The sequence below is a fragment of the Mobula hypostoma genome, chromosome 22, assembly GCF_963921235.1.
Source record: "Mobula hypostoma chromosome 22, sMobHyp1.1, whole genome shotgun sequence".
Lineage (NCBI taxonomy): Eukaryota > Metazoa > Chordata > Chondrichthyes > Myliobatiformes > Myliobatidae > Mobula > Mobula hypostoma.
Window position 1 is genome coordinate 38,901,999 of NC_086118.1, and position 144,179 is coordinate 39,046,177.

The window sequence follows — 144,179 nt, forward strand, 5'->3', positions numbered from 1 at the left end:
GCATTCACCTGCCAAATCACCCTATTCTTACCCTCACTAGCACGTGGCACAGGCAGCAATCCAGAGGTTACTATCCTGGAGGTCCTGCTTTTCAGCTTTCTACCCAACTCCCTATATCCTCTTTTCAGGACCTCCTCCCTTTTCCTACCTCGGTCATTGGTACCAATATGTACTATGACTTCTATCTGTTCACCCTCCCCCTTTAGAATGCTGTTGACCCAATCAGAGACATTTCGACCCTGGCATCTGGGAGGCAACATACTATCCGAGGGTCTCTTTCACATCCACAGAATCTACTGCCTGCTCCTCTAATTATGAAATCCCCTATTACTACTGCACTCATCTTCTCCCCCTTCCCTTCCGAGCCACAGAGACAGACTCAGTGCCAGAGATCAGGTCACTACAGCTTTCCCCTAGTTGGTCGTTTCCCCCACCGCCCACCCTCCCCGCCCCCCCCCGACAGTCTCCCAGTTACCTGTCTCCTGCAAATTAGGGGTGACTGCCTCCCCGCGCTCATTTTCCCGCATTATCCAAAGGTCATCCAGCTGCAGCTCTATTTCCTTAACGTGGTCTCTGAGGAGATACAGCTCAGTACACTTTGTGCAGACGTAGTTTTCAGAGAGACTGAAGGTCTCCCAAGGACAATACCGCTAACTCTCATCCATTCTCAGTGCATTGGCTGTGTAGCAACATGAAAAAGACTTATCTGTTGAGCCAAAGGCTGACCACTCTAACACTGTCCAGTCATAATGGCTACTCTGCTTACAACTTGCTTCTTTATATTGGTCCCAGCCGAGTGATAGATCATTATGATTGCAGCCAAACAAAAAGACCCAAAAGCACCAGAGCTCTTTTTCAACTGCGCACTGTGTCACCAATGAACAACTTCTCCCATTAATTGCAACCCACCAAGAAAATCCAAACACTAACTCCCCTCCCCACTTCTCCTTAATTCCCTGCTTCACCATTCTCCCCAAACAGGTCACCCCATTTTCAGCCCTTTGTCACTTCCACCTACTGTCTCACCTATCAACTTCTGACATCATGCCCTTACCTGAATCCACCAGCTCTTTAACCATCGCTTTCCTCCTTTTTATATTGGCTGTCTCTCCTCTTCCTTTCCAGTCCAGATAAGGGGTCTTGACCTGGAATGTTGACTGTCCATTTTTGCTGTCTGACCCGCTGAGTTTCTCCAGTGCTTTGTATGCTGCTCCAGAATTCCAGCATCCACTGTTTACCTCTTCAGCTCCCCCTGCTGGTTTATAAACTAACACTGTGACAACCAAGGTAGGCTGAAAAGGAGAGAAGGGAGAGGAGAGAAATCAACAGAAGACTTCTAACTTCATTTAATTATCCCCCTTCCCTTCTCTTCTTTTCCATTCCACATTCTGGCTCCCCTCTTACCCCTTCTCTTCTCTTCTCCTGCCCATCACCTCCCTCTGGTGTCCCATGCTTTTCCCCTTTCTCCCATGGTCCACACTCCTATCAAACTCCTTCTTCTTCAGTCCTTTGCCTTTTCCACCTATCTCTTCCCAGATTCTCACTTTATCCCTGTTCCCCTACTCTAACCACCTACCTTCCCCCTCAGCTGGCCAGCTTTCACCCCTTCCCTTCCCCCACCTTCTCGGCCAAAATAGCGACTCTTTGTTCCTCTATATCTATAACTCAGCCTGATCTGCTGAGTTCCTCCAGCGAATTTTACTTGTTACTCTGAATTTCCAACATCTGCGGAAACTCTTGTGCTTATGACAAAAACAACAAGCTTTGCAACAATAACAGTGAATAACTGGATCTCATCTAATCTGTGAGTCCAACCAGTTCTCTGTCCTTGCCAATTGTGCTGTTGCATGCCCAAAAACCAAACTCACATTGCATGTTCCTTTATGATTCATTTGGTGCTCTTTGATCCCTGAGCAAAATTATTGAAGCAGTGGAGGGTTACTTACTCTCTCAAAATGTGTTCTATTTGCCTTTGATGAGGGTTGGAATTTAAAAATTTAAATTAGTATTTAGAACTGACTAAGTAAACAGTCTTTGTAATCTCACCATTGTAATTATAGTCATAGTCATAGTCATACTTTATTGATCCCAGGGGAAATTGGTTTTCATTACAGTTGCACCACAAATAATTAATTAGTAATAAAACCATAAATAATTAAATAGTAATATGTAAATTATGCCAGCAAATAAGTCCAGGACCAGCCTATTGGCTCAGGGTGTCTGACCCTCCCAGGGAGGAGTTGTAAAGTTTGATGGTCACAGGCAGGAATAACTTCCGATGATGCTCTGTGTTGCATCTCGGTGGAATGAGTCTCTGGCTGAATGTACTCCTGTGCCCAACCAGTACATTATGTAATGGATGGGAGACATTGTCCAAGATGGCATGCAACTTGGACAGCATCCTCTTTTCAGACACCACGGTCAGAGAGTCCAGTTCCATCCCCACAACATCACTGGCCTTACGAATGAGTTTGTTGATTCTGTTGGTGTCTGTTACCCTCAGCCTGCTGCCCCAGCACACAACAGCAAACATGATAGCACTGGCCACCACAGACTCGTAGAACATCCTCAGCATCGTCTGGCAGATGTTAAAGGACCTCAGTCTCCTCAGAAGATAGAGACGGCTCTGACCCTTCTCGTAGACAGCCTCAGTGTTCTTTGACCAGTCCAGTTTATTGTCAATTCGTATCCCCAGATATCTGTAATCCTCCACCACGTCCACACTGACCCCTGGATGGAAACAGGGGTCGCCGGTACCTTAGCTGTCCTCAGGTCTACCACCAGCTCCTTAGTCTTTTTCACATTAAGCTGCAGATAATTCTGCTCACAGCATGTGACAAAGTTTCCTACCGTAGCCCTGTACTCAGTCTCATCTCTCTTACTGATGCTGATTGGATACCTCTAGCCTCTCAGTATATCTCACCATCAGGATATTCACTCCAAATGCGTTGCAAGTTCCAATTAAGAAAATGAGAGGTAATTTGTCATGTTTTCTTTCATCCAGCTGATGAACGTTTAGCGCAGCAGTGGTAGTTCGATATCCATTGTGACAATTATATTGGAACATACTCCAGAGTGTTTGATGCTCTGACTTATTGTACGTTCTGTTATGGGTTAGGGTTAATGAGTTGTGGGCATGTTAGTGCTAGGAGTGTAGTGCACTTGTCGGCTGCCCAGCACAATCTTCACTGATTGGATTTGAAGCGCACGACGTATTTCACTGATTGTTTCCATGTACGTGAGAGAAATAAAGCTAATCTTTCACCTTTAATCCTAGGTTTGTTCTGGGAGACAATTGGAGAGTCTCTAGTTTTTCACCTGTGCATCAAGCATTCACATTTCATGCAGAGAGTCACGGGGACATAGCTAGCAGAACTGCTGGCAAACAGCTCCGGCAATCACCCGACATAGATTGGGAGACTGCTTCACTGAGCACGTACGCTCCGTCCACAAGAAAAAGCCAGATTTCCCAGTGGCAACCCATTTTAATTCTACTTCCCATTCCCATTCCGACGTGTCAGTCCATGGCCTCCTCTACTGCTGCGATGAGGCCACACTCAGTTTGGAGTAGCAACACCTTATATTCTGTCTGGGTAGCCTCCAACCTGATGGCATGAACATTGACTTCTCAAACTTCTGGTAATGCCCACTCCCTTCACCATTCGCCATTCCCATTTCCTTCTCTCACCCTATCTCCTTACCAGCCCATCACCTCCCTCTAGTGCTCCTCCTCCTTCCCTTTCTTCCATGGCCTTCCGTCCTCTCTGATCAGATTCCCCCTTCTCCAGCCCTTTATCTCTTTCACCAATCAACTTCCCAGCTCTTTACTTCACCTGCTCCGCCTCTCCTGGTTTCACCTACCACCTACCACCTTGTTCTTCTTCATCCCTTCCCACCCCACCAACCTTCTTAACCTGACTTCTCATCTTCTTCCTCCAGGATTGACATCTGGGCCTGACATGTCCACTGTTTACTCTTTTCCATAGATGCTGCCTGGCCTGCTGAATTCCTTCAGCATTTTGTGTGTGTACCTTGGGTTTTCTCTTGTTTGTGAACAGGCCAAGAAGTTTTTGTTTTAATAACCCGATCGTACTTACTAGGAGGGATTTTTTGGAAAAGACAGTTTGCAGGGTGGGTAATGTCAGCAAGGGTTTTCACTGACCGTTTCTTTGTCCTGGACAAACACAGATACTGCAAAGATGGTAGATTGTAGACAATGACCTGTTCTGCCGACCTGACGGTCTGTCGTGGTTTACGTACATCGTGACAGGATGCTGCTCTAAACCAGACGGTAATGGCTGATGTGAAGATGCTCTCTATGATGGCGGTGTAGAATTGTACCAGTATGTTTCAGGGAAGATTGAATTTAGTGTTGCTTATCACAGATAACCAAAGCCCTCTGGTTTGGTCCCACCACAGAATGTTTCTTAAGGACTTCTCCTGATCTCCCAGTGAATGGGTGCAACCCGTACCACAGCAAAAAGAGCCTTCTTCTGTCTACCATGTAGTTCTCTTTGAGTTGTGAAAAACACACGTCTGAAGAAATTATCTGTTAGAAGGATTTGAGTGCTCAAACAACAGGACTGAGTTTAATGGGGGCAAGTGTTTCCGATGCCCCAGGCCAGTCACCCAGCCTGGAAACCCCAGCAGCAGTTCTGGCAGGCTTTCAACACACACAGCAAGAACAGCCACGGAGAGCGTAATTAATGTGTACACTTCAGGCACTGACGGCACTATGGGGATTTCTTTGCAATGTTTACTCTTGGCTTCAGCAAAAAATGGAAACAGGTTTACTTCCTACACTGAGAATTAGGTCAAGGCACAGAAACCCTCAGAAAAGTGATCCCTTGGTTTACTTTTAATTTATTTTGTGTGGAAAGAAGAAGCCAGCCCACTATTCCAGGCCCCACGTGCAAACATTAGGCCTTCCCTAACCCAAGCTCACTATCCCTTCCACACTGGGCAGGTGACCTACAAGCATTTGTACCATCTATCACCTTGAATCACCTGAAAAGTCCGCCAACTACACTTAAGCAAAGACTTGTGATGTTATATTTAATTAAATTTTTAAATAAAAAAATATTTTTAAAAATTAAATTTAAATTTTTGAAATTAAAAAGATCTAATATGTGACCCTCACCTTCCTTTCAGTGGGAGAGGTTGTAACTGACATCAAACCTCACCTGCTGTCAGTTGTGAGCAGGGCCCAATATTTCCTGCGAACAATTTGGATGCCAGGGATTACCAGCCAGCCCAGTGAAGTGATTTACATGCTTTCAGAAGTGGAAGTCTGATGTTGGAAAACTGCGGCTACACTTCCATGGAAAATGCAGCATTCCACCTACTCTGTTCAAATGGGCCATGTCCGCAGTCACGGTAGAGAAGCTGGGAAATGAGGAGTGGGTGAAACCACAGCTGATGTCCATTAAACAGTATTGACAGCAGATTTATTGACTGTATACAAAACAATGAAAAAATGCTGGTAGGATTGACATTGGCAGAAAAACACAATATTTCTTGGAGTTTAGCAGGCATATTCTGTTTAAGTGAACACAGCTGAAGCTTTTCATATTTGGGATAAATATAAGCAAAGCCTTCCTTAAATAATATTGATTTATGAAGATATATATGTATTAATTAAATGGTAGATGAGTAGGTGCCTCATTTGGAGAAACGTTTCCCTTAACCTTTAAAATACATTGACCATGTTGAAACATTCTAGAACTCACTAAGGAAGTTCAAAAATCCCATGAGACATCTACAATGGAAACAGCAGCCTCTGGTTTCCCCTTTCGGCCGAGTTTAGGTGCTTGGTTGAATGGCCTGCTTCTTCACTTTGCGCACCAGAACCCGTGTTCTGCGGGGAGCTTCAGTCCCCAGCTTCTCATGAGTGGACTGAACCCGTCTCTCTCCAGGTCGAGTGCCGTGACGGGTAGTTCTTAGCTCATCCACAAACGACTCCACTCCCTCAAACCTGTTGGTCAGCTCAATCATTCTCTCTTTCAAAGTGTTGAACTCTTTGTAGAGGTCGTCAAGAGCTTCGGAGAGTGTATGAATCCTGCATGAGGAACAAAGGAGAGTATTGCTGGTATTCAGGGAAGCACCAAACACAAGATTAGTTTCAAATAATTTAGTAAGCTTTATTCAATCAAACTAAGGACTCTTTTTGCTTTATCAGTATTTATCCTATCCGTTAGCAAAATAGCCACATAAAGTAGAATGGACAGGGTACAAACTGGTGCATTGACTACCATCATCGCCAATTAACTGGACTGTGAAAACTCATGACTTGTTCCTCAATCCACCTTAATTTCTTGAGCACAAGAAGAACACCATCATCCCTCTTACCAAACTGTTCCGTATTCTGAACAGAGAAATGCCATTTTAATACAGAATTGACTCGCAGTTACAGAGAGATATTATCCAATTGTAACCTTGTTAATGTTCAAATTCCTTACTTGCAAGATCAACCACCATTCACAACACAGGTGTTCAAAGTCAACAGGTAGCAACCAATGATAGTTCAAAGTTAGTAAAGTAATTGTTCCTTGGTTAGTGTGTGTGGCTGACATTGTTAGATTACATCCTTATCTTCTCTCCATATAACTGTACCAAATGGCTCCAGTCCCTGACTGTGCAAAGAGGCACTATGCTCTTCAAAGACCTTTCTTGCCTGGACATTATCTTAACCTTTGCCTTGCTGCAAATTCCACATTACTGCTTGAGTGATCTCCAAATTTGGACTGAGATGTCTTTCACTGTGTTCATCAGAAGACTGGGTAACTTTAGTAGCACCAAGCTAAACAGCCCTCATAAATCCCACTTTCAATGCAGTGCAAGATGTACAACCACACACACACAAAAGCTGCACTGGTAAGATGCATGGGAACCGTGGAAACAGTGCCATTAGGGGAGGAGAGGCAAAGGAGAAACGTGACTCAAATTTGAAATTGAAATTTATTCTTGACTATTTAAGGAGATTATTTGAATTATTTTCAAAAGATTTTTACATGTAAATTGACCAAATTAATTTCCCACTGCTACTTAGATCCACAGACATGGGAGCAGAATTAGGCCATTCAGTCCATCGAATCTGATCCACCATTCCATCATGGCTGATTTATGTTCCCTCACAACCTCATTCTTCTGCCTTCTCTCCATAATCTTTGATGCCCTTACTAATCAAAACCTATCAACCTCTGCTTTGAATATTCTTAATGACTTGGCCACCACAGCCCTTCTGTGGCAAAGAATTCCACAGATTCACCACCCTCAGGCTAAAGAAATTCCTCCTCATCTTTGTTGTGTAATTCGGAGATGTTTAGTTCAGCTTTTCCTGTATTATTCAGGACAGTCCAGTGGTCAGTTCTAGAAGGTCTGCCTGGTAAAGACTAGCAAAGTTAAATTATATCAGCCCACCATCATGTGCTATCACTGTGTGCAAAAATGTTGGGTCAAAACTTTAGGCTGTAGAGTAACAATCAGCGGAGTTAAGTGGTGCAGTGGTATAAAATCATAGGAAATTTATGACACAGATTGGGGCTGTATGACCAATAATTCATCTTAATTGAAAAAAAAGTAATTGTACTTTCCAGCACCTGAACTGTAACCCCACATTATTTTTCAGGAACTTTCTAAACATGGTCAGAGTTTTTGCCTTCACTAACTTGCAGGCAGAGTACCACACCCTTACCATCATCTAGGAAAAAAGAATTTCTTCACCCTCTCTCTAGTCCTCCTACCAATGACAGATCAGCCATTTTCCCCCTGATTGACAGAGTGGGGTCAAGAGGCTCCACAGTCTGTTTCCTTCTCTAGATTCAGGGCAAACCAGCAACGCCACACATCTACAACATACAGTCAGAAACAGCTCCTGCAAATGAGAACCTTGGGCACAGGTGGATCCAAAGTCTGAGTCGGTTATTATAGGTGATACCAAATCTAGATGTTACTGCCTGTACTGCCTTTCTGGCATCCATATTACATAGCACCTTGGACGTCATGGACTGATGGCCTGTACTGTGCTGTACTGTGTTATGTTCTATGACTACAAGGGACACAGGCTGAACCTATTAGCGATCCTGGATAAACCTTGGTCCTATAGAATGGTGGAGCAGGAACAAAGGGACTACTTCTTCTTCAATTCTCTTATGTTTCTGTGCAGAGAGTGTGCCCCCGGCTTCCGGTCACACTGACGTCTGCATTCCAAACATCGCGGCTACTGTGCCCGCTTGGATTGAAACAGTAACGAGATTTCAGTAAATGTGAAAAATTCTGGTGGAAGATGCCACCAAAACTGCAATCTAGAGCAATTGACTCACAGAGAATTATAGCGTACATACAGGCCGCTCGGCCCAACGAGCCCATACTAACCACAGCGCCCACCCAACTAGTCCCAATTTCCTGCTTTTGGCCCATATCCCTCTAAGACCCGCCCTCTATGTACATATTGCTTCGTAAATGTTACCATCTTGATCACTTCTTCTGGCATCTCGTTCCATATACTCATCACCCTCTGTATGAAAAAAGTTGCCCCTGTTTAATTCTTTCCCCTCTGCCCCAAATCTACGCCCTCTAGTTTTGGTCTAGCATACCCTGGGAAAAGATTGTTACCATCCACCTTACCTACACCTCTCATGAATTTAAACATTTCCTAAGGTCCCCTCATCCAAAGAGTAAAGATCTAGCCTGGCCAACCCCTCCTTACAGCCCCGTCCTCCGGTCTGCTAACGTCCTTGTAAGTGTTTTCTGCACTCCTTCTTTTGCCGTACACATACCGCCCATAGTCTGGAAGGACTGTGTGGTGGTTTTTGAGGAGCAGCTCCTTAATCTGAGTCACAATGGCAAATTTCCAGTTGTCCAGAACGTGGGTCAGGTTTGCACATCCTCGCATATTCACCCTCTTGGCTAAAAGAGCAAAGACATGACACCATTACAACCTGAAGTAAGACAGTCATGATCTAATCTCAGTGAAGGCTCTGTCTGCCTGCTGGAAGGTCAAGGGCAGATGTGGTTCCACTTGACCTGCTGAGAATTTCCAGCACCATTTTATTTCAGTATAAATATAACAGGCTTACAAATAGGTACACTGATTCTGTTGGAACAATTTTTTCCGTACATTTCAAACCATGCAATGCCTTTTTGGTCTTACATTCATAGTCAATACTTTCAATACTGTCCTGTTACATTCCTTAATACCAATGTTGCCACCTCTGTGGCCCTCTCAGGTGGTGGGAATCCCTGACCACCCTTAAAAGCGGTAATGAGCCACCTTCTCGAACCACTATACTCTTTCCACTGGCGGGCCGTCCACAATTTTGACTGCAGTAAATGCAATGTACTCCCAAGACGGGGTGGTACCTGATTCGGAGGGAAACTGTAGCTGGGGAGATTCCTGTGTACCTGTTGTCTTTGTTGCTTTTGGTGGCAGAGGTCACAGGTTTGCGAGCAGGCTTGTCAAAATCAACTTGGAGTGAAGAATAGTTGGACAGCGCCATACAGTGGTCATACAGGAGCGGTACAACACTGTGGCTACAGTCTACAACTGGTGGAAGGAGTGCCAATCAAGTGGGGTGCTTTGTGTGGGATGGTGTCAAGTTTAAATGCTCTTCGTGCAAATGAATTGGGTCCTCAAAGTTCGAAGTAAGTTTGTTATCAGAGTACATATATGTCACGATATTCAACCCCTGAGATCCGTTTTCTTGCGGGCATACTCAGTAAATCCAAGAACCACAATAGAATCAATTGCATCCTTGACTTGTTACAGGAGATCAGGAGGAGAATCACTCACCAAGGACATCATTATGCAGTTGAGCCACAACATTTACATGGATAATCAGGCAATGATTGACCTAGTGTCAACATTTTAGTACTATCAATAATCTTAAAATGTTGACACAAAGGATTTAAATAAAACCTATGTTTTCCCCAAGTACTTTGAAGGCCCTAGTGTTTTCTAAACTGCCTCTGATACCTGATTTTATAAAGAATCACAGGCTTTGACCTTCCTCCAGCTACAATATGGTCACACTTCAAGGCAAGATACCCAGAATATTTATTTTCATGACTGCCTAAAGTCATAGTAGTCATCCTTAGCCTATAACTGGAAATCGGCATGAAGTAAGAATGCAGCACGCTGTTTGCTGAGGCAGTTTTGTGGAACAGAAATGCCGACAGAAAGTAGAGAACACGGCCCGGGACATCACAGGTGAAGCCCTCCCCACCATTGAGTACACTTACATGGAGCACCAGCACAAGAAAGCAGCGTTAGTCATCAAAGGCCCGCACCATCCAGGCCGTGCCCACTTTCAATTACTACCATTGGGTAGGAGGTACAGAAACTTTAGGTCCCATACCACCAGGTTCAGTTATTGCCTTAACCCGCCAGGCTCCAAAATTCATGTGGCTAACATCATCGCCACTATTCTGAACTGATTCTATGATCTACAGACTCACTTTCAAGGACGCACATTCTCAGTATTATTTTTTAGTACAGGGCTGTGTACTAAGTCTCCTCCTTTACTCCCTGTACACCCATTACTGTGTCGCCATTCGCAGCTCTAATCTGCTAATTAAATTTGCCGACGACACTACATTGATTGGCCTTATGTCAAACAATAAGAAGATGGCCTACAGGGAAGAAGTCATCTCTCTGACACAGTGGTGTCAAGAAAACAACCTCTCCCTCAATGTCGCAAAAACAGAGGAGCTGGTTGTGGATTACAGGAGGAATGTAGACAGGCTAACCCCTATTGACATCAATGGATCTGGGGTTGAGAGGGTAAACAGCCTTAAGTTCCTCAGCACCCACATCACTGAGGACCTCACGTGGTCTGTACACACCAGCTGGGTGGTGAAAAAGGCACAACAGCACCTCCTTCACCTCAGACGGTTGAAGAAATTTGGTATGGGCCCTCAAATCCAAAGAACTTTCTACAGGGGCACAATTGAGAGCACCCTAACTGGGTGCATCACTGCCTGGTATGGGAACTGTACCTCTCTCAATCGCAGGACTCTGCAGAGAGTGGTGCAGACAGCCCAGCGCATCTGTAGTTGTGAACTTCCCATGATTCAGGGTATTTACAAAGACAGGTGTGCAAAAAGGGCCCGAAGGATCACTGGGGACCCGAGTCACCCCAACCACAAACTGTTCCAGCTGCTATCATCCAGGAAACGGTACCGCAGCATAAAAGCCAGGACCAACAGGCTCCGGGACAGCTTCTTCCACCAGGCCATTAGACTGATTAACTCACGCTGATTTGAGTGTATTTCTATGTTACATTGACTGTTCTATTTATTATAAATTACTAGGATTGCACATTGCACATTTAGATGGAGACGTAACGTAAAGATTTTTATTCCTCATGTATGCGAAGGATGTAAGAAATAAAGTGAATTCAATTCAATTCAATTTTGCACCGTTCATCTTCTTCTGCACATTCGTGTTTGTTCATACGTCTGTATAATTTTTTCCTGTAAATACCTGCAACTCAATATAATATATAGTAACATATATGCACTTAGATAATAAATTTGCTTTGAACATCCAAGGTGCTCATAGACTGTACCTGGAGTCAGTAGTTATGTAGACAAAGAGCTTGTGATAAGGTGATCGAGGCAAACAGATCCCAGGAAGGCGGCAAGTTTTACTGAACACATGGACTTTCAAACAACAACTTTCACATTGTAGGGGGGCCGAGGTAACTTTTCTCTATTTGTCAAGTTATTAGCAGAGCGTACAATTAAGTGGTGACATGAGAGTCTGTAAATACTGCCGCAGGTCAATGCTTTCACAAGTCTTTGGAAGTATGTTAAGGTTTGCTCAGGATCACAGATGGAAAAGATTGAAAACCACAGCATCAGGGAGCATGTGATAAATGCATGGCCACTTTAAAGCAGACGAGATGGGATTTTGTCTGGTTCCTCCCTCCTGCATTAAACCTTTCACCACCCACCCACTTCCATTAAGTTGCACACAAATAAAATATCTCATCTGCTGTCCACCTGGTCAAACATGAATGAGGCCAAACAGGCTTTTAAGATGAAAAAGAACTCGTTTTTTTTAACCGGGAAAGAACTAAAATCAAACAAGATATTTAGCCTGCTGGATTTCCATACGGTGCTGGGATGACAGTTGGAGACAATTAGGAAGTGCTATTTGTCCGCAGGTGCAGAGAACGGGATAAACCAGCTTCAAGGATTAAACTTTTTCTTCTACAGATGCTGAGGATGGTTTATCCCAGCGGCTGACCACAATCTCCCAGCTGTGGAACATTAAAAACAGAGGGTGTATGATCCTGCTTGGCTCTGAATGCATCATCCTGTCTCAGTAGAAGCAGAAGTAGATTAGTAAATGCAACTTCAAACATTAGAATGCCGAAGAACAGTTTTTCAGGAACCTACATTTAACTTACTGCTGTGACATTGTGTTTAGACAATTGTCCATCTTCATACTTTAAAAATTAATTGGGTACAGGTAGAACTAAAAGCATTCCTAGTGTGTACTTTAACCTTTTGATTTGCTTGTGCCATCTGGAACTTGCACTATCTGTCACTAACAGAACGAAACAGCAGACATAATCTCCCAGTCTATTCAAATACGGTTTATTTCTGGTATTTGACGGATATGTTCAAGCTTACAAAATACCCACCTTTTATCATTCATTGGAGGCACGAACCTTCCTGTTAGGGACTAGAAAAAATCCAGCTTAGAGCAACACATAGAAGAGATTTCAGCACTCTAGGCAAAATGCCTTTCAGATGTTACCAGCATCTTCAGCTAGACAAGATCACGATTTCAGTCCTTTGATTCACAAGCATTTATCTACAATCATGGCCAACAAAAAGAAGTCAGGTTTTAGCAGAGTGGTCATAGTGTAAGTGGACAGAGTTAGGAGTGGGAAACTAAGGCTTTGGCTCAAGAGATTTCAGCAAGGAGAGGTAGAGTGTAGGATGAGCTTTCTGTCAGTTTCTGCTTTTTTCTTTATTAGTGTGTAGTTAGAGCAGCAATCATGGATCCCATGGAAGGCTTGTGCTCCTCTTGCAAGATGTGGGAGATCTGAGAGATCTCCAGTCTTCTTGATTGCTACATCCCTTACAGACTGTGTTAGGGATGTGGTGCTGGAACTGGATGACCTTTGGATCACTGGGGAGAATGAGGAGTTCATAAATTCCGTGCACGACAGTTCCTGAGGAGACATTGTATTGCATAGCAGGAGAGTTCAAAAGAAGCGAGCAGGTGCAGTCGGGACATTCTGTTGCACCACAGTTCCCCAGGAGACGTTGGACTGAGTAGCGGGAGAGTTCAGAAGAAATGAGTTGGGTTAATCAGGAAATCGTGTGTGCCACATTTCCTGAGGAAATGTTGGATTGTGCATAATTAGGCACCTGACAAGGGTCAATAAAAAGAAATTAGGTTTAAGTGGAGTGGCAATTGAGAGAGCGGCCATTGTGTGAGTGGGCCAGTGTTGGAGTGGGGAACTCAGGCTTTGGCTCAAAGAGGTGAAGGCTGTAGGTAGATATGTTTAAATTTGTTTTTCCTCCTTTCTTTCATATTGCACAGTTAGAGCAGTGGGGATACCAAACAGGATAGCGTAATGCTCCTCTTGTGGGATGTGGGAAATCAGGGAGACCTCCAGTGTCCCTGATGACTACACCAGCGAGAAGTACATCCAGCTGCAGCTTCGAACAGACTGTGTTAAGGAACTGGAGTGGAAACTTGATGAACTCCAGATCATTGGGAGGCCAAGGGGTTGATTGACAGGTCATACAGGGAGGTAGTTATGCCTAGGGTGCAGGACAGAAGGTAAATGGTGCCCATCAGGAGGGGCAAAGAGCAGCCAACGTAGAGTACCCTGTGGCCGCTGGATACTGTTGCAGGGGGAAAGACCTAGCAGAGCCAAGGCACAGTAGTCAGGTCTCTGGCATTGTTCCTGGATCTGTGCCTCAGAAGAGGAAGTGGTAGAAGATGAGTGCAGTGGCGATAGGAGATTTTGGAGTTAGACGAGTAGATAGGAGATTCTGTGGGTGTGTAATAGAGACACCCAGATGGTAAGTTGCCTTCCAGGTGCCAGGGTTGGGGATGTTTCAGAACGGTTCCACAGCCTTCTAAAGAAGGAGAGTGTGCAGCCAAAAGTCATGGTATGTATTGGTACCAAAGACATACAGTAGGTAGAAAAAAGGAGTGAGGTAGAAAGCTGAAAATCAGGACATCCACAGCGGTAATCACTGGATCATCGTCCGTGCCATGTGCCATTGATGATAAGAATAAGACGATTTGTTAGATGAATGCATGGCTGAGGAATTGGCGCAAGGAGCAGGGTTTTGGATTTGAAGATTACAGCGATCTCTTTTGGGAAAGGTATGACCTGTATAAAAGGGGCAGTTTACATCTGAATGTGAAGGGGACCAATATGAATGTGAAAGGTTTTCTGGAGCTGTTGGGGAGGGTTTTGCAGGGGGATAGGAACCAGAATAATAGAGCTAAGGATGGTGCAGTTGGTATACAAGTAGTGAGACTGTGAGGAAGGACAGGCAGATGATAGGGCAGAATTGCAGTCAGTGGGATGAGTTGCAGTGTGACATAGGAGCAAAATTGAAAAGGGTGATGAATACAGGACTGAAGGTTTATATTTGAATCAATGTAGTATATGCAATAAGGTAGATGATCTGGTAGCACAGCTAAAAACTGACAGGCGCTGGCATCACTGAGTTATAGTTGAAAGAACATCATAGTTGGGAGCTCAGATTCCAAGAATAGACATTGTATTGAAAGTACAGGCAGGTGTGCAGAGAGGATGGGTGCCTCTGTTGGTAAAAAATGAAATTAAATCTTTAGAAAGAGATGACATAGAATTGGAAGATATAGAATCCTTGTGGGTAGAGGTAAGAAACTGTCAGGGTTCAAAGACCCTGATGGGAGTTATATTTTGGCCTCTGCACAGTAGCCTGGATGGGTAAAATTACAATGGGACATAGAAAAGGCAATGCTGGGATCATAAAGGGCATGTGATAGTCATGGGGGATTACAATATGCAGGTAGACTGGGAATTTCAGCTTGGTGCTGTATCCCAAGAAATAGAATATATAGAAAGCCTACAAGGTGGCTTTTCAAGCAGCTTATGGTTGAGCCTATTAGGGGAAAGGCAATTCTAGATTGGTTATTGTGTAATGAACTAGATTTGATTAGGGAGCTTAATGTAAAGGAACCCTTAGGAGACAGTGATCATAATACAATATCGTTTAATCTGCAGTTTGAAAGGCAGAAGCTAAAGTCATATGTATCAGTATTACAGTGCAGTAAAGGGAATTACAGATGCATGAAAGAGGAGCTGTCCAAAGTTGATTGGAAGGGGACACTAGCAAGTATGATTGCAGAACAGCAATGGCTGGAGATTCTGGAGGCAATTCCGAAGGTGCAGGATAGATACATCCCAAAGATGAAGAAGTATTCTAAAGGGAGGATGATGCAATGGTGTCTGTCAAGCAAAGTCAAAAACAGCATAAAGACAAAATAAAGGATATAAAATATAGCCAAGTTAGAGGAATTGGAAGCTTTTAAAAACCAACAGAAGGCTACTAAACTGCAATAAGGAGAGAAAAGGTGAAATATGAAGGTAAGCTAACCAATAATATAAAAGAGGCTACCAGAAATTTTTCAGATATATAGAGTTAAAAGGAGATGCGAGTGGCTATCAGGCCACTGGAAAATGACAGTAGAGGGGACAAAGAAATGGCAGATGATATGTGTTTCGCTTCAGTATTTACGTACTGTGGAAGACACTTGCAGTATGCCAGAAATTTGAGAGTGTCAGAAGTAAGTGTAAATGGTGTTTGGGAAGCTAAAAAGTCTGAAGGTAGAAGTCACATGGTCCAGATAGACTACACCCCAGAGTTCTGAAAGAGGTAGCTGAAGGGATTGTAGAGGTATTAGTACTGATCTTTCAAGAATCATGGTGATGGTACTGGGTTTGCTGACCGCAAACTCAAACAAAGACGTTAAGCCCTATCGGATATAAATCGTCACAAGTACTCTCATTAAAGGGAGATTATACTGTAACTACCCAATCTTCAAAGATTAGTTCACTTCACTGTTATTCTCCACAGCAAATTTAACTGCCAATACCCAATATTCGAGTGGTTGATTCCTCCTCCCTACCAAGGAGAAGATTCTTCCAGCTAACAAAATAGTTCAAAACACAGTTAATTTATTTTTAGTGATACACATTTAAATCCAAACAACATTCTTAAAACACATCTAAAACACACAGAGGATTTCTATCCTAAGCACTTCAAAATGACAGACCATTTCCAAATCACAATGCATTTCTAAAACACAAAGCATTTCCAAGCCACAATACATTTCTAAAAGACAAAGGACAAAGGACAGAGGATTTCCAAAACACAGGAATAATTCCTATCAACTAAAAAGACATACCAACAAGCTTCAGATGAACGAATCATTCATCACAGAAATCAAAGCCAAAGGAATGGATTTTAGTTCGCCCTGTGTTTCTTCCAGGTTTCTCGATGTTCCTTACCCCTGAACTGCTCTTTACATTTTTCTACCACTTGGGTGACATCACAGGCACATGATATTTCCTCAGATACTCTTTTAACAGAAATGGTCTGAAAGCACCTTGGAGATACAGTTCTCAGCTTAACGTTGGCGGTGGCTTCGGTAAGATGGTGACATGTTTGGATGCAGCGGCCTCTCAGGGTGATTTTTTTCCTTTGTTAAATGCATTTTTTATGATCACAAGACCAAGCTGGAGTCCAAGAACTTCGGGTACTGCAGGACTACCCATTAGTGAGCTGCCTGCTCATCAGAGCCGGCCGGGATGTCGGAGGATCCAGACTGGGTGCAGACCATGTTCTGCCTGCAACATGAAGGCATCGGATTTAGTGTGAGAAGGCAGCATGCAGTGTAACCGCGGGTGATTGTCTTCGACGTTTCTCTTGCAACCTCAAGATCCTTTTGTACATTGATAATGTAAGATGCAGCAGGCCTGTCTCCCTTGTTTGGTGGTGTGACAGGCGCCGGGAGAGCTGCGTAACCATGGTGGTAACAAGGACTCGGCCTCAAGCTGTGGGCTTGCCTGCTGCTGCAGTCCAGGAGAGGAGATGCCGGAGGTGGTGTAGCATGGCATCTGTGCTCATCCAGGAGCTGGCCACTCCCATCACTGCTGCCCTCTAGTGTTCAATCAGGGGAGTGACAGGCTGGATTGCAGTAACTGCACACTGCTGGGAACTGTATCGTCAATTTGCAGGACATGTCGCTGAGGGTCTTGGGTCATATACATGTGTTTTTTTTTGCATGACTATGTTTTTTTTGCTTACTATTTTGAATATGCTGTGTATGTTTCGCACCTTGGTCCCAGAGGAATGCTGTTTCATTCAGCTGTATTCATGTTTGGTTGACTGACAGTGCAGACTAGCTACGTGGCTGTTCCCTTTAATAACAGGTTTACCACTTCAGGTGCTGTATAGTTGTATGAGCTACCAGGGGGAAACCACAGTGACCAGGTCTCTGGCACTGAGTCTGTCTCTGTGGCTCAGAAGGGAATCGGGGAGGAGAAGTTGAGAGCGGTGATGACAGGTGATTCAATAGTTAGGGAAGCAGGTAGGAGGTTCTGTAGATGTGAAAGAAACTCCCAAATGGTATGTTGCCTCCCAGTAACAAGAGTCAGGGTGTCTCAGATCAGATCCATAGCATTCCCAAGGGTGAAGGTGAGCAGCCAGACACTGTAATATACATTGGTAACAATGACAGAGGTAGGAAAAGGGATGAGGTCCTGAAGAGATAGTATAGAGCTCTAGTAAGGAAGATGAAGGGAAGCAATTTCTGGATTGCTGTCTCAGTCAAGCGCCAGTGATGGTAATGATAAGATGATATGGCAGTTGAACGACTGGCTGAATATTGGTGCAGGGATCAGGGTTTTACATTTGTAAAACATTGGGATCTCTTCTGGGAATGGTATGACCTGTACAAAAGGGACAGGTTAGACCTGAACATGAGGGGTACCAACATTCTAATGGGCAGGTTTGCTGGAGCTGTTGGCTACAAAAGTTCCTTCTCATCTCTGTGCTTAACTAGTTTGGCAGGGAGATAGGAACTAGAGTGATAGGTCAAAGGATGGGCAGTTGGTTTAATGATAGATGCAACATGTAGAGAGAATGTGCGGGTTTAGGAAATGGATAGGGCATATAGAAACTAGTTGGATGGATTGAGCTGTGTCTATGTTAATGCATGTATCAGGTACAAGGTTGATGAACTGACAGCATGTACAGGAGGGTGACCAGTTTGAGGGAGGGTCTGATCCGAGATAAAAGAGGAAATATACTTGGAACGGAGCGGAGAAGCCAGGTGATTTCCTTAATAAATACTGTGCTTTTATACTTACTAGTGAGAGGGACCTTGATGAATGAGAGAACAGCGTAGAACAGACTGATATGCTGGAACATGTTGACATTAAGAAAGAAAATATACTGGAACTTCTGAAAAAAAACATTGAAGACACTGTAAGTTCCTGGGTCCGTACGGGATTTTCCCCAGGTTACAATGGGACGAGAAGGAAGAGATTGGTGCAGTTTTGGTGACAATCTTTGTGTCCTTACTGGCTACAGGAGTAGCAAGTGTTACTTCTTTGTTTAATAGGGATAATCCTGGGAATTATAGACCAGTTACATCAGTGCTGAGCAATCTGTTGGAGAGGATCCTTGGAGAGAGATTTTTTTGAGCATATGGAGAAGACACTCACAGAAGTGACAGATGCAGTTCAATCAAGAGAAGTGTGAAGTGATACACATTGGAAGGTTGAACTTGAAGGCAGGATTCTTAGAAGTATGGAGGAACAGAGAGACATTGGGGTCCACATCCATAGATCCCTCAAAGTTGTATCACAAGTTGATAGCATAGTTAAGAAGGTATATGGTGTGTTGGCCTTTAGTTACTACACTGGATATTTAAGATATGGAATATTGATACAAATGACATTTAATCTTAATGCAACTAAGCAGTATTGGCCAGCACTTGATTGCATGCTGGGCAACTCTCACACCTGGCATTGGATAGGAAAGGGAATAAATCACTCACTAACATAATCACAGGAAGTGGCCTACAAAAACTCTGAGGCATTTTTGACTTCATTGCAAGGTGATCTGTAACTATCTTCTTGTGCTGTATTATTTTTAATCATCTTGGAAAGGATTGACTGAGTCAGAATCCCAAAGCATTCATTTCATGGATAGACCAAATATTTTCTTGTTTGTATAACCAATATCAATTCACCAATCACAAAATCAAAGAAGCAGTCATTCCAATTTTATGTTATCAAATGTTAAATATCACTCTGATTACAATTTGTTTGTGTATTTTCTGTATAGTTTTCTTGTATACCAGAATAAGAGATGTTAGTAAAAAAAAAAACCCAGATCTGTATGGCTTTCTGTACAGTCTCAAGCTTACAAATACTCAGTCATTGGCACCTTAGTGTCCAGTGAGTGTACTATGAAGTGTCACTGGTCAGGTCAGATGTTAAACTGAATTTCTCTCTCAAGCAGATGTAAAGCATTCAATTGAAAAATACTATGAGAATTCATCACAGTTTCATGTCCAACATTCATAGAAACATAGAAAATAGATGCAGGAGTAGGCCATTCGGCCCTTCGAGCCTGCACTGCCATTCAGTATGATCATGGCTGATCATCCAACTCAGAACCCTGTACCAGCCTTCCCCCCATTCATTCCTCAAAGAACATCTAAAGTAAAATACCTGACCATGTTTTTGGAGATCCTATGAACTAACTACTTGTCACATTTCCTGTATTCCAACACTTCAATAGTTCTTTAATTGTGAAGCACTGTGGTGCAAAGATGTTACGCTAATGCAAGTTCTTTCTTCCATTACAAAGAGATGAAAAATATGCGTCCAAAGTCCAGTTAATGTTCCTTCTTTCCCTGTTTTTACATAGAAACATAGAAAATAGGTGCAGGAGTAGGCCATTCGGCCCTTCGAGCCTGCACCGCCATTTATTATGATCATGGCTGATCATCCAACTCAGAACCCAGCCTTCCCTCCATACCCCCTGACCCCTGTAGCCACAAGGGCCATATCTAACTTCCTTTTAAACATAGCTAATGAACTGGCCTCAACAGTTTGCTGTGGCAGAGAATTCCACAGATTCACCACTCTCTGTGTGAAGAAGTTTTTCCTAACCTCGGTCCTAAAAGGCTTCCCCTCTATCCTCAAACTGTGACCCCTCGTTCTAGACCTCCCCAACATCGGGAACAATCTTCCTGCATCTAGCCTGTCCAATCCCTTTAGGATCTTATACGTTTCAATTTAGGATCTTATACGTTTCTTCTTGTTTCTATTGTACCTGTTTTTCTCAGTACCTGGCCTTCCTTGCTATGCTTCCTACTTCCAATTGTAATTTGAAGGGTCTCAGCACAAAACATCAGCTGTTTATACTTTATACTTTATTGTCGCCAAACAACTGGTACTAGAACGTACAACCATCACAGTGATACTTGATTCTGCACTTCCCGCTCCCTGGATTACAAATATTAAATATTAAAAATAGTAAAAATTAGTACATATTAAAAATTTAAATTATAAATCATAAATAGAAAATAGAAAAATGGAAAGTAAGGTAGTGCAAAACAACCGAGAGGCAGGTCCGGATATTTGGAGGGTACGGCCCAGATCTAGGTCAGGATCCGTTCAGCAGTCTTATCACAGTTGGAAAGAAGCTATTCCCAAATCTGGCCGTACGAGTCTTCCAGCTCCTGAGCCTCCTCCCAGAGGGAAGAGGAACGAAAAGTGTGTTGGCTGGGTGGGTCATGTCCTTGATTATCCTGGCAGCACTGCTCCGACAGTGGGCGGTGTAAAGTGAGTTTATTCCCCTTCATAGATATTGTTTACCTGCTGAGTTCTTTCAGCATTTTGTTTGTGTTGCTGTGGATTTCCAGCATCTGTATAATCTCTTATGTTTATGCTATTGTAATTTACTATTGCAATTTGCTCATATTCCTCTCTGTTTTCTACATCACTGTCTCATTGCTTGCTAACATAATATTCATTTTCTATTTGCCTCTTTAAATCCAAATCTCCTTTCCACCTTTGCCATTTCAGATTTCACACTGAGTATACCGATTGTAATTTACACTTTACCCTCCGACTTCCTGCTGTTTATTTCCTAATCTTTCAATCTGATTGGATATAGGAAAGCCCTGTTGTTTGGCATAGGCTCTGCTATATCTGCCCCCCACCCCAGGAAGCAATTCATGCTTTCAACGGTTTGCATGCAATAAAAATCTTCCAGTGCAATGTGGTAAGTTCAAGCAATCAGCTGTCCCATCGCAAGAAAACGTGATGCACTATGTTCATTATAAGTATTTTTCTTGGCAGTCAATAATACTTCAGTGTCAGCTCAGCTCAGTTGGTAAACCTTACCTCTAAGCCAAAAGAGCTCAAGTTCCACTTCTGAGACTTGAAAACACTATTGAACCAACTGCTTTGGTGGACTAGTGACAGAGTGCTGAACACATTGGAGACATCTCTTGCTTGAACCAAGGCCCTGTCGGCAATTACAAGTGGAGGAAGAATAACTTATTTGCCACTATTCTGAAGAAAGGCCAAAGAGTTATCCACCATGATCGACCAATACCAATCCCTTTCTCAGCTTTACTGAAAACCAATTATTTGGTCATTATAATTCTGTTGCTTATGGGTGCAGTTAGACTTTTAATAGCTCTAAAATTAATTTCTATAATATACAATAAAGTAACAATAGCTCTGCTATCATTAAGATGGTGAGATTCATTCTTATACTAAAATAGTGCAATTGATTGCAATGGAGATGGAGCAAGTCATTATGATTTGAGTTTGAGGGAGAGATCAATACTGTCTGTAGACCTAAAGTGCAAGAAACACCTTGAACGACATATTTTAAATAGGAATTGCTAAACTGACTCCACTACACAGACAAGTCTAACACTGCAATCTATCATGCACACCTTTTCCTTATTAAACAAGCGATTATTCCCATTTCCTAGGTAGTAAAAATAAACCCCGACTACTTTGGCAGTTGTCCTGAATTTGTAGTAATCGTGGTTTGATAGGAATTGTGTCGCTGGCCCACAATTTATGTTGCATGCATTACAAACAGAAAAAAGTTGGACGTCTTCCAGAATACCACAGGGAGATTTTTTTTCATGCTTATTGGTGTAGCACATTACTAATTTATTGGGAGATTACCAAGGCAGTTTTTGTATTGTCCTGTTTTCTCTTTTTGCTCAAGTTATCTATAAATAATTTCATAGATCATTGCTGATCTTTTTTTAGTGTGTCGCACCAGACAGTCAGCCATTCTTGTCTGGCGTGTGGTGTCAGGATTGGTCTCCTTTCGGATTAACCGGGTCACGATATGAACGTTCCTGACTTGACCTTTTTTTTTCTTACGAGGCCGAGTGGCTAGCTCGACGCTCAACCCGGCACGGATGGAAAGCGTGCTCGGGGGGTGGCCCGACTTGGATTCGAACTCAGGAGCCTTCGCTCCGGAGTCCGGTGCTGATGCCACTGCGCCACCAGCCGCCTTATCATTGCTCACGCCTTCCTGTAATCTTGTGGCTCTGGATATGATAATATTCCTGCAATAATTAGTAAAATTTATTTTTGGGGGGTGGAGGGAATATTGCCTACCAAAAAGACGATGGTACAACAGATTTGCATTTTTGTTTTTCTACTCTGAGTGAACTTTGTAGGTGTTGCAAATTGCAGCTGTCTTTCTTCTTTTTTAAAACGTTGTACTGAGGGATTGAAACTTGTCCAGGAGTGGGCAGGAGCTAGCCCTGTGCCACCAAATGGGACTCATTCCTGACCCCAGCTGCAGTTTATATAGAGTTTCAGCAATCTTCCTGAGGCTGGGCTTCGCCTGAATGCTCCAGTATCTTCTTATGTCCCATAACTTATTGGCCCACTGTAAATTACTCCTAATGTAGTAGGTAATAAAGGAACCAGGAGTAGTGCTGCATTTTATAACCATATAACAATTACAGCACGGAAACAGGCCATCTCGCCCCTTCTAGTCCGTGCCGAAAGTAGCTCCATCATGGGAACTAGCCTCCCTAGCATTCAGCACGTCTTCAAGGAGTAATGCTTCACAAAGGCAGCATCCATCACTAAGGACCCCCCCCCCCCCGCCATCACCCTGGCCATTGCTACCATCAGGAAGGAGGTACGGGAGCCTGAAGGCACACACTCCGTGATTCAGGAACAGCTTCTTCCCCTCTGCCATCATATTTCTGAATGGACACTGAACCCATGACCACTACTTTCTTTTTCCCCCTCTTTTTGCACTACTTAAGTTAACGTCTTTAAATATATAAATAAATATATGCATGCACACTTCTTACTCTAATTTACAGGTTTTATGTATTAACATGTATTGCTGTTGCACAACGAATTTCATGACATAGCCCGGTGACATTAAACTTGATTCTGATTGGGCTTGTGAGGTCGAGACAGTGGAACTGCCCCACTTCAAAAGCTTCTATTGTCATCCTCAAAATCAATGGTAATCCAACGGATTGTTGAAAACCCACACTATTATGAATAACAAGGCTGTCCTTGTATTCTCTTCTGGCCTCTCGACAAAGCACTAAACCAGCACAAGGCTCATCTTCACGCTGTAACACCACTTCTCTGTTTTTTGCAATGAAGTGCACCAGTCCATGAAGCAAAAGCAAGCTAAAGAATATATAAACAATTAAATTGTGCACAAAATATTCTTAAAACTGATCATTTATGTATGAAAAGAATGCAATTTATTTTACTGGATGCTTAGCAAGCTTTCCGCAAAGGCCAAGTCACATTATCTGAGAAGTGTGTGAAATGCTCCTTGACAGCTGGTACATCGTTTTGTACTGTTGAGTTGACTCACGGGAAGTTCAGTCTCACAGTTATAACACGCAGTTATATCATAATGGGAACCTGAGGGGAAAAAATCGTAAGAGAACGTCATAGAAGTGTTCGATTTGGAATTCAGTTCAGGCGCCGTCTGTAAGGAGTTTGTACGTTCTCCCCGTGGCAGCAGCGTGCAGAACAACAACTCTAAACGCGCAGCACGTCCAACCTTGACGTGAATGGGCGACAGCAGCAGAAGACCACGAACAGTGGCCACTGTATTAGTTACTGGAGGTATCTAATAAAGTGGCCACTGGGCGCATTTAAAAACTGAAAATATTTTGCAATGTGTGTAATCTCCGGCGAGTTGCTCTTAGCCTTTACTTTCTTTGACCAAACACTTCAGAATATATTTCAGAAAAAAAGAGTTACGCCATTGTTCACTCACTAGATGGAGACAGCATGGAGATAATGCTCCCTGCGAGGCTGCAGCAAAGACAATGCTTTGAATACTTACGGAATTTAAAATCAACTTGAAAAGTTTACCTTTAACAGAATTAGAGAATGAGTGGAGCAGGAACAGTTGGCAAAGGATTAGCATTAACCCGCCGAGAAACAGACTAGCGATTATTCAAGCTTGTATTTCCAAAATGTGAATTCCATTCTATTGTAAAATTGAAGGCTCGGGAATGCTGAGCTGGATGCCAAGATGGAAAATGTTATGGAACTTATTTTTCATAATCGCTTATATAATAGAACCGTCAAATCTGCACAGCGTGACAGAGAAGTGTCGACCAACAGACAGCTGAGATAACCTGCATCTTACTGCTAAATATATCAGTATTACCGGGTCCAGCATTCCTTCCCTCTTCTCTGCTGGATATGCAGCCGGACGCGAAAAAAAAACACATAACACAAGAGATTCTGCAAATGTTGGAAATCCAGAGTAACTAACACACACACACACACACACAAAATGCTGGAGGAAATCAACAGGTCTGGCAGCATCTCGGATCGAGACCTTTCATCTGTCCTTTCCATAGATGCTGCTTGACTCCTCCAGCACTTTCAGTGTATTACGTGAAAAAAAATATCATTTGGGGATTTTTTTTTCGTGCCTGAAGAAATTCGCAAATGAATTTTCCATGAACGCCTTCTCCTTTTCTTAAATCCTATTCTGGCGCACAGACCCGGATTGAACTGAGAACTGGAGAGATCAGTTTTCAATGACAAATACATTCCAAGGAGTCAGTCTACGGAGGGGCAGTGCGGTTCAAATAATCACATTTGCTCTGGGATTAAGGCGGGGGACCACTTTTTCAATGCACCTCGCCAAAAGCAAAACTTTGCACACCAACAGTCGACTGATTCGTGAAAGTTGATCGTCAGCTTTAGACATCCTTACCGTCTGATCTGTGGTCCCAAGCCCGGTTCCTCTGAGCCGAAACGACGGCAGCCAAGAGCAGCAGAAAGACCAGCTTCTCCATCTGGAGCTGCAAGGGGAATGTTTCGCCGTTAGATCTGAGCTCACGGCATACACCGCTCACTGGTCAGAGCACCGTCTCCCTCCCATTGAGCAGGAGCTGAAATGATCCGCACCCACCTTCACTTTAAGCCATTTCTCCCCTGAAACTCTACCTTCTAATTATATCAGCCTTCTTTGAAGAAGAGTTCAAACACAGCTAGCTGGCACCGCCGCTCTGTAATTTTCACTTTGCTTCTTCAAAGCTATTTTAAAAAAATCTCTAAATAACAACAGCCCAGGTCCCAACTAGTGTTTTTTTTTCTGGTGATCTTATTGCCCTCCCTTACTTATCCCTGGTCCAGTGGCCCCGAGCCTCCCGTCTCCTTCTTCAGGACAGAGGATTGACAATCTGACTACAACCCTGGAAATGTGCTGGGCTCTTTTAAGTTGAAACACGTGTCTACAGAGGACCATGCAGTCAATTCCCGGGCAACGTTGCGTTCAGATCCTTGGAGATGAAATGCAACATTAATAAACACTCCTCATAAAACAGGTTGGGGGCAGAGGCATTATTAGAGGTTTCCCTGCTGTTTAAAGACCTGACCTTAATGTGGCCCCAGTTAAAAACCTCTTGGAACTTTAGCCTGCATATAGGGACTACAGTGATCTATAGCGCAAGGAGTACGTTTCGAAGTGTTTTCGATTGTTTAAGATGTTGAGAGATACGTACTGTACTGCAAAAAGCCGTACACCTTAGAAACATTGCTTGTTCACACAGGGATAAATACATTGCATAAGTTTATTTTAAATTGTTTGCTTTGCCCTGACTTTGCTTCATGATCAGATCCAGCTCCGTGGCCTCAGCTTCGGATTCTTATCCACGCGGCACATGGGACAACCTGGCGATGCCCCTTATTTTATTCGTATTGAGTTTAGGTTTACATTTAGTCCTCTCTCCGCTCCTGTCTTCCCTGCAAGGGGAATCAAACCGGAGTCCAGGAAACACAAACACAGAAAGAAAAAAAAACGACTAATACTTGCGAGTATATATTTTAGAAAAACACAATTAAAGCCAAAAAAAAGTTTATTGGTTTTTCAGTCATTCGACGAATGCAATGTTAACGGGTGAATGAATCTCGCCATTTTTCTACAGCGAGACAACGCGGAAAATAATTCGCATCCGAGCTATTCCTGAAAGTTCTATTCAAAGCAAACCCGCTCAGTGAAAAGATTATCCCCATGTTTGATTTTAATTAGCATCAATGTATTAATAGATTTTATTATTCAGCAGATTTCAAAACATCTTTCAGCGGCTAATCTGAACATCAAATAATTCTGTTCCATCAACAACTCTGGGACGTCTAACGGACCTCTGTGGTTTCTTTACGCCGTTAAAAATTCTGGCGCAATTAACGTACGAACACACGTGAAGAGATCCCCTCACGAAACATCGGTCTTGAAACTGATAACCATCTGTACTCAAATTTAGGCAATGACTTGCATTCGTACAAACGACACGCAGCAAACAAGTTGATGTTACTTTTAATACATATTGAATATTTCATATTAAAACACAGATAAAGCGTCATTTTTTTTAACTTGTCTCAGACATACTAAAGTGTTTGGCCACTAATGGAGTACTTTCATAGCAGCCAATATATCGGCACAGCAAGTTCGTGCACACTACGTGATAATCACTAGATTTTATATTCTGATGATACAGGCTCATGTTAGGTTAGGCTGGAAATTCACAAGCAAAGGACTTGTCTGGCAGTGCCGAGTTCCACATAATGGCAACTTTTACACTGGGCTAGATTTCTGAAGCTATATTTATAAATAACTGCTTATGTTATTCGCATTGTATTCGGGTAATTAAATTAACACCCATCCCACTGTATGCATAATTTTTTAACACACAAACTCTCCCTCCTTTCACTTATTCTATACCATCCGCGATTAAAATGCAATAATCTATTCATTACGGACCCTATGCTTGAAACACGTTCTGTCAACATTGGAAGAGAGTAATTACGGAGTAATACATTTCATTCGTTTACCAAAATATCAAACATCTTTTTCACTGAGTTGATAACCTAACGTTTGTCTATAATAAAATAGCAATGGAATAATGTCAGTGCATTAATCTCTTCTAATTATCCTGTTTCTGAAACTGGCTTCACCTAAAGTCAAGACTATACTTGATCATAACTCCCCGGGGACAAATGTAGTTGCCTGAAAGTCTCATTGCAGTACAATGGCACAAGTAGAGCAGTCAGGATACTCACAGACACAGGTTCAATCCCAACCGTAGCAAATGTCCATGTGGGGTTTGCATGTTCTCCAAGTGACCACCTGGGTTTCCTCTGGGGTGCTCCAGTTTCCTCCCTCAGCCCAGAGTCATGCAGTTTGGTGCGTTAATTGGCCACTGTGAATTGTCCCCAATGTACAGGCGAGTAATAGAATCTGGGGGAATTTGCTGGGAATGCGGAATTAACATATGATTTGACTGATTGATAGCCAGAGTAGATTTGGAGGGCCAAGAGGCCCATTGCAATAAATTGGTATGATTCATTTAGACTAATTAGTGCTCCACTCAAAACCCTGCAGCATAAGTAAGCTCACATCAAGATACTAGCACATCCTGAGGATTCAAAGACATTTTGTCACAATGGGGTGCTGGGAACGGACCCAAATGCAAGACACAGACATTGAAGTACAAGGAACAGGACTTGACTAGAGTAGGGATGTGACAGGATACAGACAAGAATGCGGACTAGGGCTTGGACCCCGAGCCAGAGACTGGACAAGGACCCGGAACCTTGGTCTTGCCTTGGGCTCGGGCCCCAGAACCAGGCATGGACATGACACGACTACAGGACTGGAGGCTGGGGTCTTGAGGCTTGAGGCTTGGAGACAGGCTGGGGTCTTGGTCTTGAGGCTTGAGCTTAGAGACAGGCTGGGGTCTGGGGTCTTGGGTCTTGGGTACTTCGAGGTTTGGAGGTTTGGGTATGGACTCCAAGCCAGAGACTGGTCAAGGACCCAGAGCCTGGGACTTGACTCAGTCTCCAGAACTAGGCGAGGACTAGACGAGGCTACAGGACTGGACATGGCTTGGGTGTAGAACTCCTGGGTAGGGCGAGACACAAGGACAGGTAAAGGCACGTGGACAGGACTCGGATATGACTGGACTAGGTACGGACTGGACGAGGGCCTTCAGGAGCATGGAGCCTTGGACTAGAAGAGACAGGAGCATGGAACACAGAGCTCAGACCCCTCCTTGGGAACAGGATGTAGGGCCGGGACTCACACACAGAACACTGAACATGAAGAGACAGATCCCAATGCAAGGTGGCAGCAAACTGCCGGACCCACCTAGTGAAGGCGTAGACACAGAGACGGATCCCAACACTAGGAAGTGGCAAACAGCCGGACCTACCTAGCGAAGGTGTGGACACAGAGAGGCAATTCCACACAACGAAAGATAGTTTCTTATCTTGACCTAACAAGGCTCCAGTCTCGCTCCAGCAGTAGGACTTCAGCAATGCAGGCGGGGTATCCAGGCTAGGTGAGCAGGCAGAGAGTTAGGTGAGGTATCCAGGCAGAGAGTCAGACGGGGGGGGGTGGGGGAGACAGGGAGGGGAACAGGACAGTCCAGCAGGGAATCCCTGGTTTGCAGAGGTATTTATCTCTCAGCCCCAAAACGAGAGACATGTGCCCACAACAGAAACTGGGGAAAACCAGAAACCCCAGAACAAGGAACCACGGACCGGACCGTGAACCGGAACATGGACTTCACGGACCAGACTATGACACATTTTTGCATCAACAAGATTTATCTACTCAATACACTCATAAATCATGGACAGCACAAATCTACAGCCCATTTATCAACAGAGCAATTCACCAACCAAGTAATGGCCCAAAAGGACAAATGGTGAATGGACTCAGTGCGAAACTAATTGTCATCTTATTCTTTATTCGCTTATGTGCATAATTAGCATCCACTTAAATGGATCTAAGCCATTCATCTCAATGGCTCTCTTTGAATACAAATTCAATATTTGATCCACTCTTCAGGTCAAAGCATTTCTGGCAGAAACTTCAGTGTTCACCCTTATTTGTGGCCTTTCTTCTGGGTTCTCTGGAAGCAGTTCTCTGTCTATCCAATGAAAACCCTGCATTACCTTAACGAGCTTCAGGTCATTTCCCAGCCTTTCCTTTTGATATAACATCTGAAAAGAAAAACTCTGCCTTCAGCACATTTGCTTTTATTTTAATTCTCTTAGCAGTTATTTTTAGACCATAAGACAAAGTAGCAGAATTAGGTCATTTGGCTCATCGAATCTGCTCCACCATTCCATGATGACTAAGCTATTATCCCTCTCAACCCATTCTCCTGCCTTCTCCCCGTAACTATTATCAACCTTAATAATCAAAAACCTATCAACCACCACTTTAAATATGCCAAAATGACTTGGTCTCCACAGCCATCTGGACAATGATTCCCCAGATTCACCACTGCTTGGCTAAAGAAACTCCTCATCCTTGTTCTCTCTCAAACACTGTATCCTAAGCAGCTGAAGAAACTCTTCAATTTACTTTTATCTGTGCGCAATGTTTAAAGACTGTCTTAAAAATATACTTTACTTCCCAACCTAGACCAATAAAACAAAGGTATAAACAGCTGAGAAGGCTTTATGAGCGGCAGGTGAACAACAGATTTTAATAGATGCATCATTGCTTCGTTATGTACCCCGTCATAAGACGTAGACAATCATGGGCTTTCCATTTCCATGATTTTTCTTGGCAATTTTTTTCTACAGAAATGGTTTGCCATTGCTTTCTTCTGGGCAGTGTCTTTACAAGACGGGTGACCCCAGCCATTATCAACACCCTTCAGAGATTGCCTGGTGTCAGTGATCACATAGCCAGGACTTGCGATATGCACCAGCTGCTCCCAAGGCTTCATGTCACCTTGATTGGGGGGTGCTGGTCCTACACCTTATCCAAGGGTGACCTGCAGGCCAACAGAGGGAAGGAGTGCCTTTCACCTCTTTTGGTAGATTCTGCACCCCGTCACCCTATCAGATGCATACGGGCCTCAACAGCAAAGATATTTCAAAGTTCACAGATTCAGAGTTGCTTTAGAAGTCAATCCAAGAGGCGGAGTGGATCTCTGCCAAATCACTGAGTGGGCACTGTCAGCCAAATGTGGTTATTCAGTATTCCAGAAGGATGGAAATATGTATTGGCATTTCAATCTGGAATATTAGATTCACATCAGAACTTGTTTCTGTTCATCAAATTGATGGAGCGGTCATGTTGTTCGGATGAAAAACTCCCAGCTTAAAGAAGGCAAACGTAAAAGAGGCGGACAACAGAAGAGATTCAAAGACATCTTAAAATCCAACATGAAGAAATGTAACATCGACATCAACAATTGGGAAACCAATGCCAAGGACAGGAAACTCTGGCAAGCCATCATCCGAGAAGGAACAGCAACTTTCGAAGCCAACAGATGTGCAGAATTAGAAGAAAAGAGAAGAAAATGGAAAGAGAGGCAGCACAACCAAAGCCCGATCTGCCATCTGGAACTACCTATCCTGAATGTGGAAGAATTTTCAAAGCCAAGATTGGACTCATAAGCCACTTGAGAGCCCATAAGTAGATCAACAGAATGAAGACCATCATCCTCGACCTCAAGGGATAGCCACGACGACGATAATTACAGCAGATGTCAGTTTGAAAGACTGGGAAACTTAATCACACAATAAAATGAAAATAGTAACCCTATCAGAAGTGATTTTTTTAAAAAAAGTTAAGTTTCATAAAAATGATGTATTTTGCAAATATTTTTTGGAGCAAGCTTCCTTCAACAGCCATCCACATGCTGCTGCTAATTAGGAAAAAAATTGTCTCTCTTGGGGCCAAGGTGCATTTCCAAAGGAACAGACGGCTTTTTGGCACTTCATTTAGTCAACCTTCACAACAGCTTAGATGTCAAGTACTGCTCTCAGGAAGATATCACAGCTAACCTCACCTTGTGGATCTGGCAATATGCTCAGTGGTCAGTGGTCAGTGATCAGGGAGGGATGATACCCTAAATATGGTGAGGACCACTTTCAGCCAACTCATATTTCTTCATCTGAGGTAGCTGACTGATACCAGGCACTGAGCCCAGGCCATTTATGTTCCAGACTACTGCGATGAAAGTCTGTTAATTTTCATCTTTTACTACTGTACATACAGATTTAGCTTGTATGCCTCATGCAAAAGAGATTTATTTTTTTCCTGATTGAACCCAATAAATTACAGACATTGTAGGAAATAGGAGGAACGACAAATCAATAAAATGGGATATAATTTAAAGATGCTGTCCGTAAAAGAGGAATAAAGGTGATACAAAAACCCGATGTGAAGCTCGGGGAAGCATTTCAAATTTTAAATCACCAGGCAGAAGGGAAAAGGAATGAGGTTAATCTACTGAACAGAAACAACGTGCAAGAGGACAGGAGCCAAACAAGATGCAAATCTACTCTCACAGTAGCCCACAAGACGCTCCGATGAAATGAGCTATAGGAAATAGTCTAATGCTGAGCCCACATTCAGTATCCAGATCAGAAAAAAAATCATGGCTGGTTGGTGAAAATTTTGAAAAAAAATCGGCATGTAGTGTGTTAGTCCTCAACTGCTGCATGCAGGACCATTTAAAACTGTAGAGGACCTTGGAAGTATTTGATGCTGCCAAGAAGTGACAAATATTTGATATCATTGGCAGAATTATCAGCCTCAATGCTTAACCCACCCCTTGTCTGCAAGTTCTGAGCCCTGGTGTAAGGTTCTATGTTTGCCTCCACGTGCTTTCCAGCAACTGGAAAGGATAACCAAAGTTTCTAAAGCACCAACAGGGGTAGAGGTTGCTAATTTGCAAGAGAGAACTGAAACTCCACCTGAAAGGTAAAATGTTTATAGGGAACATGGGGGGGGGGGGGGTAGTAAGAAAGCAGAATGAGCTGCCAGTGGAAGTAGTTTGCATTTTAACATTTAAGAGAAGTTTGGTTAGGTACATGGACGGGAGAGGTATGGATGGCTATAGTCCAGGTGCAAGTCAATGGGACTAGGCAGAATTGTTCAGCACAGACTAGTTGGGCCAAAGGCCCTGTTTCTGTGCTGTATGTTTATCCTGCCCTGACCGGTACTAAGGCTGATGATGGCATACCAGGTGCACTTGGCATTGCCAGAAGATACTGAAATTTCCATGCTCTTGATGAACAGCAAGCACTGGATAGGGAGGACACATTCAACTTTACAAAACAACTGAATACAAGAAATAAAATCTTATTCTGAAGTTCAACTTTTCATTCTTCATGGATCTAGATTACCCACAATTGCTCTTGTAGTCTACCAATTAAGCAGAGGGATGATAGCAAGTCCATTGTGATTATCATATAATCTGTTTAGATTGCTGCTGGCAGTGGAAAAAAGTGTTCAATCTCATGTGAGAGATACTCTACGAATATTTTATTTGTGGAGTTCCAATAATGCAAGTTGCATAATCCACAATGTTTTACAAAATTTAACAGTGACATTCTCATAAATATTCAAGAACAAAAAAAACTGATAATGGCTGAGTTGTTCTACTAATTCAGACAATGATCGGCACTTCACTTCATTGACTCCTGTTGCAGAGATTAGTAAAGCTGTGATGTGCCAGTTATTTCATAATTAAATCAAGATGCTCGCTTTGAGAAAAACTCCACAAAACGTAGGCTTAAAAATAGACATTGTATACCCTATCGTAATGTAATGCATCTGCTTCATATGGTGGAAAACAGTTTACTGAGTTCAATCATCATGAACTTCTGTCCATCTGGTTCCTATATGAGCTCCACATCCCTGGACTTCAGAAAATTGTATTGACTCCAAAAACATTCATTTGCAATCATTGTGTTTAAACCCCATCCTAGAGAGTAATAATCTACCTCTACTTTTGAAACAATACTAAGGCTAATTGTCATGGATGATATGTCTCAGAGAAGACCAAGGCAAATTCATTTTACATTCTTGGTAACAACGAGGCACCAATCCAAATGGATTTGATAGCAATTCATCTTACTAACATTTACAAAATCCTGCTGTGCACAAAATTCTCATTCATCTACATACTTCAATACACTTGTTGTGTAAAGTATCTTGCAAAGTACCTTGGACGAGAAAAGCCCACTATTTTCATTGGCTCACATGCCTGTGCACCAGCTGTGGCTTTTGAGAGAGACAAAGAAACCTTTTGTGATGTGGAGATTATTTAAATGTAGGATTTTAAAAAAAGTTATAGAAATAAGCAAAATCTTTAACACGACTGTTGCAAGGAAATAACAGGGAAAAAAAAACATTAGATTGTGATAGTAAGTACTGTAATGTGCAGAAGAGGATGCTCATTAATCAGAAATACTTCAATGCACTTTACAACAGATACTTTTCTAACTCAACGATTTATTCTAATGCAAGATTCAATAAGATTAGATCACTATACATATGCACATGTATTTTAAAGTATTCTATTACTCAATAAATTCATTTTTGTTGTATCAGTAACTAAAACCACCGCAACAGCTGTTACAAGAGCATGGTGAAAATTGAGAGGATGATTCTTTCAAGAGCTGTAAAAACCTGTTTGTACTTTACACACCTCATCAGTTCACCCAGGATATCGTAAATCCCTTCACATCAAATTAACTAGTTATTATTTGAAGTGGCACTGCATCTGTTTTTGAGCTCATGATGCAACCATTTTGAATTTTTATCACAATGAAAGAATTTCATCCTTTCAGTAGTACCTAATGATATTTCTAGAGAGAGTAATCAATGGAATGTGAAGGGGAACACTTCTAACAATGGCACCTATATTAATGTGTCAGGATTGTTCAAGTATTTATTCTGAACAAGTAATAAACTCACAACCAACTCAGCGTCACAACTGAACAAGCTGAGACTAAAAGCACAGATGGCACTACAATGCCACATTATCCTCTTTTGTTTCTGCTTTCAAGCACATTTCTAATTTCCAAAGAAAATACCACTGCATGCTGTCAATCATCAGTTCCATCAAGTTTCAACTGGTTGGGTTAGTTTTCTTACTTCCATTTAGTAGTATGGAATACCAGAAGATTGTCAGCAGTATTTCAATAGCTATTTTGAGCATTTTCTACTTAACAATTCTTAGTGATAAATATACCAAAACAGATTATTTAGTCATTGTTTCTGTGATTGTCAACTGGAGTCTACACTTCCAATTTGCATCAAGGGCAGTAAACTGCTTTGGATGTCCTCAGATCATGAAATACACTGCCAAGTTCTTGTTCACCTATTGGTAAATCTAAGGCTTAATAATCACACAGCAACATTATGTAGAATTTATGGTTTATTATTATTTCTATTCAACCACTGCAGAAGTCACAATTTTAGATGACAGCTTAAATATACCTGGAATAAAGTCAGACAATGATGTAAAATTGTGAATTTCAGTGTCCAACTTCACAGGTTTTTATGCTTCAGACTAAATTAGGAGACAATCTGTTAATCTTTATTGTGCATCTCAAAAATTTTAATTGTCTTACACAACTCTGTTGAAGTTACTCTGAAGCAGCCTGTTGCAGTCTGAAGTGTTGTTTTTACAGGATTCATGCCAGATAGCCACCTTGGGCCCTTGACTCTGCGTAGTGAAAGTTCTTGCCTTCGGGTGATGGATTATCCTTCAGGAGATGAGAGCAAATTACAACATATTTAACTGGACATTCAAATCCAATCTATCCATACATACACTTTCAAGACCCGTATTCCTGACAAGAGTTTTCTTTGGATATGTTTGGATCAAGGACATCATGGAAATAAGTAGTTAAACCTCCACTGGGAGCTGTGCAAGCACCTATGCAATTATGCAAGTCATGTTTAATTTATTAATGGACACCATTAATCACAATGACAGAGATGGTGGCAATGCCAATACTATGCCGAGCAGCTGAAGTATTTTTCAGAGATGGGGCAAGGAAAATGCCACAAGAAACTATGGTGAAAATGAGAAATAAAGAGCACTAGGACTGGAACAAAAGCTATGGTAAAACTAGCTGGGAAGTGAATTAATTGTAGGTTCCAATGCAATAGTTAAGCATGCAATTCTGCAAATGATGGTTTTGCATAATTAAGTTTTGTATGATTTACCACAATTGTTATATATTGAGATGTGTTATCTATTCCTTATGATTCAGATCGGTTTGGGTCCATTAATATGGACCGATTTCCCCCACTGCATCAAGGTTCTACTCAATTAATTAAAATTATTCAAATTCTCCAAATGGATAATTCATAAAATATCACTGAATAGAAATACACTACACAAACATGGACAAGTAACATGGTCTCTGAAACTTTCCCTAGATATTTATGCGCAAGTAAATCAGTTCCTATGAAAGAGCAAGATGTACAATGTATTTCTGGACTAAACAGATATTTAAGGTGTAATGCCATTTTTGTAAATGTCTGAATATACAATGGAATCTTATTTTCCAATTGTGCATAATACAAAATCCTATCAACTGTGCCACAACTTGAAAAAATAAAAAAAATGCATAAAATTAACAGCAAACAGTTGCTTTAGAAGAGGATGATGTTATGACAGAGTTTTGGTTGAAATTATAACTCAATGAAAGGTACCTTTACCCAAGTATCTTTCAGGTGAGAATCTCCATTTCTGAGCAAGAACCACACATCATCATGACGACACTACTGTATGTATATGATAAATTTGGTTGCACTGATGTGTTACTATTTATGTTCTACTTCCCTTTTCCATAGAAGGCAAAGTATGTCAGCTTCACTTAAAGGAGTGAGAATTTACTTATAACATTGCTAAATATATCTTCTCATCTCAATGGAAACTGAAATGCTGAAACTTACATTTTACCCCAAGACATCTGAACATGGCAAACATACAAATTGAGGTTAAAAAAACCTACTGCCAACTGTTTGGTTTTTAAGCTTTCTTGCTTTTTAGTAGTTTCCTATTGCAGTTTTTTTTATTCCTATAAGCAAATGTAAATTCACTTGTTTGAAATTACTGATATCAGGATATGTAAACCACTGGCCCAAATATCACTACGTCCAAATGTTTCCAAATTAAGAAACTTTAACCAAATACTCATCTTAATTCTTTAATTTGCTTTTTGTTGCCAATATACACCAAATATTACATCCCTTGTCACTGTTCTAAATCAAAAGAATGAGATGTACAAATGAAATTCTAATCAACACTAGAGTGGAACTTGAGGTAGCCAATAAATCTTGATGCTAATGTATTTTAAGCTGCATCACACCATGCCTGGCAGAAACATACTAACTTCTTAATAATTCTAGGCAAACATTTTATTTGTCCAGAAATCAGTAGTCCTATTCATCATCTCATCAAATTTCCCAACTATCTGGAAGATTTATAAAGCCTCAGCTTGGAAATCAAACAAACTTGCAGATTACACTGCATGAACAATGAAGCTAACAGAACAAACAGCAAACTTTGGGATTTGTTTTTATATTTGTGCTTCTATCCATTTTGATCACATTTCACTTCCAGTTAGCCTTTATGCAGGAGGCAAGTAAATCTGAAAACATCATATTATGAATATTAGCTAGGCACCTTGATCAAGAAGTGGCAAGAAATGATTTTACAAGTGTCAGGTAAAATATTCTGTACCCGAAATACAATCCTATGCAAAGGAGGCATCTGACAACATAATACAAGGCTACTCTAACTTTCTGGCACAAAACCTCCATTCTTTTTCTCTCATCTGTGAGAGGTACACACCCATGCATTGTCAGTGGGAGGTAGGGCATCAGTTTTGTTCCTCAGGAGATACCTGTTGTACATATCAAAACGTTGGCTGTAATCTCCTCTCAAAATCCACTGAGCGTGGTTAAAGGCTGGGTGTTAGGCACCGTCATGAATTCATAGCATCAGGCTTGAACAGGAAGGCATCTTATTCACCATATTTCTAGGTCAGGTTGTTATTAAAGCAGCTGTGAGATCAATTGTTAAAGTAGCTTCACCTTTCTCAAATCCTTAATTCGGTTTAAAACCACAGTTTAAAGAATAAATAAACTTAAGTGCTGCTTCATTGAGCAGTCTGAAAAGAACTGCAGTCTCCTCAGACAACCAATTTATCAAGTTGGAAACAAAAGAGACCAAGGACGCTGGAATCTGGAGTAACAAAATCTGCTAGAGGAACTCAGCAGCCATGGGAGGAAAGAAATTGTTGATTTTGCACATCAAAACCCTGAATCAGCTCAGATGCTGCCTGATCTGCTGAGTTCCTCCAGAAGATGTCAGTTGTCATAAAGCTGGCCTTGGTGAATGAAAATGAAAGTACAAGTCATACAAATTATTTTCACGCCTGATACGTCTGTACCATTGCTAATCGAAATACTAGTTGTAACAAGTAGTATTTGAAGATTTTGTTTAAACCTTTAATTAGATCCCAAAAATTCCTTGGGATAGTTCACCAACACAGAATAATACTGGTAGTGCAGTAGGCAACGTGACACTAGTTTAAAGCTAATGTTTTGTACATTATATACTAGTCATATATAAATGACTACGCCCTAAGTTCTATAACCCACTGAAATACATTTAAAACTTTGTTTACAGATATTTGAGAGAGTGGGAAAAGGAATAGCTAAAATACTAATAATGTATTTCAAATTTTTGTGAAGTTCCATGTCAGCTCTAAGCACCGATTACCTGTGCTAAAATGTTAATATTATTATAAGACAGTTTTAAGACTGTCCATGAGAAGGTGCTGTTTTCAAGGCTATAGAAATTGTCATGGATTAACTAAATAAGCATCAACTTCAAGTTTTAAAATCTGGTTCCTTGCAAATAATTACTGCAGTAGCAGATATTCATGGCTCTGCATCTTCAAACTGCTCAACATTGTAAAAGGCTAAATCAGATTTGTTTCGTTTTGGAATAGTTATGTTTGCAGTGATACTCACTACAGTGGAAATCCTTACTGAATCTAATTTTCACGAGCCGATACCTGCCAAGCTGCATCTGAGGCTTCAGCCCCAAATATCCTGTAATGAACACAAGTGTTTTTAATTTACCCATTTAAATTTTTTATATATACAAATAATTAATATTTTTAATTAAAGCGTGGAAGAAAATAAGTGAAAGTTGTATTTAGTCATTGCTTCCTTTTAATATCTTTTAATAAAGTCCAGGCAGATCTCAAGAGTACAATTTTCACTTGTAGAATTTCCTTGCTGGATCCAAAGAGTCCTGGTTGTCACCATATTGTCTTACCATATTGGAAAAGGGTCAAAAGGCAGGGCTAGATTAGGCTTTCATTTGCTGCTGGTTAGGTTCTGGGTAGGTTGCACATTTCACATTGGTCAGTGCCTGGTTGGTTCATGAAGGTGCAGTGTCTACAGGACCACATTGCTGTGGGAGTAGACTGTTGGGATCCTCCCATGGCATCGAATTCTGAAGTACTGGGTGCTTGAATACCTACTGTACCTGCAAACAGAGTAGCAATTAGCAACTGGGCGACAAAGCATTAACAAACACACATGCACATTTAAGCATGTGAGCTGTTGCATTCAACATTAAATCAATTTAGGTGAAGTGGAGCCCAAGACTTACTCTAAGACAAGAGGCACAAAATGTACGCAAGAGTTTCAGCATTATGATACTGACAGGTGGCACAGCAGTTAACACTGCTGCCACACACCTCTAAAAGGTTCAATCCTGCCCTGGGTGTTGTCTGGGTACCTCCAACCCAAACTTCATACATGGATTGAGAGAGGTAGTTCCAGTTTGGCTCGGTCTGATCCTGCACACATCTCCATAAATGCAGAGTCTGCAGTGGTAATTGAACAATTTCCTGGTTCCTACATCAGGAGTTCCAACTTTGATCAGACTTTTAAACAGACATCGAAGATCAAAGCCAGAACACAACTGTTCTTATCTACACACTCTCTAAATTCATTTGTGAAAGACCTTTTAAATAAAAAAGTTAAAAAGGGATTCATTTAGTTGTGGTCAGTGTTTCACTTACTACTTAATGATCTTTTACTTTTAATTCATTGGCCAACATCCACTATGTCACTGAGAAAGTGTACACGAAATTCATATTCTAAAATCAAGGGGTTCCCAACCTCAGGTCCACAGACATCCTAGTTAATGGTATTGGTCCATGGAATAAAAAAGGTTGGAAACCCCTGCCCTAGATTATGATTTCAGATATAATGGTTTAACTGGTTGTAACCTCTGAGTATATGCATTAATGGGCTCATGTGCAAAACAGTGGTACAATTATTCAACAACTGACATTTCTACGACACGTAAACTACCATCACTACCCATCACCCTCATTTATCTTACTGCAGAGCTGTTCAATAGTAGCCCACTGTTCTGATCTCTTCCAGGTCTGGGCAAGCTCCTCGTTCCGTGTTTTCACTGCTTCCAACAGCAAGTTGATACTATCCTGTTAAGGATACAAAACAGAGATCATTCAGGCCTAAAAATATTTGATGCATACTTTAGTCAAAGCTGTTGGACACAAGTGAAAGAGGACTTAAAAATAGGCCATTTCTAATATCATCATCTGAATGCAGTCACTTGTGTGGGTGGGGTTAGTTAAAATAATAAACTTAAAAGGCACAGAAGGAAGATGAATCATATATACAGCAGGTCAGTCATCATTGTTTGACATTCTGTCCAAACTGATACATCTATAAATTACTCAGGAGGCTCTGGAGCACAACCTTTGTCTCTAAGTAATTATACTTTAGACCTCCAGCAATGGAATCAAACTATATATTATTCTTACATAGTCAGTTTTCTTCTTGCAGAAAGTATAATAACACATTTGTGAACAAGACCCATCCAAAACTGAACTGAGTCAGAGTAATTAATTAAATCAGAAACGTTACTGTCCCCATCTTGTAAAGGGCAAATGAAAAAATTGCAATGAACCCAACAAAGGCAGATGCTGAAATCACTGGATACAGTTTACCTACACTTGAAAATTTGCATTTCTTCTTTAAAGACACATTAAGTACCAAAGCAGACAGTTGTAGAACTAAATTTATATATTCATTGCTGACTTTATTACATACCCTTTACTTATTAATGTGACAGGTTAGGACAGCATAACAAACAGAGAATGGCGTTACTGCAGCCACAACACTGGCATATCCCTGATAAAGTAAAGCAGTGCCCCGATGGGTTGTTCCAAGTACAAATCAGATTTCACCAATTACTGCTCCAGACATGGCACATGCTATTAATCGAACTGCAAAACAGTGTCTGTTCACAAATAAGCAACATCATTCAGCTTCAGACATCACAGCTGTGCTCCAAAAAGGGACTTTCAGAGTGAGACAAGAACAGATGCATCAAATACTGAAGCAGCATTTGACCAAGATCAATATTGAACAGCCGGGGAAAATAAGATGCCTTTGATGGCTGGTATCATGTACAAAGGAAAATGTTGTCTCCATTGAAAGCAGCTGCATTAGTTCCAAAGGACAGGGTTCTGGCCCAACCAATTTTAAGCTACTTCATAGTGAGGACACTCAATAATAATCCCGCAGTTTAGCTTAATTCTTATCTCCTGAGACATTAACAAAACACTGTACCACATTCAGGCCTGGACTATTAAGTACAGTTTTTATATAATGAGCAGTTCCAACAGGAGGAATACTAACAAGATTCCCTTGACCTGGTAACACAGTAGAATTTCCCATTATTAATATTCTGGGTGTTGACACTAATCAGAAACCTAACATTGATGTATAAATACAAGTACAGATTACAGTCTAAACCAGAGGCTCCCAACCTGGACCCCTTGCATAATGGTATTGGTCTTTGGTTGGGAACTCCTGGTCTAGACTTTGACTCTCTTCTAAAACACATCACTTGCCTGAACAAGAACAGTGCCAATCAAGGATCTCGACATTACCTAGGAGAAAGCAGCTTGTATAACTGGCAGAACACGCTTCAATTCTACCTACTGCATCTGCCGACTACACCGTCAACAAGACACACTGCAACAATTCATGAAGGGCTTGTAGCAGCACCTTTAAATCCACAATAACTGCAATTGGAAAGCAAAGAAAATGAGCGTAAAGGATAGATTTCCATCTCAAGATTACTCCCAGGTCAAATTGATCGTGATTCTTCATTGTTAATGGATCAAAATCTTGGAACTTACATCCAAGAGGACTTTAATCGCATGAGCTTTGATAGTTCCTTACAGGGACTGACCCTTTACAGCAAGGGCAAGTGGGGAATGCGCAATAATTGTTAACCTTCTCAATACTCATCCTATTGCACAAATGCTTTAAATTATGCTCTGCACCTCTTAGCTTTCGGTATCCATATCTTTCTCAGCATGCCCCAGTAAATTCAGCTGCAAAGGATTTCATGAACTTTTTAGAACATTTTGGTTCAACTGGAGTTTCATGGAATGACAACAATGGGTCATTCCTTGCTCCGGACAGAGTTAATCCATTAGTTCAAAAGGAGCCATATCCAAATCTACAACAGTTAATAGTTCAGGGGAATCCTTGCCTGAAGTATGACTTTTTGCCTTTGAGCAATATTCCCCCGCATCCTCCATCAAAACAAAATACCCCATTTTCTTAAGAAAATACATTCTGACTGAAGCCTTTGATTGTATCAGCAGGTAAATCAAGATTTACTTTTTACTTAAATAATGTATGTTATTGCACTATGTTATCTGAGTTAATAAAATATCTGGAAGTAATACATTTTGAGTGTTTAACACTAACGATTACAAAATATACTTAATCATACTATATTCTTCCACTCATTGACCATCTCTCAAACAGAAAATCATTTCATTTTCAACAAACCATTCAATACACTGTCTGGCCTGCACACTCACACTTGAACACTCCCACTTGAACATACTTTTAAATTAAATCTTTAAAGGAGGCTATTCAAAAGTTATCCTACTGTTGAACAGTATGAATAAAAAATAAATACAGGAACACATACTTTGGCACAAATATTCAGTCTTGCATCAGAATTAGAATGAGGTTTAACATCACTGGCATGTTGCAAAGCAATGGATTTCACGACAGCAGTACATAATAATAATAAAAAACTACAAATTATAATTAGAAATATAAATAAATATCAAATTAAATTAGTTCAAAAAGAAAAAAAGCAAGATAGTGTACAAGGGTACATTGTCCATTCAGAAATCTGATGGCAGTGGTGGGCGGCAGGAAGAGAGAAGATCTTCCTAAAATGTTGAATGTGTCTTCAGCCTCCTATACCTCTTCCTCAATGGTAGTAATGAGATGAGTGCATGCCCTGGGTGATGGGGTCCTCAATGATGAATGCTGCCTTTGTCAGGCATCACCTTTTGAAGATATTTTTGACGCTGAGGCGGCTAGTACCCATGATAGGGATTACAACTTTCTGCAGCTTTGTCAAATTCTGGGCAATGGCCCCACCATACCAGACTGTGATGCAACCAGTTAGAATGCCCTCCACAGCACATCTGTAGAAATTTGCAAGTCTTTGGTAACATATCAAGAATCTTAAACGCTTAATGAAATATAGTAGCTGTTGTGCCTTCTTTGTAATCGCATTAATATGCTGGGCCAAGGACAAACCTTCAAAGAAGTTGATACCCAGGAACTTGAAATTGCTCACTCTTTCCACTGCTGATCCTTTGATGAGGACTGGCATGTGTTCCTTGACTTCCCCTTCCTGATGTACACAATCAATTTCTTACTGACATGGAGGCAAAATTGTTGTGACACCACTCAACCAGCTGATCTATCTCCCTCTTGTATACCTCCTTGTCACAATCTGAAATCCTTCCAACAATAGTTGTGTCATCGGTAAATTTATAAATAGCATTTGACCACAATCGAGGATGCAGACAGAGTAGAGCAGTGAGCTAAGCACACATCTTTGAGGTGCACTAGTGTTGATTGTCAGCAAGGAGATATTACTTTCGATCCTCACTGACTGTGGTCTCGCATTCAGGAAGTTAAGGATCCAGCTACAGAGGGAGGTAGAGTGGCCCAGGTTTTGGAGCTTGTTTAGTATTGAGGGTACACCATCAGGTCCTGATGCCTCAATGACTTTACATGGGTTTTGCTTTATTTTAGTAATCCAGATTAAGATTTGCACCATTTCACTGGATTTGAATGGTGAATGCCAATCAAAAAGTAAATCTGCTAGATATATTCCAAATCATGGGCATCTATCCAAAACCAAATACGTTAGATACATCAAAACACAAGACTTAAATACGATGCAATTCAAATGATTATGAATAATATTTTTTGATTTTATAATCATTTGTATTGTGACATTCATTAATATACAACTACACCCCTTAATACACCTGTACAGACAATACAACATTAAATTTGGATAACGTACAGATAAAATGTTAATTTTAACATTTTTAGTTAAAGGGAAAACAATGCCTATTCACCACCCAAATGCACAATATAGATTTCACTGCCATAGAACCTCTGCAGTCCCAAACGCAACTGGTACAACGCTTACTTTGCTGGCCAAAATATTCTACAGCCAAGCAGAGAAGTTGTGGGTGGTAGCAGAGTCTTCAAGAATATAACAGGGTAATGCAGGCATAGGAAAACAAACTTTGTGAAGGGCAGATCATGTCTAACAAGCCTGATAGAGTTCTTTGAGGAGGTGACCAGGCATATAGATGAGGGTAGTGCAGTGGATGTGATCTATAAGGATTTTAGTAAGGCATTTGACAAGGTTCCACACTGTAGGCTTATTCAGAAAGTTAGAAGGCATGGGATCCAGGGAAGTTTGGCCAGGTGGATTCAGAATTGGCTTGCCTGCAGAAGGCAGAGGGTGGTGGTGGAGGGAGTACATTCAGATTGGAGGATTGTGACTAGTGGTGTCCCACAAGGATCTGTTCTGGGACCTCTACTTTTCGTGATTTTTATTAACGACCTGGATGTGGGGGTAGAAGGGTGGGTTGGCAAGTTTGCAGACGACACAAAGGTTGGTGGTGTTGTAGATAGTGTAGAGGATTGTCAAAGATTACAGAGAGACATTGATAGGATGTAGAAGTGGGCTGAGAGTGGCAGATGGAATTCAACCCGCAGAAGTGTGAGGTGGTACACTTTGGAAGGACAAACTCCAAGGCAGAGTACAAAGTAAATGGCAGGATACTTGGTAGTGTGGAGGAGCAGAGGGATCTCGGGGTACATGTCCACAGATCCCTGACAGTTGCCTCACAGGTGGATAGGGCAGTTAAGAAAGCTTATGGGGTGTTAGCTTTCATAAGTTGAGGGTTAGAGTTTAAGAGTCGCAATGTAATGATGCAGCTCGATAAAACTCTGGTTAGGCCACACTTGGAGTACTGTGTCCAGTTCTAGTCACCTCACTATAGGAAAGATGTGGAAGCATTGGAAAGGGTACAGAGGAGATTTACCAGGATGCTGTCTGGTTTAGAAAGTATGCATTATGATCAGAGATTAAGGGAGCTAGGGCTTTACTCTTTGGAGAGAAGGAGGATGAGAGGAGACATGATAGAGGTGTACAAGATAATAAGAGGAATAGATAGAGTGGATAGCCAGCGCCTCTTCCCCAGGGCACCACAGCTCAATACAAGAGGACATGGCTTTAAGGTAAGGGGTGGGAAGTTCAAGGGGGATATTAGAGGAAGGTTTTTTAACTCAGAGTGGTTGGTGCATGGAATGCACTGCCTGAGTCAGTGGTGGAGGCAGATACACTAGTGAAGATTAAGAAACTACTAGACAGGTATATGGAGGAATCTAAGGTGGGAGCTTATATGGGAGGCAGGGTTTGAAGGTCGGCACAACATTGTGGGCTGAAGGGCCTGTAATGTGCTGTACTATTCTATGTTCTATGTTCTAAACCCTGACATTAAACATCTATGGGAGTCTTCAACAGATGGCAAAGCCAGATCACCAGCTCTGTCTGTCAAAGATTTTTCAAATGTTCCCAGATAGCTGAAATTCAAAGCATTCAAAAATCTATTTAGGATCAGAGAGCAGAACCCCTAGCTTGACTGTCAGGGATCTCAGCAAGGTCCTACTTCATTATTAGTGTCAGTGCACAATTCCACCAGTTGGATGCTACTGGGAAAATGCTGGACCTCTGCCAGCAGGCTTGGGAACATCCACACAGTCAGGGAGCTGTCCTGCAAATTAGCAGACTACCAGCAGAACGTTCAGCAAATAATCCTGAGCTGTTGTTCGAGAGACACAGAGAGAGAGACACACAGAAACACACACTTGTTGTTTTAAACTGAAATGCATGTTCTGGATATGATCTGGAGGACACTACTCTGGGAATAAGCCAAGACAGAATGCTGCTTCAGACTCCATATCAGCTCTGAGACTGGTTCACATTACGAAGAAGTTTATAAATGGTCAAGTTAATCATTTATATTAAAGATCATTTTCTGCTTCAGTGGCATTTAACCCTTAAGACAAACCCAAGATGTAAAATTACTTTTATTTATCAAAAAAAAACAAATAGAATGGAACAGACTGTCCATGGCAAACTGTCTGCAGTAACCATTGGTCATGCAATTAAGTGCACAGACAACGGTCCCAAGGAATGCCTGGGGTGATTTCTTACGGGCATTCACAACCATCTTTCTTTGTGCAAAGTATGACTCCTTCCAGTGGAGTCTATGACGGCTATTGATACCAGGTATACACACGTTTAAATGCGGTTTGACGTCATTAGTCAATCTACCCTATATTGCTAACAATGCTGTTGTACGTTTAGGGTATTTATTTTTATTATGAGCTGGAGTTAAAAAAAAACAGCTGAGCATGGATGCTACTACAAAATAATGGAAGATATTTTATCCAAGTGTACCCAGCACACCAGGATAAGACCAAATAACTTCATGCTCTTATCCAATCCTATATATTTGGATATATATTCACTCATTTTTGTTCTCATGAAATATTTGATTGAAAATCAAACAACCGTCAATACAGGAAATCTGAAAAAACAGATAAGACTAGAAACACAAGATAGTTCTGACAGAAGGACTTTACACCAAAGCAATAACTAGGATTATATATATATACATATATAAACACACACACACACACACATATATATTTACACTCCCTGACCCACTAATGTTTCCAGCATTTTCTGTTCATATTGCAAATATTTTTAAAAATTTCATTTTTGTGTGGTCAATGCCATTTAATAAAATGGAGCTTAAACAAATATCTGGAATTGTCAAATGGAGTTTTTAAACAGTACAATTTTGATGGTGTTCCTTACATAGGCACTTTTAAATGACATACGCACCCTGAGTGACATAACATCATTGGTAACCAGGAACAGGAGCAGGTGGAAATCTGAGATGACATCAAGAAAAACAGCGGACTGATTCTGTGCTAAGTAGGAGGCCAGAGTGTGAAAATCCTACAGAAAACAAAAGAATATTTATTACAATTCTATAAAAAGGATCAGAGAAATACATTTCTTATTGAAACTCGTGAAAGCTTACCTGCGTTTCTCCTACAACATCTCTGTTCACAACAGGGAAAGGTTGTGGAGATGAAGCAAAGGTGTAAACGGGATCCTTTGGAAAAGTTGTGGGAATCTGTGTTCAAAAGAAGATTACACAATCAGTTAAAAGGTTTATGAATGTAAAAGCAAAAATTTCTAGAAAACAGACAACATACTCAAACTATCTGCTAAGAGAAAAGGCATTAATATTTAAAGGCAAGACTATTTGTTGGAATATTTCTTTGTTAAAATCTACTCTATCCCTTAAATTCACTCTATCCCTTTCTCCTACTGAACTGGATGGATTAGTTATACATTTTTAAATTTCTGAGAGCAGCATTCAGTTACATTTTCCTTGGAGTTAATCCATTTCCATTTTTTAAATCTTGTGTGAAGTAGGCCTTCAAATAGTTTGAGATAAACCAAACTTTCTCCAACACACGAATATAATGTTCTTGATATGGTATTTCACAGAACAAGTCAGAGAAAACTATTAAAAGTGACATAAAGTCTGACCAAAGATTAACTATCATTCAAAAAGGATATTATGTTGATGGAAGTGGTTTACAGAGTAATTCTAGAATGTGGAGCTGTTCACCTGAAACCAAGGCAGCAAACAAAAAGGATCCGAGGGGGACCAATATCCTGGCCGGGAGGTTTGCTAAGGCTATTGGGAAGAGTTTAAACTAGAATTGCTGGGGGTGGGAACCGAACTGAAGAGACGGAAGAAGGGGCGGTTGACACACAAATAGAGAAAGCTTGGAGACAGTGCGAGAGGGAGGATAGGCAGTTGATAGAGAAAGGATGCGCTCAGACCGATGGTTTGAGAGCTGTCTATTTTAAGGCAAGAAGCATCATGAACAAAATGGATGAGCTTAGAGCGTGGATCAGTACTTGGAGCTATGATGTTGTGGCCATTACAGACTTGGATAGCTCAGGGGCAGGAATGGTTACACAGAGTGCCAGGCCTTAGATGTTTCAGCAAGGACAGGGAGGGAGGCAAAAGAGGTGGGGGCGTGGCACTGCTGATCAGAGACGGTGTCACGGCTGCAGAAAAGGAGTAAGTCATGGAGGGATTGTCTACTGAGTTTCTGCGGGTGGAAGTTAAAAACAGGAAGGGGTCAATAACTCTACTGGGTGTTTTTTTTATATATAAACCACCCAATAGTAACAGGGAGATCAAAGAGCAGATAGGGAGACAGATTCTGGAAAGGAGTAATAATAACAGGGTTGTCATGGTGGGAGATCTTAATTTTCCAAATATTTACTGGCATTTCCCTAGGGCAAGGGGTTTAGATGGGGTGGAGTTTGTTAGATGTGTTCAGTAAGGTTTCCTGACACAATATGTAGATAAGCCTACAAGAGGAGAGGCTGTACTTGATCTGGTATAGGGAAGGGAACCTGGTCAGGTGTCAGCTCTCTCAGTGGGAGAGCATTTTGGAGATAGTGATCACAACTCTATCTCCTTTACCATAGCACTGGAGAGGGGTAGGAACAGACAAGTTAGGAAAGCGTTTAATTGGAGTAAGGGGAAATATGAAGCTATCAGGCAGGAACTTGGAAGCATAAATTGGAACAGATGTTCTCAGGGAAATGTACGGCAGGAATATGGCAAATGTTCAGGGGATATTTGTGTGGTGTTCTGCATAGGTACGTTCCAATGAGACAGCGAATGGATGGTAGGGTACAGGAACTGTGGTGTACAAAGGCTGTTGAAAATCCAGTCAAGAAGAAAAACTTACAAAAGGTTCAAGAAACTAGGTAATGATGGAGATCAAAAGGTTATAAGGCTAGCAGGAAGGAGCTTAAGAATGAAATTTGGAGAGCCAGAAGGGGCCACAAGAAGGCCTTGGAGAGCAGGATTAAAGAAAACCGCAAGGCATTCTACAAGTATGTGAAAAGCAAAAGGATAAATCGTGAGAGAATAGGTCCAATCAAGTGTGAAAATGGAAAAGTGTGTAAGGAACTGGAGGAGATAGCAGAGGTACTTAATGAATACTTTGCTTCAGTATTCACTACAGAAAATGATCTTGACAATTGTAGGGATGACTTACAACGGACTGAAAAGCTTGAGCATATAGACATTAAGAAAGAGGACGTGCTTGAGCCTTTGGAAAGCATCAAGTTGGATAAGTCTCCGGGACCCGATGAGATGTACCCTAGGCTACTGTGGGAGGCGAGGGAGGAGATTGCTGAGCCTCTAGGTGATGATCTTTGCATCATCAATGGGGACAGGAGAGGTTCCAGAGGATTGGAGGGTTGCAGATGCTGTTCCCTTATTCAAGAAAGGGAGTAGAGGTAGCCCAGGAAATTATAGACCAGTGAGTCTTACTTTAGTGGTTGGTAAGTTGATGGAAAAGATCCTGAGAGGCTGGATTTATGAATCCAAGGGGACCTTGCTTTGTGGATCCAGAATTGGCTTGCCCACAGAAGGCAAGGAGCGGTTGTAGATGGGTCATATTCTGCATGGAAGTCAGTGACCAGTGACGCGCCTCAGGGATCTGTTCTGGGACACCTTCTCTTCGTGACTTTTATAAATGACCTGGGTGAGGAAGTGGAGGGATGGGTTGGTAAATTTGCTGATGAGACAAAGGTTGGGGGTGTTGTAGATAGTGTGCAGGGCTGTTAGCGGTTACAGCAGGACATCGATAGGATGCAAAACTGAGCTGAGAAATAGTGGATGGAGTTCAACCCAGAAAAGTGTGAAGTGGTTCATTTTGGTAGGTCAAGTCTGAAGGCAGAATATAGTATTAATGATAAGACTCTTGGCAGTGTAGAGGATCAGAGGGATCTTGGGGTCTGAGTCCATCTATATACCACTAAAACTCTCATGCTCTGTTTGTGACCTCTCCAATCAGCGCAAATGCTGCATTACAGCGGCACGTTTTTTGGCTACATCGAATTAAAATGCGCTAACTTACAGAATGCAGGCAAAGTTCAGGGTTATATATTCATATAAAATTGCTCATTCGCCAAAAATCAACAGGCTGGCTTTCACCCGAGACCCGATCAGCCATCATGGAAATCGGGACACCACAGCCCGACGCATGTGCATGGCCAGCCTCAGCAGCGACACCTACCGGAGCAAAAGGGCAGGGCAGCTCTATTTCGAGGGCACAAAATAATCTGCAAATGCTGGGGTCAAAGCAACATGCACAACACGCTGGAGGAACTCAGCAGGTCGGGCAGCATCCGTGGAAAAGAACAGTCAACATTTCGGGCTGGAACCCTTCATCAGGACTGAAGAGGGAAGGGGCAGAGGCCCTATAAAGAAGGTGGGGGGAGGTTGGGAAGGAGAAGGCTGGTAGGCTCCAGGTGAAAAACCAGTAAGAGGAAAGTTAAAGGGGGGGGAAGGGGAAGCAGGGAAGGGATAGGCAGTAAAAGTGAAGAAGGAATGGGGAAAGCACAATGGGTAGTAGGAGGAGGCGGAACCATGAGGGAGGTGATAGGCAGCTGGGGAAGGGGGCAGAGTGAAACTGGGATGGGGGAAGGGAGAGGGAGGGATTTTGAGGGGTCACATTCTGCTAATCACCAGCATGTGCAGGATTGGGACAGATCTAACTGCCACCCATCAATAAGAGATAATTAAATCTTATTTTAATGACGTACTTTGAGACACCCATAGAACCCACTGCTACAGTCAAAGGACAGTGGTGACTATATCACGTCCATTTAGGAGAGCGCCAACCACATCATCAAGAATAATCAGCATCCTTTGGTGTTAGTGCTTCGTATCTTCTGTCCAGCATTAGGGTAAAAAAAAATGGTCAGCCTAATTATGCCGTGTGGAAAGGGAAGGGGGTCATTATGGTCAAGGGATGATGCCAAACATCGTCGGGAAGCGGCAAGGACAGAGAGAGAACAAGAATCGAATGAGGCCAGGGCCACACTACTTCAGGATCAGAGTCAGGACAAAAAAAAAGATGAGAGAAGAAGACAGTGGAGGGGAGGCATGCACATCTCCAGGATCAGAGACAAACAGCGAACAGAAGAGCTGAAGAGATGGGGGATGAAAGGACTGCACACCTCCAGAATGACAACGAGAAGCACGAGGGTGGCAGATAAACCAGAAATGATGCCATCAAAAGTGTCCTTCGTAAATGAGGAGCTATATTTGCTTTGCTACACGTCGTCCTTCTTTAATACTGAGGTTTTCTACTTCAGCTCCCAAAGCAAAGTGATACCAATAGCATTCAGGAAAATTTAATGTTCATTCTGGTCATATCAGACTGCACTACCCTTCTCTCAAAGGGTGCCCCAACGGGTCACCCCATTGTCTAGTAGGACACTAAAAGCTGCTACGCAGGTTGACTGTGGTTAAGGCGGCATATGGTGCATTCGCCTTCATCAATCGTGGGATTGAGTTTAAGAGCCGAGAGGTAATGTTACAGCTATATAGGACCTTGGTCAGGCCCCACTTGGAGTACCGTGCTCAGTTCTGGTCACCTCGCTACAGGAAAGATATGAAAACTACAGAAAAAGTGGAAAGAAGATTTACAAGGATGCTGCCCAGATTGAGGAGCATGCCTTATGAGAATAGGTTGAGTGAACTTGGCCTTTTCTCCTTTGAGCAATGGAGGGTGAGAGGTGACCTGATAGAGGTGTACAAGATGATGAGAGGCATTGATCGTGTGGATAGTCAGAGGCTTTTTCCCAGGGCTGAAATGGCTATCACAAGAGGGCACAGTTTTAGGGTGCTTGAAAGTAGGTACAGAGGAGATGTCAGGGGTAAGTTGTTGTTGTTTTTAAACGCAGAGAATGCTGAGTGTGTGGAATGGGCTGCCAGCAACAGAGGTGGAGGCAGATACGATAGGGTCTTTTAAGAGACTCCTGGACAGGTACATGGAGCTCAGAAAAAGAGAGGGCTATGGGTAACCCTAGATAATTTCTAAGGACATGTTTGGCACAGCTTTGTGGGCCGAAGGGCCTATATTGTGCTTTCTATAATAAATATAATTTAACTGATGTAATTAAAGAGAATCAAACACAAATTTTAAAATTGAATGTACACAGGGTGCCAAAGTTTTATAACATAATGCAGAAAACAGAACTGTAACAAGCATCTACTGGGAAAACTACTAATGGTTCAGATCAGCACTTTCAACACCTGCACGGTACTCATTTTCACTATCTAAACATTTCAATGTACTGGCAAACACTAAGCTGTTTCAAGTTTCATTCAGACCTTTTCTGAAGTTTCTTGCAATAGCTACTGTGTTAATAATACTGCTGACATGCCATAATCCTTTACATCTTCACTTCACCGAGAGAAATCTCATTGACAGATAGTAATTCATATTTATGACAATAGGTTTTATTAATGAGCCACACAGGGAACAGAAACCTTTAAACAGAGTAACGGCAAAGAGAGTAATGGCAAAGTTACTGCTTTTTAAGACAGCAACCAAATGTTTTAGAATACATACTAAAATTAAAAACAAACTCTTTTACATTAGATAATGCCTACATAACCTGAATAATACAATGAAAACCAAAAACACCCAATCACCTCCCTTTGATATTCAATTACACTGTTATCACTACCTTCACCACTAATCAGCAATTCAATAGGACTAGACAATTTTTTCTCCCCTTTTCTTGATCAAAAGCATTAATTCACTTTTGGTACACAAATGCACAAACGTACAAATGACAGCTGCTCTGCAACCCTATCTTCACCTTCTATTGTGAACCTTAAATGTTAAGAAATGATAATCACAACTTGCACTCACACAGCAAAAGGCACCAGGTGTGGATAACTTGAGCAAATTCATTTCCTTCTCCATTGTAGTAATCCCTTCAACAAGGTACAAGTGAACTGTCCACCTTGAGGACAGTAACTAACTGAGCAAGATATGAAACCGATAGCAGTGCCTTCCTAGTCTTTATAACTCAGCTAGTCATGAGCTTAACCAGTCTTGTCACTGGAAGAGTCAAAGTTCATGTCCACTCTGAAACTTATCATGCCCGTTATATTTAAAAACACACATTTTTTGAAGTTTGCCAGAAGAGTTACCCAAGAGAAATACTTATTTAGATTAATATTAACTTAGTGCATTTTGCATATTTTAAGTACATAACAGAATTTCAGTCAAGTACATCCACATATCTTGTCTAAATCCATTTTGTGTCACAGTTGCTGAAATAAATTGGAGGAGGAGGAGGAGAGGGATGAAGTACAACATCTACACATCTCTGCCAATTTAACCTCAGTTATGAATACAGTGGTATAAATCTATTTAAATCTGTTTTTGGAACATGAATCATATATTGAGGCACAGCAGCTTTTAACCAGTACTGTAGAACTATAGAAGTAAACTGAGCATTAGTCAATGAAAGCCATCTCTATATTTTGTGCAATACCCCAGGCAAGATGAACTACAGAACAAGCAAATTCAGGGTTAGAAATGTACCTTAGCTCGCACTTACATCTATGATCAGGTACTCAACTGGCAATGGCCGTGCCAACTGTGTAATTTCGTTACCAAACTTGTCTATATCCTATGAGAGAAAAAAATAATTCACCATGCCAGCTCATTTATTGGAACATTTAACAAATTCACAATTTATGTATGCATTTATATATATATTAATATAACATATTAAGCTGATAAACATAGCAACTGACAAGTAGCAAAAGAGGCAAATGGCAAAAAGAAGCACATTGGGGATGAAATTGAATGCAAAGTTTGTAGAGGGACATTTGGAAGGAAGAATAAAAATAATAGCTTTAAAGGTTGGGGAGGTCAGAAAAGTAGCTTCACATTTACAAACCAATGACAGGGATTTGATAAATTAAATAAAAGCTTTAATTCAGGAAAATGAATGCAATATTTGGCTTTACAAATAGAAGCAAAGAGTATAAATAGTCGACTTTTCAAAACATAAATCACTAATTAGGCCACAGATTGAGTCTTGCATACAATTATTGTACAAGTTGGTCATGTAGTGAAGTTATTGGGGACTTTACAGGATTTAGAATTACAACCACCCAAGGAGATAGTAGGACAGATAATTAACTGCTTCATCAAGAAGAAATGTTTTAAGGAGCACCTTAAACCTTCAAAAGCAAAAAGTATATAATTACTTAGGAAAGAAATTCTGCATGTTACAGACTTAGCAGCTGAAAGCATGGACACCAATGGTAAAGATTAAATTTGGGGAAGCTCAAGCGGCCAGAAATGGAAGAATGCAGAGTAGTCCAAAATATATCACTTGCACTATTCAGATAATGCTGCCAGAATTAAAAGGAAAACCTTTGCAGATACTTCACTGACTATCACTGCTTACATAGAAATGGAATCAGCTGAATGTGGATGCCATATTATAGCAGGCTATTGACAACAGACAATCGGTACAGGAGTAGGCCATTCGGCCCTTTGAGCCAGCACCACCATTCATTGCGATCATGGCTGATCATCCACAATCAGTATCCAGTTCCTGCCTTATCCCCATAACCTTTGATTCCACTATCTCTTTCTTGAAAGCATCCAGAGACTTGGCCTCCACTGCCTTCTGGGCCAGAGCATTCCATATATCCACCACTCTCTGGGTGAAAAATTTTTCCTCAACTCTGTTCTAAATGGCCCACTCCTTATTCTTAAACTGTGGCCTCTGGTTCTGGACTCACCCATCAGCGGGAACGTGCTTCATGCCTCCAGCGTGTCCAATCCCTTAATAATCTTATATGTTTCAATCAGATCCCCTCTCATCCTTCTAAATTACAGTGTATACAAGCCCAGTTGCTCTAATCCTTCAACATATGACAGTCCTGCCATCCGGGGAATTAACCTTGCGAACCTACGCTGCACTCCCTCAATAGCAAGAATGTCCTTCCTCAAACTTGGATACCAAAACTACACACAATACTCCAGGTGTCTTGAGGAATTGTAGATAGTGAAAGATTTATCATGATTATATAGAGAAAAGGAAGTCCAGTTAAGCTGAGATCATAGAGAAATTGGCAATGCTATTCTTGGCAAAACGATGATAAAGGGGGAGTTTAGCAAAGCTATGACCGGTTTTAATACAAAACCAAAACAATTTCTGTTTCTGGGCAAACGATTTAGAGTAGCTATCAAAGGAAATAGCAATCATGTTCCAAATATAGAGTTGCAATGACCAGTGGGGTTCAGCATGTAATAGTAATTTTTAAAGAGGAAATAGGTAACTTTTTCTTTAAAACACTTGATAGTCAGAATGGTCTCCTGTGCAGTAGTTTACAAACATGGTTTTCTGTACGTTAGACTGGCAAGTATTGGTATAGTTGAATCTAGAGATAGTAAAGCCCAGAATGAGGTTTCCAGCAAGAGCTGGATGAACTCAGGTGGAAAAAAAGGCAATTTACTTTGAACTTTGCTAAAGAGATAGGAGCTAGCAGGCTTAAAGGAGAGGATATCAATGGCAGTTTAGCTTACAGTCAAATGAAACTTCAAATAAAAAAAAGAATATTTTGAGAGCAATGGCCATTTACTCCACCAAATAAGAATTTTTCTTTACACATTATTACAAAGTTAAATCATTACAACACATTATCATTGGTTTTCTATTTTGGAACTTGCTTTTCATTGCTTCCCACTCCTCTCTCTCCACTTTTAAGGAATGCTTATGCTGACAAATAAGTCACAATTAAAGCAGTTGTATTTGTTCTTCAGGTTATAAGGCACTACAATGCAAAGAGTTTGGTAGTTACCTTATAGAAAACATCAGGAACATACTGTTCACTGGAAGACTCCTTTACATATCCCAGTTCAGGTGCGTCTCGACATGGCAGAAAACAGTCATCACCCACTAATGCCATGCACTGATTGGAAACCTGGTACCCTTCAAAATGAACCTGATTATCGGGGCCCCCTAAAGAAATAAATGACATAAAATTTGAAATGTGAAATATGCTCAATGAGCAAGGGAGTGAAGAAACTGTGCTGTGGAAAATTAAATATTTACAGTATCAATTTCTTTGAAAGTTTCCACTGCACCCTTATTACATAGACAACCCAACTGTAAAATTATCAACTTTGCAAATAAACTTTTGATCATGTCAGATTGTAGCTTCTACAATTTTTTTGATTGGACATATCCAGATATGCTAAACACTATATTTTAAATAACATCTGATCCTATTCCATTAAACAGCGTGAGAATTGCAGGCAGTTCATTATAGGGACAGAACAACTTTTTTGTTATGTAATTATGGGTATTGTGTGTTGTGGCAAGTAAAATTTACATAAACAGACCACTAAGTATGCAGGTTCCATTTCTATTTTATAATATTTTTTCACAAACTGAGATTTGATCATAGACAGAATCAGCATTTACCTGTTGCCAAGACGGTAACAAACTTAGATCCGAAATGACCATCAGGAGAAAGTCGGCAAGCATTGGGATGTTTGTTCTGGAAATCTCCTGCTGTGATGCACTCTTCTGCACTTAGAAAATGTGCATCCTAACAGAAAAATAAAACATTAGCATTTAAAATTACTAAACATAAATATAACCCATTTACAAGCCACTGTTAAAATAGTGGATAGTCTCATGCTACAGTATAAGCTGGTGAAATTTATCCATTTATTTATGCAGACAGGAAAGACAGCTGAAACCAGTCTCCCACATGTCTCTACAACATATTTTAACCACTTCTCAGCAAATATGAACCACAAAGATGTAATTCACCATCACCTTCAGTGTGTCAGCACAGCCTCTGGCTTCTGAGGGAAAGTATATGAAGATCACAACCTCAAACGTGCCACAAAGCTGACCATCCACCACACAGGAGTGATTCATGCTCTCCTCTACACAATGAGACCTGGACTACCTCTATCAAGGTAAAGATAAAAACACCACCAACATTAGTTCTCCAAACCCTCCAAGCCTCTAATTCCACTGGCATGGCAATATCAACTACCTCTCCCAGCAACACCAACAGCAAAGCTTTAATTTCCTATTACAAGCTCTGATGGGCATATGTCTTTTGCTCATATGAAACAAGAACTCTTAAAAAGATTCTCCAGGGAAAGATTATCAAGAGGACAGAGACAGCAAATCAATGAGGTTCTCAATGCTTCATAAAATGCAATATTCTAACCAATTCATGGTTAGAGTATCCCTGGTCCACAACCACTCAAAATAGATGAGCAGCAGTCAAGATGGAATCAAAGATTCTTTCATCAACAGCATGCCAAAGTAAAAATGGTAAGAGTGCCTAACCTCCCATACAACTAACCATCCCCTCAAAACCTCTTGTTCTATTTATGAGAGTCTGCCCAACTCTTATCAGCTTCAGAACTAGACCAGAAGTAAGTCAGCCTTCACTAGTGAATTTCTACAGATGTTCTGTGGCGAGCACTCTAACTGGATGCATCACTGTCTGGAATGGAGGGGCCAATGTACAGGATTGTAAAATGGTGCAGAGGGTTGGAAACTCAATCAGCACCATCATGGGCACTGGCCTCCCCACCATTGAGGACATCTTCAACAGGTGATGCCTCAAAAAGGTGGTATCCTTCACTGAGGATCACCATCACCCAGGACATGCCCTTTTCTCATTACTACCATCAGGGAAGAAGTACAGGAACCTGAAGACCAACACTCAACATTTTAGGACAGCTGTTTCTCCTCACCTTCAGATTGTTGAACAGTACACGAACACTACCTCACTATTTTGCTCTACTTAATTTTATAATATTTCTTATTGTATATTTTATGTATTGCACTACACTACCACTGCAAAACAAATTTCATGACATATGCCAGAGATAATAAACCCGATTCTGATTCTCTGAGTGAAAAATTAAAAAGCAATTACTGGCAATAATGACCAGGCTATTATCAGCAAATATTCTATGGGGTCTTTATGCCCAAGACGGCACCATGATAAGGAAATTCAAAAGCTCTTTCTAGCCTTTTAGTTTTGTCTTCCTCAAATATTTATGATTTTTTTTGAAAATTCAATTGTCCATGCCTCCACTAAGGCTTATGGGAGAGCATACCATACTACAGTAAAACACTTCATTTTACTGTAGTGTTATCTCCATTTCCTTCGTTCATATAACCATATACAATTATAGCACGGAAACAGGCCATCTCGGCCCTTCTAGTCCGTGCCAAACTCTTACCCTATCCTATTCCCACCAACCTGCACTCAGCCCATAACCCTCCATTCCTTTCCTGTCCATATATCTATTCAATTTAACTTTAAACGACAACATAGAACCTGCCTCAACCACTTCTGCTAGAAGCTCATTCCACACAGCTATCACTCTCTGAGTAAAGAAGTTCCCCCTCATATTACCCCTAAACTTTCTTCCTCTAATTCTCAACCCATGCCCTCTTGTTTGAATCTTCCCCACTCTCAATGGAAAAAGTCTAACCACGTCAACACTATCAATCCCCCTCATAATTTTAAACACCTCTATCAAGTCTCCCCTCAACCTTCTATGCTCCAAAGAATAAAGACCTAACTTGTTCAAACTTTCTCTGTAACTTAGGAGATGAAACCCAGGCAACATTTTAGTAAACCTCCTCTGTACGCTCTCAATTTTATTGACATCCTTCCTATAATTCGGTGACCAGAACTGTACACAATACTCCAAATTTGGCCTTACCAATGCCTTATACAAATTCAACATTACATCCCAACTCCAATACTCAATGCTCTGATTAATAAAGGCCAGCAAACCAAAAGCTTTCTTCACCACCCTATCCACATGAGATTCCATCCTCAGGGAACTATGCACCATTATTCCTAGATCCCTCTATTCTAAAGCATTCTTTTTCAGCATTAAACTCCATCTGCCATCTTTCAGCCTGCTCTTCTAACTGTCCTAAATCTCTCTGCAAGTTTTGAAAACCTACCTCATCATCCACAACACCACCTTAGTATCATCTGCATACTTACTAATCCAATTTACCACCCCATCATCGAGATCATCAATATATATTACAAACAACATTGGACCCAGTACAGATCCTTGAGGCACACCGCTACACACCGTCCTCCAATCTGACACACAGTTATCCACCACTACTCTCTGGCGTCTCCCATCTAGCCACTGCTGAATCCATTTTACTACTTCCATATTAATGCCTAACGATTGAACCTTCCTAACTAACCTTCCGTGTGGAACCTTGTCAAAGGCCTTACTGGAGTCCATATAGACAACATCCACCGCTTTACCCTCAACTTTTTTAGTAACCTCATCAAAAAATTCAGTAAGATTTGTCAAACATGACCTTCCATGCACAAATCCATGTTGACTGTTCCTAATCAGACCCTGTCTATCCAGAAAATTATATATACCATCTCTAAGAATACTTTCCATCAATTTACCCACCACTGATGTCAAACTCACAGGCCGATAATTGCCAGGTTTACTCTTAGAACCCTTTTTAAACAATGGAACCACATGAGCAATACGCCAATCCTCCAGCACCATTCCTGTTTCTAATGACATTTGAAATATTTCTGTCAGAGCCCCTGCTATTTCTACACTAACTTCCCTCAAAGTCCTAGGGAATATCCTGTCAGGACCCAGAGACTTATCCACTTTTATATTCCTTAAAAGTGTCAGTACTTCCTCTTCTTTAATTGTCATACTTTCCATAACTACCCTACTTGTTTCCTTTACCTTACACAATTCAATATCCTTCTCCTTAGTGAATACCGAAGAAAAGAAATTGTTCAAAATCTCCCCCATCTCTTTTGGCTCCTCACATAACCGTCCACTCTGATTCTCCAAGGCACCAATTTTATCCCTCACTATCCTTTTGCCACTAACATAACTGTAGAAACCCTTTGGATTTATTTTTACCTTACTTGCCAAAGCAGACTCGTATCTTCTTTTAGCTTTTCTAATTTCTTTCTTAAGATTCTTTTTACATTCTTTATATTCCTTGAGTACCTCATTAACTCCAAGTTCGTCTAAGTAAAATCAATACTAATCCAAGGAAACAGTATTTCTTCCTTTATCGAATCAAAATCAGCAATAAATTGTAAAAACCCTTACATAATGCGATTAACTTATAACACCCATGGAAGCCACGCTATATCTTTCTTCCTCACCTGAAATTTCTCATGTTGCAGAATACAAGGAGTACACTCTGAAACAGTGCCGTTTCCTAATAGGATGCTCCAAATAATATTAATTGTATCCTAGCCACTGCCACAACAACAAATTTATCATAAACTTGATTACACTTGAACTCCTAGACACCTTTGAATAGATTTCTTTACTCTTTCTCCATAAGCAGCTGTGCTTGCTAGGTCTACAAGTAATATACATCTTTTTGAGTCAAAGACCCAACATGAAAAGTATTTTACTATGACTGTTAAGTTAAATACAACATTAGATCAAAGGAATGGGGTTATACATGGCCAAAAAAGCAATATGCCGAAGGATTGCTGAATTCTGAAACTGCCTCAAAGGAGGACCAGTACATTGTTACAGTAATACAAGTGAGAAACTTCAAAAGCAATTACAAAAGTTATGTAAAAAAAAAGGAGAAAAGCTGAAGTTAATGCAGGTTCCTCAAATTGATGCAGGAGAAATTGCATTAAGGAAATGGCAGAGAAATTTAACAAATATATTTGTTTCTTCAAGAAAGTTAACACAAGAACCTCTTGAAAATAGTGGTCCTATAAGTCTAGAGTAAATGTGATTCTCCAAATAGAAAAGGAACACTAGTACTGGAGAAAATAGGACAAGGGAAAACAAGATGATATGGTGTTGATGGACTTCCAGGAAGTGTCACACAAGGAGATTTTTACAGTTTTGAGTTTAATACACTGTTATGGATTCAGGACCAATTAATGGACAAAATCATCAGATAAATGAGCCATTTTCAGTTGAGCCTGTGACCATGAAATATCAGACACTGGTGCTAGGTCACAACCTATCTGAAAGAATTTGATGCGGCAAGTGTAAAATATTCAAGTCTGCAGATGATAAAGCTCGACAGCAGTATGGGTTGTGAGAAGGAAACAGAAGTACAACTGGGCCGAGGACAGGGTGCTACTGGGCATGACGAAGATGCACAGTTCCTTTATGATTGCACGGTTACCACTATGAACATGAAATGCAGGTTCCTGGATTGCAACAAATGTCAATCTCATAGGCTGTGTTGAATATGCCCAAAGATTATAAACATCAAGTGCACATTTAAAACACTGTTTCCTGTTTTTGTTTCTTGGTCAATGAACTGCACATCATCATCATCATTCATTATTTAAACAGATGGTTCTCAATAATCAAAAATTACGTAACTCAGACTGTGGAAAGGTTAAATAACCAAAATAAGGACTTAATCTAACAACAGTTAAGATTTTCATTTGTTAATAACCCAATGAAGTAATTGCCATACTTGTATCAGGTAAAGATTTTGAAAAATTAAAGGAAAAGTTACTTTATATGGGTCATTGGTATTAACGATAAACAAAGAGGACATTTTTGAATGGATATAAATTTATACTGTCAACATTTACAGATCTGTTGTAAAAGGACGCAACAAAATACTTAATTTTTTTTTAAAGTTTGAATATTTTCAATATTTATTGTTGAATTAGATTGACAAGACGTAACAATCAATGTGATAAGATTTAATAATGGAACCTAAAATATTAGAAATATATGTACTGGGGGCGGGGGAGAGCAAAATTCCTTGAGTGTAAAGTTCCAATCTACTTTGTTTTATTAATCATTCTGAACCTTCACACTTGCTTTAATTCCAACTCTAATGCCACTACGAAATTATTTTGCTTTCATACTTCAAAACTAGGAAGGAATGAGAAGCCTGTCTGAAGAAGAGGAACCTGTTAAACACAGATGGTGTCTGCAATTATACTTTAAGTGGCAGCATTTTAAATTTTGGAACACAAAGCCCAAAGAACACAAAAATACTGCTAAATAATTTGAGATGGACATGTAACGACAATAACATGAGCCAGATTCCCCAAATATAAAATACTGAATCCCAGAAGGAAATTCAGTTCTTCCTGAAGATGAGAAAACTTTCAATTTTGAAGCATGTGAACACCCTGCAAGACATTATGATTAAGTATGAGTATTTTCACAATCTTACACAAGATTCCTTACTTTATTCCTGATGAATTTGACTGTGCCTTTCCTTGTGTCCTCTGATAGAAGGTCTGTGAATATCCAACCAACCTGAAACAAGATGATGCAGTAAGCCAAATGCACCTAAATAATTAGTGAGCTTCAAACGTTTTTATGTTTCCTTGGCACTACCTTCAGATGATGCTCAGGAAAACTTAATTGAATTATGAAGTTCTCTAGTGCCATTTTGTTTCCAGTCAAAATGTTCTTGCAAACACCCTAAAGTTAGCAGTGCCAAGTTTACTTATTCAGCTTCAATTTCCATAACATGGGATAAAAGCTTCACAAATCAACCTTACAACAAAATTTGTTACTAACGCTTGCAAATTGGTGTAAACAGTTTTTTGGTCAGAACTTCCATAAAGTTTAGATATTCTTTTTTAAATGATGCTTGAATATTTTCAATATTTATTGTTGAATTTGATTAACAGGACGTAACAATTAATGTGATAAGATTTAATAATAGAACCTAAAGTACGGAATTGCAACTACTGTTCCATTGATGCACTAGATCAGTTATCAAGCAAGAGGAAAAACTGTAGCAGGAAGAGGAGAAAATGGTAGCAACAATTTTAATGCAGTAAAATTTTTGAAGGTACTTCATTAGAGCATTCATCTCTCATTCAGTTTCATAAAATTAGACCAGAGCAGCTAAAGCTTAGCCAAAGCAAACTACAAAGCCAAGAATGGATCCACCATATGTACACATTCGTTTTCTTAGTTTAGAGTTTCAACTTAAGCATGTTTATACAAATTGCTCCTTCCCTCACCCAATATTCTACTTTTGCCAACCAAATAATTTGTCACACACCACAGCATCTCAGTGACACTCTTATCTTATCATACAATCCCATATACAGGTTGATGTTTGGCACATGTCACTAAGTGGTTCTTATTCAGAAAATGCTTCTTAAATTCAGGAATACAGCAGTGGCTGAACTTAAGAATATTTGTTCTATTCACACAGGTCTGGAAGTTAAATAAACTATTTTCCACTCATCCAAAAGTCTTACATTGTGCTGTCCAAAACAGCTGGAAACAATTACTTACATTTACTGTAAAGCAATGCTCCACATCTGCTTATTGTTAATAAAAGAAAAACAATACAGGCTTCAAATATTGGAAAAAAGCTCCATGCTAAAGTACTTCAATGTTCAGGTTACTTTTTTTTTAAAAGTGCAATTTTAAAAAAAATTGATAAAAATTGCAATGCCATTTGACTTATTGAAGGGAGCAAGAGATAATTTTTGGTAGAATTAAGGTATGGCATGAATTAAAGTTCACTTAGACTTAAATAGATAAGTTTAAATTGACAAATTCAAATTTTCTCTTCCCCATTTAGTGATCAGGTGCTCAAACTTCACTCGTACTTCACCAAAAAATCCCTCATGGTGTGTGTGAGAGACAGTGCCTGTGCAGCACCAGCTTAACTGTGATAGCAACACCCAGCATTACCTTCCCTCCACTCCCTTCACCCAATTCCTGCATTCAACTGCTCGCATGTGGAGACCAGATGCTACCATCCTATTTGCTCCTCAAAGCTGTAAGAGCTGACAGCCGTATTGTTAGAAAAGACCAGTTATGACTCACCTTCCTCAATCCAAGTTTAGCAGCAATTTCATCTACAACTTCAGCTTTAGGATCCTCCAAAAGTTCTAGGCTATTTGCTGTACCAACCTACACAAAAATACAAAAACAAACTAGACTCAGAGGCAAGCTCGCCAGATGTGTAAGATGGAAAAATTAATTCTTTTCTAAATTGAACTTAGTTCGACACAAATGCTATCAACATAAAGGACAAACTAGCCACTTATCTATTATCTTACCCAGTATTTTAGTTAAATTTACTATAATTTAATTCATAGAGTAATTAACAGCACAATTTAAAATTCAATCACATGGTTTTCAACAATGAGGCCAAATTAATCTAAAGGTTGGAGAATCATAGAATACTGAATCCACTTCAAATTTATTTTCCCAAAGGTTACTTAACAATTTAGAAAGGAGTAAAATCAAGGTTACCTAACAGAGAGATACCCAAATCCTTTCATTAAAAACTACCTATAAAAACAGAGAAAAGGTTTTTAAAAAGGATTGGGCAGCACCAAAATTATGATAGTGATGTTCTAGAAATGATCTCCTTTCAATTGGAAAACAAACCAATCTAAGACATGCATCTGACCTGATAATCAAGTGAGAATGCAACCCTCAGATTATCAGGGTATCTTGGATTCCAAGGCCAAAAATTGATTATCATAATCAATGGCATTCCTTCAGTACAGATTACATGAAGGATCTTACAGATGAAAGGAAATGTGCAGAGAAATCCATTTCCCTGCTAGGCCCTGGCTTTGGAACAGGAGTTAGTAATCAGTACATTGACAGAAGGTCAGTTTCTGTATAGTTCTAGTTTATGAACATTTACAAGACCACCACGAAATGGATCATTTCACTCATATCAATAGCTCAACTAAAAGTTTAGTCGAATCCACTGTTTTTTTTCTTGTCAACTAATGGGCTAAGAATAATTCACCACTTAACTTTAATGCCAAGGTGTAAATTTCACTTTCTACGTGGAATACCACAGATTACACCCCATTCTCTACAATTTCAGAGCAACTAGTTTAAAAGTCATAAGAAACAGCATTTCCTTGTACTAGAAATGACATAGGGCCATCTAGTGGATTTATTGAACAAATAGAACGATGAGTATTTTGTTGGTAGTAATGGCTACAGAAAAATCCTGATTATAGTTCCCTTCTACAATGAGCAGTTACCTCTGGTACTTAAGAATTCATAACAGACAGTTTTGCATTCAGCATAAATTAACATTTCAATCAGAAAGCATTTTAAAAAATTATTTTCTTCTCAAGCTTCCTATCTTAGGAACTCCAGAGAACCAAACCCAAATTAAATAAGAATCAGGCACATCAGATAAACTTGTGCCAGATTGTAAAATATAGCCTGCACAAAGTGGACAATCCACTCATTCTCATTTTCCAAATTACAGGAACTTGTGCTATTTTTCCTGCATCCTTTCATTTTCCATTAGGGAAGAGCAGATTATTAGGAAAGCGCGTATTTTTCCTTTCTTTTTCCCCCTGTATTTCAATCTACTCTATTTGAAATATTGTGCACGACGAGGAATATTGTTGACACAAAAATGAAGTGCATTAAAAACTCCTACATGTTAAATAAGTTATCTATCTTTTCAAGTTGAAAAATAGAGATCTCTGACCTGTGGGGGCTCATAAATGGCAGCAACCTCAGCTCGAATACCTAGAGGAATGTCTGTGTGTTCAGTATAACGACCATAAAGGAATCCTAGCCTCTGGTTCCCCGTTTGACGCCAAAAGTTGAGGAATCGGTCTGCAATTGTGTGGTTCTCAAACATGATGTTATCCACATGCCTGTATTTCTGTTCAAAATGTAAATACATTTTACATTTAGTTATTAAGACTATTAGCAATCCACATTCATGCTTATTTCAAACAGTACAAACATTCTATAGAAAAATCATAATGTGCTTCCATTATCTTCAAATCACTTTAGTTGCAATTTTCTTTAAAGGAAAGGAGGTGCAAAAGTAACTTCTCATGAAAAATATTTAGGATTAGTGAATAATTTGGATTCAGAATCTATTTGTACAACATAGACTCATCCTGTATGGACTGCCTTGTGTACAAATGCATTAGTCTTCTGAATATAGTATTAAAAGATTCAAAATAAAGCCTTACTGAAAAAGGACAAAGATCTTAAAAGTAGATTTAGGTCAAATAGGAATTAATAGAAGGAAAACATGCAAACAGGGGAAAGCCTAAACACAAGAGAAGCTGCAGGTGCTGGACACCTTGAAGCAACACACCAAAATGCTATAGGACCTCAGCAAGTCAGACAGCATCTATGGGGGGATTAAATAGTCAACATTTTGGGCTGAGACCAGAAAACCTGATCAGAGGTCAGCTAAAATTTAAGGCAAAAATTGATAGCTTCTCCTTTGTAAGGCAAGATGATTAAAGAAAATAACGCAAATAAAAATGCGATACAACAAACACCAAGATAAAATAGAATGATTGAGCAGGGTAGAAGAGTTGAATGGCATATTTCATTAGCTATGTTTATTCAAATTATATCAGGTTTTAGAGATGATTGTCATTAGAGTTGCAGTAACCCAGTAGTGGTCTATGGGATGGGGCTGAAGGTAACAATACAGTAAGAAACAAGTAAAGATAGAATTGAGCTTTAGCTAGGATCCTTCAGCAATAGTTTCATTCCCCTCCCTATTGACAAAAAGCATATTCAAACTCGCATGACTGTTTTGGCTCCTGGTAATCTCCTCTGGTGCAACAACTACTTGACAATAAACTTGACCCAACTTCTGCGGCCAGCGCTTCCTATTTTTAACTTCTCTGATTCCACCTTTCCTTTCACTAGGTTTGCAGACTTGACTAGTTGAAATCAAGTTTCCGGCACTCCTCCAAATACAATTTTCTGCACCTGAGTTTGAACCCTATTCCATCTCTGCAATCATGCACTTCTCTTCCTCTGCCCCAAGCTCAGGAATACCCTTTCTGATAACTCTGCTTTTATCTCACTCTTCTCATGCAGGGCACGAACTTAATAGTGGAGCATTTCAACCAAACAGATTATTTGTCCTCATATCACCCAAACATTGAGTGATTTGGGATGTTTTCATGTTAAATTTATAATATAACTCGCAGGTGTTATTTTGTAAAGCAAAGTTTAAAGATTAGCTTTATTTGTCACATGTACATCAAAAATCAAACCATACAATGAAGTGTGTTTTTTTGTGTCAACAACCAACAGAGTCCAAGGATGTGCTGGGGAGAATCCTCACGTATCACCAACTACCTGCACCAATACAGCAAGCCCACAACTCAGTAACCGCAACCAGTATGGCTTTCGAACGTGGGAGGAAACCAGAGCACGTGGACAAAACTCGCACATTCAATGGGAGAACCGATGAACTTCGTATAGACAGTGGCGGGAATTGAACCGATTGTTGACTCTGTAAAGCGCTGTGCTAACTGCTATGCGACCATGTCGCCCAGATATCAAACAAAATTTCACACGCCACAATGCAACTAGACAAGTAGTCAGTAACCAGGCTTCAGTGAGTGCAATGAAGGTGAACAAAAGATTAACAAACAGATGTGGGAAGGAATTCAATATCTTAGTATATAGGTAACTAAAGTCATAATCATCAAAAAACAAAGAGGCCCAAGATAAAGCAGCATAACGATGAGGATTCAATATTTCTTCCTTATGAATATGAAGTGGAGAATTAAGAACATTAGAACAGATTCAGACCATTAGACTACCATTCAAGTCCCAAACAGTCCTTCTATTATTATATCCAGAATTCCAAGTGCAACAGCCTCCATTATCAATGACACCTGATGCAGATTGGGGGACCATTTTGTTGAGAACCTTTGCTCTGCCCATCGCAAAAAGGCAGGCTCTCTGGACAGCTACCCATTTCAATTTGAATTCCCGTTCTGACATGACCATCCATGGCTTCTTCTACTGCCACAAGGCTAAACTCAGGTCAGAGAAGCAATAGCCCATTCCATCTGGGTGCACATGGAATTTCTACCCCCATCTCCTTATCTCTCTCTTCACTTCTCATTCTGATTACCTTCTCTTCTCCTCATCTGTCCTCTATTAGATTCCTTCTTCTTCAGTCCTTTACGTCTTCCACCTCTTTCCCAGCTTCCTACTTCATTCCCGCTCCCTTCTCACCTGGTCCAACCTATCACATGTCAACTTGTACTCCTTCCCTTCCCCAACCTTCTTAATCATGCTATTGTTACTTAATTTATAATGAATTATAATTAAATAAATTATGCTATTGTTAATTAATTTCAAGTAATCATACTTTGAAAGTATGAATTACCTAATCATTTAGCCAACATTCCACTTCCATTAAAAACAGACAATCTGGTTTGAAACTTTTTAAACACTTTCTTTATAAAGAAGCCACATAAGAGAAAAGCAAATTGACAAAAAAATTGTCATACTTAGACACCAATCAGGCAAAAAGTATTCTAAAAGGCTAATTGTTCAGTGTCATGCCATTTGAATTTGCACTAGAATATTAATTCTATTCTTGTTACTTTAATACACCTGATCAACATTGTTTCAAATGTGCTTTCAACCATCTCCAAAATATCTAACACTCAACATAATGAGATTTATGAATCCATACTTGCCTGTCTGTTGAGTGTTATGGCACTGGGTTGGCACTTTGTACAAATTCCATCAGGCCACGGGGGATGCCCTTCACAACCAGATTTGATTTTGCAGCTTATATTCTCCAAAGCAACAAACTTGCCTCTGAGAAGAATGAGAATCTAAATTAAACCTTCCAACTTTTCTGCAAGGCTGGGTAAATCCAGAAACACAAACCCTGGCGGAACACTAAATACTAATTGAAACAGTATAATTAGCAATGCAAATCATTAAATTAATTTTCACCAAAATAACCCCTGAAATAATATATGAATTAATTCCAAGTAATAGGGAGGATCTTGTGGAGATGTACCAAGTCATGAATTTCAGCATGGGAAATTAAAAAGCAGATTTTCTGGATCAAGACAAACCATACACAGAAATCTATGTGTACTAGTGCATTAATCATAAGTTAGCAGGTCTAACAAATAGTTATGGTGGCAAACATCATGTTGACCTGTATTATAAAGGTATTGGAGTTTAAGAATAGGGTGGTTTTATTATAGGCAAGGTCACACCTTGAATACTGCTCACAGTTTTGGTCCTATTATCTATACAACCAATTTAATAGCATTGAAGGCATTTCACAATAAAATCAACCGACCAAATGCTGGGATGAGAAGGTTACCTATCAAGAGAGACTCGACAGATTGTGTTCGTATTGTTCATAAGAATGAGGGAAGACCGTATTCAAACATAATACACTCCAAAAGAAGCTTGACAGGGTAGATGTTGACAAGTTTCCACTAGGGAGTCAAGAACAAGGGGACAGAATTACAAGGTGCTGAGTAATTAAAGCTGAAGTGCACAGAAATGTCTTTCCTCAGTGGGTAAGCAATCTTTGGAATTCTGTGCTTCCCAAAGGTGCTGGATGCCAGATCCATAGATATATTTAAGGTAAAGAAAGATAAATATTTGACAGATCCAAAGTTAATAGTTAAGAATTGAGGATAGCAGAGATTAGCCTGATTATATCAACCAGTAGAGCAGGCTTACTATTTTCTTGTGTTAACCTTATGGTTACATGGTCGGCAAAACATTGTGGGCCAAAGGGCCTGTAATGTGCTGTAAGTTTCTATGTTCTATGCTCTATGTTATGATACTACAATAAAAAATTTTTAAAGATTACATCTTTTTATTTTGCAAAGACACATCTTGTCAAACGATCTGAGAATCCCAAATTGTTTTAGGCAAAGAACTAATACCTGGTTACTTTAATAATGCATACAAATTAAGCTTGTTGCTATGGTGCTTAAGGAACTGGTAAGCCAGACATCTATTTTGTTCAGTGGTAACACTGGGAAAGTCTACATTAGAATTTAAAGGTACAAAAAAATCCACTAAAATTTAACATCAAGTCTAAGTATAAATATTAAGTGGATTTGAAAATACAGCAACTGATTCTCACCAAGTAGCCTATGGTGGATTTGTTGATCAAGTGGTGTGATAGAGGCAAAATATATTGTCTCAATGAAACTACACTTTCAGAGATAGATAAACTAACACAATTTGGCTAGTGATAAACTAAAACTTAAAAGTACCTGATCAAACCTGGAAGTGTACAACATTGCAAATTTTACAATTCTATTTTCAACATAAATGGAATGTGGAGAGTACATTTTTATGTCTGGAGGTTTGTGATGATTTTAGACCCTATATCCAAAAAAAAAGCACCGGCGATGGAGAGGGTCCAGAGGAAGTTTATAATATTGATCCCTGGAATGAAAAAGTTAGTATTTAATGGCTCTGTGCCTATTCTCACCGGAGTTCAGAAAAATGGGGTGGCTGGGGTGGGGGGGGAGAAGAGTGGAACCTATAAAATATTGCAAGGCCTAGATAAGAGTGGACACAGAGAAAGTTTCTAACAGTGACAGAGTCTAGGACAAGAGGGCACAGCTTCAGAATAGAAGGTCGTCCCTTTAGCACAGATATGAAAAGGAATTTCTTTAGCCAGTGGGCAAACCTGTGCAATTTGTTGCCACAGACAACCTTGGAGGCCAAGTCACTGTGTATATTTAAAGTAGAGGATGATTAGTCTCAAAGGGTAAGGGCATCAAAGGTTATGGGGAGTCAGCAAGAGAATAGGATTAAGGGGAAATTACGTCAGCTATGATCGAACGGCAGATGGACTGAATGGCCTAATCTGCTTTTGCGGCTTACAGTTAAATAATATGCAATACATAAGTAGAAGTCAAAACCTTAACACACATCTTTGTGAAAGGACAATAGCATGTTAAAGAATTGATGCTTTGAGATTCAGAGTACATCAAATAAACTCTTCTCCAGTTGGGCTTCCAGTTGGGTACAGGTATCGATTATAACTGACATTTTGATGACAAATTCCAACATCTTCATCAGGGAGAAGAGTTTATTCATCATATACACTGGGAAAGCATTAAATTCTTTTTCAGAGTTGATTGGTTTAAATTTCTCTGTATTTCCCACTTCTCGGAAGTATAACTCAAAACACAAGGGAAATAAATTTCTATGTTCTAATGGAATTTAGCAATAAATCAGCAGTCTACAGCAAATCTAGAGTACTACTACAGCCTTCATTTTAAGTATCGTGGAATAAAGGCTTCAAGTTAAACCATATGTAGTAGACAGAATAAACTAGTTCTGTGCTGCCACATACATGCAGTAACTGAGAAAACACATACATAGCAGTCTCAGCTCTCAAATTACATGGAAAGTTCAAAGCATCCTCTAGAGGCATTGAGTTTGGAGGTGAATTTTACCAATATTTCTTTCATGACTATTACTATGTAAGGTTGCCTTTGGGACTACAGGAGAGAAAAAAAACAATGCAAGGCATATAAATTATAATGCATCGCAACTTAATCTTCAGGTTTGGATCAAAGTATCCAGCATTTGTTAAAGCATTTGCAGAAAATTTCACTAGAATAATTAAATGCAAGTGATCTATTGATTTTCAAGATGCTAGACATATATCCATTTCATATCCAAACATTATTATAGCCATCACAATTCCCTCAGAAGATATCATCTATTTTGCTGTATACTTTATCACAACCCTATAGCAATTCTAACAAACAAGCATGTGACATGAACTGCAAGCTGCAGAACTGGTTTTGGAAAATAATTACGCATTTCCAAAAAGCACACCACAAGAATACTTACTTATCAGCACCACCAGTAAGCTTCCGGATGTATGCATGAAAAGACATGTGCTTAACAGGTGGGTCTAGATGATTGAGATAGTCTTCATCAAAAGGCTGAAAAATATAAAGTAGACCAATACAACTACATTGTTTGCATTAATTTTGTTTATACACATAATCAGTCCATGGACACAAATAAATATTAAATCAAATGTGATTAATCCAAGTGGGGATGATTTCAAATGAACACACATCTAGTTTTGCTATTAATATGAGTTAACTGCAGATGCATGAATTTCTATCTGATATTCACATAACAAAAATAAAACTCCATCTATTTACTACTCATACTATAAAATACATCTCCTGGATTTAAGGAAATAATCCTATCTTTGATTCTAGCTTTTCTAATTACCTTTGTTCTCTATTCAGAATTATTATAGAAATAGGAAATTGCAACATATTCCTGGAATCATACTTCAAGCAAACGACCTAGTATTGCTCTAGGCACTGAAATCAGCCCCAGCAACTTGCTCTCCATTGGAACTACATAACAAACATCTGGGGGTGGCACCTAAATTGAGAGAGGCATCCTTAAGACTAATACAACAGCTTGCCATGGTCATTTACACAGAATCAATTCTTGCCAACCTAATACTTTACTCCAGTATCACAATTCCAAGAAATGACCTTTTTGAAAGACGGGACAGGCCTACCACAGGTAATGCCTCAAATGGTACTGAGGCAGGAAGGAGTAGCCTTGAGAGTCTTCAATACTAATAACAGACCACTTGAAATCGAATGACATCAAGTCAAATATGAGTAAGGATGCATCCTCCTGTTATCATCTACCATTTTGCCACAGCTGATGAATCAGTGCTTCTTCATGCTTGTACAACATTTGAAAGATACACTGAACACTGTAGTTGGGAGTATTGAGAGCAGTTTTGGGCCATTATCTAAGGAGGATGTGCTGGCATTGGAGAGAATCCAGAGGAGGTTAACGAGAATAACAATGAAAGGGTTGATGTACGATGAATTTTTGATAGCTCTGGGCCTGTACTCACTGGAATTTGGAAAAATGAGGGGTACCTCACTGAAATCTATCCAATATTGAAAGGCCTAGTTAGAGTGAATATAGAGAGGGTGTCTCCTATAATGGGGGAGTCATGGACCAGAGGCCACAGCCTCAGAAAAGAGGGATGACCCTTTAGAACAGAGATGAGGAAAAATTTCTGTAGCCAGAGGGTGGTCAGTCTGTGGAATTTATTGCCACAGACGGCTGTGGAGGCCAAGTTATTGGATATATTTTAAAGTGGAGGTTGATAGGTTCTTGATTAATAATGGCATCAAAGGCGATGGGGAGATGGCATGAGAAACAGGTTGAGAGGAATAATAAGTCAGCCATGTTGGAATGGTGGAGCAGTCTCATTGAGCCAAACGACCTAATTCTGCTCCTATGTCTTACAGTCTTAATTACTTCACTCTAAAATTAGTTTTAGTACTTGTGGATTTTAATTCTACCATTTATTTCAAAACACACATAAAAGTTGCTGGTGAACGCAGCAGGCCAGGCAGCATCTCTAGGAAGAGATGCAGTCGACGTTTCAGACCGAGACCCTTCGTCAGGACTAACTGAAGGAAGAGTGAGTGAGGGATTTGAAGAAAAAAAAGGCAGTTAGCAATAAAGAGATCCAGAGCAGGCAGAAGACCAGAGCGAGCTGTCAATGAAGAAGAGGAGGGTTTATTTCAAAATGTAGTTTTGTTAAAATAAAGGTCTGATTGTTTTGTTTGCATTTTAATCTTAAGTACACATCTTAACTTATTTGTTGCAGTCACTGAAACATTTACACACAAAAATTATAATTGTACTTGTTCCCCGCACACCCCCCCCCCACGTTTGCCATCTGACAATACTTCAATGTGACTGGCTGTTCAGCAAGCTTGATATCACTGGGTGCCTGAGAATAGCCTTGAGGGGGGACTTCCGGGTCATCAAGGGAATGGCGGCGTAAGGAAAAGGTCTCTCGACAAAAAAGAAGGTAAACTGCCCCAAAATCGAATTTAGACAAATACTTAATATTGCATAACTATATTAATAAAAGGGGCAAGGATGATGTCTAAGAACAAGAATAAAAAGTCCGCTTCGAAGGCTGATAAACATAAAGAGACGCAGCAAGGCAACGGGCCTAGCTCCCTCACGGCAAGCCAGGACGGAGATAATGAGGGGGAATCGGTGACTCCATCTTTGATTCTCGGAGAGATTCGCGAGTTCCGACAAGATAACAGCAAACAGTTGGAAGATATTAAAGGAGAAATAGTAAGAACTAACTCGCGGATAGATGAAGCCGAAGCGAGGATTGTTGGAATTGAAGAGAAGCTACAAAACGCCGAGGAAGTGATAGCAGAAATGCTGAAGCTACAAGACCAACTCCAGTGGAAACTAATAGATCAAGAAGGCCGCTCGAGAAGGGAAAATGTGAGGATCTGCGGAGTTCCCGAAGGAACCGAAGGTAAACCCGGATTGATGATTCCCTTCGTGGAGAAGCTGCTTAGAGAGAACCTTGATATACCGGCCGCAAAAGACCTACAGATAGAAAGGGCTCACCGCGCGTTGGCACCACAGCCTCCGGCAGGCGCCCAGCCCAGATCGATTCTGATCAGATTTCTCAGTTACAGAACAAAGGAAGAGGTGCTTAAAAGAGCATGGCAAAAGAAAGGTTTCATGTGGAACAACTGCAAAATCAGTTTAGACCACGACTACGTACCGGGGATTCTTGCCAGACGGAAGGAATATATGGAAACACGGAGAGTCCTGAAGGAAAACAACATCAGATTCCAGACCCTGTATCCAGCTCGGCTGAGAGTCTTTTACGACGAAGGGACAAAAACTTACGCTACGGTGGAGGAGGCAACGTTGGACCTGGCAGACCGGGGACTACCTATTAAAGTTATCACCCAACCGGAGTTGCTACTGGAGAGGATTCGGCAGAAGTCGTGGCAGTTAGTGGGGCGAGGACGCTCCACTCGAACCAGAGTGTCAAACTACAAGGAAAAGCTGCAAATATTCAGACGCGAATGTACAGAGAATACAGATTAATTAAGAGAAATGACTGAAAAGAGTAAATCGGACTTAAAAGTAAAATGAAAACTGGTAACTGAAAATAAACTAGGCGGAATAACTTGAATGATAGCAATATGGTCGAGACATAAATAGGAGAAAATTCTCTATGATTATTCAAACTGCTGAGGGCCCTCTAACACAGGGTGAAGATAGAGGTTATCCCTCTGAACTGAGGCGAGTCGGTGCTCAGGCCTCACTGTGGGAAGTCGGGAAAATTTTTCAAATGTTATACGTTCAGAAATGTCTAGGGTGTGGTTATATGTCTTGGTTTACTGTTGAGAAGGGATTGCTTACTGTTTGGTTAGAAAAGGAGAGTGCTTTTTTTCTACTAGAGAAAAATGCAAACTGAATTGGTAAAAATAATTTCCTATAATGTTAATGGGGTTTTGAATCCAATTAAAAGAAATAAGATTATGTCTAAATTGAAAAAAGAGAGGGCACAAATAGCTTTCCTCCAAGAAACACATATGAGCCAATCTGAACATGGAAAATTAAAAAGAATGGGCTTTAAGCATGCATTTTATTCATCATATAAATTGAGTCACAAAAGAGGGGTAGCTACTTTAATATCAAGTACTCTTAATTATGAACATATTTCAGAGACTAGAGACAAAGAAGGACGGTTTGTAAAAATCACAGGAAGAATAGAAGGTACAGAAATAACATTGCTGAATGTTTATGCTCCTCCAGGTAGTGAATGGTCATTTTATAGACACATTTTTGACCTAATGGTCAGTTCTCGAGGGGTAGTAATTTGTGGAGGGGATTTTAATATTAGGTTAAATCCTATATTAGATTCTTCAAGAATAGTTAGTCAGAATAAACCTCTGACTCGGAAAGTGAATTCATTGATGGAGGAGTTGGGAATTATAGATGTCTGGAGGGAATTACACCCTACTAGTAAAGATTATACATATTACTCTTTCCCTCATTCAGCCTATTCAAGGATAGACTATTTCTTTATCTTTAATACAGATAGACTCAGGATAAAAAACTGTAATATTGCAACAATTGATCTGTCGGATCATAGCCCAGTCTCTATGTCTCTAATCCTGGAAAGGAAAATGAGGAAAACACTATGGAGGCTAAACTCACATATACTCAATAACCCGAAAGTAATGGAGAGATTAAGGGGAGAAATCAAAGAATATCAAGACCTTAATGACACGGGAGAAACATCACCAGTAATTTTATGGGATACATTGAAAGCTGTACTGAGAGGGAAAATTATTTCCATTACTACTCACATGAAAAAAATCAATGCACAAAAATTAGCAGACCTTCAAGGAAAATTAAAACAACTTCAAGTTGTATATAGCAACAAAAGTAATTCAAATCGAAAACAGGAAATTAGGAAATTGCAAAGCGAAATTGATGATATTTATACGTTGGAAACTCAAAAGAAATTTTCTTTACCTGAGACAAAAGAATTATGAAGTAGGAGGTAAATCAGCTAGATTATTAGCATATAAATTACGAAAACAACAAGCAGACAATACAATTCATAAAATAAAGAATCCAAAGACAAAGCTTGTGGAGAGTACAATAGGGAAAATTCAAGAGAGTTTTGAAACATATTATCGAGAGCTGTACTCCCAACCCCGGGCCCCCAATGAGCCCTATATAGACAGTGTATTGAATTTTTTAGATCTACCTAAACTTACAGATTTACAAAATGAAAGTTTATTAGAACCAGTAACTGTCAAAGAACTGAATGTGGCCATCTCTAGGTTAAAGGCTGGAAAGTCCCCGGGTTCTGATGGGTTTACCTCAGAGTGGTACAAGTCCCTGAAGACACAGTTAGCCCCATTACTACTTAACACCTTTAATTGGATCTTGCAGAGAGGAGAAACTCCACCTTCCTGGAGAGAAGCGATTATTTCAGTTATTCCTAAAGAGGGTAAAGATAAACTAGAATGTGGCAATTATCGGCCAATTAGTGTTCTTAATTTAGATTACAAACTATTTACATCTATATTAGCGCGCAGATTAGAAAAGCTTTTACCTGGCCTAATCCATTTAGACCAGACTGGATTTATTCAACAAAGACAAACACAGGACAACATAAGGAGAACTCTGCACATATTAGAACAGGTTAATAAGAACGAGACAGAGACAATGGTAGTAGGATTGGACGCTGAGAAAGCTTTTGATTCGGTTAGTTGGGCATTCCTATACAGAGTGTTAGGAAGATTCGGCTTTCAAGAAAGGTTTATTAAAGTAATTCAGACTCTATATGATAGCCCTACAGCCCGAATTAAGATAAATAGGGACCTCTGTGACTCCTTCATTTTAGAGAGAGGCACTAGACAGGGATGCCCAATTTCTCCTCTCCTTTTTGCGCTATATATTGAACCACTTGCCCAACTAATAAGACAGAGCGAAATCGTAAAAGGTATCAAGGTGGCAGGGATTGAACAGAAAGTGGCGTTATTCGCAGATGATGTTTTGGTCTATCTGAGTGAACCAGAAAAATCATTTATAGGATTGTTTACACTGTTGGATGACTTTGGGAAAATATCAGGTTATAAAATAAATGTAAAGAAAACGCAGGTTATGTCCCTAAATTACACACCATCCAAAAAATTGCAGGATACATACGATCTTAAGTGGGAAGCTAAATCATTAAAATATTTAGGAATAACCCTGCCGAAGGATCTTTCAACACTGTCACAGGTAAATTATGGGCCATTAATCTCAGAGATAAAAGCAGATATGCATAGATGGAATCTTATCCCCTTTTTAAGTTTAAATTCAAGGATAAATACTATAAAAATGAATATTCTTCCTCGGTTATTATATCTTTTCCGTACTTTACCAGTGGAGGTGGATGATAATCAATTCAGGGAATGGGACAAATGGATTTCCCGCTTCATTTGGCAAGGAAGGAAACCTAGAATTCGATATAACACCTTACAGTTAGGGAAGGAAGGAGGAGGTATGGTTCTTCCTTGCCTGAGAAATTATTTTTATGCCTCACAGATAACCCCTCTGTTATATTGGTGTAATAGGGAATATAAGGCTAGATGGAAGGAAATAGAATTTGGATTAGTTGACAGTTTTCCTCTACAGGCCTCAATAGCTGACAAAGGATTGATGGCCCAGTTGGAAAAATTTAATAATGCTTGGATAAATCTTACATTAAAAGTATGGCAGAAGGTGGTTAATTCATGTGGAATTAATAACATGTTAAAACTCTTTAGATGGTGTGCATATGATACCGAATTCCTTCCCAACAGAGGAGATAAAAGATTTGAGCTATGGATAAAGAAAGGTCTTACAACCTACCTCTCATTTATAGATAGAAGAGTATTACAAAGTTTCCAAATCCTGCAGACAAACATGGCCTAGAACATAATGACTTTTTTAGGTACCTTCAAATACGAAACTATGTTAACCAGAGTTGTAGATATACAGACCTATCAACAGTAGAATTAGAATTTTTCAAGATTCTGAATTCGGCTTGCAGTTCAATACCTAGTAAATCAGTTTCTCACCTATATAATGCACTCTCCCATGCTAAAAATGTAAATACACTGTATATTAAAGAGAAGTGGGAGAAAGAAGCGGGGTTGGTACTTTCAGAGGAGGCTTGGGGGAAAATCTGCAGCTTTCAACGGTCCTCGACTAATTCTTTGACTTGGAGAGAACATTGTTGGAAAAACATTATAAGATACTTCAAGACCCCATATCAGGAAAAATATAAAGATACAAATGTGATGTGTTGGAGAAGGTGCGGCTCCAAGGAGGCAAATCATTTTCATATTTTCTGGGATTGCCCTAAATTAAGTCTATTTTGGGAAGGTATTCATAGAACATTAGTTAAGGTACTTAGGTCCCAGATACCTCTGAACTTTGAGACGCTCTATTTGGGGCATGTATTGTTCCTTGAACAGAAGGAAGATATAAAGTTGCTGCAGGCCCTCTTAGCGGCAAGTAAGAAATCAATCACTAGAAAATAGCTAAATCCAATACCACCTACATTAGAAGATTGGTACGAAATTATCTTGGAAATATTTAAAATGGAAAAGTTGACTTACTCCCTGAGAACTCAAAAAGAAACATTTTATCAAATCTGGAATAAATGGATTGAATATATAACCCCAATGCGAGCAGACTTTAGATGACTCTCCTAATGATTTATATTGCTCTTCTCATCAACACAGTAATATTGCTAACGTAAGCACCCCTAGTCTAAATGTTTGTTTTTTTTTGGAAAATAGAGAATTAACACAAGTAAAGGGAAAGATTTGGGAAAGGGATAAAAAAAATGAAAAAATTAAGTAAATAAGTACATAGGGATTGGATAATTATGTCTGCGGGCAGGAACAAGCACGAACAAATTGGGATATAAACACCTACAATGGTTGGTATATAGGCTTGTATGCAACATTTTGGACCAGTGGAAATGGTCCGGAAGGGTTGTATGGAAACTATTATTACCATTTTTCTTAACAACTAATTTCATTACTTAGCCTAATAGGTTAGATTTACCACAGTACATAATTATCTATTTAAATGTTTATTTTCCTTTTATATCATCTCAATGTGTACTTAAGAATGTATAAATAATTGTAGTTTTATACATATAAAAAAATGGAAAAGGTTATATGTGTGAAAAAAGTACATGATAATTGTGAATTCCTTATCCAAATAAAAATAAAAATTTAAAAAGAAAAAAAAAGAATAGCCTTGAAAGGACACCTGGCACAAAACAACATTAGAAAAAGGGAAGCCATATCACAGACCACCAGATGTTTGCGGACAACTGAAGTTAGAATCAAGGCTACCCAATCAGCTTTATTCTGATCACTTCCTAGCATAAATAAAACTTGCAAAGAAGGCAGCTTGGACTTGATGGAATTTGAAGGCAAAGAAAAGCTGTTAAGCCTTTGAGATTAGATTGTTAGAACATCTGTGGATGGATAGTGGTGATAGAGGGAAGAGACTTGCAGCATCACAATATTTTTCCTCTTTTCTGAGCCTACTGTGTGTTATCAGTACTTCAGGTTATAATATCAGACACCCAGCAACTACCTTGCCCACCACTATAAAACTGGCCTTATTTTCATTTGCTGATATGCATTCTTCTGTCCTTCCCTTGCATTTAAACTATCTACAAGTTTTCATTTTGTGTAAGTACTAAATAGAAAAAAAATTAGTTTATCATGCCGTATTTTGATTCCATACTTCCTCATATTTCCTTCCAGTGTCTTCCCATAGAGTTTTTTTTGTTAAATGTTGCACTCAAAGCATGAAAGCTATTTTTGTCTTGGGTTTCTGACCAATTGTATCATTTCCTATACTTTATTTTATATCTCCCTTTACACTAACCTCCTTGGCAATTCACACCCACCTCTAATTCACCCATTTCTTGGCCCCATTTTTGCTTTCATTTTCAAAAACTTTTGACAGTGTTCACAGCAAAGGGATTTAAAAGCTAATGCAATCTTTTTTGTAGACAAAGGCTAATGAACATTTTATACAGATTAATAACAAAGGTTGATAAATACAGATTAATAAATCATTATACCTTACTTTTATGTGGAATGAAAAGAAACTGAAAACTAAAATAACAAGGGTTGTTAACAATACAAGCAACAATAAGGGTATTTTGCTTAAAGTACCTGAACGAAAAAAAATGTGAATTGCAAATTAAATCTTATCAGTCTCTTGGCAGGTACAGTAGCCTAGACTGCATTAACAGCTTACTGAATTATATATCAAAATTAATTGTTCACTAAATTCCATTATCACAAACTACACGACTAATATGATGACATCAATAACCCCAAGAGGGGGATTGATTTTTGTTCAAACTGACAGCATTAGTGTGTACAGTACTCTCCCAGAAATAAATCGATTTGAGAAGTAGACAGTTAAGTGCATGCTAACTAAAAAAAAACAAAAGCAGAAAGTACACAGTCCTCTAAAGAGTTTTACAACTGTTTTGCTAGCACAAAAATCACAGGGAAAAAAATTGGTACAGTGCGAATAAGTCTATAGACTTAATAACCAAATATAGAATATCCAATCTCCTTTCTGAAGGGACATTATATATCTCAATTCCAAGTTAAGATATTGTCATGACACCAAGTAATATTTTCCCTACCAGTGAAAATAGATAAATTCAAAATTACATTAAAAGAAAACACCTTCTGTAAGATGCCACATTTAAGTTTTTTTAAGCTTCTATGCATTTCAATATGGATTGAGAACTCAATAGACTTATTGTATAGTTGAACGAGAACTAGTTAGTTTGGGGTGGGGGGTAAGAGAGAAAGGTCTCCTAATGGTATTTATTGGAAAATGCAGAGACCTTATTATTTAAGCAGAACAAGGTTAAAATTAATTTAAAATGCTCATATCTGTACTACATAAATTAATGCTCTTTAAGATCAAAAATATTAGGACAATCAACATCTAACACTTTCAGTGGAATTACAGCAACAGTTTACAGGCATAAATTCCCCTCAATTGTTTGCTCAAAAATATTTCACAAATACACATTTAATATTAACACACCAGGAGGAGTTAAGGTACCACGCAGTCTGAAATGTCCTTGCAATATAGCAATGCCAAAGGCATCTCACACTGTTTCAATTCATATATTCAATATAGGTTTCTAAACAGAATGACTGAAAAGACTTCCTTACCTCTAACGGTACACAGTGAACACATTTACCAAGTGGACCATGTCGACACCTATGAAAAACATAAATAAAAATGCTAACAGAGCCCCTCGGGTAGAGTTTGATTTGTGTAAAACTCCATTAAAATTTCCACAGAGAACGAACGTACTATCTTCACAGTTTAGTTCCGGGATACAAATATTGGCTGAATTCCTTTGCACAGATTAAATAGCCCATTGGAGTTATGAATAGGGCAGATTACATTAGCCAATGGTGTCATTTATCAGCTGATCTGATCATTATCCAACTGCCTTATTGTATGAGGATTTGTATTGGGGATGGCGAGAGGTTGTAGTTACAATAGTTGTAAGGGATACAATAGCAAACTCAGTCAGAATCCTGGGCCATTGAGTCATCAATGCAACCTTGAATGGACCCAAATGGTATGTGAAAGTTAAGTTCAAGGAATAAAAATACATCACAATAACACCACCACAAAATCACCAGATCATCATTAATAGCCACCTGATCCATTAACATCCTTGAAGGAGGCAAACACGCTGGCCTTGTCTAGTTTAGACCATATGTGACTCAAAATTCACATTTAACTGGTTCCTCAAGTCAGCAGCAATTATGGACTATTAAGCGCTGACATTGCCACAACATAAACAATCCATGAACAAAACATAAATAAGAGTGATGTTCAATTCATCCTAATTCATAAGATTTAAACACGTTAGACTCCAAAATGGAACAAATTAGCACCCGAGTCTTTGTCTCTTTTTCTTGTGCAAAAGCCACATTTTCACAATTGGTTTAAAAAAAGCATGGCAAAATTTCAGCAGAAGCTACCAAATTCTTCAGACTGTGGATAAAAGTGAAGAGGAAAAGGGAAAACAAGCCTTAAAAATTAAATCTTCTAGGTGGTTGGGTGGAGATACATCTCTACCAAAGGAGGTGTAAGGCGCTCTTTCCCTCCGCTAGCCTGCAGGTCACCCTTGGGCAAAGTGTAGCACCTGCTTAACTCCCTGATCAGGGTCTCGTGAACCTACAGGAGCAGGTGGTGGATGGTCGTATGAGCAGCTAGTCCATATCACAGGTCCTTGCTCTGTGACCACCGATGCCAGGCACACAATCTCTGAAGAGTATTGATAATGGCTGGGGTAAGGATACTGCCCAGAAGGTGGCAATGGCAAAGAACTATTCTAGCGAAGTTTACCAAGACAATCACAGTCATGGAAAGACCATGATCGTCTATGGCATACAACTCAGTACATAATGAATGAAGGGTTAAATCTTAGATACAGAATTTTTTCTTCGATCTACAGCGCTTCTTGGTTTATGAAATTAATAGTTACAAACCATAAAATGTAAGCTGATATTATTTACAAAGTAATTAGTGCAATTCTATAGATTTCTGTTCAGGAAGTCTTACTGTTGGTGGTCCCTGTTTCTATAAATCTTTCCATCTTGCTTGCTTAAATACTGATCAATTTCATCCTCCACAATATTCACAGAAGATGGGGTTAAAACTCGTGACCCTCCTTGAGCCTGGGTTGAAGTTTCCATGACCTGAGTAGAAGTCCCAGCATCACTGGATGGAAAGAGGTACAGCAAGTCTCCATGTCTAAGAAAAAATATTAATAAATAATGAAATCAAACACAGATAATCACATTGGAACAATCCATTTTAAAGCCTTCTGTAGACAAACAAAATCTCTGATACTTCTAAAAACACAATTTCCCTTCAAATATCTCTGCTCAGAGCATATACAGATTTTTTATTAAAAGAGGTAAGCAATTTTAAAAAACATACCAAATTTCATTGCAAATAGTGCTTTGTTTATAATTAGTATTCATAGTTAATTTAAGATGATTTTTGCTGAATATTTTCTGACAAAATAACAATCTCATGATTCTTTATACATGTTACTAAATCTATAGCTCAATGTTTAGGGTGCAAATGGTAAAAGAACCTCCCATTATTTCTTCATATTAATTATCTGCAGCATTCACTTTATTTTTGGCTACATTATCTCCTACATAATGAGAAAAATTATCAGAACAGTGCCCCTTGATCTAATTGTTATCCAGTGACCTTCAATGTAATTTTTGTATTGAGGTTAAACTTCAAGCCTAGATATGATGGATTCCCAGCTGGTAAATAGATTAAGAAACATGCTTAAAGTAATTGAAAATTGTTGCAACATAATCATTATTTACAGGAGTACTGAGATCTTGTTCATTTTTCTCTGTAAATGAAATCAGTATGTTGATTTCATTGCTTTCCAACTGAAAACGGCAATATAAGTTGTAATAGTTAAATGTCAACCGCATTCATCCCTCTTATAAATAAGCTGTCTACAACCTATTTTTTGACACATAAATGGCATTTTTTCATGCTAAGAATAAAACAAGTAAAACCTCCTTAACTCTATTCCACTAGGGCAACTCAGTCAAGGAAAATATATGCAGGTGTCTCTTCCTCAACGACATACTAATTTAACTTCTATTAATTAAGTAGGCACATTTCTAAAACAAAATCTTGATTTTACTGCATTAGCAGAGACAATATATTCCATTGTTATGTACTCTATATAATTCGCAACAACTGATATCCTACACAACCTTTGTTTACATACAGTAGGACAGTACAGCATAAATACAGGAATTTCAGCCACAATGTTGCACTAAGATCAATCCTACTCTACGATCAATCTAGCCCTTCCCTCTTACATAGGCCTCCATTTTTCTTTCATCAATGTGCCTACTACGAGTCTCTTAAATATCCCTAATGTATCTGCCTCTACCATTACCCCTGGCAGCACATTCCACACACCTACTACATTTACCATTTTCTCTGTTAAAAAAAAAGTTTGCCTCTGAAATCTCCCTATTTTCCTCCAATCACCTTAAAATTATAGCCCCTCATATTAGCCATTTCAATCCAAGACTTTGGCTGTCCAATCAATCTATGCCATTTATCATCTTGTACACCTCTGTCAAGTCACCTCTCAACCTCCTTCACTCCAAAGAAAATAGCACTAGCTCACTCAACCTATCCTCATAACATACACTCTCCAATCCTGGCAGCATCTGCTGCACCCTCTCTGAAGCTTCCAAATCCTTTCTATAATGAGGCAACTAAAACTGAACATAATATTCCAAGCATGGTGTATTCGAAGTTTTATAGAACAGCAACATTACATCACAGCTCTTGAACTCAATCCCCCAACTGATGAAGGTTTGAATAAGCATCCCTTTTGAAAGAACCACTTTCTCAATCGTACTTGTGAAGTCTCAGTAAATTATAAAAAAAAATTTAATACCTAAATTGATGACAGGGGAGCAACATGTCCACTTTAATACTAAAACATTTCATCATCAATAACTTTGTTGTTAACATATTTTAAAACTTCACTTGGTCATACATTTCATTCCACACTTTTGGTTGTTTAAAAAACGCTCAAGAAAACATGAACAAATACCAATACGCACTTTATTTTAAGCAAAGAGAGTGATTTACTCGTTGTAGGGGAGATCTCTCCTGTTTTATTTCTGTTAAGATATACAGAAAAGCCATTGTTGGAACAGCCAAATTCCTTTGCAACCTAAAAAGAAAGTAAAAAAACTAAATTACAATTCGGATGCAGAAAGAAAAAACGTTTCTAACATTTTGCATGCTTATACTTATAAGCCACTGAGCCACATTTATATATCCATCTACAAATGCAATATTAAGCACATATTTTCTGTGGGCTATCAACCTTTTTTCTCCCCAATTTACTCAACACAATCTTCATACTAAGTAAGTGGACATTGGGCTAAAATTGCTTTCAACTCTGCTGACTGACTCCTGCATTAGAACTCCTAATACCCTGAGTTCAGTATTCAAAACATACCAATTTCCTATGTTTTAAAATGGGAAACGCTCTTATATTTTTGATTTTCTAATGTTTAACAGCCCAAATCATGTGAATAATAAAATGGACCACATTTTCCAAGATCTTGGCGTGATTTTTATCATTGACGGACAGTGTTATGCATTTGGGAAAGATTGCTAGAGGATCTTTTCCTTGTCAATGTTGTTTGAGACGTCCATTCTCTCATGCGCTTCTGTAGCTTCATTACTGGAGGATGTCTGATAAAGGTAAAATGCAATAATGGTGATAAAAAAGGAAGAGTCAAGGAAAGAACAGTCTTCTTTGATATTGGTCATCTCCAAAATTGACTCTCTTGCATAACCTTGAATTAAAATCATGGCTTGCAAGCAATTGTGAAACAAACATAAAATTACAATGGATTTCTGTGGGTAGCTGAATTTTGGAGTGTTCCTAACTCTGATGTTTGGGAGAGACTAAGATTTAAGTGAGATCAAAGGCCGCTGCAAATATTGCTTTCAGACAGATCATGCCATCTGTAGCTCTGGATGGATGGATTCCAATGAGTTGAGAAGCAATTCCTCAATCACCAGGATGAGCTAGATAAGGACAATTCAAGCGTCAAGTTTCTGTCACAAAGAAAACAGTGAGATGCCTCTGTAGTTACAATTGTTCGATTTACCCCTTTTCCTGAAGATGTCATAATTATGACTACCTCTGGCTTATGCAACTTTTCTAAGAAATGAACGACGAGATTGTGAATTTGTTACTGAAGCACAATAAAAATGCTGCTTGCTCTCAAGCCCCTAATACTTTTTTAGATGGGATATAGCTATTTTAACTTTATGCACATCAGGAACAGTGGCAATGCTGACTAAAGAAGGTTTCTAACAAATGTGCTTACATTAAGGACAAAGTCATAGTTAAGGTTGGTCTTCAAAATGTTCCTTCCAATGACTGGCTGTCTCCCTAGTAAGTTTACCTTCATTCCCGACTCCCAGACCAAAGCCTTGACAGCATCAAAGAACCCATGAACATCATTACTGTCAGCAAATACTGAGCCTCCAGTATTTGCTATATGAACCATCTTTTCTTTAGATCCTGGGTTTTCTGCTTGACCTCTGCCTTTAACTCCCAGAAATGATGTTTCTTCTCCTTTGAGGAATGAAGGTGTTTAGAAATCTGGAACACTCAATCTTTGCAAAAAACTAACTCCTGGACTTCCTGCTTAATTTCACGAACCCAGACCATGTAACAGGAAGAACCACAAGAGCATTTTCATGGGTGCCCATTAGAGCAGACTTCGAAGCAGTCATTAACCACAGACATTCTGTATCCTGTAGGCTAGGAGTTGACAGGATGCCCGTGTTGTCTGAGAAGGGCTGACTTTATGGGGAGCAGAGTGTTTTAATATTGATTCACTTGTGCAAAAGCTCCTTTTGACGCTACGTTCTGAGACCAGGTTGACAGAGGTAACAGAAAGAATAAGGCACCAGTCAGCCCAGCGGAGTTCTGCAAGATGGCACCAGTGAACAACAGTGATGTTCTGTGGGGAATTACTGCCACCCATCATGGCCGCAATCGAATAAATATCAGTTTTGGCTCCAACCCCACAACCAATACACATTTCTGTCTCCAGCTCCACTGTATACCCAGCCAATGTTCCTAAAATAAGTCTTCAGCAAATTACCCAACCCACATTCCCAAACTCCTGATGAAACAGTACACATGGCCAAATTCCTGATCCCTCCCATCCAGTGGAGAGAACCACTGCCGTATCATTCTTGGAAGAAATTCTCTGTACTCCACATTATGAAATACAGAGATTTAGCAGAAGGTATAGAAGATCATAGGAACACCTGGCACTGCTCACACAAAACCACTGGGGCCTACAGTACTTCATGGCATTAAGGTACACTGACCCCATCCAAACGAGGCAAATGCACATACCTTTGAGCTGCAACTACAGCTGGTAAGGGAGTGTCAGCTAGACCTGTCAGGTCACAAATTACAAGACAAGCATAATTAACGCTTTGAAGAAAGGATGAAGGAGGGCTACTAATGTAACGTACAAGATGGAGTATCATAGTGACCAAGATAACCTCAAAAACTAGCATTGACTTTTGGGTGTTGTTTACAAAATGATGCACACAGACAGTGTGCCAGTTTAGATTTTACCCTGAATAGATCAGGGAAGACTACTGTTCCCATTTTAGGCTGTGCAAGACTAGATCTAGATTATTGGTGGTTTGTTTCCCACATATCTGTGGACCTTTAGGACAGATTGCTGTCCTGTAGTGGAATCTGATTTGATCAAATTCTTATGTCAGTGTACTAGTTTCAACAAATTAGAGGGGTAGGAAAAAAATTTACCTATTTTTGTCTCCTAATGTTCCCACCCCAACACCCGCTCCCCAACATTGTCTGCGATTTTAAGCCTGGTCTTAACACCACTCCGAGCACAAACAGAACAGACAAGAGAATTCTGACCTATCCATCATCCCATTGGCAACATTAATAAATGTTTGAGCAAACCAATTAAAAAGGCCTCTAGCGGTTTCTCTTTACAATAGCTTTAAGTAATTAGGTCAGATGGGTAAACCTAAAGAATACACAAATTTACTCTGAAAGAAATGTCCTTGAAAATAGCCCATTACCTTTTTCAAAAATTGGGCTCCAGTTTCTCGCTTCCCCGCATTAATCCGTTTCATACCATGTGGTGACTGGATGCGAACAATCTACAAAAAAAATACAAGTACATACAAAAATGCCAAAACTTATTAAAGCTTTTGCAAGAGTGAGATTAGATCCTTTATAATATCCTAGATTAAACTGCAATTGAGCCTTTCAGCACAACATTAGATTGTTTTTAAAAATAATTGCCAATGAAACTAAGACACCTTAATAAAGCCCTGAAAACTGAAGTGCAAGTCTCTACACTGGTGAATTGATAAAACCATGACTGTCAGGTGTTACTCTCACATGACAGCAGCAGGCATAGAAAAGGGAACAGTTTTTTAAATAGGGAGATTGCTGGAGTTTTTAACCCTGTTATAAAGCTTTCTTCTTAATCAGAAGCAAGTCCCACTACTCTGGTGTTTAGCCTACCTAGTGGGCCTATATTGATTTGCTGCTGCAAAGACTATATATTGCAGTGTTACAAGTTAAGCAATGTAACTACAACCAAAACTGCATGTAAACAATTAATACCAAAGACAACGGGCAGTTAGCAGAGTCTTTGGAATTCTTTTTTATCTTAAAAAAGCATAGTGAAACTGGTCAATGCATACCCAAGTCAAACTACAGAGCTCAGTACCGATATATTAGTTCAATTTTATAACCCGTTATACAATACTGATCATTTTGCTAGCCACTAATTCACCCACGATTTGTAAACAGCTGGATTTTGAAATATTACAATTTATATAAAAATATCCACATTCCCTGACTTGCCATCTCAATATAATACCAATCAACAGCCATATGCATTATAACACACACAAAATGCTAGAGGAACTCAAATGAAGGAGCATCTGTGGAAAGGAAGATTTGGAGCAGATGTTATGCCTAACGTTTAGGTATTGGTTTCTCTATTCCTCTTTTGTAAAAACAGCTTCACTCTCAGGGCTTCTAATGTAACTTATTACAATAGTCACAAATATCATTCTGGTTCATTGGGTTATTCAGTAGCAGGCCACAGCATGATGACGAGTTCAATCACAAACAAGAGAAAGCCTACAGATGCTGGAAATCCAAGTAACATGCACAAAATGCTGGAGGAACTCTGCGGGCCAGGCAGCATCTATGGAAGAGCAGAGCTGACATTTCGGGCTGAGACCCTTCAGCAGGACTTCTCAGACCAAAACGTCAACTGTACTCTCTTCTATACATGCTGCCTGGCCTGCTGAGTTCGAAAGAGCGACAGGGTGTGGGTGTGTGGTGCAATGACTAGTTCAATTTTGAATTGGCAGCATTTCTGTAGTTCTTTAGAAATTTATTTGGCCCCACTTGCTTTCTAATTCAATTTTATGAAAGACTGACCGGTCAGATCATTCCATTTAACAATTCTCATATAAATATGCAAGTAACTTATCTCAAATACAGCTTGTATTTTCCTCTCTACTGTTGCTGTTCAGTTAACCTACCTCATAAGTAATGTTATACTGCCACATTACAGTTTGTGTTTTCTTTCACTGCTTAATGGACTGGATCTCTCAGACTTTTCCTGGCCGGCTTTGCACATTCACTTTCAAGCACAGAAGCCTGGGATGAAAGGACAGATGGCACTACAGCTGTTACTAGGCTTCATTACCAGGTCTAGCCTTGTTGAATTCCCTGGCATTACACCGGGAAATAGTCTCTCAGCTGTCACATCATCCGAAGTTCAACTAATTATAATGGGTAATCTAGGCCTACTGATTTGGAGTCAAAGGGAAAAGTGAAATACAGTGGATTCCAGTCAATAAGGACACATCGGGAACAGTACATTTTGGCCCAATTAAGCGGCTGCCCCAATTAATGAAGTTTCATGGAAATAGTTAAAAAGGTATTAAAAAAAGACAAACTACTGTTTAACTGAGTGACAAATTATGTATTTAAATGAAATACAGAATAAATTAGAACTACCAATATTACTGATATTGGTAGCCGTATCTGCTGATGACAAAAATCCAGTGCAGGAGTTTTTAAAGTGGAAAAGCAGTTACACTGGGGCAGTTCCACTCACATGACCCTGGAAATCCGGGTCCAGTGGGATGAGTGGACATCACAACCGGGGTCTTCCCTAGTCACAGTGGACGATCATAACCTCTTTCGTGCCTCGTCATGTGATTCGCTCTCCACAGAGCATGGCAGAACTGCCTTCCTGGCCATTGAATTTCATGAAAGATCTCATCCACCCAGTCTGTCGAAACAAGTTCCTTGTCTCAGCCGTGTGGGATCCGCTGGCTACCCTCATCTGGTTTAGCCTGCCTGTCGAAGTGGTGTACCAGGGTATGATCACTGTCGTACACAAACACCTGAGAGCTACAGGTGAGATCTGAGTGTTCGGTGAGGACCAAAGGTAATATTCACAATCAGATTTAATATCAGCTGCATATATCAATGACGTCAAGATGATTGTCAGAATTTACCTTCAAATTCTTCATAGTTTCTAACTTGTTGAAGTAGTGAAATAGTTTCACTGTTATTTTCATTCCTGTATGTTGCTGGGATTTCAGAGTCTGAATGCATGAAACCACAGTGCGCAACAGATCTGAATTGTCTTACTGCTTATTTCTCTCCAACTATCAGCAACAAAAATCTCTGCTTTCTGAACACAAGCACACGCAACGGACACAAGTTAGAAAATGTTCAGCCAGTCTCTTGCTCCAATTAAGTGGCATATTGTCAGAAATAAATGAAGGAATTCTGGATATTTTCTCGATTTGTTTTCGTTAAGTGTTATCCCAGGTAAGCAGCTGCCCTGATTAACTGATGACCCAATTAACTAGAATGCATGGTACTTTGCTTCTGTGTGAAGTTTCAAGATAATATTACAGAAAGATTTCCGAATGGAAGGGAGGCCTTTTGGTCCATCATAGCCACTGGTTCTATACTACAGAAACTTCCTAACTCTACCCATCAGCCATTTACCAATGTTCTTTCAGTTAGTTCAATGCAGATTCCAACCCATGTAGCATTAAACAAGTTTTCCTCATATCACTCAATTCTGTACTTGTAGCTTCAAAACAAATAAAACATCCCACTGTCCATTCTGTGCCGATCCAACATCATTTTACACGTTTCCCTCAGTCTTCTTAAAGCAAGCTGATCCAGACAGTCTAAAGTCATCCTTCTAACTACAGGTCCTTCATCCTAGATCCAATCTCCTATTTTATCCCCCACCGGTGGATAACTCTAAAGATAAAGCTCCCGACCCAGTTATTTGCTGTGGAGGCAGGACTTCTACAGCCTATCTGTAATTAAGATGCGCATTCTACATCTGGTGGAGGTATGTGTGAGTGTACAGAAACAGTCAGTGGAAAATTAGAGCATAAACTACCAAGTAATTTCAGAGGATTGTTTGTTGTATTTTCAAAATGTGGCTCACTGGATAACCAGTCAGGAGTGAAGGAGATACAAAAACACAAACAAAATAAACAAAATAATACCCAGATTTTTATTGGGTCATTTGGTCAACAATGACATTTAAAGGGCCAATTTTTCTAATGACAGAAATTTTAAAATGTAGATTTATTGCAAGTATTGAGTGACACACAGTTAACAACATCATAATTATACAGCACAGAAATGGGCCCCTTAGCCGACTGGTCCATGCTTAACAAAACTTCAATCCAAGCTACTCCCATTTCCCTGTGCTTGACCCACCTCTCTCTAAACCAGAGGTTCCCAACCTTTTTTGTGCCATGGAGCCTACTATTAACTGAGGGGTCTATGGATGCCAGGTTGGGAACCTCTCCTCTAAACCTCTTTTTGCTTGCCACTTATCTTTTAAGATGTTGTTAATGTATCTGTGATTCAAAACACTAATTGCTCTATATCATTCTATTGAAGGCCACAGAGCAAATGGATCAAATTTACAGTATATATCATAGGATCATAATGGCAAAGACCATCCAATTCACAGCCATGTTAGTTGATTGTAGAACAACCTAACACAACTCTTCCACTGATGACAAATTCTAGATCCTAAACACTGTCCACATGAAAAAAGTTTCAAATTCTCTTCAGTATCTATCCAGGGAGAAGAGCAGGACAAGCACATGCCATTCAGAGCTACCCACCATGATTAGAGAAAATTGATTTTAAAACAAAAGCGCGTGTAGTAATCACAAGGACTGGGTCAACTTTTAAAATAGGAAGGGGAGGGAGGGAGGGAGGAGGGATCGTCGACTCAGGCCTAAGAGGCCAGCGTCGGGCATTTTCATGCCTTACAAGGCACGGAGCGAAAGACTGTGTGGTGCACCACTCCTCACACGGACATAGAGCAATGTGTGGTTAAGTGCCTTGTTCAAGGACACAACATACTGTCTCAGCTAAGGCTCGAACTGGCGACCTTCAGATCACTAGATGAACGCTTTAACCACTTAACCAGTGGCTAATAGGAAAGACTAGAGAAAAATGTAAGAAAATAAATTAGCAAAGTGTTTGAGTTTTCAAAAAGTGTGTATAAAAGATAGAAACAAACATTTACATAGGCCTCTTAAACTATCATGGAAAGTGAGGAAAAGGATACAATGGCTGTCTAATAATTTGCTGAGATTTCACTATAGAAAACATAAATGACACAAGTAGTGGGAAACAGAATCTGATGCAAAAACAAGATGGTTATGGAGAAACTAATAATATGTTGAGCTTTATCGTCAGTATATATACTGATTTGGCAAAGGACAGCACATTAGGGATTGTTAGACATAGGACATCCTTCAGGAATTACTGTTATGTGATCAGCAGGCATTAATATTAAAGAGATCGAGTCTTCAAAAACTGTTCAAATGAAACTGCATGCAGTAATCAGTGTTTTTTTAAAAGAAGAGCTATAGACACAAACAGTACTATTTACAGAGCCATGCACAGAACGCAAGCTACTGTCTGCAGCAGGAGCTGCTCACGGTTTGTAAACTAACACAACCATGAGACATTCTTGTTCGCCAAGTCAAATGCATGACAATGGGGCTAAATTAACTTGCCTACCAGGTGTCGGACACTTTCAGTTATTTTGCATCATTGTGACTGAGGTCATGGAAGGGTCCAGGCCAAACTTATTTTGTTTATTCATACTAAGCTCAAACATGGTCATAGGCATATTAATAATTGTACATTGGTCAGCTCAAGTCAGCCCTCACAACCCTAATTTTGGGTTGCAAACAACAGGAATTCTGCAGATGCTGGAAATTCAAGCAACACACATCAAAACTGCTGGTGAACGCAGCAGGCCAGGCAGCATCTGTAGGAAGAGGTACAATTGACGTTTCTGGCTGAGACGTCGACTGTACCTCTTCCTAAAAATGCGACCTGGCCTAATTTTGGGTGTCAGGATTCACTATCCATGTGAATTACTTTATCCCAGCAAAGGTGTTTGACATTCAGAGATGTTTTGTCAGTTATGGTGTAAGAGTATAAAAACCCGATATACTTTGGGTTCAGGGAGATTCTACTGAGAGGATCTCAGAGAGAACGCCTGCTTCTCATGATAGGGTTTTTGCATCTGTGAGCTTCCAGCTTCCAGTGACTCAGTTACAGTCACAAGAGGAGAACAGTATACAATCTTGGTCCCTGTATCCAAAGAGGTTGACTCGCAGAGCAGAACAAATTCCCTTGAATAATACATTGCATGACCAAAACAATTCAGTCGGTCTCCATACACTGCATTACAGATGAAAGGCTGTTTCTCTACACTGGAGAGTCTAGAACAAGGAGTACTTGACTCAGAATAAACAGATTGAACATACTTTTATTAAATCACAATGAAAGCCATTTCTTCTAGAGAATTATAATTCAAAACTGCTCTCTGAAAATGCAGATTCAAAAACTGCCACACTCAATGTTGAAAGAGCTTCACTCATTTCATTTCAGTTAGTCCTGACGAAGGGTCTCGGCCTGAAACGTCGACTGCGCCTCTTCCTATAGATGCTGCTTGGCCTGCTGCGTTCACCAGCAACTTTGATGTATGTTGCTTGAATTTCCAGCATCTGCAGAATTCCTCTAAGTTAGTCCTGACGAAAGGTCTCGGCCTGAAACGTCGACTGCGCCTCTTCCTATAGATGCTGCTTGGCCTGCTGCGTTCACCAGCAACTTTGATGTATGTTGCTTGAATTTCCAGCATCTGCAGAATTCCTCCAGTTAGTCCTGACGAAGGGTCTCGGCCTGAAACGTCGACTGCGCCTCTTCCTATAGATGCTGCTTGGCCTGCTGCGTTCACCAGCAACTTTGATGTATGTCACTCATTTCATAGTTCCTTTTCTTTGTATTATTTTGTAATTTATGGTAATTTTATGTATTTGCATTGCAATACAACAAACTTAATGATAATAAACCTGATTCTGAATGATTTTGTCAGAAAGTAACGGCAAAATGCTTCAAGTCAAGCAATTCTAAACTTTCATTGATAACTGGGTGAACCATGCGCACACACAATGTGCCACTGCAGTCACAAATACATCCAGACTGACACCCACATGAGTCAGGAAGCAATAAGTGACCTGTAGCCATTGTGGGAGCACCATCCAAAGAGTAAAACAGTTGACGTTTGGGGCAGCAAACCTTCATCAGTCCTGGTGAAGGGTCTCAGCCCGAAACACCGTCTGCTTACTCTTTTCTATAGATGCTGCCTGGCCTGCTGAGTTCCTCCAGCATTTTGTGAGAGTCTTGGAGTTAGAATGTCCAAGTTTTACATCTACCATCTTCCCTTCAGATACAATACTATAGTCCAATGAACACTGTATTCTTTCCCTGCTTCTTAAATTTCACTGTTTAAACTGAAAAGCGCAGTTTTAAATAGTGATTGGATTAAATTCCACAGCAAAGTTCATTCTACACATTAACTTTTCTGTTGGTTTGACCATCCCAAATGTATGAGCAACCACTACATAGTTGTTTCCAACCAAAACCCTACTGCAAATTTTCCATCCTTCGGTTTACTTGCTCAAATTACAATGACACATTAAGCCTTCCTCCCCGCCCAAAAATGCAAACTCATGCTGAATTTAACTCTTGAGAACACCAGCAACTTCACAAATGCACCTCTATTCAAACTTAACACAACCCTAGGATCCTGGCTTAACAAAGGGATCAATGAAAGCAGTTAAAATTGTCAAGCCTGTTGACAAGAGATAGAAGAATAATATGGAATTAGTTAAATCTGACTGATCTTTCCACTGTTGCGTGTTTCACTTGGAAACAGTATCTAGTTTTACTTATACTAGTTTAGTATACTATTCTGGGCAAGTACATTATTCAAACAATGAACACTGACAGTATACACACAGAATTAGGAAATAAGTAGAAATGTCGTGGTTTCATTCTCCACTCATCCGCAGAAGAGAATAGACACAATGACCGGCAGAAAACCCGGTATGCAGGAGCCCGTGTATTGACGGACTCTGACCATTCTAAGGTTATGGGGAAGCGATGTTCAGAGCAAGGCTGTACATGGTAGAGACAATTTTCACCAAATTCCGGCCCACCGCTTGCCAGCTCTGCCCCAGGCCCGCGGTTTATTCCCTCAAACTGCTGCCTCATAGCGCTGAACGCGGTGGCCGTGTCGGGCCTTCCTCTTCAGCCGGCCCTGGGCAAGCTGATAACCAAGGGTTGGAGCGAGTCAAGCCCAGGCAGCGAAACGCCGAACCTCAGCTGGTTACTCACGATATTCTCCGCCATGCCGCTCCTCCACCGGTTCTTTTTACCGAAAGATTAGCTTCAAATTTCTCCGTCACTCCGAGCGTCACCCGAAAAAGCAACCGCCGCCGCGCACTGGTGCGGTGTAAACAGATCCGCCGCACATATAGTCCCCTCCGCACTAGAACTCTGCAACTAATCGCAATGCACAGTGCAGTCTCGCTGTTATTCGAAGCTCAGTCACAAACTATTACACGTTGCATCTACATAATATAATTACATTAGTACAAATTATTCATAACATTTCATATTATAGGTTTATATCGCAAATAAGTAACTTGATATGATTTTATCCACGAATCATTGCCAGCTATAAATAACACCAAAGTAATGTAATGGTTAAAGTTTTTTCTCTCTTTTTTTGCCCCTACAATATGTAGTCAGAGAAAACCAGGAAATATTCCATCAATGATATAGCATCCCGCAAACGGAATGGAAAGTAATCAAAAAGTTACTTCAATTGGAAATATTTGAAAGGCAAAATACACAGCAGATGCTGAAAATCTGAAATAAAACAGAAAATTCTGGGGATCGGAAAGGAAATGAATGATAATAACAACAGAAATGCTGGTAATCTGCAGCAAGCCAGGCAGAATCTGTGGAAAGAGAAATGGAATTACTGTTTCAGGTTGAAGGCTCTTAATTTTTTACTTCCTTGTAACCATAGCTGCTGTTAAACAAGTACTTATTGCATTTCCTTCTCTTAGCTGGCCCCAAAGGCCCGAAGTCTCCACGCCATGCGCAGGCATTTCCTTTGTTCTCTCTACCCTTCCCTTCCCTTGCAACTTGAAATCCACCTGTTTTCTCATTTTTACTACTCCAATGAGCAGTCATTGACTTGAAAAATTAACTCTGCCTTTCCCTTCACAGATGCTGTCTCACCTACTAAGCAAACTAAACATGTTCTCCAAAAAAACGCACATCACACTGAAGCTGTAAGTTATCAGCGCCCAGCGGCACTGCAAGTTCACTGGGCCCAATTCTAGTAGATAACATTTGTTATGATTGAAAGTAGTTCTGTATGAATGAATGGGAATAACTCCTAGTGTGTGTATATTGTACAAGATTCTAAAAAAATCTGTTAAGAACAATAGATGTTATAGTCTCTAAAGAATCTGAAAATGCTGAGGAAATTCTTTATAACCTAATAGAACGTGTAAATTTTTTCACTATCATAAGAGATACTACATTGATGTTTGAAAAGTTTGGATGCAGTTTGAACTATGGGTCATGGTTGATAGACTAACCGGCCTTTTCAAATTTCTTATATATTTAACATTTCTATAGTTGGTCCTGATGAACGTGGAGTGTTTGATAAACTTCTAGATGTACTGTAGAATTTGGGAAAACATTATGAAAAACTTTGCCATATAAAATGAAATATAATACTTTAGGGGAAAAACGTAAAGACCAGCTAAAACAATGAGAGCAAAGCAGAAATAGATTATGTTCAAGTTTAAGTTTGTTGTCACCTGACTGTACGTATATACAACTAAACGAAACAATGAAACAAATCAGAAATGAAGGAGAAGTAAATCATCCTCGGAAAATCTTGGTGGGAATGGTGACGTATGGAGGGAGGGGTGATGGGAGTGGTCAAAAGAGAATACATACTGGATGAGGTGTTCGAATAAAGTTTGTGTGTATCTTCCAGGGCTCATTTCACAGACTATTTCTCTGGAAACTTTTACAAAATGTTGTAACAAACTGAGGAGTAGTCACACAACCCAATCCTAAATGGAGAGCAATTGCTGTATTTACTGCAAACTCAGTGTAACTTACTGGAAATATCACGAGTTCCAGTAAACCCAGAACCTTGGTGGAAGACAGAATCAACTGCTTTCCTTCCTAATCCATCCACTTTAACGATCAAGAAGCGTAGAGAAATGTCCAAGGAGGGAAAATTAAGGACAAATCAGAAAGAAGTCAAGAGATGGGAAGAAATATTGTCATAATAGTGAGAGGGAAAGAAAAGGGACAGAAAGAAAAATAAGTTAAAAAGATTAAATCTATTTCTGTAACCACTAACACCAATTTACTCTATGAAGATATTAGATTAAATGGCTCATCACCTTCCTGATTCTGAGCCAGTGCGGTCGAATGGGCCTTACATTAAGAATTAACAATTAAAATGCTGCAGGCTGCTTAATTAACTTCCTGTGGCTAAATTACTCCCAATGAACTGTCATTTGCCTCTCAGCATTGTTTTGGGTTTACACCGTTCAAGTTTATTCATAGATCACGCAATGATGTTCACAGCATGCCAAGGTGTGAGATTTCAAGTCACATAAATATACAACCTAATCAAAACCATAATTCTCTATCGCTTATACTCCACGTGGAACATAAACATTACTTTTCAGATCCTGCGAATCACTGGCAAAGGACAGCATTGGTTGCCCGTCGTTGAAAAGACAGCGGTGAGTCACCTCGCACTTTGATTGTCAACACATCACTCTCCACAATTTCTGTTACCTCCAAAGGGATCCTACCACCAAACGCATGTTTAGCTCTCTCCCCTTTCTCTGCCTTCCACAGGCACTTATCCCTGAAAACGGCTTGTTCACCTCCCCCCCACACTCATTCGTGGCCCCAAGCCGTCCTTCCAGGTGAGGCAACACTTCACCTGTGAATCTGCTGGGTCTGGAGCTTCCGACGCGGCTTACTCTATGTTGGTGAGACCGGTCGTAAATTGGGCGACCGTTTCGGCGAGCACCTCTGCCCCAGCTGCCCAAAATGGAACTTCCTGCTGGCCAAACATTTGAATTCCATTCCCATTCCCATTCTGACATGTCGATCCATGGCCTCTGCTTGTTCCATGACGGGACCACCCTCAGGGTGGAGGAGCAACACTTTATATTCCACTTGGGCAGCCTTAAATCTGATGTCATGAATATCAATTTCTCCTTCTGGTTAAAAAAAAATTCCACCCCCTCCCTCTTCTTCTGTTCCCCATTCTGGCCCCTTACCTCTTCTCACCTGCCCATCACCTTCCCCTGCGTCCCATCCTCCTTCCCAATCTCTTATGGTCCACTTTCCTCTCCTATCAGATTCCTTCTTTCCATTCCAGCTCGCTTTATCTTTTCCTACCCACATTGTTGTAGCATGGATGAAATTACTGGAGAGACAGAGTCACTGGTAGATACAAAGCAGCTTCTCTATTCGACACAACAAGGTACAGCAGGCATCCTACGGATGGAGACGCTTTCCGCAGAAAGGACTCCTAGCTCAATGTGGGCTCGATATTTATATGCTAAACCCAAAGGCAATTGCTACTTAAAAAGTTACAGACAATGCTTCCTTTTGAAGCTACATACAAACATCACACCTTCGGATTTTATCCTTTCCCTCCGACGCCAACATGTTCGGGTTGGTTTCCACAGCTTTTAGTTCAATCCACAATACATTTATTTGGCATTTTACCTGCTAACATAGAAGACAATTAATATTTATAATATATAATAAATATTTAAAATTAATACAATTATATAATATTTAATTATATAATATTAATAAATATGATTGTATTAATATAATATTTATAATTTATAATATATAGATAATACTGTCTTTGAAACTACAGCATCTGGTCAAACTATGGCGCCAGAAGCTTCTGATATTCACACCTTTTTAGGAAGTGCATTATCAAATAGAAGTCTGGTGGCCAAAGTCATTTAAGTGTAAACAAATCATCTACCCAAAAAAACTCACTCTAACACATATGGCTTCACCTTTCACGTTCCAGCTATCTTCCTTTCCCTCCCTCCACCATTTTTATTCTGGTGCCATCCCCCTTTCCTTCTTAGTCTTGATCTGATCTGCTGAGTTCCTCCAGCATCTTGTGCGCATTACATTGATTGTTTGACAGCCTTTCTGTGTAGTGTTTCAGCGATTCTTTGCATCAGTATTTGCCAAGGAAAAGGACATGGATGATAGGGAGATCAGTGCCCAGTGTACTGACATGCTAGGGCATTTTAAAATAAAGGAGGAGGTAGTGTTGGGCTTCTTAAAGAGCATTAAAATGGATAAGTCCACAGGGCCTGATGGGACATATCCCAGGTTACTGAGAGAGACAAGAGGAGAGATTACTGGAGCCTTGACCAATATCTTAGTGTCCTCTCGAGCCACAAGTAATGTCCTGGAGGACTAGCGAGTAACTAATGTTGTTCCATTATTCAAGAAGGGGAAAAGAGATAATCCTGGAAACCAGAGACAAGTGAGTTTCACGGCAGTGGTAGGGAAGTTACTGGAGAGAATTCTAGAGAAGGGAATTGATGAGTATTTATGGCCCAATTAGTGAGAGCCAGCATTGTTTTGTACAAGTCTTACCAACTTGACTGAGTTGCTTGATGAGTTGATGAGAGACATTGATGAGGGTGGGGCAGTGGATGTTGTTTACGCAGATTTTAGAAAGGTGTTTGACAAGGTCCCGGGTGGGAGGCTTATCCTGAAGATTAAGATGCATGGGGTCCATAGCGAATAGGCCATTTGGATTCAGAATTGGTTTGCCCATAGAAGACAGAAGGTAGTTGTCAAAGGGACCTATTCCACCTGGAGATCTGTGATTAGTGGAGATCTGTGATTAGTGGTGATCTGTAAAACTGTACTGGGATCTCTGCCGCTTGTGATGTATGTAAATGATCTGGATGGAAATATAAATAGCTGAGTGAGTAAGTTTGTAGATGTAAGATTATAAGATTCGTAAGACTGGTGTGTTGTGGAGAGCGTAGAAGACTGGCAAAGAATGCAGCAGGACATAGATCAGTTGCAGATACGGGTGAAGAAATGGCAGGTGGAGTTGAACCCGGCCAAATGTGAAGTTTTGCACTTTGGTAGGTCAGGTGTAAAGAGACAGTACACTGTTAAGGACAAGATCCTTAACTGTGTTGATGAGCAGAGGGTCTTGGGTCTAAGTTCATAGCTTCCTGAAAGTGACTATGCTTTCAGGGGGCTATGGTTGATATGGTGGTTAAGAAAGCATATGGCATTAGTCAAGGCATTGAGTTCAGAAGTAGGAAGCTGTCCTGCAGTTTTATAAAACCCTAGTTATGCTGCATCTGGAGTATTGATTACAGTTCTGGTCGCCTTGTTTTACACAGAGTGGTGGGTGCCTGAGGTGGTAGTACAGGCAGAAACATTACAAACTATTAGATTAGATTAGATTCAACTTTATTGTCATTGTGCCAAGTACAGATACAAAGCCAATGAAATGCAGTTAGCATCTGACCAGAAATGCAAAGAATAGTGTTATTTACAGAATATTTAAGGCATCCATTAGTCTTGCGAGACCATGGATCTGCGCCTGGAAAGCCTTCACTCTCCAGGGCGCAGGCCTGGGCAAGGTTGTATGGAACACTGGTAGTTGCCCATGCTGCAAGTCTCCCCTTTCCACGACACCGATGTTGTCCAAGGGAAGGGCAAGGGCCGATACAGCTTGGCACCAGTGTCATCGCAGAGCACTGTGTGGTTAAGTGCCTTGCCCAAGGACACAACACGCTGTCTTGGCTGGGGCTCGAATTCACGACCTTCAGATCGCTAGTCCAATGCCTTAACCACTTGGCCACGTGCCCACGTATTTACAAAATAACTGCGAATAAAAAGTAAGTGCTATAGCACACAAATATAAAAGTACTGAGACAGTACAATACGGATGCAATACTGCTTAGCGCTGTGATGTGAGGTTCAGCAGCGTCACAGCCTCGGGGAAGAAGCTCTTCCTGTGCCTGCTGGTGCGGGAGCGGAGGCTCCTGTAGCGCCTACCGGATGGGAGGAGAGTAAAAAGTCCATGGTTAGGGTGAGATGCCCAACAGACGTTTTGATAGGCACACGAATGTGAGGAATATGGAAGGATATGTAAATTATGTAGTCGAAGGGGATTAGCTTAGTTAGCTGTTTGATTGCTAATTTAACTAGTTTGGCACAACATTATGGGCCAAAGGACCTGTTCCTGTACTGTACAGTTGTATAATTCTGTTCTATTTCTTCATCCTACTGTAAATGCCTGCAAGAAAATGAATCTCAGGATAGTATATAGTGATATGTACACACACGTTGATAATAAATTTACTTTGAACTTTGAACTTACAATAATTGTTAGTATTTTAAAAGATCAGCACAACATTGTGGCCAAAGGGGTTGTACTGTGGTTTTCTACTTGGGGTTGGTGCACGGGATCCGTTATCCACTGTTTGCTAATTTTCCATAGTTGGTCCATTAGTTTGATGTTGGTCAATTTGAAAGATTCACAGCAGCCGAATGTACTCACTTCACGTTTGACGTCAACGGTCAAATTGTGAACAAGTCCACCAATTTATTGAAAATAGAATGGAGGTTGGTATGAGACAGGTGGCACACAATGTTAGAACGCAAACAGCGTAAACTGGCCAGGAATTTAAGGCAAAGAGCGAAAGACTTCTATTAATATTTTATCTTCCGCATCTTTAAAGACTCACGTTACAGATAATGAGGTACTTGCAAGATGTTGCCATGGTATAAATAGGAACAATTGTCTGACCGACTCTCACAAGCAGCAATGTGACAGAGAGATAAAAGCTATCACTTCAGTTGTTATTGCTGTGGTGTCCTGTAAGTTCTGTGTTAGCGCTGCGGATAGTCACTACATATCCCAAACTTACCTGTGGAGTAACAATATTAGCTCCATGGACAGTGAAAACAGGAGCCTTAAATTACAAAGATATTCGAACAGATTAACAGTTTCAGCAAAGCAGCTGTAAGGGGGGTTCGGTGTTGGCTATTATGAGGTCATCCGCTTTGGACTCAAGAATGGAAGGGAACGCATTCTGGATGGTGACAATTCAGAAACCGTGGAACTCAAAAAAACCTAAGGGTCAGCTGTTTAAAGTGCCTCGGACAGCGGCTGAATGGAATCAGAATGCAAGAAAGGCCTGGAGTGCAGGCTTCCGTCATCGGCTAGTCCAGGGGTCGATCCCGAAGACTGGCACCCAAATGCCCATTGGAAGTCCTGAGTTCGAAACTCAATGGCTGAAGCCTGGAGACTGAAGGCCCGGGGGCCTGGTGTTGGAGGGCTGTCCATGAGCATGGGTGGCAGGGAAGAAAGGGGCCTGTTTTGTTGTTTACTGCGTTGTTCTGCTGAACATCGTAAGGATGCTATGTTGGCTCCAGAATATGTGGTGACATATGCAGACTATCCCCAGCACGTCTTTGGATAACGTTTGTTAACACAAACGTGCTTTTCACTGTATGTTTTGATAAGTAAACCTACACTCTGTCCACCAGAGAAAGCAGGATCTCCCAGTGGCCACACATTTTAATTCCACGTCCCATTCCCATTCTGATATGATCTCCCAGTGGCCACACATTTTAATTCCACGTCCCATTCCCATTCTGATATGTCTATCCCTCTACCGTCAAGATGAAGCCACACTCAGGTTGGAGGAACAACACCTTACGTTCCGTCTGGGTAGCCTCCAACCTGATGGTGTGAATATTGACTTCTCAAACTTCCGTTAATGCCCCACCTCTTTCCTTCACACCCCATCCCTTATTTAATATACTTTTTTTATTTTTTCCCCCCTTTTTTTCTCTCTCTCTTTTTTCTCCCTCTGTCCCTCTCACTATAACTCCTTGCCTGCTCTCCACCCTCCAGGCTCCCCTCCCGCCTTCTTTTTCTCCCCAGGCTTCCCGTCCCATGATCCTCTCCCTTCTCCAGCCTGGTATCCCTTTTTGCCAATCAACTTTCCAGCTCTTAGATCCACCCCTCCCCTCCTGTCTTCTCCTATCATTTCGGATCTCCCCTCCCCCTCCCACTTTCAAATCTCTTAATATCTCTTCTTTCAGTTAGACCTGACGAAGGGTCCCGGCTTGAAACGTCAACTGTACCTCTCCCTATAGATGCTGCCTGGCCCGCTGCGTTCACCAGCACTTTTTGTGTGTGTGTTGATGGAATGCAACTTTCTGTTTAGAAGATTGGAGTACAAGCGAAAGGAAATTTTATTACACCCATATAAAGTTTGACCACCCTTGCGGTATTGTGAGCAGCCCTGAGCTTCAGGGAGGAATGCAGCAAAAATATACCAGATTGACCCTTAAGGTTAAATTATGGTGAAGTTTGAACACTTTTGAATTTAGATTAAGGACTAAATAAGATAGTCCTGTTTTTATCTGTTCCTAAGTGTTCTTAAAGCCTCCATTATTAAAGACCCCCAGCACCCAGGGCATGCACTTTTCTCTCTGTTACCATCAAGTAGGAGATACAGAAGCCTGAAGCCACACACTCAGTGAACAGCTTCTTCCCCTCTGCCATCCGATTCCTAAATGGACTTTGAAGCTTTGGATACTACCTCACTTTTTTAATATACAGTATTTCTGTTTTTGCACATTTTTTAATAGTCTATTCAACATGCATAATTGATTTACTTGTTTATTTATTATGTTTTATTATATTTATTATTGTTTTTTTTCTCTCTCTGCTAGATTATGTATTGCATTGAACTGCTGCTGCTAAGTTAACAAATTTCATGTCACGTGCTGGTGATAATAAACCTGATTCTGATTCTGATTAAGTGCCTGGGCCAAAGGTCATCACACTTTGGAAGAACATGAAGATCCTTAAAATGCTTGGATGAGGTTTATAGGAACAGATCCGGTGATGAGCAACTTCAGTTATGATGTTAGAATGGGGAATAAAATTTAGTAGGTTAGGCTGCAACGGTGGAAAGAGAAACAGAGTTAATGTTTCAAGCTGAAAACTATTCATCAGAACTGAGAAAGTTGAGGTTATTTTAAATTGCAGAAATGGTAGTCAAAGTCAAAGAAAGTGGGTCTGTCTGTAGGTTGTTAAATCAGCTCAGAACTCTGGTGAGTGTAGTTATCCATGTCAGTTGTAGGGTAATAGTTTCTAAATCTGGTGGTGTGGGACCTCATGTGACGAGAGCCCTTGACGAGGATGGTTTGGACCCAAATGCTTGGGATGTCATCCAACTGGCTCTTAGCACTAAACAAACGCTAGGCGATATCACTAGTAGGCTTGTGATTGAGCACTGAACCACAGTTCAGGTGTTCCTTAACTACTCAATACTCGGCGCTCAAAACATGATTATCAATTAGCGGGATCGTCCTGAACCTTAAAGGGGCCGCGTCAGCTGTCCGTACTCTGGGGAGTTTGAGCGTCTTAATCCTAGAAGCCGGTATATATGGGGCATCTCGTAACAGGACCCCTACCCTACGGCCGACTCCTGACGGCCCTGGCTGCTGGGAGAGGCGATGATGGTAATCATGGACGAGAACTGGATCCAAAATGTCTCTTGCGAATACCCAGCACCTCTCTTCGGGTCCGAATTCTTCCCAGTCCATGAAGTATTGGTGAACCCCTCGATCACTACAGGAGTCCAAAAGTTTATTCACCATGAAGACCTGATCCCCTCGATAAACCTGGTTGGTGGCAGGGCTGACGGGGCTGGGGCGAAGGAGATTGTGCAGACAGGTTTTAATTTAGAAATGTGGAAGGTGGGATTGATCTTCAGGTCCTGGAGAGCTTCAAGGTGTAAGCCACTGGGTTTACTTTCCTCAGGATTTCAAAGGGTCCAAAGGCGGCAAATTTCTAGATTCCACTTGGAGAGGCAAGTCATGAGTGGATAGCCAGACCTGTTGCCCAGGCTGTAAACAGGTCCCTAATTTCTCTTTTGGTTTGCCCTGGTCTCTGCTTTCCGGGTAGAGTCCGGCAAAATCTCTCTTGACCTAATCCATCTTTGCATGCAGTGTTGGATGAGGTCTTCTGTCTTGGAGACCCCAACCTCAGCCTTTTGTTCCAGAAAGTGAGGCAGAGGATAATGAAACTGGCATTCGACCGGTGACATCCTGTGCGCAGAATGCTGTAAGGTGTTGTGGGCGACCTCTGCCGACATCACATGGTCACACCACTCCTCTGGTCTTTCCGAGGTCAGGCATCTTAGGTTACGTTCTAAATCCAGGTTGGTCTGCTCTGTCCGGCTGTTGGACTGCAGGTGAAACCCAGAGGAAAAGCCTGTTGTTGGCCCTATCAGTTGGCAGAACACCCTCCGGATATACGATGTGAATTGTGGACTGCGATCTGACACAATGTCCGCTGGGAATCTGAGGAGCCTGAAGACCTGGTCCAGGACAATCTCAGCCATCTCTGTTGCAGACAGTAGCTTCTCCAAGGCGATGAACTTGCCGGCTTTCAAAACCTGATCAACAGCTACCATGATGAGCGACTTCCCCTTGGATGGCAGGAGACCAGTGACAAAGTCCGTGGAGAAGTGTGCCCAAGGTCTTTTTGGAACAGGTAGGGGGTGGAGGAGCCCCCGAGGTCAGGTACAAGGTTCCTTGTTCTGGGTGCACACCTCGCACGCCTGCATGTACTGCTGAACAAATTTCGTCATTCCGCCCACACCTCCTCTTGATAAACTCGAGGGTCTTGGAAATCCCTGGGCGTGCAGTCATTCTCGATGAATGTCCCCACTGGAGTACCTGGGACCGGATGGAACTTGCGATGAACAGCCGACCCAGAGGACCATTCCTCGGAATCTCCCCTTGTGCTTGGGCCTTGGGAACAAGAGCATGAACACCCCAACAAATCAGTGCTACCACTCCTGGGGCAAAATGGCGGTGGGCTGTTCTTCTCGTTCCGGTTCATCATATTACCGGACAGGACATCTGGCTCCTGGTTTTTCGACCCCGGTTGGTTGGTCAGGATGAATTCAAAGCAGTTAAAGAACAAAGCCCACCTGGCCTGCCTGGATTTCAGCCTCTTGAATATAAACCAGGTTCTTGTGGTTAGTCCAAATGATAAAAGGGTTCTTGGTCCTCTCTAGTCAGTGACGCCATTCCTCCAAGGCTAACTTAAGCACAAGAATCTCCAGATTTCTGGTGTCATAGTTTCTTTTTGCCGGGGATAGCCCCCGGAGAAGGGCATTGGCGTCCCCATGATGCAACCAATTGGGATACTCTCCACTGTGCACCGAGAGAAGTTTGTCAAAGTTTTTGGTGACATGCTGAATCTAATCAAACTTCTAAGAAAGTAGAAGCGATATTGTGCCTTCTTCGCAATGGCACTTATGTGCTGGTCCCAAGACAGGTGCTCTGATATGTTAACGCCAAGGCAGCTAAAGCTACTGACCCTCTCCACCTCCTATCCCCTAATGAGGACTTCTGATTTCTTCCTCTTGAAGTCAATAATCAGTTTGGTGGTCTTGCCGACATTCAATGAGTGATTGTTGTTGTGGCACAATTCTACCAGATTTTCAATCTCCCGATTCATCACCACCTTTGATCCAGCCAGCGACAGTGGTGTAGTCAGCTAACTGAAATATGGCATTGGAGCTGTGCTTAGACACACAATCACAGGTACAAGGTGAGTAAAGCAGGGGTCTAACCATACAGTCCAAAACTGTATCTGAGCAGATGGTGAGTGTGGAGGAGACGTTATTGCCAAACCATGTTTGATGGAAAGACGAAAAGGCGAAATTGCGTTGATGGGGTAAGGCAAGGGTTACTGATTCTGATATTGATCTTCCTAGAGCTTGTGGGTGATAATGAAACAAGTTAGAGACTGAGTAAACAAACATGTCAGATTTCCAATATTTGGTTTATTTGGTTTTCAATTATTTTCAATTATTCCAGTTAACTAATGGAGCTGGGTTCGTTTACTTTGGGGGAAATAAAGGGAGCTTTGGGGAGGTGGAGAATATTTTCACAAGTTTAGATAGAAGGTACAAGCAATGCGGAGGCATAGATTTAAATGACTTAAACAAGAGATGTATAGGGATGGGAGAAAGGACTTCTTTACACAATGAATGACAAGAACTAAGAACTTGCTGCCTTGGAGGGTATTGGACGGGTGGAGACGATAAATGATTTCAAAAGGAAATTGGATAGACACTTGAGAGAAAAACTTACAGTGCAGTGGGACAATGGTAAATTAGTAAATTGGAAAATTGGCTTACTATTGTCATGTGTAGTGAGTTACAGTGAAAATCATTCTTTTGAATGTCATCCAAATGGATCATTTCATTACAACAGTGCAGTTAACTGATGGAGCTGGATTTGTTTACGTTGGAGGAAATGAAGGGAGCTTTGGGGAGGTGGACAAGGTAAATTAATAAATGAATGCAGAATAAAGTGTTACCATTACAGAGAAAGTGCAGTGCAGGCAGACAATAATGCCATCACAGGGTAGATTATCGTACTAGGGGGCTGCTGAACAGATTTATAAAACTGTGAGGTTAATAATCTCATAAAACTATGGCACTAATGATCCAATAAAACTATGGGGTTAGTCTAATTACGGAGAGCTGGCATGGATATAAAGGGGCAGAATGGCCTTCATTTTTTTTGCCTCTATAAATAGTTATTTTTTATTTATTCACAGGTTCTAATAATGGTTGTCTTGGTTAAGGCTGAATACCTATTCCAAAATCTTATTGTTGCCTGAATATTAATTTCCCTACTACCACGAATCTGAGTTCCCTAGAATAATAATCCAGGGCACTGAATGTGGATCCACTAACCCTGAAGCAGGGGAGACCATGACGATAAACCCCAAACACATTTATCTTTTAAGTGAGTGAACGGGAGCAGCTGAAAGTGAGAACATAGACAGAAGAAGTTAGTCAAAAATATGAGAGGCGTGAAATACAGAGCAAGAAGTCATGCCCAGAAAGTCAGTTTTTTAAAAAAGTGGAATACATTAAATGCTGGAGGAACTCAGCAGGCCAGGCAGCATCTATGGAAAGGAATAAAGAGTTGACATTTCAGGCCTAATGAAGGGTCTCAGCCCAAAATATTGATGCTTTATTCTATTCCACAGATGTTACCTGACCTGCTGAGTTCCTCCAGCATTTTGTGTGTGTTCCTCTGGATTTCCAGCATCTGCGGAATCACTGTGTTTATGGTCAGATTTTTAAAAAGTTTTTGTTTGGGTTTTATGTGAGACATGCAGGCCACTCTGCTGATTTATCATCAAGTTACAAAATCACTTAAGACCTCATAAGCCACCAAAAACTGTCAATGTTTTTTGAGCTCCTGGGTGAGGTGCTATATTTTGGTAGGACTAATCAAAGTCGGACATACATGGTAAATGGTAGGGCATTGAAGAATTCTGTAGAACAGAGGGATCTAGGAATAATGGTGCATAGTTCCCTGAAGGTAGAATCTCATGTGGATAGGGTGGTGAAGAAAGCTTTTGGTATGCTGGCCTTTATAAATCAGAGCATTGAGTATAAGAGTTGGGATGTAATGTTGAAATTGTATAAGGCATTGGTAAGGCCAAATTTGGAATATTGTGTACAGTTCTGGTCACCGAATTATAGGAAAGATGTCAATAAAATTGAGAGAGTACAGAGGAGATTTACTAAAATATTTCCTGGGTTTCATCTCCTAAGTTACAGGAAAAGGTTGAACAAGTTAGGTCTTTATTCTTTGGAGCGTAGAAGGTTGAGGGGGGGACTTGATAGAGGTGTTTAAAATTATGAGGGGGATTGATAGAGTTGACGTGGATAGGCTTTTTCCATTGAGAATGGGGGAGATTCAAACATGAGTTGAGAGTTAAAGGGCAAAAGTTCAGGGGTAACATGAGGGGGAACTTCTTTACTCAGAGAGTGGTAGCTGTGTGGAACGAGCTTCCAGCAGAAGTGGTGGAGGCAGGTTCAATGTTGTCCTTAATTGCATACATATATGGACAGGAAAGGAATGGAGGGTTATGGGCTGAGTGCAGGTCGGTGGGACTAGGTGAGAGTAAGAGTTCAGCACTGACTAGAAGGGCCGAGATGGCCTGTTTTTGTGCTGTAATTGTTATATAGTTACATGGGTATAATCGTGATCGTTTCTCAATTCTTACCCCTTGTGCTGTGCATCGTCCTTTTTAATTAACATGTCGTTAATTTATTGCAATATATCTCTCAATTCAATTTTCAATAATAAGATTAATTTTCACAAAACTATGTGGGAATGTTGTAATATTTTCTGCATTTCTTAAATTAGAAAGAAAATGGTCATCTAACTAGATTGTGATTTTGTGCCTGACAGGAAAAAAAACTTGCAGTTCCCTTTCTTACCACTCTGTGTCAGTATAATGCTTCGTATATTTTGTTGGCGAAGTAATTTCTATCTTAATAAGACAATAAGACATTTGGTCCATGTGCCAGCTCTGATTAAAAGCCTTCATTGAATGCATCATGCCAGATGCCAGATACACTTGGTTGTTTCTGTTCAAGTGAATACAAGTTTATATATTCTCCATGTTAAAGCATGTTATGGCCCTTCATCACTTCTGCATATTTTATAGTATTCCACTGCTTGCTCATGATGCAATATTATTCTATTTGCATCACACACAAAATGCTGGAAGGACTCAACAAGTCAGGCAGCATGAGTCCTGATGAACGTTCTCAGCCGGAAATGTCGACGGTTTATTTCCCTCCACAGATGCTTCCTGACTTACTAAGTTCCTCCCGCATTTTTTGTGTGTTGCTCAGGATTTCCAGCATCTGCAGAATCTCCTGTGTCTGGGTTTGCGTACCAATTTTATAACACAGACAATATTCCTTAATTATGTCTAATGGCATCTCATGATGATTCGGAAAATGACAATTTTCAAAATATCTGTTTAATGCATCGTGTCTTCTATGTATTACCCACTAAGTAGGAAAATCAGAACTGTATTTAATTACCTTAAAGCCACAAAGATTAATATAAAAAAGGCACACAAGCGAGGCTTTTTGGTAAGTCATTTATAAGACAAGGGCATTGCTACAAAAGCCAGAATTTATGGCCCATCGAATTTATCCACGAAAAGGTAGTGTAATTCATCTTCCTGAGCCATTGCAGTCCTTTGGGCAAATGTTATTGAACTGAATATTCCAAGATTTTGACCAGCCAGTAATGAGGGAATGGTGATCCATTTCACATTCAGGCTGCTGTGTGACCTGGAGCGGAATCTTCAGGGAATAAGCTTCCCACGGATCTACTGCTTCATTGATTTTGGTGGTGGAGTACTGAGTGTTAGAAAGTAACTTCAATACATCTTGCAGACAGAGCACAATACAGGTTATGATGGAGTGAATGATTAGGTTTGTGGATGAGGTGCAGGTGGAAGTGCTAACTTTTTTGAAGTTGTTTAGTATTGCTGCAGATGTACTCTTCGTTATATATCATCAATATATGGAGCGGCACTGTAGCATAGTGATTAGCACACGATACGCGACCCAGGTTCAATTCCCGCCACTATCTGTAAGGAACTTGTACTTTCTCCCTGTGACCATGTGGATTTCCTCCAGGCACTCTGGGTTCCTCCCACAGTAAAAAATTGGTGGGTTAGTTGGTTATTGTAAATTGTCCCGTGACTAGGCTAGGGTTAAATTGGGGGATTACTGGGCATTGCGGATCAAAAGGCCGATAGGGCAAATTCCGCACTGTTTCTCAATAAAATGAAAATAAAACAAATAAATGAAACAAATTACAGATGGAAAGGCTTTGGGGAGTCACGCAATACATCCTCTGATTTGCTCTCGAAACCAAAGTCCTTATGTGGCTAGTCTGGTTAATATTCTGGTCAATAGTGAACCTGAACTTGCTTTTAGATGATCTATTGAATGTAAGAGTAGGTTCTTAAACACTATTGTTGATGATAGCCATGGCCCTTCACCTTTGCACAGGAAATGTTATCTGGGTCTAACTATATCATGTATACGGTTTAGTATGAGTTAGAAATTTCTGTCTTCTATTGTTAGGGACTTCTGGGTTTACTGCAGTTCAGCTCACTCTGATCAACACCAAGGGAGAGTCACTAGTCAAAAACCCTCGGACATCTCACAAGAAAAATTGATGAATTCAAATTGTTAAAGATGAAAAGCAACTCAGGCAGGCTTCTTAAACATGGGAGATTCTGCAGATGCTGGAAATACAAAGCAACGCACACAAAATGCTAAAGGGTCCCAGCAGGTCATGTTTTGATGTTTTGGGCTGAGACCCTTTTTCAGGACTTAGGCTTCACCTTAAATCAGGGTACAGAGTTTATAATCAACCGTCAATCCTCAAATTTCTCTCAGGTCGATTGGCATTAACAGGGCAGTCACCTACAGTATGTTTAAAATTAAATCTTAGTTTTATTTCTAGAATAAACAAGAAATATATATAGAACAGATTTATATATGCATATGTGTGTGTGTGTATAATTGTAAATTATTGTATATTTATATATATTTTATGTATTGCATTTTACTGCCACCACAAAAAAAAACGAATTTCACTACATACAGTATGTCAGTGATAATATACCTGATTCTGATTCTAAAATGGCAGGTTCATTATCAGCTCAGGAACTGGCTGCAAACAGGCATCATATTCCCAATCAGACTCTTGTGCCACAGCAGCTTTCTGTTTGTTAGAGTTAATAGATATGCAGGGACCACTCAACAAGCTGATGTTCAGTATTTAGAGGGAGCAGGTTACAGTGCCTTTACTGTCTGAAGGTAATAGTTAACTCTAGCTGAATTGAATATTATCCGTGAAAGCCAAGAGGCCCTCTGGGAAATTCCAAAACCATTTTGAACTTTACTAACCTTACACTGTTACATCTTATTAAGGTTGATAAAGTCCAGATGTGCAGAAATCAGAATGTATATAAACCGGACCTCCAGCATTCTCTTTACCATTTTAAAACTCGTCCAAAATTTGGGACCTGACTTTTGTCTAACTCACTTCCACTCCCACAGAGTCTCCATATGGACAGCAATCTAGATACTGTGTCTGCAGTGAATCAACTAGTAGCACTCTCTCTTCTGAATCAGATGTTAATGGGTTCAAGTCACACTCCAGAGACCATTTAAAGCTCCAGACTGACACTTCGGTACTGCATGGCTGGAGTGTGTCTTCTGTGTGAGATGCTAAAGCACACCCCTCCGTCCTCCCTGATGGATAACGGTGATTCCATTGTGCTTTCTCGAAGAAGAGCCGAAGAGATCTTCTCGACATCCTGCCCAGTATTTATCCTGCAGTCAAAATCACAAAATTAGATTAGCTGGCATTAATGTGTTGCATACTATGGGTGGTGTAAAGTGGGCTATTGTATTTCATACATTACAACATTGATCGCTGGCTGTGAAGTGCTTTCTGGGGAACCCTAATGATGAAAGGCTCCATATAAAAATAAACCCTTCCTCTGACTTTTTAACGTTATGCCATGGATCATACAGCACCCCTCTCTCTCCAACTGTCTGTCTCTCTCTTTCTCTTCTCTCTCCAACTGTCTTTCTCTCTCTTTCTCTTCTCTCTCCAACTGTCTCTCTCTCTCTTGTCTTTCTACCTCTCTCTCCTTCTCTTCTCGCTCCAACTGTCGTACCCGGAACTCGTGCTCGAGTCTCAGTTTTTCAAGCTGCACCTGTACCCCTCTTTGTGGGCTGTGAGTTTGCAACGAGGAGTTGGAGGAAGATGCATGGTACATCTCGAGCAGCTGTGTAACAGAGGACTCATTCAGACACACAGACTGACATTTGGTGCTGCTGGCGGGTCAGCAGCTCAGCGAAAGATGCCCTTTGGTCTGTCTGGACTGCCAGCACATCGAGACGCCCGTGGACGAACGCTGTTGACTGGTCCAATCCAGGCTGCAGGAGTACGTGCAGAGGGGGGGACTGAAGTGACATGCAACCATCACAAGGGCTCAGTGTAGCGGGATCACACAATACGGTTCTTCTGCCACTGGAGAGGGAGGGTCCAAGTTAGGTAAAGAAGCCCTTCAATTATTGTAGTCATGTACTACCCCAGGGGGCCACATGAGTAGCAACAGTCCTCTTGGTTTTAAGGAATGTAATCAAATACTACTGAGAGTAAGAATGTAAAGGCATTGCACGATTTATTCTTGTAGATATTTAAAAAAATATGAATAAAGTTTATTTTGAAACAGGATCTAGGGCTTTCCCAGCGTATATGATGCATAAGCTCATCTCGGGCATCCAGCCGGCTACAGGTGTTGATTTTAACCAATGTTTCAATGACAAACTTGCACTGCTTGTCACAACCACGGATTTGGCAGCGCTGCAGATCCGGCGATTGCGCTCCTGAATATGTACATGTCAACCAATCATCATTTCTTTGTGATAGTATTTAACTCCATTCATTCCGTTGTAGTATTTGTCGAGACTGGGACACAGCAACACTTTGCTGCCTGCATTCTGCCTTGCCTGAGAAATTGGACTGTCCAGTCAACTGACTCTGAAGACTAGCAGTATTCGTTTATTCTTAGTTACTCTTTTCAGCTGCAGTGTAGGCTTCGTTTTCCATTTGAGAGTCTTAGTTAACGGCCCTGTTTGGCCTAGCGTTTATTGTTTCCTTTTCCCTTTAGCACTGTTGACATTAAAGTCTGTGAACTATCAACCTACTTCAGTGTCTCTCACTCCGCACTTAGGCCATACCCGAACCGGGTGATATTGCTGCCTTCATCAGGGGCCATCTTCATCAGGGATGATGCCTTGGCATGCCTAATCCAGTGCTATATATACCCCGGTCGTCTGTCCTTCCTGATTGGTTAGTCCTCAACCAATCAAGTTTCCACTGGTCCCACCTTGTTTACAATCCTATTCCAGTTCTCAGTTGAAGCAAGACCTTCGTCTTTGTTAAAATTCTTATTCCCTAGTCTTATTTTAATGGCTTCCTTCACCAGACGGTCTCAAAAGCCATTGGTGTAGCACAGTAGTTCTGTGTTGTGGAAGTCAATCCTGAGGCCGTTGTGTACGTAATGTTCCGTTACCACCAATTTCTCTGAGTAACCCAAACGGATACACCTTCTGCGCTCCTTGATGCGCAGTTCCACCATGTGCCCCATCTGGTTTATTTTGATATTAAAAAATAGCACCCTATCAGCTGCGGTTCCATTGCCCCTGGTGAAGGCAGTAATGAAAGTACATCCGGACTAGGTTCAAGTTGTAGTAGAATCCAACATTATCTAAAATGTTACTTTTCCAAAGAAATTTACTGCAGAGCAATTAACAGAATGAAAATTTGGGATGGTGTCTTTTCATTTTTAGTTCTTCCCCTTGTGCCATCTTCTCTTTTGTCATAGCAGGGCATAGCAGTTGACATTGCTACTATCTCCCTGTATTTAAAAAAGCTTTTACATCTCAACACTGCAACAAGCTGTACAGGTAGAGATTTTTTCCCCCACTTGTGTTATCATTACTTTCTTTTTCCAGAAATGGAATTAATCCTCAAAGTCAGAGTTATATTTTGTTACATTTTCCCATCAGGAACCACAAGAGATCTAAGCAGTTGCTGGAAATCTTGAGCAAGATACACAGAATACTTCAGGAATTCAGCAGGCCAAGCAGCATCTACGGAGGGAAATGAGCTGTTTGGAATCTCCGATGAAGGGTCTCAGCCTGAAACGTCGACTGTTCATTTCCCTCCATAGATGCTGCCTGTCTAGCATTGTGTGTGTGTGTGTGTGTTGCTTCCTATCAGGAATGTTCTGACAGCTTATTAACATAGGAAAATAAGAGTAGGATAGGGATTTCCTTCCTGAACTCACAGAGGAGAGGAATCTGGACTAGGGCCAACATCCTTGACCCATGGATTTACCCTGATTTCAATGGAAACCCTGGGTTTGAGCTAATAGAATAGGTAATGAGGTTTGGCCTCAATACAGGAAAGAGCCATTACTTTATGCCCCACCCCGCCTCGTACCCCATCCGTTATTTATTCATTTATATACACACATTCTTTTTCTCTCTCTGCTTTTTCTCCCCCTGTCCCTCTCACTATACCCCTTGCCCATCCTCTGGGCTTTCCCCCCTCCCCCTTTTCTTTCTCCCTGGGCCTCCTGTCCCATGATCCTCTCATATCCCTTTTGCCAATCACCTGTCCAGCTCTTGGCTCCATCCCTCCCCCTCCTGTCTTCTCCTATCATTTCGGATCTCCCCCTCCCCCTCCCACTTTCAAATCTCTTACTAGCTCTTCTTTCAGTTAGTCCTGACGAAGGGTCTCGGCTCAAAACGCCAACTGTACCTGCTCCTAGAGATGCTGCCTGGCCTGCTGCGTTCATCAGCAACTTTTATGTGTGTTGCTTGAAATTCCAGCATCTGCAGATTTCCTCGTGTTTGCATTACTTTAGCTGTCTTGCATCAAGCCATTCCATGTTACTACATGAACTGTGGCTGCACTCTTTGCTGAAACTGAATTGCAGTAACTTTAATCAAATCCAGGCAGATTAACCATCAGTGGAACATGTTTGTGGAACTCTTTTGTATCCATTAAGGTGAATAAATCAATCAATGAGAAAGGAAAGATAAGCGGTAATGGAAGTACTAGCCAGATGCTGACACCAGCTGCTGTCTTCAGATCGCAGAGTGGATTTTCCTATTTGATGCTTTTGGGAATTGTCATTCTGCAAAAAGCAGAAGTTTCCTGAAGTTCAATTTTCAGAATCCTTGCTTCACCTGGGACTTTCCAATAAATCAATGAACTCATGTCTGTTTCTACCCCAAACTTCAAATTATTTTGTTACAGAACTATGCAAATAAACTAGGTCAATGATCCTGGACACCATGTAAAGAAAATTCAGAATTATTGGTAGTTTTCTGTTTTGCCAGCTTCAACACAATTGTGGTACTAATTGGATTTTGAAGTATAAGCCTCTTGGATGGTCTATACATTCAGTGTCCACTTTATTATGTACTTCCTGAGTTACTGTTGTCTTCCTGTCAACTTGAACCAGTCTGGCCTTTTTCCTCTGACCTCTCTCATTAACAAGGCGTCTACACTCATAGAACTACTGCTTATTTGATGCTTTTGGGTTTTTTTGCAGCATTCTCTGTAAGCTTTAGAAACTGTTATGCCTAAAAATTCCAGGAGATCAGCAGTTCCTGAGATACTTAAACCACCCCTTCTGGCACCAACAATCATTCCACAGTCAAGGTCACTTAGATCACATTTGCTCCCAATTCTGATGTTTGGCCTGAACAACAAATGAACCTCTTGACTGTGTCTACATGCTTTTATACATTGAGTTGTTGCCGTGTGATTGGCTGATTAGATATTTGCATTAATGAGCAAGTGTACAGGTGTACCTAATAAAGTGACCACTGAATGTAAATAGCATGCACGCTATCATGTTGAAAACCTAGAATACACTGCTATTGGGACTGTCGCCACTCCCCCCTCCTAAACTCTTTGTCTTCTTGGTGGAAATGTGAATGACTAGAAGAAGGATTAGGGATTTAAGTGGTCCCAGACCACTGCTTTCTGCTACCAATAAAGGCCAAAACACTTCAAGTTCAAGTTGAATGTCATTCAAGTGTATACATGTATACCGCCAAACAAAACAACATTTCTCTGGGCCAAGGTGCACAACAAGTACATATAACTCACACACAACACATAAAGTAATACTACCACAAATACATTAACAAATCATAAAATATATTCTAGACGATTGAGATCGAGCATAAGGTGCACTTATGACACAAAGTTAAAAAGTGAAACAGTATAACATCATTGGCACTCATAGGTGATGAGACCCTGGGTGGTGGTAGGGAGTTCAGTAGAGTCATGGCCTGGGGGAAGAAGACGAATAGCTATGTCCTAAATTTGCAGGGAAAAATTGGGTCATCTTCTGAAATAAATGAATACTGGCTCAGTGGAAAGTTTTTATGATTTAAAATGCGGCATGGAACAGGTATTGTTTGTCAGGTGTGCTGGTGAACTAAGAGAAATGATTATCCCCAGCCAGTCTCTTCAGGTAATAAAAGCAGAATATACGGGCAACACGCAGCAAGTCACTGTGAAGGGAAAGAAAAGTTAACAATTTAGGTCATACGTTTATGTTCATGCAGGATTATTAATCCTTCTCTCCACAAGTGCTGTCTGACCTGCTGAGTATTTTCTATTTCCATTCCAATATAAATGTAATAGGGACCTTCATTTCAACATCATCCAGCCAATCAGCAGTATGTTGTGATAATTTATACATTTTAAGCATGCTAAGGAATGTAATATGAAATTAAAAATTTGTGTCAACAATACTCTTAATGTGTAGATTCTATAAACCATACCAAAAAAAGAAACATTGATTTTCCGTTCTGCATTGTTTAATGCCAGGTTTAACCCATTTTTCGTGTGAGTTTATAAAAACATTGCCACCATATGACACTTAAAGGATTGACGGTGGATATGCAATGGCAAGCATTTAAAGGTTGCATGGATGAACTACAACAATTGTTCATCCCAGTTTGGCAAAAGAATAAATCAAGGAAGGTAGTGCACCCGTGGCTGACAAGAGAAATTAGGGATAGTATCAATTCCAAAGAAGAAGCATACAAATTAGCCAGAGAAAGTGGCTCACCTGAGGACTGGGAGAAATTCAGAGTTCAGCAGAGGAGGACAAAGGGTTTAATTAGGAAGGGGAAAAAAGATTATGAGAGAAAACTGGCATGGAACATAAAAACTGACTATAAAAGCTTTTATAGATATGTAAAAAGGAAAAGACTGGTAAAGACAAATGTAGGTCCCCTACAGACAGAAACAGGTGAATTGATTATGGGGAGCAAGGACATGGCAGACCAATTGAATAATTACTTTGGTTCTGTCTTCACTAAGGAGGACATAAATAATCTTCCAGAAATAGTAGGGGACAGAGGGTCCAGTGGGATGGAGGAACTGAGCGAAATACTTGTTAGTAGGGAATTGGTGTTAGGTAAATTGAAGGGATTGAAGGCAGATAAATCCCCAGGGCCAGATGGTCTGCATCCTAGAGTGCTTAAGGAAGTAGCCCAAGAAATAGTGGATGCATTAGTGATAATTTTTCAAAACTCGTTAGATTCTGGACTAGTTCCTGAGGATTGGAGGGTAGCTAATGTAACTCCACTTTTTAAAAAAGGAGGGAGAGAGAAACCGGGGAATTATAGACCGGTTAGCCTAACGTCGGTGGTGGGGAAACTGCTGGAGTCAGTTATCAAGGATGTGATAACAGCACATTTGGAAAGCGGTGAAATGATCGGACAAAGTCAGCATGGATTTGTGAAGGGAAAACCATGTCTGACGAATCTCATAGAATTTTTTGAGGATGTAACTAGTAGAGTGGATAGGGGAGAACCAGTGGATGTGGTATATTTGGATTTTCAAAAGGTTTTTGACAAGGTCCCACACAGGAGATTAGTGTGCAAACTTAAAGCACACGGTATTGAGGGTAAGGTATTGGTGTGGGTGGAGAATTGGTTAGCAGACAGGAAGCAAAGAGTGGGAATAAACGGGACCTTTTCAGAATGGCAGGCGGTGACTAGTGGGGTACCGCAAGGCTCAGTGCTGGGACCCCAGTTGTTTACAATATATATTAATGACTTGGATGAGGGAATTAAATGCAGCATCTCCAAGTTTGCGGATGACACGAAGCTGGGTGGCAGTGTTAGCTGTGAGGAGGATGCTAAGAGGATGCAGGGTGACTTGGATAGGTTGGGTGAGTGGGCAAATTCATGGCAGATGCAATTTAATGTGGATAAATGTGAAGTTATCCACTTTGGTGGCAAAAATAGGAAAACAGATTATTATCTGAATGGTGGCCGATTAGGAAAAGGGGAGGTGCACGAGACCTGGGTGTCATTATACACCAGTCATTGAAAGTGGGCATGCAGGTACAGCAGGCGGTGAAAAAGGCGAATGGTATGCTGGCATTTATAGCGAGAGGATTCGAGTACAGGAGCAGGGAGGTACTACTGCAGTTGTACAAGGCCTTGGTGAGACCACACCTGGAGTATTGTGTGCAGTTTTGGTCCCCTAATCTGAGGAAAAACATCCTTGCCATAGAGGGAGTACAAAGAAGGTTCACCAGATTGATTCCTGGGATGGCAGGACTTTCATATGAAGAAAGACTGGATGAACTGGGCTTGTACTCGTTGGAATTTAGAAGATTGAGGGGGGATCTGATTGAAACGTATAAGATCCTAAAGGGATTGGACAGGCTAGATGCAGGAAGATTGTTCCCGATGTTGGGGAAGTCCAGAACGAGGGGCCACAGTTTGAGGATAGAGGGGAAGCCTTTTAGGACCGAGATTAGGAAAAACTTCTTCACACAGAGAGTGGTGAATCTGTGGAATTCTCTGCCACAGGAAACAGTTGAGGCCAGTTCATTGGCTATATTTAAGAGGGAGTTAGATATGGCCCTTGTGGCTACGGGGGTCAGGGGGTATGGAGGGAAGGCTGGGGCGGGGTTCTGAGTTGGAGGATCAGCCATGATCATAATAAATGGCGGTGCAGGCTCGAAGGGCCGAATGGCCTACTCCTGCACCTATTTTCTAGGTTTCTATATACTATTTTGAAACCAAGCTCAAAGCCACATATTAAAAAAAATTATAACAAGAAACTAATAGTTTAATTGGATGCTGTTTGCTGTCTAGTTAATAACTGACATCTGAAAATCATATGAGGCAATTGGCTGCTAAGTTCAGTTTGTCATGAAAGAATCTAAGAGTAAACACTGCGCAATTCTTTGAATATGTTAAATTCATCATTTGTTTTTGTTTTTATATTAGATCTTACAGAAATATTTAATGAAGTAGAATGTCTCCTTTTCCTGCACTACTGCCTGAGTAACCCACTTTCTCAGGCGCAAACACAAGGAATTCTGCAGATACTGGAATTTCAAGCAACACACATAAAAGTTGCTGGTGAACGCAGCAGGCCAGGCAGCATCTCTAGGAAGAAATACAGTCGACGTTTTGGGCCAAGACCCTTCGTCAGGCTTTTTCAGGCTTTGAATTCAGTTAAGATTATTTCAGAAATTAACATCACATTATATTATGATATGGGCTTAGCCTTATATCTTTATATGAAACTATTCATCGCTGAATCTATTCTTGATGTGCTTTTCTTAACCAATACTATAAGTGAGTTAGCTTCAAAGTTAATCCTTCAGCAGCAAGCCTCAGTAACAAAATACCATTTGGATGTTCTGGTCCATGAAAGTCGTTCCTCAGCTTTTCTCTCTCACTGTGTATTTTTATCAACAGTCAAATCAGCAAATGTCCAAGCAAGAATGATTCTTGTTTCAGTCCTTTCAGTGCAGTAGATACTCCAGTTATATTGGCCTCCTATGCCTTCAGTAATGATCCTATTACTGATCATTATAATAGATCATATTTTCCGGACAAATATTTGGACATCTTAGATTGTTTTAATTGCATTTCAGTGCAAACATGCAAAGCACTATGTAATTTCCCATCTGCTTTCTTTCCACACTCTTGGCACATTTTGATCAAATTTACAAAATATGCCTGGAAATGAAGCAAGTTTTTCTTTAGAAGAATCCCACATGTGAAATCGCATTCCATGGAGCTGAACTGTGTAGCAGGCTAGGACAATGCAAGCCATAGAAAAGTAGGCATAGCTCTCAGGGAAAAAAAAGATTCCATTATAATCCTTTAGAGATGACTCTCATATGACTCAGGAGCACATGGTCAAAAAATGTAAGTTTACACATTTTCTCTTTCTCTCACTTTTTGAGGAAAAGAAACACTGAATACACCTTGTTGTGAGTACTTTCTGCTAAAACTGATTAAATTCACAATTTGAATTAAACTTGGAGGAAACAGATAATGAAGCTGTCCCAATATTTCACCTTCTACAAGGAGAGGAGTGAAGCAGATGAGCTCAGTCCTTTGATATTCAAGGTATTAATTTAAATTAGAATTACTACATTAATTCAAAACAATTTTGTCCCATTGCTGTGTGATTCCAGAATATTATTTTATGCAAAGTTAGCAACAAATTTTCATTTAAAAGCAATTATATAAAATGCATGAACACAAAGCTTACAGAGATATAAGTATATTTTCTTTGGTTTAAAATATGTCCATTAGTTCGCTAGTAAATGTGTGACCAATATGTTTACGTAACATTTGATAAATTAGTAATCTCTGAAGGGAAACAGATTCAGAATAATGTGCTCTGTTCATCCACTGAATCTTCCATGCTGAGTTGTTCGTAGCAAGAACTAAAATTAATGTCATGTCTTAGTGACTTATGAATGAAGTATCCATGGGTTATGTGCGAGCAAATTATTAAGCAGCAAATAAATAAAGCAACTACTTTTACAAAAAATATTTATAACACTGAGATTCAGACTTTGCATTAACATCTGAACTGCTGGTAATAATTGAAATAAATAATTAAAATACAACATTAATATTATCAACTAGAAAACCTACAGTTATTTATCAGAATCAGAATCAGTTTTAGTATCGCTTTCCTATGTGACACGAAATTTGTTGTTTTGCAGCAGCAGTACAGTGCAAAGACCAAATTACTATAAGTTACAAAATAGAACAAAGAGAAAGGAATAATGAGATTGAGTTAATGACTGTTCTGAAATCTGAAGGGAGAGGGAAAGGAGTTGATTCTGAATCACAGAGAGGAGGTCATCCAGCCGTGTACCTCCTTACTGATGGTAGTAACGAGAAGAGAGCATGTCCCGGACGATGAGAGTCATTAGTAATGGATGCTGACTTCTTGAAGCACCGCCATTTGAAGATGCCTTCGAAGGTGGGGAGGGTTGTGCCCGTGATGGAGCTGGCTGAGTGTATAACCCTCTGCAGCCTCTTGTGATCCTCTGCGTTGGAGCCTTCATACCAGGTTGTGATGTACAGGTTGCACTTCAATGTACATCTATAGAAAATTGCAAAAATCTTTGTTGATGTACTAAATCTCCTTTACCTTTGAATGGTGTGCAGAATATGTGCATTCATAACTGGTGACATTGTTCTGAATGTTATGTTAAATCTCTTAGTCTGACATATCCTAAGTACAAAACCTGTCTCAAAAGCAAAAATATTGCAATCCAACGTAGTACATTTGTCTAGAGAGTTGCAATTTGATTACGACACTATGCTAAGAAATTCTGTATCTGCATGGAGCAGGAAACAAGCCTTTGAAGATTAGCTGTGAAGTGGTAATTTCAAAACTTGAAAATGTTCTTTTTATTATTGAAATATTTTCAAGAAGGGCGAAGGTTTAGCTCAGCCTGTTGTATTCAAATGAACATTTGACAAACAAGTGAACGGAAGTGGGAAAGGAGTAATGTGCACATGAAAAAGATAAAAATCAAGAAAAAATCTTGAGTGCCACTTGAAAAAAAAGTTGTTTCTAGAGCTTCAGTAGCAATAAATGCAACTGTAGATAACACAAGAAGATGAAGACTGATTGTGTCAAAGTTGTAGATAGGATTATTGGCATATTCCAATGTTGTTATAAAAAGTACATTTTGTGACTGTGGTTACAGGTAATTTACTGCATGACAGGATAAGAAAACCAAGCAATGATAAACAAGTTCTGGATGATGACAACATATTATTCATTTCCATAGATGCTGCCTGACTTCTTGAGTTCCTCCAGCAATTTGTGTGTGTTACATATTCAAGGAGTTTGAGGGAGTTATCAAGGTTAAAAGGCTCAAACATGAGTTTTTATGGACGCTTGATGACCATTATTTTGAAAGGAGGAGTGAAAGTGTCTAAAGGAGAACCACAAGGACAATTCAAATTACCCTTAACATGGCACAATAGCTTACTGCCGTAGTGCAGGAGCAGCACGGTAGCATCGCGGTGAGCATAACACAATTCCTGCTTCTGCCTAAGGAACCGTGTATTCTCCCTGTGACGGATTTCCCCTGGGTGCTCTGGTTTTCTCCTACACTCCAAAGATGGGTCACAAGTGAGTGGTGGGCCTGTAATCGTGCTGCGTCTCTAAATAAATAAATTTCAGGTACTAGAGCAGAAGGTAGGCCTCATTCATAAGAAAGAATGGGAGAGAGCTTTTGGAAGATGGAGAGAGACAAGAAAGAGATGAAATTTCAAAACAAATAATTCAAAGAAATTATGGTGATGTATTTGGGATGAATTATGTTTATCTACAGCTGACATTCCGTAGATTCGATGGACCGATCGGCCTGATTTTTCTCATATGTTTTACGATCTTACAGCTATCTGCACATTGATGTGCACGCATTCACAATGAAACATTTAAGTCAAAAGCATCCTGAAGATCAGATGCCAGTATACCTGAGATATTGCTCCACTGCTGGACCTCCCATTAGGAAAGAGGAAGAGCGGAGTTGCATGCACGTTCGATCTGGTCTCTCAGCTTCACACTAGGAGAGATGGTGTTCACGTGATAACCCCACTGATTTAGAATAAGAAGTGAAAACTGACCTATTTTAAGTCTGTATGGTTGCATATTTTACTTAGTTGTTACTATTTTAAATTGTGCTGATTACCTTTTTAATGATCTTATTATTTAGTTTTTTATTTAATTAACTTTATTTGATTGAATGGATACCCAATAGGCCTTTCATGACTGCAGCCTTTACACCATCAGGAATTCCCAGAAAGCACCTTATCAGCAGGCCATGTAAAGCATTACATGGGTTGTTTTTCCCTTCAGATCCAGAACATAGTTCCAAGTGAGCATTAAGCCTGAGGGGTAGAATGACAGGGCCCACCAGAGATGAAATGTGGACAGTGCATCCAAGACACAGTTGCTAACAGTACCCACTCCAAACATTCAGTTACACTGAGGCTAATGCATCAGATATGTGTACAATCTGCAGCTGACACTTGCGTGCATATTTAAAGCTGGCAATAGACAAGTTTTCCTGATTGTGTTTGCAACTTTGTGATTTAAAGTATTGTTCTGAATGTTCTATTCTTCAGTAGATTTTCAGTTTACCATTGTGTAAATGACATTTAACATTATTGTAATAGAAGGAGCCATGAAGCCTGCGATCTGCCTGTAAAGTATTAAATGTAAGTGTTTAATGCAGGGAATGGTGTGTTGCCTTTGTCCATTATAGACATAGCAATTGCATAGATTCAAGATTGTTTAATCTAAGTTCCTGCACGCAAGTGTGAAGGAGGACAAAATAGTGGTTACTCTGGATCTGATGCAGCACAAAAATCACAAAAGATAAAGAACACAATAATAATAAAACACAATACCTATGATAGATTATATACAGTACTGTACATAGATTGATTGTCTGTCCATAAAGTGTCACTAGGTTGCACATACGGTGACTCACAGGAAATAATGAAGAAGTGGTGGAGTTAATGGATAGAGGTGTTGATCAGCCTTACTGCTTGGGGAAAGTAACTGTTTTTGAGTCTGGTGGTCCTGACATGGATGCTACATAGACCCCTCCCTGACGGAAGTGGGACAAGCAGTCCATGAGCTGGCTGGGTGGGATCCTTCATGACGTTACTGGCCCCTTACCGGCACATTTCTGTATTTCTGTCCTTGTTGGTGGTAAGGCTTATGCCGGGGATGTGTTGGGCAGTTTTGACTATCTTTACAGGGCCTTCCTGTCCACCGTAGTGACGTTTCCCTACAAGTAGAGATGCAGCTTGTCAGGACGTTCTCCACTGCATAATGCAACATTATTCCATTCATAAGCATGATTTTAGGTTTATTGCACCATAGTATTTGTTTTTGAAGACAATTACTGGTAATCAAACATTGAGAGAGTTGTCATACATCTGGAGCTTTCCATGCTGTCCATGGTGAAGGGTTTTGCTGTGGGGTGAATTGGCAGTATTTTCATTCTACATTTGACCATGACTTAGCAATGATCAAGACAACTGTGAGTATGTTTCACAATGAATGAAAAAAGATCCTTGGAATTCATTATTGAAGAAGTGCTGAAATTATGCTCTTAAAATCAGTTGGGGGAAAAAAAATTACCTGATGCGATAATTAACATTCTTGGCAGCTTTCCCAATGCACAGTGAGGAAATCGAAGTTCAGATTAACGTGCAATATATGGTACAAGGATTTTACAACAGTGGTGGTAGATTGCAACATCCACAGAATCTGCCAAAGTAGGAGAGGTAACCTCAGTGATTAAAAATAAAATTGCTTTCACAATGAGAGAGAGATAATGAATGGTAAGCAGGAAGTGGTTAAAGAGAATAAGAAAGGATTTAAAATAGTCGTGGGAGTTGTCTCCTGGTCTCATGATATGAGTGGCAAGATGATGAAATGTAGAGGTAATGGTGGAGTGGAGTCATTGGAGAAATTAAGCACATTCAAATTGGGATAATCAAACAATTCTGTAATGTAGTCAGCATCCTCTTCAGGATTAGAACATCTAAGAAGTGGTCAGTGAGCGTATTTTAAAATGGCTGTTTTTGATTAAGGATAGGATGGTGGCAGCGTGAAATAAAAGAAAAAGACTAAGCCAGTCAGTCCCTTGAATCTGATCTGCCATTTGATAAGAACCTCGGTGATCCAATCCTGGTACTGTATCTACACCACCTGTCCCCACACCCCTTCTCCCTTCTACTTTAAATGTCCACCTTGATTATCTTCAATGTCATCAATTCAGCAGAGAATTCCAAAGATACACAGCCCTCTGAGAGAAAATAAAATCACCCCATCTCCACCCGAAAAAGGGCAGCCATTCATTCTGCAACCATATTTCTTAGTTCTAAAATTCCTTCTAGGGTATAGACAATATGAAGCAGTACTTCTGCTATGAACATGATGAATTGCTTAGCAAATCCAAAGGTGAATTGAACCCTTCTTGTTCCTACCTTCATAATTGCCTGGTAAAAGGTTTGAGAAAGACCCAGTAGAAATCGAAGAAAGTAATTTAGTAATAATTTATCACAACATCAGACCTTTAGTCAAATTTATTTAAGTATAATTGGCAAAGCCTGGAGAGGTGATTTGCGCAAGATGACTAATATCAACAATCAATCAAAACAGGTTAAGGATTAGACATGATTGTCCCTCCAAATATTCTCACTTAAGCAGATCTCCTGGGATGTGGAAACCTGATATTTTTTTCTGTTTATCTCTCCATCCTTTCACTTTCTCTCTGAGGCTCCTGAAGTGAGAGTCCTAAAGAGGTGCCTTAAAATGTAACTTTTTAAACTTAGGTTTAGATCATGTTCTATCTTGTATTTTTCTCAAAACTTGCTTACAAATGCATTAAGAGATCTTGCATCCACGTGAACATTTACCTGAAACATTGACTGTTTGTTCATTTCCATAGATGCTGCCTGACCTACTGAGTTCCTCTAGTATTTCATGTGTGTTGCTCTGAATTTTCAGAATCTGCGAACTTTCTTGTGTTTTTGCTTTTATTCTGCCTACTTATTTTGGAATTTAGTTAAAAGCTTCACTTCAATTGCTTTTCATCATGATTGCTGATAATCCTTTTATGGGACCTGTGCAGTGAAGTTATGCAAAATATGATGACTTTGGGATTGCATTTGATTGGCCTTCAGGCCTAGAGACAAGCCATGGATAGAGAGCAGGTTGACTGTGTTCTTTAGTGTTTGCTCCTTCAAGACTGAGAGCTTCAGTGAAAAGTTACCATGAGAGGAGCCGAGTTCAATCCTGACCTCAGGCATCATCTGTGTAGCACATCTACATCATCCCTGGGACTGCATGGGTTCCCTCCTGTATCCCAAAGACTTTCAGGTTGGTATGTTAATTTTGCACGGTAAGTTACCTTTAGTGTACAGGTGAGTCCTCCAAGAGGAATACAACTTCGTCATGGTTTGGAGGCTTGCGTGCCTTAATGACCCAGAGAACTATGCTGGCTGGAGTCAGAGCTTTATGCTTTGGCTCGAAGTAACCCAGAAGGCACGCAAAATGGCTCCCCCACATCTGCTCAGTCAGGGTTGCATTTTCCAGTATTTAGTGATAGAATGAATTCCATGGAATCAGACCAATTCTTAAATCTCTTAGAAAGAACATTCTAAATACTTGTGGTCCTTTATTATTTATTATTTGGTATTTTCAAAGCCCGAACACTTCATTCAATGGCTCTGTGTGGGATTGACTCTTTAGAAATGATCTTTCATAAGGAGGGAGTTTTCAATGTTTGTACAACTATTTGTATCTCCACCTCTTGGGAAAAGGGCAGTACATAATTTCAGTGCATTCTGTATTGAATAAAAAAAGGAGATTGGCAGCGGATGGAATCTGATTTTTGAGCAGCTTATTGCTGATTGCATTCGCAAAGAAAGGAGCTATTTTTATGCTTTATAGAATTGACATTAATTCCTACACTGACGCCTGGAACTGACTTAACCTGCTTTTGATTAATTGGATAGTTTAGTCAAGTGGGCTGTTCTCTTAATTTTAAAGGAAGGGGATATTTATGTTTTATATTCACAAGAAGTATGCAAATCTATTTTTAGGAAAATAGCAGCGATCTGCTGTAGTTGATTGATGCAAAATAAACCAATTTATATTTGAATCTACTCATCCTAATCTTAAGATGACACTTACATCATATCCTAATCAGAACGCTTCAAAATGTTAGAGGAGACGAAGGAAATTACGTTTTCCTAGCCACAGTGTTCCTGACGTTCTAATTGTCCCATTATTTTTGATAAATGAAGGAAGGAGATAAAACACCCGCTGGCTGACAAACGGGAACACTCGAAAAACAGACCGACTTGCTTTTTTTTGGAGAATGAAAGTCTACAAGAACAGTCCAATCCTTATTACGGTTTTCAAATTCAATTAGTCTAATTAGTTTATCTGCAAACCCGCCTATCTTCAACAGCACTCGAGTTTTAATAGCGCGTTAGAATGAAAAGACAAAGCGTACTTGAATGCGTTTAACTCACATTGTGTCATTGCTAGAATGAAAACAAGTCTCATTCTGGCGGCAAGTATGTGATTCACGAAACTGTGGAGGTCCTGTGTGTGTGTGTGTGTGTGTGTGTGATGGAGCCTATTGAATTGTTGGGTAACTATATAGGCGCGTGAAAGCATTTTTTGCCAAATTGGATTGAGTGCGCGAGTGCCGGAGTTCGCTTCCTTGGATTCTGTGGGCATGACAATGTGGTCCATTTGATGTTGTACAGTATGCGTTTCCATTGGCTCCCTGTCAATTTTGAGCTACATTTTCTAATTTACTTGAAACATAACGCCATACAAACGTATATTCCAAATATGTTTTTAATGTGTTGCTTCCTTTTTACAGATATTCGCAATCAACAACTGGAGTCGCTCAGTATAACCTGAACATTATATGCACAACATTCTTAATCAGATAATTAAAATTCCACTTTGCTTACTACAATCTTTTGCTTGATAGAAGCCAGAAGAGTAACGGATTGCTTCCAGATTATCACATTGAGCAAATGCTTTTTTGGCAACTTAGCTTGTTGGATGCGATCGGTGAGACTGCAGAGTGGTTAATTACAAATGTCGCCTGGTCTGGGCTCCTTGGGTCACGGCTTTCTGACGGTTTCCGGTCTAAGCAATCTAAATATTCGAATTGCGTCGCGTTTGATCTTTCAGTGTCGCAATCCTGATATTTCCTCCACATTTCCATTCTAACAGGAGGGTAGGCTTGAAGATGGCAGGATGGCGCCGGCGAGTTCTAGTCGCTGTCCCCTGGCGGACGGTGCTGAAACAGAGAACGGCCTGGGGCCCGATCGCCACCAAGAATTGGCCTACCTCTATCATCGTCACCATGTGGTCAACAAAGTCAATATCTGCATCAAGTACACAATGATAGTGTTCAACTTCATCTTCGCGGTGATGGGCTCTCTGATACTGGGGATCGGGATCTGGGGGCTCATTGACAAGGAATCTCTAGACTTGGACAACATCAACCATCTCAGTACAGACCCCATGCTGGCTTTCGTGATTGTGGGACTGATGGTTGGCACAATGTCCTTCTCAGGATGTGTCGGGGCACTGAGAGAGAACCAATGCTTGTTGAAGTTCTTCACTGCGGGGATCCTGATAATAGTGAGTTTGCAGATAATCGGCGGGATGGCGGTTTACGCACTGAGAGATAGGATCGAACAGTACCTGGAGAATGGAATGATTCTGGGCGTTAAGAGATACCAGGATGATCTCGATCTTCGTTTTATTATAAACGAAATTCAAAGAGGGTTAAAGTGTTGCGGGGTCCACTCATACCACGACTGGGAGCTCAACCTGTAAGTACTTAATAAATCTTTTGATTTATATCATGAAACTGCAACTAGTCTGGGCTTCGAGGTAATTGGCTCTTAAATCTGCATTACAATTTATAAGGAAACCAACCCGCTTTATGAGTTTTATTAAGCATCGACAGCGAATTTAATCCGACAATAGATATCTGGTCCGTGCAGCGCCATTTATATCAAAATCCCACTAAATGTCCAACAACGCTCTTAAGATCGATTGGTAACAAAATAAAAAATAATCTCTCGGACTTGAACAGGCCAAAACAGACAACTCCATTTCTATTTAGAATATCTTTCTCGCTTGGTTATAGACGTAATTTATATTTGCTTTTTTAAACAACCCATTAACAATTTGACATTTTTGCCCTATTAGAACGTTTCATTAGTAATTTTACTTCGTAGATGTTAGGAGTTAGAAGTTTGGGATCTGGAACTGAATTCAAACAACTCCTCGTGCTTTGTCTGAAGCATTGATATTCTGCGCTACATTAACGTCTGCATTGGTGCTGCTTCATGCACCCATGCCGAGCTCGTCAGTTTCACCAACTTTGCCCCAAACGTCCACCCTGGCTTTAAATTGACTTGGTCCTTTTCTGACACCTCTCTCCCCTTTCTCGATCTATTTGTCTCCATCGGTCTGCCTCCATTTCTGGAGACAAACTGTCTGCCGATACCTTTGATAAGCCTACCAACTCACACGGCTACTGTATTTCCTTTACACCGCTTCCCAAACAGTCGCCTGTAAAAATGTTATTCTCTTTTCTCACTGCCACATCTGTTCCCAGGATGAGGCTTTACTGTGCAGGACATCAAAGATGTCCTACTTCTTCAAAGAACAGGTTTCCCTTCCTCTACCATTAATGCCGTCTTCACCCGTATCTCTTTCATTTCCCGGACGTCCGCGTTCACCGCATCTTCACACTGCCTTAACAGGAATAGAGTTCCTCTTGTCCTCATCTACCACTCCATGGGCCTCCAAATCCAACACAACACTTTCCGCAATTTCCACGATCTTCAGTGGGATCCTACCACTAAACATGTCTTCCTCTTCCCCCCAGTCTCAGCTTTCTGCAGGGATTGCTCCCTTCACCGTTCACTTTCCACTGGTCCCTCCCCACTAATCTCCTTCCTAGTACATATCCCTGCAAGTGTCATAAATGCCAACCTGTCTATTCAACTCCTCCCTCACCTCCATTCAGGGCCCCAAACATACCTGCCAGGCGAGGCATTGCTTCACCAGCAAATCTTCTGGGGTCATCTATTGTACCCAGTTCTCCCAATGTGGCCATCTCTACATTGGTGAGACCTAACTTACACTAGGGTCCACTTTGTCAAGCACCTCTGTTCCATCTGCTAAAAAAGCAGAATTTCCCCGTGACAACCATTTTAATTCCTATCCTCCATTCTCATTCCAACATGTTGGCTCATCGACTCCTCTTCTGCCATGATGAAACCACTCTCAGGGTGGAGGAGCAACACCTCATATTCTGCCTGGGCAGCCTCCACTTTGTTGGCATGAACATCAATTTCCCCTTCCAATAATTATTTTCTCTTTTTCCAATCACCTTCCTTCTCCCTCACTTACTTCTTCTCACTGCGCCCTGGTGCCCTGTTGCCCCTCCTCTTTCCTCTTCTCCCATTATCCACTCACCTCCCCTATCAGATTCCTTTTTCTCCAGCCATTTGCCTTTTCCAACTATCCCCTCCCAGCTCCTTATTTCATACCCCTTCCCCACCGGCCTGTCACCCTATCACCTTTTAGCTTGTCCTCCTTCCGCTCCTGCAACCTTTTTTCTGGCATCTTCCCCTTTCCTTTCCAATCACGATGAGGGGCCTTGGCCCGAAACATCGACTCTTTATTCATTTCCATGGATGCTGCCTGATGTGTTGAGTTCCTCCTGCATTTTGTGTGAGTTGCTTTGAAGCGCACCTCCACTACTCTCCACCCCCCCCCCTGCATGTCCCTTATGCTCATACACGCAGCCTAGCCCGCACTGTGAGTGATATTCTTTGACCTGGGTTGGGTGGAACAGTCTGAAACCAACAGGTGAAGGAAGTTGGTATTTCAGTGAGTGGTTCAGGCAGAGGTTATCTGGGGACCTGTAGCTTTGGGGTTGTCTTTAATACACAATTGTCACAGAATTAAATGCATGATTATATATTTAAATACCTGTTTGCAAATTGACAGAAAGCAATGTTCTACAAACAAAATTAGATACTTGTATTCATTGTGATCATGTATTAAGCTATTTTAAAATAAACAGGTTGACTTGAAATTGGCAGATTAAAGCTGGCAATGAAACCATTGAAATAGATGTGTCTCCTTTTGAAAGGAGCTTAAGTTTTATTAGTTGAAACAAAACCACAAATGGGAACTTTGCCTAACTCAGCCAGAAGTTCACTTTGATTAGCTGTTACTTGCATCACAATGTTCACCATAATAGTTCCCGTCACTTCTGTTATCAGCAAGTCAATGGTATTTTTTTTGATGGGAACAGATTGTTCCCTTGGCGTTGGTCACCTCAAAGCACGCTTTCCTCATGAAAATCCGTCATCATTGACAGTGGCTGTTGAACACTCTGACACATAAATCTTCATGCAGTGCTCCATTGAAAGAGACAGATGGAGATAAATGACCTTTTGTTGAAATTGGAACGGAAATCAAGTAATTCTTTTTTTTCTGTTTTAAAAGGGCCTTCTGAAAGGTTGCTACCCAGCTGATGTGTGTTTTCCTCTGCAGGTATTTTAACTGCAGCTCCCCGGGCATCCATGCATGTGGACCTCCCCCTTCATGTTGCATCAACCCTCAAGAGAATGGCACGGTCATCAACTCCCAGTGTGGCTTTGGCACTTTACATATGGAGGAAGTGACAGCCCAGAATTACATCTATCTCCAAGGGTGCATGCCGTGTCTCACCAGCTGGCTTACTGGTAATGCAGGCTCAATTGGTGTTTTTGGCGTCGTTCTTATGATCGTTCAAGTACTTGGGCTCATTTTTGCAACAAAGATACTGAGTGACATTGAATTAATCAAAGCTCATTGGTAGCAGAGAGATGCAAAATATATCAACAGTAGAGTGAGAAACGTGTTGAAAACATGACTGACCTTTTATGTGCACTGTACATGGAACTTACAAAAAGTGTGGACATTATTGCCCTTGGTTGAGACAATCTCCAAAATCCATTCTAAGTTTTATTGAAGCATTACTTAGGTAATTAGCGATTGTTATAAATGGAATTAAATGTGCAGAGGAGAATTAAGAGAAATCATACACATTGAACATCTTCTCAAACATCAGGTATGCTGCAGGTTTGTATATAAAGCATGTCTTTGCCCACCTTTCTGAAAAAGGTGTATGTTTACCACAATAACCTACACAAGCATACAAGGATTTGAACTGGACAGCATATTGTTTTAGAGAAATACTGTGCTGTCTGTGTCAAATAATATTGCCTATTTTAAAACTTCTAACCACCTTCAAAATTCAACATGTAGCTGATAATAAGATTGAGTTATATTTGAAGGCTGTTGGCTCAGGAGTGTGCTTTAACAGTTACTTATATACATGTAATGAAAGGGTGAAATGAACTTGCTAATAATCTCAGTACGTCATTTGAGTTCTCAGACTAGATAAAGTTCCACTAATCAGATTAAGATGAAAGAATATCTGGTGAGATTTGTTAATTAGGTCGTGACCTATGTCAAACCGCATCACGGCTAAAATTATTTGTCCCCAAAACAGACAGATTATTCTCCATCCTTTGGATGGGCATTCTTCCTGAAAGGTCATTACAATGATGTCAGCTGCTGATCAGAGTGAAACATGTTGTTAATTAGCTGGACAATATCAGCTGGCAGCCAGCATGACCATCTCCACTTAAAGGCATGTTGGTATAAATGTCAGAGTGAATAAGGTTTGAGCGATGAATATTAAACTTCTTGCAGTAGTAAGTCAGTGACTCAGAGTTGTACAGCACAAAACAAACTCTTTGGCCTACTGTGCCTATGCTAGCTGTTAAGTACCAATCTGTTCTAAAACCATTTTTCAGCACTTGGCCTCCAACAATCATTTCAGGTTTCACCTCAGTAAAGCTTAAATGCTGTGGGAGAACCTGTCTCTACCTCCACATCAGGGAGTGCATTGCAGATTTCAATCACCCTTGGGATGAAAATGTTCAACCTCAGATCTTCACTAAATTTCCATAAGACCATAAGCCCAGGTGCATAATTAGGGCATCTGGCCCATCGAGTCTGCCCCAGCTTTCCATCAGGGATGATTTGTTATCCCTCTCAACTCCATTCTCCTGCCTTCTCTCCATAACCTGTCATGCCCTGACTAATCAAAAATGTATCAACATCCACTTTAACTATATCCAATGACTTGGCCTCCATAGTCATCTGTGGCAATGAATTCCACAGATTCACCACCAATTGGCTAAAGAAATTCCTCCTCATTTCTGTCCTAATTGGATGCCCCTTTATTCTGACGCTGTACTCCTTGGGTCTGAACTCCCCCACTATAAGAAGCACCCTTTCCACATCCATTCTATCTAGGCCTTTCAATATTCAATAAGTTTCAATGTGATCCCTTCCCCTTATTATTCTAAACCCAGCAAGAACAGGCCCAGGGTCAACAAATATTAACACTTTCAGTCCTGGAATCATCCTCATAAATCTCCTCTGGACCCTCTCCAATGCCACACATCCTTTTTTTTTCCAGATAAGGGGCCCAAAACTGCTCACAGTACTCCAACTGAGGTCTAACCAATGCCTTATAAAGCGTCAGCATTACATCCTTGCTTTTATATTCTAGTCCTCTCAAAATAAATGTTCACATTGCATTTGCCTTCCTTACCATCTACTTAACGTGTAAGTAAACCTTTAGGGAATCCTGCATGAGGACTCCCAAGTCCCTTTGTGGGCACCTCTGATTTTTGAATTTTCTCCCTGTTTAGAAAGTCGTCCATGCCTTCATTCTTTCTACCAAAGTGCATGACCATAGGCTTCCCTGCTCTATATTCCATCTGCCATTTCTTTGCCCATTCTCCCAAACTGTCCTTCTGTAGACTCCTTGCTTTTTCAACACTACGTACCTCTCCACCTATCTTCGTTCTGTCTGCAAACCTGGCCAGAAAGCCACCAATTCCATCATCCAAATCATTGACAAATAACATGAAAAGAAGTGGTCACAACACCGACCCCTGTTGAACTCCACTAGTCACTGAATCAGAAAATGCCCCCTTTATTCCCATTCCTTTTCTCCTACCTGTCAGCCAATCTTCTATCCATACTAGTATCTTTCCTATAATAGCATGGGCTCTTAACTTGATAAGCAGCCTCATGTGTGGTACCTTTTCAAAGGCCTTCTGAAAATCCAAATAAACAACATCCACTGACTCTCCTGTGTCTATCGTGCATGTTATTTCCTCAAAGTATTCCCACAGAGTTATCATGCAAGATTTCCCCTTAAAGAAACCATGCTAACTTGGGCCCATTTTATCATGTGCCTCCAAGTAGCCCAAAATTTCATCCTTAATGGATTCCAACATTTCCTATCCTTTACGCTAAACCTATGCCCTCTGGTTACAGACATTTCTACTATGGAAAAATTCTCAGTATACACCCCAACTATGCCCTTCATTTTATTTATCTCAAGTAAATATTCCCAGCTTTTTCCAATCCAAGGAAAACAAATTCAGATTATACACTCCAACCCAGCCAATACGCTGGTTAACCTCTTTTGTACCCTCTCCTTGAACAGAGTACATGAATGTGATGCAAAAGCACTAGTTTACATCATTGCTTGGAAGATGGGTGGCTAAATTGTGACTAAAGCTAGAATATGGTATTTGAAGATGCATTTATTGGCTTCAACTATCATTGTGAAGCTGCACTGTTAAGTTGCCTCATTGGAGTCTTGAGCCAGAATGCATTCCTAAAAAAGCTGCCATGAATTGTGTCCTTGGGACCTGTACTTTTGTACGGAAATCCAAAATTGCTGAATAATGTGGAGATACATCACTGTAACGGTAAGTGATGACATTTACAATAGCATAGTGGTGCAGTCAGTTTGACCGTCACAGCTCCGGTGGTACAAGTTCGATCCTGACCTTCAGAGCTGTTTGCGTGGAGTTTGATTTTCTCCCTGTGACTGTATGGGTTTCACTGCTCCAAGACATGTAGGTTGGTAGTTTAATAGACCGCTGTAAATTGTCTCTACCCAGTGTGTAGAATGTGGTGGGAGTTGAGAAGAATATAGGGTTAATGCAAACGTGGGTTGATAGCCTGTGCTGACTAGTAGGCCAAAGGACCCGTTGCCATGGTTGGTCTCCTTATATCAGTACAGGATTTCAACTAACTTTCTACTTGATGAATTGAGATAATAAATTTATTATCCATAGCTACCTATAGCTAAGTGGGCACATGGCCAAGTGGTTAAGGCATTCAACTAGCGATCTGAAGGTCGTGAGTTCGAGCCCCAGCCGAGGCAGTGTGTTGTGTCCTTGAGCAAGGCACTTAACCACACAGTGCTCTGTGACAACACCGCTACAAAGCTGTATCGGCCCTTGCCCTTCCCTTGGACAACATCAGTGTCGTGGAGAGGGGACACTTGCAGCATGGGCAGCTACTGGTCTTCCATACAACCTTGCCCAGGCCTGCGCCCTGGAGAGTGAAGACTTTCCAGGTGCAGATCCATGGTCTTGCAAGACTAACGGATTCCTTTATAGTTTACCTAGTGTCATTTTCCTTAACAAAAACTATTACATTTATAGGTGTCCACACAAATGATCTTAGGGTAACTAATTGCAGAATAGTTTTTAAATAAAAGAAAAAACATTTTCCAATTAATCCAAGTCTTCTGTTGAGAGTCACTGAATGACTTTCTTGTTGATAAGGCCCTTTGAGAATCTTGGTTGCCGCAGGATTTTGCTATGCAGTTCCTCACTGGAGCTATTTGTAGTGTGAGTAGGAGGGCATTTCATTTCTATTGGGCTGGCAGGCACCCACTCTGCTCTAGTTTCATCCCCAAGGTACACCTCCTGAATTGAAAAATCAAGACATATCCCTTCAACCAACGGGAGTTTTCCTGTCTCTGTACCCCATAATGTGCCCTTCTACCCATTTAAGAGATTAATCCTAATTTGTATCTATAAAAAAAACACCAATTATCCTGTTCTTTGGAATCCCCCCAAGGTCAAACCCCAACCATGGAACTCACTTTCTTCTTGAGTGTTTTAGCAGGCATTATTGCAACACGTCTCCCTGAAACACTGGAAAACACGAAGCCCAGTTAAAAGGATACATTCTGTAATATGTGGCCCATTGTCAAAGTACAGAAACAAACACATCAATAGAGCTCTCCTTAAGGCATCCCAAAGACCTGTTTAATAATTCCAACAGTCAGTGTCGAAGTTGTTGGAAATTAGCCCAGAAATTACCCTGGTAAGATTGCGCAAACTGCAAGAAGATCAAAATGCAGAAAAGTGGAAGTTAAAGATTATCCTGTCTGCTGTGAGGTAGGCCTCCTCTTTGAACAGTGCCACGGTGTAGAGAGTGATTCTCCTTCTCGCAAGATTACTGGGATCAGCATAAAACGTGGCTGAAGAAGAACACTGTGTTTTTCCCCCCATAAATGTTTCATCAGACTTTGGCTGGAATTCAACCAAATTCTGGAAAACATTTGAGGCCTGCTAATCTATGGCATTATCATTGTTTAGTTTAAGCAATGTTATCTTTGGACAATATCAAGCTTACAGATGTATAGCAAAAGTCAGCAGAAAATTCTGCATTAAGTACGAGATTGTTTATGACCACACACTGTATGAGATGTATGGAAGCCCATCTGGAGCAGCACTGATATTGCCTTTCCAGGGAAGCAGTGAATTAAGAAGCAGGAATGGTATCCAACTACTGGAACAGGCTGCCTTTAGCTTGATTTGTCCAAGTAATGAATTAAAGTATCTGATAAAAAAAAATTGCTTGTGAGTAAATGGGCAGGCACAAGAAGAAATTCCTGCTGCACATAAACAACCTTCAGATTTTTCCCCGTGTTTATGCCATTATTTAAACATCAAACAGCATTACTGAGAAACACAGATTCTCTTTGTTGTTTCTAGGATTCTGCCATGTATAAATTTGAGTCACTTCTCTTGACGATACCCTAAGTAACTTTAATTAATTATGGAGTGTATTGAAATATCTTAAGGACCTGGATATCACTATAAAAAATGCAAATAAATCCTATGCTGGAGAGACTTAGAGGGTCAAGCAGCATCAAAGGAGGTGGGGGGGGGGGGATGAATTGCTGAAGAAGGGTCTTGGCCCAAAACGTCAATGTTTATTCCTTTCCATAGGTGCTCCCTGACCTGAAGAGCTCCTTCAGCATTGTATGTGTGTTGCTAAGGAATGATTGATATTTTAGATCAAAATCCTACATTCATTTTTTTTTTATTTGTTCAGATACAGCACAGAATAGGCTCTTCTGCCACCCAGCAACCATAGCCTAATCACGGGACAATTTACCATCACCAATTAACCTACCAACTAGTACATCTTTGGACTGTGAGTCGGAACCAGAACATCAGGAGGAAACCCACGTGGCTACAAGAATGCACAAGCTCCTTACAGACAGAGGCAGGGCCCATTCAACGAAACAATTTTAGAACACAGAACATTACAGCACAACACAGGCCCTTTGGCCCACGATATTGTGCCGACCTTTTAACTTACTCTAAGATTAATCTCATCCTCCCCTGCTGCATCCCCTCCATTTTTCTGTATCTTATAAAAAATTAATGTTGGTGTTATCAGGCAGCTACTACCCTTGTCCTCCCAAAGGGGCTATTAAATATTCTTAAAATCAGACTTTGTACCAGATGTTTCCTGTTTCTCTCACCATGACCCAGTACTTGCTTTACTCCTGCTTTACATCTGCGACAGGAATCGTGGCATTTCTCATTTTTATGGACACCATGTACATTTTCCCTAATTGGTAAAATTTACTGGTTCATTTTGTCATAAGGAGGGCAGCTGGGAGCGGACCCAAATGCAAGACACAGACACTGAGGAACTAGGAACAGGACTTGACTAGAGATCTGGGACAAGAACACAGACTTGGGCTAGGACATTGGCTAGGCAAGCAGGACTAGGACAGTGAACTGGGAACAAGGAGCCTGGGATTGGACTCCAAGCCAGAGACTGGACAAGGACCCAGAACCTGGGTCTTGACTCAGGCTCGGACCCCGGAACTAGGCGAGGGCATGACGTGGCTACAGTACATGACAGGGCTTGGGTTCCCTCGAGGCGAGGGCATGACGGGGCTTGGGTTCCCTCGAGGCGAGGGCATGGTTCCGAGCCAGAGATTGGGCAAGGACCAAGAACCTGGGTCTTGACTCAGGCTTGGACTGCAGAACTAGACAAAGATATCACATGGCTACAGGACTGGACAAGGCTTGGATTCTTTGAGGCTTTCCTGCGCAGGACGAGGTACTCCTGAGCTGGGCGGGGCACAAGGACAGGATGAGACCCCGAAGCCTTGACTTGGTCTTGGCAGAACAGGAACACAGAGACTTGTTCTTGGCGAACAGGAACCAGGAACACAGATACTTGGTCTTGGGAGAGACAGGAACACAGAGCCAGGACCCTTCCTTGAGAACAGGACTTGGGACTGGGGCTCTACACAGAGTCAGGACCCCTCCTAGGGAGCAGGATGTAGGGCCAAGACTCATACACAGAACACAGAGAGACAGTTCCCAACACAAGGTAGCGGCAAACAGCCAGACCTACCTAGCAAAGGCATGGACACATAGACAGTTCAAAACAATAGACAGTTCCTTATCTTGCTCCAGCAGTTGAACTTGACAGCAGTACAGGCAAAGGTTGCAGGCAAGGCTCAAGGCTCAAGGCTCAAGGCTTCAGACACTAGTTGCAGGGTAAATCTTTAGGAAGGAGGGAGGAGCAGAGAAGGGATTCAGACAGGGGGTTTGGACAGGAACAATCCAGCCACCAAGCCCTGGTCTCCGGAGGTATTTATGTGTCTGCCTAAACAAGAATCATGTGCCTCAATTAGAGCACCCAACAGAAATGGGGAAAACAGGAAAACCTGGAATACGGATTGATGGACCGGACCATAAACCAGAATGCGGACTTTACAGACTGGACCATGAGACATTTATTTCATACAATGCATTTCAGATAAACTGTAGACTTGAACAACAGAACCCCTTGACCATGTCTACATGCTTTTATGCATTGAGTTGCTTCGACATGATTGGCTGATTAGATATTTGCATTATTGATCTGGAGTACAGGTGCCCCTAATGCAGTGGCCACTGAGTGTTAAACTAATACAGAAATATGCAAGGTTTTCCATTTAGAAAGAAAAAAAGTAGCAAATGGGTATGTTTTAATTGAATAATGTTAATTGTCAGAGGGACCTGGCGTCCTTGTTCATGAAACGTTGAAAACCAGCATGCAGGTAAAGCAGGCATGAGGAAGGCAGATTCCATACTTGCCTCTTTTGCAAGAGAATTTGAGTACAAAAGAAAATATGGCTTGGCACAATTATATAGTGCTCGGTGAGATCACACCTGGAATTATTATGTACAACTTTGACCTTCTTAGCTCTGCAAGAAAAAAAATATCCAAAGGTTTACAAGAAAAATTTTCTCCTCGCCTCCCTTTGAAATGGGCACCCTTTCTCTCTGAAACATATCCTTCTTGTTTGTCTATCTCGTTTTTCATTGATTCTATTGTGTTTCTTTGTATCTACTGTGAATGCCCACAGGAAAATGAAACTCAAGATAGTGTATACTTAACTTGGTAATAAATTTACTTTGAGCTTCTAGATACTCTGAAAAGGAGAAAACATCCACAACATCAGGTCTCCTCAATATTTTCAATGAAATCGTCGATCATACTTCATTACTTCAATTATAGACATTCCTGAGCTACTTAGTGGTTCCTGAGATCTGTTCACAAGCCATTTCTCCTCTGTAAGTCAGAAATGTGGATTTTCTGTAGCTACTGACATTGCTTCACTCTGTGTTCTCTTGCCATAATTCTTTCATTGCATTGAGTGATTACCATAAAGCTACCCAAAATTAAACTAATGGAATATATCCTGTTTCCATTCATTAATAGCTACCATGAAATATTTCAGTCTTATTACTACTAGCTTGAAAAATGCTTTAGATATACACTGTATATGAGGGAGTTTGCATACTGTTGGGTTTCAATAAGTCAGGTCAATGTTAACCTGGGAAGCCCTTGCAGTAGGCCCAACCCCATTCAGCATTCTTTCATTCATCATTCCTTTCTTCCTTGGACTCAACCCTACTCACCAAACACAAACTTCGCCGGTAATCTGTAAAACCACATCAAAACCTATAATTTTATACTCCACATCCTTTGCCACAGAAACCACCATTCCAGGGTGGCACGGTAGTGTAGTGGTTGGCACAATGCTTTACAGTACCAGCCACCCCAGTTCATGTCCCGCCACTGCCTGTTAGGAGTTTGCTCGTTCTCTCCGTGACTGCGTGGGTTTCCCCCTGATGCTGCGGTTCCCTCCCACAGTCCAAAGACGTACTGGTTGCTAGGTTAATTGATCGCTGTAAATTGTGCTGTGATTAGGCTACGTTAGGTCAGGGGTCGCTGGGCAGCATGGCTTGAAGGGCCGGAAGGCTATTTCTCAATAAAATAAAAAATAAAAAATAAAAATAAAAATTTGCCTTCCATATAAGGCTAACTTTAAGCATTTCAGGCACAAGGATCTCTAGGTACCTTTTTATCCTGACATTTGTTTGAGATTCTGATTGTCATTTTTAGATAGAACCTGCACTACCCACCCTTTGACCAGTTAAACTGGTGACAAAATTGAGGCGGTCCTAAAAGTGCAAAGTTTATAAATTATAATCTGCCCTGCAATCCCTATGCCTTCCCATGTCCAAAGCAATGTTGTTGGGTAACTTAACAACGTGATGCACTGCCTCACAAATGAAGCTGTAATTGAATCAACACAGGAGTATGGTGAGCCAGCCAAATGAAAAAAACAGTGAATCACTCTCACCTGTTACAGTTTATACCACAGGAAACGAACCAGTACTTCACTGGAACAAGAAACCCTCCGACAAATGTATTTACGTCTCATGAATAATGATTCGGCCTTCAGTGAATCACAGTGCCATTATCACGTTAGAATCTGAACATCACTAAGTAGACACTGAGCCTTTACACTTTAATGACAAAGCTGAGTCGAATCCTTGGTGCAGCAGTTTTTATTAGTAACTGAACAAAGCATGGCAGGGAGAGGGAGGGAATTGCCTGAAGAATTAGAAGCCTGAGACAGAAGGTGCTGAGCCAAAGAGGTGGGGGGGGGGTGGTTGGCACACACAAAATAATCTGCAGATGCTGGGGTCAAAGCAACACTCACAACGTGCTGGAGGAACTCAGCAGGTCGGGCAGCATCCGTGGAAAAGATCGGTCGACGTTTCAGGCCGGAACCCTTCGTCAGGACTGAGGGGGTTGGCAGTGCTGAGGAGCAATGGGGATGGTTGAAGGGCTTGGAGTCATGTGTGAGAGATGAGTGGAAGAGAGAATGCACAGGAGGAGGGATGTGGAGGAGCGGGAAGTGTGAGAAAGGGGTGGTTCCCGAGGAGCATGAGCGAAGAGTATACTTCACTTACCGTTTGCTCCGCTCCTCTCTTCACACCTTGTAGCCCCACCCTTGCTCAGCAACCTCCCACCCTCCTCCCCATCCTCTTTCATGACCTATGCCTTCACTCAATCTCCCAGTATCCTCCACTTCACCTGCCCCATCAAAATCCCGGGATGGAGAGGGTTAATATATGAGAAGCGTTTGATGGCTGTGGGCCAGGACTCGCTGGAACTTAGAAGAATGAGAGAGGATGTCATTGAAACCTATTGAATATTGAAAGACCTAGATAAGGTGCCTACGGAGAGGACGTTTCCAAATAGTGGGCGAGTCTAGGACAGAATAGAACAGCCCAAGAATAGAAGAACACCTCTTTAGAACACTGAAGAGCAGGACTTTCTTTCAGTAAGAGGGCATTCAACGTGTGGATTTCATTGCCACAGATGGCTCTGACATTCAAGTCATTATGTAAATTTGAGGCAGAGGTTGATGGGTTCTTAATTAGTGAAGGTTATAGGGAGAAGGCAGCAGAATGGGTTTAAGAGGGAAAAATGAATCGGCCATGATTCATTGAGCAGACTCAATGGGCTGAATGGCCTAATTCTTCTCCTATGTCTCATGATCGAATTCCCTACTCAGCACCCAGCCACACATTCAAACTCCCTTTATTCACTCTCCCTCTTCATTCCTCTCTCCTCCAGGGCAATCCCCTTTCACTCAGCTCTCCTTGTGGCCTACTCCTACTCCAATCACCCCTCTCTCCCTTCACTGATCAGTCCTCTCGTCACCAGCGCCCACTCACCCACCCGAAGCCCTTCATTCACCCTTGATGTTCTCCCTTTCCCTCACTTTAAGCTCCTTTACACCCCTCCCACTCAGCACCCTCTCCTTCATCACACCCTCCCACCCTTCAACCACCCCCATCAGCACCATCCCTTGCTTCCTTGGATCAGCACGTTCATTGTTAGATTTCTCCACTTCAAATGACCTACTCCCTCTCACTGCCATCCCCTTCACAATCTTCCTGCTCGACACATTATCCTTTCACGCATCCCCTCATCCTCCTTCTTCTTCCCTCATAATGTCACCTTCTCTCCTCTCCATCCACCTTCGCTCTGGAGCTGCCCCCTTTCCCCCAGGGTGAAAGGACCCTCAGCCACCAGGGCTCACCTTCCCCACAACTGCTCCCTGACTGCCTTCCGTCCCAGCCAACAGCGCTGCTGCGCAATACCTGACTGTGCCCGAACTCATCAATAGCCTCCAGAAAACCACATGAGATTCAGCAGCCCAGCCAGTGCTGTCTGGTGCCGGCAAATCCCAGCCACCTTGGGAGTGGAGAACATTGCTTGCAAATAGAGCAGAGCTCATCCCACGGGAGACCTAATGTGACTCAATGTAATCAATGTTACAATAGACAATAGGTGCAGGAGTAGGCCACTCAGCCCTTCGAGCCAGCACCACCATTCACTGTGATCATGGCTGATCATCCACAATCAGTACCCTTTTCCTGCCTTCTCCCCATATCCCTTCACTCCGCTATCTTTAAGAGCTCTATTTAACTCTTTTTTGAAAGAATCCAGAGAATGCAGTAAACACGAAAGGCAATTGAACACCGCGAGACCTTCTGCAAGTTAACTGATAAAAGATTAATCAAAGATTAAAGTTTATTATCAAAGTACATATATGTCACCATATGCCACCTTGTGATGCAATTTTTTGCAGGCATTCACAGAAAGACAAAGAAATACAACAGAATCAATGAAAAACTATATGCAAAGACTGATGATGAACCTATGTGCAAAATAGGGCAAAGTGTGCAAAGAAACAAACAAACAAATCAATAATAAATAAATAGTATTGAGAATGCGAGTTGTAGAGTCCCTGAATGTGAGTCCGTAGCTTGTGGAATCAGTTCAGAGTCGAGGTGAGTGAAGTTATCCACGCTGCTTCAGGAGCCTGATGGTTGAAGGATAATAACTGTTCCTGAAATTGGTGGTGTGGGACCTATGGCTCCTGAACCTCCTACCCAATGGCAGCAGCGAGAAGAGAGCATGGCCTGGATGAAGGGGGTCCTTGATACTTTCT

At 40.7% G+C, this 144,179-nt stretch overlaps 2 protein-coding genes across 3 annotated transcripts; one reads left to right on the forward strand and one right to left on the reverse strand.

Moving 5' to 3' along the window:
- Window positions 1-34,778: 34,778 nt before the first annotated feature.
- On the reverse strand, window positions 34,779-95,605 carry nploc4 (NPL4 homolog, ubiquitin recognition factor). Its single transcript, XM_063074464.1, has 17 exons — window positions 95,450-95,605; window positions 87,742-87,822; window positions 84,702-84,814; window positions 82,639-82,830; window positions 81,228-81,276; window positions 71,467-71,561; window positions 68,307-68,430; window positions 65,312-65,491; window positions 63,664-63,750; window positions 62,053-62,124; window positions 56,282-56,408; window positions 55,656-55,816; window positions 53,393-53,464; window positions 46,962-47,057; window positions 46,760-46,876; window positions 39,803-39,905; window positions 34,779-38,935 (listed from the first exon to the last, which is right to left on the reverse strand). Exons 1-17 carry the CDS (start codon window positions 95,462-95,464, stop codon window positions 38,778-38,780), a joined length of 1,842 nt encoding a protein of 613 aa, XP_062930534.1. The 5' UTR covers window positions 95,465-95,605; the 3' UTR covers window positions 34,779-38,777.
- Window positions 95,606-120,976: 25,371 nt separating this feature from the next.
- tspan10 (tetraspanin 10) lies at window positions 120,977-132,688 on the forward strand. 2 transcript variants are annotated; one of them, XM_063030796.1, is made up of 3 exons: window positions 120,977-121,131; window positions 128,822-129,429; window positions 132,179-132,688. In XM_063030796.1, exons 1-3 carry the CDS (start codon window positions 121,057-121,059, stop codon window positions 132,483-132,485), a joined length of 990 nt encoding a protein of 329 aa, XP_062886866.1. In that variant the 5' UTR covers window positions 120,977-121,056; the 3' UTR covers window positions 132,486-132,688. The 2 variants fall into 2 exon arrangements, with proteins under 2 accessions (XP_062886866.1, XP_062886867.1); XM_063030797.1 differs by lacking the exon at window positions 120,977-121,131 and adding an exon at window positions 127,964-128,145.
- The last annotated feature ends 11,491 nt before the right edge of the window (window positions 132,689-144,179 follow it).

What these genes read in the sequence shown, in the direction of transcription:
- nploc4 (XM_063074464.1), bottom strand. An exon ending in CCATTTATGAGCCCCCACAG is followed by an intron (nt 63,751 to 65,311) that starts GTCAGAGATCTC and finishes ATTTTTGTGTAG; the next exon opens with GTTGGTACAGCAAATAGCCT. An exon ending in ATGTTGTAGGAGAAACGCAG is followed by an intron (nt 46,877 to 46,961) that starts GTAAGCTTTCAC and finishes TGTTTTCTGTAG; the next exon opens with GATTTTCACACTCTGGCCTC.
- tspan10 (XM_063030796.1), top strand. Translation starts at nt 121,057, where the DNA reads ATGAAGCTGTCCCAATATTTCACCTTCTACAAGGAGAGGAGTGAAGCA. An exon ending in TCAGTCCTTTGATATTCAAG is followed by an intron (nt 121,132 to 128,821) that starts GTATTAATTTAA and finishes CCATTCTAACAG; the next exon opens with GAGGGTAGGCTTGAAGATGG. An exon ending in CACGACTGGGAGCTCAACCT is followed by an intron (nt 129,430 to 132,178) that starts GTAAGTACTTAA and finishes TTTCCTCTGCAG; the next exon opens with GTATTTTAACTGCAGCTCCC.